Source organism: Odontesthes bonariensis, chromosome 16 (assembly GCF_027942865.1).
Source record: "Odontesthes bonariensis isolate fOdoBon6 chromosome 16, fOdoBon6.hap1, whole genome shotgun sequence".
Taxonomy (NCBI): Eukaryota; Metazoa; Chordata; class Actinopteri; order Atheriniformes; family Atherinopsidae; genus Odontesthes; species Odontesthes bonariensis.
This window is the reverse complement of record NC_134521.1, coordinates 27,584,740-27,728,918: the sequence shown is the minus strand read 5'-3', so window position 1 is coordinate 27,728,918 and position 144,179 is coordinate 27,584,740. Positions and strand designations below refer to the sequence as shown.

Genomic DNA, 144,179 nt, shown 5'->3' with positions numbered 1-144,179 from the left:
TTCTATATGAATGAATTGGATTTTTTTTAAATCAATTATGATTACAATGAATTGAATTCCAATTGGCTTGAATTGGACTTTATTATCTAAGTGCCTTGAGAAATATAAATAAACTGAATTGAAAAAAAATAATATTTGAATCTACAATGATGTCTGTGGTGTTGGACCAACTGACTATTACTTTCACTGCTAGACTGTCTCACCATTAAAATACATTATAAATCTATGCAGAAACCAAAGTCTACACAGAGGACATGGGCGTAGAGTCAAGGACAAAAATAGTGATGACAGTCATATATAAAGCAGCCTGCATAGCTTTCAAAATCAAGATAACCTGTCTTAATGATTAATGACTAATGTTCACTCACTCAGGTGCACTTGCGGCACCTGCAAGAGTGTAAGAATAACGAGGTGAAAGCACACACACCTTTTCCAAATCCAACCTGAATCAGGCCGGTTTCTTTCCCCCTCTCTCCCTCTCACTTTGTTTCATAAATCTGTCCGATGTAGCTTTCACACTCAGGCAGATTATTGCTTTCCAACTAATACCAGAGACATTTCATGTTCAAGTATGAGAAGGGATTTAAGGACAGAAATCTAATCTACTGTGGAGTGCAATGATGAAATATCAGTGTAATATCTAGTGAAAAGCTTGGAAAACCTCAATATAAAATCAGTGCCAGATATGATGGAGCATTCATAATGTCATCTTGTTCTCTCTGCTGCTTTCTCTGGTGTTCCTTTCCTTTCCTTTCCTCTGCTTTCCTTTCCTTTCCTTTCCTTTCCTTTCCTTTCCTCTGCTTTCCTTTCCCTTTTCTTTTCCCACCAGAGTTTGGGTGTGTGGGGTGCGGTTGTGGTGGGGACGGGGGGGCTATAGGAGCTGGTCCTTTGGGTCGTACATCTCTCATCTGCAGATCTCCCTCTGCAGCCTCTCTGTTGCTATTTATGGCACATATGCACATGCAGGGGCATGGCTGAGAAGGAAGCAGGGGTTGAGAGAGCCTTGCAGGGAGTTGGGGAGTGGTTAGAGGTGGTTGCCTTCGATGGAAAGTGCCATATAACGTGTCAATGCTTGCTTTTTGTCATGTGGAGACGGGACTAAACAGAGCTGATAAGAGGTTGAACGTATTGGGCTGGATTTGCATGGGACGCACAAGAGCTTTCTAACATTTGCATCCGGCTGAAAGAAATTGGGCTGCAGCTAATCTTGAAAAACTAAATAGGGTCGGACAACATTCCTCTGCACCACCAGTAGGACTGTCTACTGCCTAGCATGCCACATTAGCTTCACAGCTCCAGCCAGCCATGCATGTGCCCTCACCAACCCTGGAATGGAAACAGCCCTATCAGCACTTTGTCTCCACTCCGTGTGGTGTGTGTGTCTGTGAGGGTGTGTTGGTGGGGTTGATTGTGGGTCGACGTGTTAACAAAACACTGTGCATCTCCCTCTCTCTGCTCCTCTGTCTTTGTCTCGACTCCTCTGCTGCCCTGTTAGTGAGTTTGTTTGTGTCCAGCCAGCAGTCCTGAGAGTGAAAAGCTTCATCAGCTGAATTACTGGAAGTTAGCTGTCTCAATCAATTAGGTCTTGCTGGCCAGGACACATGGCTAAAGCTGCAGTTCCCTTTCATGTCCTCCTCTATCCTGCCATTTTGTCATCTTTCATTTAGTCTTCTTTCGACCATTACCTCCCTCTTTCTGTAGCACATCTCCCTTCCCAACTCTGCCCCCTCTGGTAAGCCACTAATCCACATACATATGCAGCAAATTACATTATCCATACAGCACACATGTTGGCTTTTGTTTGCCCCTTCTGCACCAAGACAGTTGTCCATGAAGACCAGCTCCAGGTAAATTTGCATTCATTCATCTAAGCAAGCTGTAGCTCATAATGGGGAGAGGGTGGAAAAAGGAGGAGAAGGAGCAGAGGGAGAAAATGGGTATGAGGACAAGGAAACCCTGAGGTCCCAAGATAAGCAGTGATCCCTTTCTCTCATTCTTCCTCCAAAAGTGCTCCGAGGATCCTGACAAGGGCAATGTCATCCCCAGTATCTCACACATGCACACCAGTGCACGCACACAGTCCTGCAGCTGCACCCTCTCATGAGGTCATGTATTAACCGAATCTATGCTGTTTCAGAGTTATGGCTGCTCAAACACAATGTCAGAATTGAATGAATTAGCCTGATACAACTGAGAAACGCTGCAGAGTTTTGTGAGTTTCAGGTTTGTACCCATTACTGTATGAGTTATGGTATGATCTCCCACCATTAGTGAAGAATTTTTCAGCCCAGCATAATTAAACTTCCTAATCTATCATTAAGTCCACTGTTGGGAGAGATGCACAGACGTTTGTTATGCTAATAAGCTAACAGTTGTTTTTCATTTACTCCTGAAATAGTCTCAATACAAAACTTACAATAGGTATGTTTGTGCATGTGTCTAAAATGTAGCTTCAGTGTGAAACTCTGTGGTTGTAAATGGTAAATTGGTATCTCTGGGCCGATGTTTCCTTATAAGGCAGCATCCAGATGAATCGAAGGGGATCATGATCATGAATAGAAAAGTGTTTGAGCTGTAAACTTGTGGATGTTTGTAACTATTCTGACTGTATTTTTGTTACACACAGACCCAACTATGTACATTATTTCCTGACCTGTGGAAAACAAAGAAATGCAGAAAAAATGCAATGACTGTGCAAAATGAATTTCACACCAGTGCTCTCCTCCATGACGGCCCATGGAATAGCACCTTTTACTAACCTCCCTTCTGTCTATCAGTGGTTGTGGTCAAATGAACACGAGTGAGATGTGAAAGGTGGACGTTATCACATAGGAATGGGCATAGAGACGTGTCATGTTGACCTAAACTTCTGCTGCATTTGTCAGGGGAACAAAGTAAGAAAGATAACTGAGTAAAGAATCATTTTTATCCTTTATTGTGATGTGCCAACATGAAGAACCGTGGACCACCGTAGCTGTTTCGCATTCTGCCACAAGATTTGTTTTCCTGATGAAAGGAATATCGTCAGCGTGAAATATGTGTGTAGTGTTGATGTTTGGGACTTTGGCTTTTATGTTGTCACCTCACCTCCCACAAGGAAGCTCCAAACTCAGCACAGCGGGAGAGGAGACCAATAATAACTCCTACCCTGCAGCAATGGACACCCAGAGATCCCTGTCCATGTTTATGTTGTACACCTCAGCCTTAATTTCTGCCTTTAGTTTGGTGAAATAAAAAACACACACAGGTTTAGCTGAAATTAGACCTACAGTTACTAATGCATCAAATAGGTAATAAGGTCAAACATAAGGCAAATAAGGTTATATGGAAATTTAATTTAATGTCATTTTTAGGGAAAATAAATCAGGTTCAATCAATCAAAGTTTTCCTGAGAATAATTTTGGTTCTAATCTCAAGATTAATAACTAATTGGGCTTTCTCTGCGGAATGAGATTTAGGGGCATCGTTTTAGGTGACCTCTAAGCAAGTTGGAAGCCTAATCAAACAGCTGAGAATTATTGAGCCAAGCTTTTAGGACTGCTTGAAGACACAAGAACGCTGACTTCTATTCCTCGGACCTTATGAGGCCATGATTAGTGGGGGCTGGAACTCTGATACACCTGTTACGACTCTGCTCCTTTTGGAAAGAAATACCTCGTTGGGCCTTGACGACAGTGAATATAAGCCTCCCTCTGAGTAAAAAAAAGCTATAATGACAGCCAAAAGAATGATACTGTTAAACTGAAAGATATGAAAGTCAAACTGCTCATAGAAAAGGTAGCTATTTGAATCCCAAGATATTTGAAGGTGAAAGTATAGATGTGAGCAGGAATAGTCAAGATACTCTGGGTATGAGTTGGAAAGGTGTTAGAGCCCTTAATAGTTATACCAACGGATAATAATCAGCACACCTTTTAGAATTGAATAGATAAAATAAAGTTAGCATTAATTATGGCATTACACTGTCTTCCCACTATCTCCTGTCATATAACACATGTTAGTTATTATCAGTGATGAATATGAATAACTTGTTTTCATTAGTTTTTCTTTTATAGATTAGATCTGCTGTTGTTTAACGTTTTCAATTCAGAAACTAAAATGCTGTAAAAAAAAAGTTATTAATAAAGCTATTAATGCCATCACTGAGTTTGGATATTTTTTCATACGGCAAGGAATACTAAAATACATGAATGACAATGACAGTAGATGAATGACAAGATCAAGAAAATAATGAATTCTAGTGAAAACCTGTGATATCATGGAGCTAAAGCTGTATCATTCCTATTAAAATGGTCAGATGTCATCAAAAAGTGTCCTTAACTTAATCCATTTATAACATTAGTCCTGTTCTTAGAGTTCGTCGCATCTCAGATATGATGTTCCATTCTTGTTTTCTTTTTTTTTTTTAGCATATTTTATTTTACATTTTTAATAATGACATCACAAAAATCACAATAAGACACAATTCAAACAATAAGACATACTTGAAGTAAAATACACTCACAACAATATAACACAACAACCAAATGACAAGAGGGGCTGGGGGGGGGGGGGGGGGGGGGGTAAGATGAGGGAGGAGTATAATCCATAAGGATAAAAATATATATATATAAAAATCAAGAATATATCGAAAGACAGATGGTATCAGATTCTCTCATATATCTTGTCGAGTCCAGCTCGATAACATGGCGGTCAGTCAATCCACTGTGCTGGTAGATTTTGCATATACCTCAAAAATGGTTGCCATATTTTATTAAAAGTCCCACATACCTTGCATCCAGTAGGTTATTTTTTCAAGCGTCACACAGCTATTAATCTCAACCAACCACATTTTAATTGGGATGGGGGCATCCGATTTTCATTTTGTTGTAATACATTTCTTAGCAATTACCAAAAGGACCTCTGTAGGTTTCTTACCATAAACAGTCTTTAAATTGGAATTTGTAAAGTTCCCTAATAAACAAATCTCCGGGTCTGTTGGAATCATGGTGCCATGAATGTCTGATAATGTTTCACAAACCCCCTTCCAAAAATCCTGCAACTTAGAGCATTGCCAGGTGGCATGGAGGAACGTCCCTTCCTCCATGCCACATCTGAAACAAAGATGAGATATATTAGAATTATATCTATTTACTTTTTGTGGGGTGATATATAACTGATGTAAAAAATTGAATTGTACTCTAAATCAAGCATTCAGAGTAGAGGTGAGACCCCCCCTGCACAAATCATTCCATAATAGCCTCTCAATAGATATACCCAAATCCTTTTCCCATCTGATTCTGGAAGCAGCCATACCAGATATAATTAAAGTTGACATGAGTGCTGTATCCATCCATCCATCCATTATCTATACCGCTGAATCCGTCGATCGGGTCGCGGGCGGGCTGGAGCCTACCCAGCAGTCAATGGGCGAGAGGCGGGGTACACCCTGGACAGGCCGCCAGTCTGAGTGCTGTATACACCCTTAAATGATTTTACCTAATGGCTGATTGGCATGACACATTTCCTCAACCGGAGACATAGACGGTAACTTCCAACTTCCTTTTTGATCAGTTCTTATAAAGTCACGAATTTGGAGGTAGCCAAAGAAATCTTTATTCGTCAATTTAAACTTATCTTTTAATTGCTGTAATGACATGAATACTCCCTTTTCATAACAGTGCTCCACTCGGCAGATACCCTTTTCCTGCCAGGATCTAAAGCTACCAGACTGAAAAATCTTTGGTAGCAATCCATTTCCCCATGATGGGGAATTAGGAGAAAGAGAACCCTTTAGCCTAAACAGTTCGCGAATTTTAATCCAAATTTGGATTGACTGATTTATTAACGGGTTGTCAGTTTCATTCTTAATAGATTTATTATCCCACTTATAAAGCAAATTTATTGGCACCTCCTCTTTTATCTCTGTTATCTCAATTTTGAGCCACGACGGAGGAGCCTGCACATCAAACATCTGTGCCAAAAACCTAAACTGAGCCGCATAATAATAGATTTGAAAATTAGGGAGCCTGAGACCTCCACCCTCATACTGCAGCGATAACTTATCCATGCTAAGTCTTGGTGGCTTACCGTGCCAGATAAACTTCCTAATTGTTTTTTTAAGAGATATAAAGAATGCGTTTGGGATGTAAATTGGGAGTGATTGAAACACATATAGAAACCTGGGAAGGATATTCATCTTAATGACATTAATTCTACCAAATAATGTGAGAGGTAAGGCCATCCATTTTCCTAAATCCTCAGTCACCTTCCGAAGAAGGCTAGGTAAATTTAGTTTAAAGAGGTTTTTGAGGTTACCATCCACATATATTCCTAAATATTTGAAGCCCTCAGGAGACCACTTGAAATTAGACACATTTTTAACTTTATTGTGGTCAAATACAGAAATCGGTAAAACCTCACTTTTTTCCAAATTAACTTTGTACCCAGATAATGAACTGTATCTACCCAAGAAGTCCTGAAGACAACAAAGAGAATATTCCGGATTGGTTAAAAATAAAATGATATCGTCTACAAAAAGTGAAATCTTATGTATGTCCGTACCAATCTCAAACTCGCTAACATTAGAATTTTTCCTAATGGCCTCAGCCAAGGGCTCAATAGCGAGCACAAATAGGGCGGGACTAACTGGATCTACCTGTCTGTTGCCCCTATAAAGCCTAAATGAGTCAGAGGTGATCCCATTGGTGACCACTCTAGCTTGAGGGGATCTATAAAGAGATTGTATCAAATTAACAAACCCATCACCAAAACCGAACTTCCTAAGGACAGGAAAAAGGTATTGCCATTCAACCATATCGAAAGCCTTTTCGGCATCAAGTGACACAGCTACACTCGGTATCTTTTTTTTATTAGCAATATAGATTATGTCAAGCAATCGTCTCAAATTATCAGTGGAGAATCTATTTAAAATAAACCCTGTTTGATCGGGATTGATCAGAAAGGGTAAATACCTTTCCAATCTCTTTGCTATCATTTTTGGAACTAATTTATAATCGGTATTGAGGAGTGAAATTGGTCTATAGGAAGAACATTTTAGAGGATCTTTTCCTTTTTCATGGATGACTGTTATAACAGCTTGGGCAAAGGAGTCTGGAAGACCCCCTTCTCTTCTACCTTGCTCGAGAACATCCATCAAAAGTGGTACTAGAAGATCTTGGAACTCTTTATAAAACTCAGATGGGAAACCATCCTCACCAGGGGATTTATTTCCTGGGAGTGATTTAAGAACCTCGAGTAACTCCGATCTAAGAAAGGGTTTATCCAAATTATCTCTGCGCTCCTCTGATAGACGCAGCAATTCAATGGAGGATAAAAAGGACTCAGTTTCACCAAAACCCCCCTGAGATTGAGATGTATAAAGATCCGAGTAGTACCTTTTAAAGGCCTCGTTAATTTCTCCAGGATTATACATTATAACATTTTGGGGGTTTTCAATAGCGTTAATTGTTGGTTTGTTTTCCTCAGTTTTAAGTTGCCATGCCAATACTTTCTGTGCCTTTTCTCCAAATTCATACAATTGTTGCTTAGACCTAATTATTGCCCTCTCTGCTTGATATGTATTCCTATTGTTGTATTTTAGTTTCAGATTCACCAGTTCTCTGTACCTGTCCTTTGTTGGGGCAATTTGGTATGTTTTCTCAAGGTCAGAAATTTGTCTTTCCAAAGTATTAAGCTCGGAGTTATATTTCTTTTTTACTCCCTTAGTATATGATATAATTTGGCCCCTCAGAGACCATTCTTGTTTTTGATTAAAAATAAGTTTGCTTGCTGCTGGGGGGATTTAAACTGTGAGGATTACTATGGTGATCCATAGTAATCACAGATGATATGGTGCTGCTATCTATAGCTGTATATCCCAATGTTTTATTATACGCTCATTTGCATTTCAAGCTGGAGTGACACTTACATGAATAGAATTATCCGCGTATTTTCAACAGAGCTGTAAAATTTCTAATCACACCTTGCAGGTAGCGTTGATAAAACATTACAACATTTGGCTTATTTATGAGGATAATAATTGACTTGTCAGAAAACGTTTGCAGGTGATCATCTGGCTTGTTTCCAAGACAACGTTGGGCTTGTTATCTTCTGTCATTGCCCTGAACTCACTTGGTGTTGCATCTTAACACAGCGTGAGAGTAGAAGATGCATGTTTACTGTGCTTAAGTATTAAACAGGCTTAAGAGCTTCACTGCAGAGTAAAAGCCACGAAGTTCATGTGTTTACACCTTTTCTTCTATATTTGAGCTGCATTTATTCGTCTATATGTTACATTTGAAGAGCCACGAATGTGGCTATCTTGTGTGTGTGCCTGTTTCAGATTTCTGCAGCCTCATGCTTGCAGTGATGCAGATGTGCCCCAGAGACAACAACAGATACAGAAGCTCACATGGAAGAGATCACATGGGCTCACCATGTGCTGCTGCTGGAGGCCTGGCGAACTGGCATCAGAGAGCAATCCTCTCACTCCATGCACTGTGTTTTCTCACAGTTTGTGTGTTTTTTCAGATTCAGCATTTCATCAAGATTCGGGGGTGTGTCGTACACTGAGAACTGAGGCTGTTGTTTCATTTGGCTTTGAACTTTTTAAACATTTCAGAATATTCTTGATACACGCCTTCGTTTGTATCGGGGAAAACACTGGACAGGTCACAGGTCCATCACAGAGTAAAAGCAACACAAACAACTGTCAGGGCACTTTTAAAAATCAACATTTAACCTGACGTGAATGTTTTCTGACAGCTGGACAAAGCCGGAGAGAGCCAGAATATTAAATTTGACGATTATCGATTCAAACATAATCTCTCATACAGAATCAACGGAAGTGCCAAGTTAATTTCATTCTGTGATCAGACGACCTAAAATGCCATCACCAGATGGATGTGCAAATTAGTCTGTAACTTCTGGCAGTTCATTTTGAATTTTCACGGGGTGTTATCAGGGCAGACCAAAATACTTTGGAGTAACTTGTGTAAAACTGCAACCAGTCCAGTCCCCAAAATGTGAACAACATGAACATGTAAACAAACTGTTTACTGAAACATGCAAACAGACAGCATGGAGGATTAAGCTGGGATAGTATGTCTTTTGACAAAACACATCTACACGTTGTCTATTTTCATACAACAGAGAAGTGAGAGGATTGAAACTAATCAGCCATCTTGGTTGGTGGAAAAGTGTCTCATTAGTGCTCCTCTCTGCAGTCATCTCATCAAATCCACCTCAGATTAGATGAAGGGATGTGACTCTCCCAGCGTGGGGACTCTCCCAGGCAGGGGGAAATTGGTTTGAACATGAAGGGAACAAGGGCATATGAGACGCATTGGGTTCAGGCTTCAAATGAGGGGGATTGGAATGAAGATTTGTGTAAAATTTAGGCAAATTCTGCATCTGCTCTGCAGTGGTGCCACGAGCAGCTTTGTGAACTCACACGCATTTGAGGGTAGTCTCAGACGTACGTCGGATTATCTGACTCTTTTTTTTTGGTTTATTGGTCTTTAAGTGTTGTTCAGTAGCTGAAACGAAAGAAGCAATAGTCACTTCAGATTTGATTTGTGGTGGAGTGAAAGTCATTAAGAGCTGTCCAGTGCTTCTGTTATCTGGACTGCTTCTTTTCTTATTGTTTTTTCACACTTCATTCCTCAAGGCAACACACTGTTAGCTTTTTGCAGGATTGCATGCAAGCATGTCTACGTTGGCAACATACTCGTAGTCCTTCACTCTGCACGGAGTGAGAGTGACACAGACGCATACATACAGTATGCACTACAATAAATTCTCTTATGACAACACACTCTGTCCAAGCTGTGACTATGTTCCATCAGTGCACCATTACAACAGGAAGAGAGTTTTCCATCTGCCAAGTCAAATGACTTATCGTCTAAAGAAAGTTATTTAGATCTGCAGCAAAATTTTTAATTTTAAAAGTTCATATAAATCAGCCAGTCAAAGTCATTTTTATTTGTAGCACATTTCATGTAGAAAACAATTCAAAGTGCTTTACATAAAATAAAAGCATTGCAGCAGGGAGTGGAAGAAGCATTAAAAATACATAAAAGAATATAAAGAGAAACAAATAAAATAATTAACATGAATTTAAAAACAAGCAACAGTCCAGATAAATTAAAAAATACCGTGCAGATTTCATGCACAGACACATGAGAAAAGAAATGTTTTTAACCTGGATTTAAAAATGTCTACATTTGGTGAAAGTTTAATCTCCACTGGCAGTTTGTTCCACTTGTTTGCAGCATAACAGCTAAATGCTGCTTCTCCATGTTTACTCTGGACTCTGGACTGGACCAGCTGACCTGAGTCCTTGGATCTAAGAGCTCTGCTGGGTTTATATTCTCAGCTAGTTGACGAGTGAGTTCCCGCTGACATACAGCACTGAATGTGTTCACATTCTGTATAAGAGATGTTTCAGAGTGACCAGACTGACCCAGAAAGTACTACAGAAACCAAAGCCCGCACAAATGTTCACTATAAACCTTTCTGGTCCAAGTCCCTGCAGAATCATAATACTAATATCTATCAAGATGATCACAGAATGGTGACCATGGACAATTAACAACAAAAACAACAAAAAAAAAGAACAAAACAAACTGTTGTGAACTTTCAAACTTTGGTGTCAAAGTGCTGCAGAGACAAAAACCATTTGGTCATTAACATCCACGGGACAGGCAGGTCATTTGGAATGTTGGGCTGTGGAGAAATAAATCAAAGACACAGTGAACACAGGACATCTTTTCAGGACCAGGGGCCCGTTGCACAAAAGTAGGATAAGGGATTAAGCCGGGCTATCTTGGCTATCCTGGATCAACTTATCCGTGATCCAGTTGCACAAAAGTGGGATAGAGGGAAGTGGGATATGTTCAGACGTAAGTTACCATGGAGATTTATTCTGTGAAGCTAGCCTGCTCCAGACCAGGCTAAGTTCCAGGATCTATTTAATCTCATTCCTTATCTCAGTCAGCGGTCGCCACAAATGGAAACCAATATTTATTCCACTGCCTAGAACATATTGTTAAAACATTTAACTATACCTACTATCATTATTGAAACATTTGTGATCATTTATTACAATCATTTTAGATAACTGATGATTTTAGATGAACCACTAGATAATTTAGTTTCCCACAGACTACACATAAAGTACATCACCATATAAATATAAATACACATTAGAGTGTACCATGATGTTCCTTTATTGAACAAGGATGAATCAAAGCAAGTAAACCATCAGCTCCTTTCAAAACTGAAGTCACACAGTGCTCTACAAGACACAAAGCACAGAATCAAAGCATGCAGTTTGAGACAAACTGTTTGTAAAAATGGCCCATACAAATAAAATTGCCTTGCCTATACGGCACAAAAACCTAACAAAAATTCCTCTGCCATTGCAGGCCCAACTTAAATCAACATGCAATATTAATTAAAATAATTTAACACATATTGGTCTCTGACCAGCCGACCACAGTCGTCATCCGGGAAGATGGCAGGATTGTCCCAGTCTATGAGAGCTGGCACTCTGGGGGCCCTCTCCTTTCTCAGGCAGGCCACATTGTGGAGGACAGCACAGGCCACAATGATATCACATGCCCTGTCTGGGCTGACTCTCAGGTGGGTCAGACACTGAAAACGTGCCTTCAGTAGGCCAAATGTCATTTCGATCCGGGCCCTTGTTCTGGCATGGGCATGGTTGTATGCCAGTTGTGCCTCCAGAGGGTCTGCAAATGGAGTGAGCAGAAAAGGCTGGCAGGCATACCCTCTGTCACCCAGCAATACACCCAGGAATTCACCTGTGAATACAAAATGTTACCATCACAATCTCATAAGTAGTGACATTCTTAACACAGCCATGATGTTAAAAGTGGTTATCAGTAGAGGTTCTGTGGCTCACCTTGTGATAGGCGCCGATAGATCTCTGAGTTCCGAAACACTCGGGAGTCACATGGAGTTACATTTAGATAGTTTCACTCACATGCAGTCAATTTCAACTTATTCATAATCAAAGTAGGCTACAAATATCTTTTCAAATATCGTCACCTTCCTTAAATAATCGCATAAGTCATTTTTTCAGGTTTTTTCAGGAAACACAAAAGACTCCCCCCAAAAGTTAAATTATAGCATAAAATAATCATTTCAGTCAGTAAGTATGTATCAAAGGATGCTTGACATAAGAACACTTATTGTTTTTCATAAAAACTAAGATTAAATAAATGACTTTGGCATTTTTTGGACCACACCTTTGATGCCAAAAAATGACTTGGGCGATTATTTTAGGAAGGTGACGATATGTTAATTAACATTTTATTTGGATTGTAACCTAATTGTGATAGTTTCAGTGGAGTGGTGAGTGTGATTTGTGCACTACTTACGCATTCAGGCGGTCAGCAATGGTTTGCCACGCTTGCTCCCTTTGTTTTTTGACTGTGGCAGTATTTCCTTTTTGTTTTATTTTCTTCTTCACCTCTTCATAGGTTTCCATTAATAATTCTTGCTCCGCTGGGGAGAAATACACCGCCCTTGTTGCCATGGTGAATCAGTGAATCTATGATCGATCGTGGGGTCTATTTAAACAAGCCGTGTGCAGCACTTATCCGGGATCGGTTTCACCTGGCTTAATGAATCTGTGTCTGCTCATCCTGGCTTGGCCTTTGTGCAACCAACTAAGCCTGGGCGCCCATGTTTTGGATTCCTTGAACCTGGCTAAGTAATTCATCCTGGATGTCTAAATCCTACTTTTGTGCAACGGGCCCCAGAAGCTTCTGTAAAGCATGGTGGCGAAGACAGTTTGGGACAAATCCAGGTTCTCATATGCTTGTTTGTGCAAATATTACAAAACAAAAAATTAGGTGCAAAAATCCCAACGACAGTGGGGTCATATTTTTTCCTGAAACACCTTTTTTTTTGGTCCATCCATCAACAAATAGATGAGATTAGCTTCAGATCGAGATTTCCCTGAACCAAGGGGCTGTGTTCTGAACTCTTCACATCTCTTTATCAGTCATAAGAGCAGATCTCCCTTGTTTCTTTCTGCCACTGCATCTCTTTGTTCTGGTCTGACTCTGTCTAACATGTCCAGAGATGACAGGGGGAGGATGATAGAGTGCAGAGATGATAGAGGTGGGAAGACAGTCGGAGGTCAAGTCAGAAGGAGAAGAAGAGGAGACGGAGGCAAGTGAAAGGAGAGACGGGAAGGTCAGGTGCCTTGAAAAGGATTCTGTGAACAGCTCATCTCTGAGTCACAGTACCGTGGGAGCTGAGGCAGAAACAGGTCAGTGGATTAAGAACAGTTCATTTTTTTAACATGCAAACTCAAAGTAAGTTATCAGTATCATTCTACAGGCATATTTTCATGTAAATTTTTAAGGATTAATCACTAGTTTCACTTCAGCTTAATAGTGACACAAGGAACACTTTCATTGTCAAACTGGTGACTCCAGAGCAAAAGCTGCGGCTTTTTAGAAGATGTCCACTGCTGCCAAAATAACCAATCTTAACAGGGTTGTCAGTTAAACTGCCAGCTTTTCAGTAGTTTATCTACCTATTCACCCAGATCACTGTGACACGGTTCAAGAGGAAACACAGAATCCAACCAGTTTAACAGGTGGTGTGAAGCTGCTAGGTTTACAACAATCACTGCTCTTGCGATGTAAATTCATATCTTAGCCTTTTGTTTGTGACTTTGTGCTCCTCTTGTTTCCCTCAGCTGCTCTGTAGTGCTCTAATGCTGATGAAAAAACAACAGGAGATCATAAACAGCAGCTGTGCTCAGTCTGACCACACGCACTGCACTCTACCAACATGAAACCCGCACTGAGGTGATGGAGTTCAGCAGGGAAACAGAAAGAGATCAAAGCCGCTGGAGAGTGCTTTATGTTGAGTTTTTTCTGTAAGAGATGGAGTATGTATGTTGGTTGGAGCATTAGGTGAGGGAGCACTCATCTTTGTCCAGGACGGATCCTGATGACTTTGCTGATCTATTTCATGTTCTCCTCACGGGTTCATCCACACATCCAGCTGACGTAAGACACTGTTAAAGCGCAATATTAGTTTCCCTTTTAACTATGATTCGGTCTCCAGCAACTCCTTTGAACAATTACAAGGTGAGCCTTGGTCTGGAGAGAAGAGGTCATTGCAGTTCGTATCATACTCAGTGATGATTCTTCTCATGTCTTCTGTAAAAACTTCTCTTGGATGGTTCGAATTTATAGACTAATTACAGGAAATTACAGCAAGTTATCGTCAGAACCGAGAAACATAGGCCACAACAGCACTTGACGAGTGACAGAGCAGGTTTTTAACCGACCTACGGAACTTTGTCACTGTCAACTGTCACTGTCAAAACAAACTATATAATATTAGACGCAATTAATTGATATTCGTTAATCTCCTTTTTGACAGTTCCAACTTCCACACTCACAACATGACGACAACAGACTTACGTCAAAAACATGCAAAAAAATCCCAACTCACATAGGTGTGTACAACAAGGCAGAGAAAGGATCAGTAAATGTGCATAATGCCAGTGTGGACACAAAAGTTACCAGATCAAATGAAACAAAAACACCAGCCTTATTCTGAACCTTGGTCTAAACTTTCATGCATGAGAAGACCCTATTACTAAATCCACTGTCTTTCTACCAGCAAATGATCTGTCTTCAACTGTCTTTAACTGCAGTTAACTGTAGTTAACTGCAGTTAACTGACTTTAACTGTAGTTAAAGACAAATAACTACTCTGCAGCCAGCTGGACACCTAGAGCTGACACATTTCACACCTGTTACTGACAAACAGTAGGAGATCATCTGCAGTCTGAGTTCATCAACGTTCTGCCTTGATGAGTTGCCCACCAGATTTATAAAGTCTGTGCTGAGCAGTTTGTTACCACAACTCGCTCATCTAGTTAACATCTCACTCCAGACTGGAATATTTCCAAAGGCCTTAAAACCTGCTGTCATTAAGCCTCTTCTACAGAAAAGCAGTCTGATGCCACAGTACTGAACAACTACCGGCCCATATCAAACCTGCCATTCTTAGGCAAAGTCCTAGAAAAAGTCGTATACCAACAGCTTACTGACCTTCTCCTGTCTAACAAAGCTTTTGATACTTTCCAATCAGGCTTTAGGCCCCACCACAGCACTGAGACTTACCTACAGTAGGGCAACATGCTAGATTGTTAACACAATTTGTAGTGTTGTCCCTTACTACCACAGAAGACACCTATCACTCGTAACATTAATTCTGATTCTTATTCTGGACATAAGAGATAACACCTACAGTAACCATTGCATTATTTACATAGGCATACAACACCTATATGTCATATCTGCTATCTTTTATAAGTGTAGGAATAAGAAACCAAGTGATGAAACAAGCAGCCTGACAGCATGTTAAAATTACATATGGACCTTAAACAGCAAGCTCAACACATAGTCCAGAGCCTTCAAACCACACATCAGACTGAGATCATAAGCAAGCCAGTTGTGATACACAACATGAGCAAAGACAACTTTAGAGTTGTTTCCCCCTCCAGATGTTTTCCCAGCCTATAAAGGCCTACTCACACCTCGAGCTTCTGACAGAAACGAAACAGAATCAGTCCTCTCATCCAACTCCCATTAGGACGACCATCAGTCGATCCCCAAGTTGCTCGAGTAATGGAGTGATTTTAGTCTCATGACAAATGAGGGTATGGCCTATTGTGCTCAGTGATGTTACTTGGAAAAGATCTCCGAAAATAAGGTCTAATCATTCTTTGTTAGATTTTTATTTATTTTTTTTGTGGTGAATCTGTGCTGCTAATCTTTTGTCAGATTTATTTTTGCCCCAAAGAGACAGTGGAATGTTATACTATTTTATAAAATGTAGCCTTGTTTTTTTTAAACAGACCAACTTATTTGTGTTTTAAAACTGGCAATTCATGAAGCATTCGAGGGATGATGACAATATATCTGAACAATTTCATGGGTACTCTCAATAAAACCAAAGGCAAGACAAACGTGACCAGCACTCGCCTTGTTTAATCCAGTTGACCATTGTGGAGTCCTATCAGTAAAAGCAGTGATTGAGTAAATAGATTAAGGAGGAAGGATTAGAGGTTGGATGAGGCAAGAAAAAAAAAAAAGAAGGATTCTGCTGATAGGCCGGGATTAACTGTCCAAACCAGGCTGTCATCATCAACGCAGATCTGGCCACAGAACATTTGCAGCCGTTGCTACGACGACGGTAACCAGAGATACGCTAGTGTTCATTCACACGGTGAGGTCATTTGATCCCCTCGGGAACTTGATCGCTTATTACATCAAGCCCTCTGTGGTGCATTTCGCACACCGGACATAGCTGTGTCATTTCATGATGCAGAGCCACAAGTGCCAGACTTTTAAATTGGGATTATGAATTTTAAGAAAAATTAAAGAGATGTGGCAAAGCTAGCTTTCTGAAAGAGCGTGATTCTAAACTGTATAACATTTAAAGTTAACTGGACTGAGTTCAGATTGATAAAATGAGATGGCAGGTGCACATGATGCATGGTTTTTACCCATGAAAAGGAAATTGATCATACTCTTATATTTCCATGCCGTACATTACTTTGAATAGCAAAACTGGTCAAATATGTTTAAATATCTGGGTGCAAAATTTTGAAAATACAACACTCATGATGCACACAGAAATAAAGGAAAGAATTGTGACAGTATTTCAGATCCACTGACACTGAGCGGGTGAGGAAATTGAATGACCTTTCTACAATGCAGGGGCCAATTACAGTAAGAGCCTAACAGACACATCCCCTATATTCAGTTACATTACCTGCATATGAGGTGATGTAGGAGGCCCTTGAGACATCAGTACTGGTAAGAATGGGGTTAATAAAATAGCAATGTCACTGCAAAGGGAGATTAGGTACGTGAAGAATAATGCCAGGAGAGAAAGCGCTGTTTCAGCTTACAGGGAAAAGAAAGGCGGCATTATAGCACCTATAAGTGCAGAAGAAAATACATTTATTCGGTGGAGGTGATTACAAAGAAGTGTGTCAGTCTGTACAGCCGTGCCCCAGATATCAGCGTAAGGTTAATAACGGGTGTTGTTCCTTGGAACAAGAAATATGTTTTGCAACCAGGTCACTAAAGGAAGCTGTGTTGGTACCAGGTCAAGGCTTCCAGGTGTGACGTCAGCTGTGTTACGGGTTGAAATATCTGCTCACTGAATTTAGAAATGCAGCGTTGTAATATTTGAAAGTGAACAAATAGACATTCCTGTTTTTTCTTGTTCACAGATGGCAGTACTTTTGACACTGAATGGTAAGATCTCCTCATCACTGACATTAAACAGAAATAATGTCAAATGTTCAGTCCTCAACTGAGGTGACAAACGCTTTGACCCCTAAAAATTGCAAAATTGTTTAGTCAAGAGGTATAAAATAAGTCTTCCCTGTATATTTGCATAATGTCACAGGGGATTAGCTTTGTTTTTCAGTTTTATAAAAGGTAAAGATGAATATTTTGGCTGCATGGCGGTGTAGAGGTTAGCACTGTTGCCTAACAGCAGGAAGGTTCCTTGTTTGAATGCCTGCTGATGACTTTCTGTATGCATGTTCTCTCCGTGCGTGCATGGTTCTCTTCGGGTACTTTGACTTCTTCTCATAAACATGTCTGCAAGGCTAATTAGCAGTTCTAAATTGCCCATAGGAGTGCATGTCCATGGTTGTTTTCTCTATGATGGGCCTGCGATAGACTAGCGACTGACCAGGGTGTACTCAGTGCCTTGCCTGATGGGACCTGAGATAGGCAGGTCCAGCCTCCAGAACCCTGAATGATTTCAGTGTTTTTTCTTATGAAATTATTTCTATAGATTGAAGTCATTTGAAAGGCAAGAGAAGGGCTAGAGAAGTGTGGCAAATGGTGCCGTTGTGTTCTGGGATTACTGTGAGTTCCACACAGAGACAGGTGTGTTTTTGTTTTTTTGGCAGGTGGCTGCTGGTTGACAAGTGCAAACTACAAGATTCTCAGTGTTTGTGCATTGTTCACACAATTCGGTGTGCTTCTGTTGTGATCTGGAGTTTTGAGGGCATATTGTGGTCAGGATAGGTGTCTCTTTGTGGTTGGACCCAAACACAGGTCTACCGGAGCAGAGCGGAGAGCCAGTGAAGGTCACGGAGGTTTTATGTTAGAAAACAAAAAGGCAGGGTATGCAAACTCCAGGCATGAGATCAGAAATTGTAACAAGAACTGAAGGGAAAGAATGGATGGAATTCCTGACTGACGGGGTAACAACAAGAAAAATTACACGAACAATGATCTGGTAAAGGATGAAAGGAAAAGCAGGAGAATATATACTGAGGGTGTGATGAGGAGATTAACAAGAGCTCAGACAATTAGCAATGGAAACCGGGTGAAACTAAACTGCAGAAAAGCTATGACCTTATTAAAATTAAACAAGAAACATGAACAAAAGGAAAAAAAGCAACACAGTAGATACAAAAACTCACAGATCACGACGAGTGTGTTCATGCTCCAGAAGGGATCTGTGCCAGGGGGGGTCACACATTCACTTAACAAGATTTTTAACAAGACAGGTGTCATGCAGAGAAGTCTCTGTTCTTTCTTTCTTTCTTATTTTCCTTTTCCTTGTCGCTTGGGCTCACATTCGCTGTACCTCTCAACTCACCAACAACCCATCGAGTCTGGGCTGTGTCTACGAGCCTCACAGATCACATCTTTAAAATGTTCAGAGTTCAGAGCAGTCTCTGACTTTTTAGTTGTGTGAAATTCGCTTTAAAATTAGTTACATTTTTAAATGACACACATTAAATTGATTTTGATAAAAAAAAAAAAAAACATCCCAGTTGTATGTACCTGTGATGTTTTGTGCATACGTCACAAGATATGTTCATATATCAGAGAATCTACAGTTCTGCTTGACTTATTGGGCCGATCCATGGGAGCCATACCCACACTGGGCTTTTTGAAGAGAAACACGATCAGTGCCCAGTTCTTTTATTCTTTCTGTGATACATTGAGGTGTTTATAGTTATTGTGCAGTGTCCTCTCGAAGCAAGCATCTGTGTTGCTCTTCAGCTTGATATCTGATGTGTTTTTTTCTTAATAGGGAGAAAAATCCAGGCGCAGACATAATCAACACGCTCAGTGACAAATCTTTGGGCTGCGTGTGGTACCCGATGGACTCGATAGACCCCTCGCAAACTACTGCAGATTACACCAGCTGTGCATACAGGCCAATGCAACAACCAACTGGCTTTAATGAATGTCATCATTTTGGCCAGTGTGCAGGACTACGTGACATCTAGTGGCAAAATTCCTGATATCTCTCATTCTGGTTACCAATATGCCTAACATGGTGGAAATCTGTGCTATGAGAGCTGCGAGAGTGGAAGAGTTAAACTGTAAGAGTTTCAATGGTTTGAAGCTTATCAAATGAACTATTCCTTTAGTTTTTTACTATGAGTCACATGTGACATTGCAGGTGTCATATGCTTACACTGATATTATTTAAAAGTACAAAGTAAATACACATATTAACAGAGACATTTCACTCTCAGATAGAAAGCAACTCTGTACTTTCAATTTCTTTGAACTTTGAATACATAAGAGCAACAAGGTCTTGCTTGGATACAGATGCATCATTTCAATATTTTATGGTTTTTGTATTGCTCATAAGTTCCCATAATTAAAAAAAAAAGTTTTCTTTCCACTCCTCCCTGGCACAGAGCAATGCTACTTTTAATCTTCTTCCTTTTTTATTCATAGACTGCTCACCCTATGTTCATGTTCTGACTCAGTGCTTAATGTGTAAATCAGGAGGTCCCAGAGCACAGTTCTGCTGGATCAGGAAAGAGAATATCATGGAAGGGACCAACAAAGAAATCCTAAATGCACACTGAACAAAGCCACTGCAGAGGCTTTTGAGTCATTACCACGAACAAAGGAATATCTTTTTAGGCCTACAAATTTGTCAAAACAATGAGACAAACAGTACCTTTGTCTGCAGACAGTAGTGCTCAGTGCAGTGCTGCATGGCCCTATCTATGCACACATATTATCTATAGATATACCTATATATCTATAGATATATCTACATATCTGTAGATATATCTATACACCTACATCCGTCCACACACACATACATATATATATATATATATATATATATATATATATATATATATATATATATATATATATAAATGTCCACTTCTGGCGATTGTAGAAATATTTCAAAATGCAAATATCTATTTCTGTGCATTTATATTCTTTCCTCTAAACCCCCTCTTTGTCTTCTTTCCTCTTATCATTTCCTACATCTCCTCTGCTGCTCAGTCATTACCAGATGTGACCTGTCCCATGCCCCATCTGCTTAATGCACCTCATATCTCTGACAGTGCCATCCCTTCAACGACATCAAGGCTTTCTCCCCCTCTCTTACTGCACACGTGCAGGCGGCGACAACATTTACAGCTGATTACCTCCCCACTATCTACTGGATCTTGGCTCTCTTTCTCTGTCGGCTTTTTTGGGCTGTACAGAACATCCCTGCATGTCTGTTCATCACAGTGATGTTTTACAGCGATAGAGAACCAGTGTCACTGCGCTTCAGAAAGGTTAACACAGACACAGGCCATGGTGCAGTGTAGCTGGCTTTCATTTCTAAGAGGTTTTGCACAGCCGTGGTGTTTTTACTGTGAAGCTGTCTTCATTATTTATTTAAATGCTAAACTCAACCCCAGCTTAGGGCTGACCTACTTATCTTTTTGGCTCCCAAAGCTTTGCGTTTCCTTTCACTATCTTTCATCAAGCAGGCCACTGTTTCTGCAACGGTTTCCTCTGTCCCTCTGTCTCCCTCTGTCCTCTATTTATCCTTTCTTTTCCTTTCCTCAATATGCAGCTGGTTGCACAGTCACTTCTGTTGCTATGACGAGTCTGTGGGTGTGAAAATGTAAGGTTGTGTTTGCAAGAACACCGATGACAGATAGTAAAATGTTGATGACGATGTGAAGGCAGAGGAATACAAAAGTAAAATGGGATGGGGCGAGTCTGACTCAGCTGGAGGTGAAGAAAACAACGGGAAGATGAAAAAAAGATGATGGAAAACTGCAAGCGGTTAAAGCTATTCGCATGCATCTACAGCACCAAGGGCAGATACTGAGTACGCATGTGAGACACGAGGTGGCTTGTTTACGTCAATGATTCAGCAGTATCATCAGGGTTAACACCACATGCCCACCCTAATGTTGTCATGGTAATCTCATCACCTCATTTTGACCACAAATGACACCAAGAAAAAAAAAAAATGAAGATAAAATCAATAAATAGAAATAAGAAAATTTTGAAAAACAGACCAAGAGGAAGATAAGTCACAGATAAATTCCCGTTGCCATCAAAGACACTGTGTATGCACGAGCCCTGAGCTGTTGCAGTGCAGGAAGTCTCAACTGTGAGGAAAATAACAAACGTTACTGATAAAATGTTTCACTGTTGTGCAGCCCTACACACAAAATGGCACCTCTGTTAGGAATGACTCTGCAGTTTCTCCTGCATCTGCACCCAAGTGGTTCTCCTTTTTCCACTATACATAAGCTCTTCTGTCTTTTTTTCTGCCTTTGGATGTGTGTGTGCGTGCGTGTGTGTGTGTGTGTGTGAGAGAAGTGGTATTTTGCATGGCCAAATGCGTGTGTTGCACCTGGAGTTTTTGTCGGACAAAAACATCAGATGAGTCATTTTTAGATTACCACACATACAGGATATACACTCAGTGTCCCATTCTTTGTCACGCACACACACATAAATATACACGCACACACGGATATGAACTGCAGTGAAACAGCAAGGTTTCTTCTGGGTGCCATGACACCCTCCTCAGAATATGGTAAAATGAAAAGAGGGAGAGAAAGGGATATGAGGGAGGATATTACTTCATAAATGACGAGTTCTCTTTGACCCCAATTATAACAACAGGATCCAGTGACCATAAATTTTCTTCAAAAAAAAGATTTAGACATTTATTTTGCTGTGACAATGGCACAGGAGAGGACGATCAACTAAATGAATAGTAATGACTGCAGTTAAAAAGACAAATTCTTTCACACGGGTGCAAGAACAATGTGTCTTTGTGTCCTTGTGCATGACACGTGTGCATATAAATGTTCTGTCTTCTACTGGCAGCAAATCTCAAGTGAATGCACAATGTGAAACTGCAAGTGGAGGGTTTGAACTACAGCCGTCACCTGATGGACATCTGATATGCAAGAGAATATTAATCATCTCATTTCATAAAGAGCTTTGAATGAGGAACATTTAATTTATGATAATGAAAACAGTATGAAGGATCATAATATGGAATAATATCATCATATTCAAGGTGACAACTTAAGAGCATGATTATGAGTGTTGGGGCCCTACTTGAGTCTCCACTGACCATTCATGCCACTTTTGTTCATGGAGTGTCTGGGACTCTCCAGACCTGCACTCACTCCCAGTCATTCTTAACAGTACAAATGCAAATGCACATTCCCAAAGAACTGCAGTTACGTCCAATGAGGACTGTTTTATTGTTCGTCTTGTGTGCATTTAACAGCTCACTTTAAGCAGCGTGCAGTTTAGATTTCCTTGGATGTCTGGATTAAAAAATGTACATCATGCATGATAACACAAACAGCCGATATTTGGGTAAATGTTTGGTAGAACAAATAATGTACAGAATTTTTTTTAGCCTCTTATGTCATGATGTAAAATAAAGGTGTGTGTATCTCCCTTTCAGACCTCACATACACTCATACAAATGATTATTTTCATGTTTAATGACAAAAGGGCAAAGTGAATCATTTACATTATCAGATGAGTGTTTAAGCCCTCCTGTTGCTTTTGTAACCCCCTTCAGAGGATACAGAATTATTTTAGTGGACATTACCGCAGTTTTAAACCTCAAGATTTTCCAATATTCTCTGGAAGCGATGCAAAGGTGTTTCTTTTTTTTTTTTTTTCATAGGTCGCATTAAGTCTCTTTCTGTCATTGGCTGACAGGCACACCAGAGGGAAAAACCCATTATGGTCACCACATTCAAAAAGACTTAATCGGAAGAACCACGGATAATCTGCGGCAAATTTGATCGGAATCTGGCCAATCATTTTTCCCAGGTGCATTGTGCATCCTTGAAGTGTTGCTTAAGGGGAAAGTATGATTTGTATGGCCCAAAGAAGCCGACAGAAAAAGAGAGCCAAAGGCCCAGGAAACATTCATCATTTGGGGACCGCCAACATTAACATCAAATTTTATGATAGGCAGTTCCGAGTCAGTAGATTTTACTACGCCAAGCGTAGGAGCAGGTGGTGAATTGAATGACTGACAGGGTGGCTGAAAACACCATTCTTTCTTCTATCCAAATGTATACTGAACTATTTGTTCTTCTCCTGACATACAGGTACCTCTAAAACTGAAGAAGCTCAACCATATTGAAATTATTGCTGCCAGATGATAATTACCGGCTGGCCAGCACTGGCAAGCGAACATGTGATCATCCCGTCATCCCTTTCCCCTGACATGCGTGCAGAAACACTGCTGCCTTCTGACCTTTGTTTCACCAGCTGCTCCGTGCAGATTACCCTGGGCTGTATTGCACTTGCTTGCAAGTTATAATGAATATCTGTTTGAGGTCAGAATTCCTGGTTTCTGTTTGTGGTGATGCATCAATACATCATTATAGCTACAGCTCGTTCAGCAAAAATACTGACCAACTGCACATCTGTAAATTCCATTGATAGAGAGAAGAGATATTGTTAATGAGAATAAAACAAATGATGATTGATTTCTATGCAAGTAAATTAATCTTTGCACAAGCTTTCCTCCCCATCTGATATAAAATAGAATATATGGGAGTATGTTCTGATGTACTAATTGAGACAGTTTATGCATTTTATGATTTAACAGCAGAGGTAACTGGGCCGATGAGTGAATATGGTAATTCTGATGTGTTTAGGTCAATTTAGGATCATTTAGATTTTACACAATCAAGGGATATCAAGGGACATGTCAGATCTCACATGAGTGTGCTGCTGAGAATAGCTAATTTTCTTCTGATTTGTTGGTCTGGAAAACTTTCATTTCAGAAAGTTGGGATGTGCGTGGGTTGTTTAATATGAGTCTAAACTTTAATTTGGAGACTATGACATGAATAAATCTTACAGAATCTGTGCCCATGTTCATTTCTCTCACTGGAATGAATAGTGCCTCTGGTCTCCTAAAGCGGGGAATAGTATGTAACACGGCTAGAGAAATGGCTCTTCAGTGGGCCATTTTGTGTCTGAGCAGACTCAGATATTGATCACGAGAGAATCCATCTTGCCAGATTACCATCTATGTGTTTGTTCCCAATCCACATTAGCTCAGACCAAATTTAAATTTATGCTGGAAGTGAGAGGAGAATTTTTGATAAAAATCATCAGCGGTGGCTCTTAAAGAGTCTCAGAACTGGAGAGTATCTCTTTGTGAAAGGAAAACAAAGGCAACACCGAAGGCTTATCTCAATTGCAAGAATGTTCTGGCTCTTTTAACTACTGGCTTTGTCTTGGCTTTTATTTGACAAATGTAGCTCTTGGTTGATCTGTGTGGAAATCTAGCTTTGAAGGAAGGTGGGTGTGTGATCAGCAGTATCTGGGATTAAAAACTTCAAAGTTTCCTGATCTGAGAAGTGCAGACCAGAAGAAGTGCATCCATCCAGATTGTAGGGGATTGCACCTGACAGAGTGTTTTCAAGCGTCTACAGAGACGTTTTCAATCCCAGATACAGCCGAACACACACCGGCCTTCTTCCAGAACACAGTTTGAATCTGACCATGGACAGAAATTTCACCTGCTTTGAATACAGACGTTTTCACAGGATTCATTTAGAAATGTCATTTTTGTGTTGAGTCACTGTTTCATTTGTATATGCAGATTGAAGAAGGGTCTGATATCCAGAAGCCTATCAGTGGCTAGAAAGGCTGGTCTGAAAGACGGTACAGAGGCACTAATCATGGCAGCTCAAAAACAGGTCCGAAGCACAAGTGCAATAGAGACTCCCAGACCGGACAGGACCCCAGGTGCAGGCTGTGAAATGATCCCTCTGAGACAGTCCAGCACACACAGCAGCTGGGTGTAAGATTCAGGCAGGTACAGCATTCATGGAACGCCATAACCAAGAGGCAGGAATAATGTACAGGAACCTCTGTGCCGAGTTTGGGTTGGAAGTCCCGAAGTGAAAATGGGAGACACCTCCAAAGGTAGTGGAGAAGGACAGAACTAAGATCCTGTGGGACTTCCAGAGCCAGACTGATAAGCAGGTGGTGGCCAACCAACTGTGGCGGTTGACAAGCTTCAGAAGAAGGCAGCAGTGATAGATGCAGCAGTTCCAAGTGACAACAATATCAGGAAGAAGGAACCTGAGAAACGTGGAAAATACTTTGGGCTGAAGGAGGAAGCTGACAGACGTGGGAATTGAAGGCAGCAGTGGTACCAGTGGTGATCAGAGCACTCGGGGCCGCGACCCCAAACAGGGAGAGTGGCTCCAGCAGATCTCGGGAACAACACCAGAGATCTCTGTCCAGAGGAGCGCAGTTCTGGGAGCAGCAAGGATAATATGCAGAACCCTCAAGCTCCCAGGCCTCTGGCAGAGGACCTGAGCCTGAAAGAGGGGGTACCGCTCACAGGAAGGGCCAGTGTGGATTTTTTTGAATATGTGTGTGTGTATATATATATATATATATATATATGTATATATATATCATATGCATATACTGATATCAGCTAAACACTGTTTAAACTCCAGTGGAGGCAAATACATCATTTTTTTACACTGGACTTCATGTAATTTTAGGTGTTTTTCCGAATGTTTTAAACCAAACACTAAATACAAAAGGGACTCATGATATCACCTTTTTTAAAAGTTAACATAATTTCACGAGGGCTTCATGAAATGTGTGTAACATGCTTAGCAGAGAGTATCCCAGAAAGATGATACAATGAATCATACCTCTATTCACGATGACCTGTTTTAGGATGTGGAGTGACCGACTCACTTCACGCCACCCCTCTTCTCTGAAGGATCTGCCTCTTTAGAAAATTATTACCATAGAACAAAGATACAGCATATAATGCAAAACTGCAAGTCATAAACTGAACTGGTCCAGGTCGGTAAAACACCACACCAAGTCCTGATGGCAAGCCGGCTGCTTTCCCCTCCAAAAAACTCATGTTGTAATTATTTTGTCACATGTTGGCTCCATGAACCCTGGGCTAACATTATGAATTATTTGGGCTTCATTTCACTTAACATGCTTATTTTAGTAATGGTGGAGACACTGATGCTGCATTCATGGACAAATAGGAACTCTGCGTTTTGACCCTCTGACTTGGAAAAAAAGAACACGTAGAACATTATTCTTTTTTTCTTTTTTCTGGAGTTCAGTGAACTATATAATTGCTGATGAGAATTTGCTGGAAAAAGCCAAGCAAAGAGCAAAGAGTTTTGACTTCAGTGGGAGTGGCATAAAATGAATTTGAGGTTGGCTGTAGATAAAGATGGGAAGGCTGCATAATTCTGCTGTAGCAGGGAAAGTGATGCAGAATTCCACAGCAAATCGTAACCACTCACTAAATGAGATATTTTCAGGGTCCTAAATAAGGTACGAGGGTTATATTTTTTCTCTGTTTTTGAGTCGGCGTTAACTACAGACATCAGCGTTCTAGTACACAGAGTTTAGCATTTAGTTTCAGTGTGTTTCAGGTTAGGATTACTGTTGTGCTCTATATGTTCAAGGACTACACAGCTATGGATCCTGGTCTCTGTGTCCCTTCGTCCCCCATCTGTGTCTAAATGTGTGTGTGTGTGTGTGTGTGTGTGTGTGTGTGTGTGTTGTGGTGGTTAAATGGCTGCCCACAACTTGGCAGAGCTTACTTAGACCTTGCAATGAATCTCAATGACTGCAGACACACTGCAGAATGAGTCAAGCGCTGTCAACAGTGATGTGCAGTATGTTCGCTGCTCTGGGTTTGAGTTTCCTGAGACTAAGGTGTTTGTTGAAATGACTCTGTATATTTGTCTGCATATGCACGAAAGAGTAAGATGTAAAAGCAATATTGTTTTCCAAATGTTTGCCCTTCAGCTCCTGTGAAAGGTGAATTTCTCTTCCAGTGTGTTTTCTCAGGTCACCGAGGCTCTTGTGTGTTTGGAAAGCAGCCCGTGCACTGACTGAGCTGCAGGCACAGAAACCATGTTACTGTGCTACTGGGTTCGTGTGTTATTCGGACTTGCGAGCACAAAGTCATTATGAGTAAATTACCTGTCTGAAAAAAGAATAAATAGCACAATGACTCACATGGCTTATTATAGAGAAACGTGTAACAATAAGCACCATGGGCTGCAAATTGCCTGTCTATGGGTGGTGAGTGAGTCAGCACATGTGTTAGCAGGCAGCTTTCTGTGTGGAATAAGCAGGACTTGGGTATGTTCATGCCATAAACAGCCCTCTATTAAAGCTCCTCTATTCCCAACACTTTCTAAATGCTCAGGTAATGCTTTAGAGGTAAGGTAAGATTTTAAAACTACAGTATGCAAGATTCTAATGTGAACGTGTCATGGGAGGGTTTGAAATGAATTTGCCTTGTTTTTGAAGATAAAAACTGTCGATGACATTACCCTTTTTACCCAAACATAGACAGTTGCTACTGTATCTGAGCTTGAAATTACATCCACGAGGCGACGTTGGCATAGTACTATATGGAGAATGCATTTTAGTCTTAACCATGATGTGTTTTTTTCACCAAAATTTTATTTTTTGATTTCTCAACCGGGCCAGTTGGTGGTATTGCCAAAACCAAACCAAGACGTAATTTACTAGTAACTTTTTTTCGTGATCTGTTGTTATGTTTATGTGTAACCAAGTTAAGCAGCTAAATAATGCCCATGAAGGTAAATACATGTTGTAAGAAGAATGAGTTTTAGCCCTAACCATGTCATTTTGGCCGCAGTTGAATACGTTTGGTGGGTAGTGCTGCACAAAACCGGCCCGTCCCACCTGCGTCCTGCTTGGTCCTGATGTGGACATTTTTTTAATGGAAAAAAAATCAAAACGCATGTCCATCCTCTAAACTTTGCACTGAATTGTCATTGAGCTCTTAGATCAAACTAAATAAATTGGACAAAAGAAAAGATGGTGTGTATGTATGTTCCATCAAGACAAACATGGTCTGGAATCGGCCTGCTGCACAGAGCTGTACCACAAATGCAGTTTTGTCTACTTGAGTATCAAGCACTTGAATATGTCTATTAGTGTCCAGACAGGTTTTGTAAATGTGACAGTGTCACAGCAAAACAAGATCCAGTTGCAAAGCTTATCGTGTGTAGGTGAAGGGTAAACAGGAGTGGTGTCTGACGTCAGAACTGAGCAAAGGGTAAGGCGCTGCTGCATGCTTTCCACTTCCACTTATAGAAGATGCAAATCTGAAACTTTAGAGGTATACAGCCAGTGTTCGAATTACGGGGGGTACCGGGGGGGTCTGACCCCCCCGATTGAGACTTGATACCCCCCAAATGGGACTAAATTACACTTTTGGGGGGTACTGAAAAAATGATCTATTATTAAAATCAGGTGTTGAAAATGTCTTGTTACTTAGTATTTTTCAACGTGTACTATGAATAACCAAATAAAATGCGTTTTGGAACACCCCTTCGATGGACTGTACCACCAGCGGACGTTTCGCATCTTCGCAGGCAGCTTGCGCATAGTCCAAAACATTGGTAGCACTGAGATGCAGGCTGTTGATGCCCATTGAAGTTATGTGTTTGAGCTGTGAGTGAGTGGAGCTAAGGTGTCAAGGTGGAGGTTTCCCGTGATTTGTTAAATGAAACTAACAAATCAAACTAATAATATTTCAACTTTAAAGCACTGAACTTACAAACACTCAAGACGACCGCCCTTCCCTTTCTCCCATGAGAAAAAAAGATAGCCTACATCAGATTTCCATCGAGTCAACATGCACAAGTAGTCTCAGTTCAAAGACAGAGGCGGACTGCTCTAATCCAGAATACACCAACCAACATACTTGATGTCAGAAAATAAAGTACAAGGCTTATCATGTGTTTAAAGCACAATTGGAATAATAGCATTTAACTAAGTAAGAAGAAGGCAAATGGATAGTGTGACTCCACCAAGCAAGAAGCAAGGATCGCTGTGTCTAGCAAGAAGGCAAAAAGGATAGCATGCCCACAAAGAGGTAGGAAAAATGGGATTCCTTTACGTATGTCCGCCTTGACAAATATATGATTAATTATAATTTTGACTGTGTTTGAAGCCATTTCATATAGCAGCTAGCAGTATACCATGACTAGCACCACGGGGCTGTCTGATAGCACTTTTCAATCTCAAGAAAAGCGCACACTGTTTACCGCGGACATTACAAGTTATGTTGAGTTTGGCATTTGTAGTCTGATAATTTACAGCTTGATTCTGTATGCGTCATTGGGTTCACTTTGCTGTTTGACGTTTCTTGATTGCGTTTCGTGGGCACTACATAATGTAGGCTAGTTGCTAGTTTGCTAGTGGGCTTTTGGTAAGCCATACAGCTGTTTGAAGTTGGGTCGTTGCTAGGTTTAATATTTATGTATTATTCTGCATGTGTTGGTTGTGCAGTTGCTAACTGGAAAGTGGAAACATTTCTGTTGCAGCAACCTGTGTGACAGTTAACTTTGGCTAGGTGGTTGAACTTGACAGTGCTGTGTGCCGAGTTGAGCTAAATTCACCACTGTGCAGCGGATTTTGCAGGGTTGCCAGATGATTTCCAAACATGCTCAAAACCCTCCTGGAGCTATTAATCTGAACTAAACCAGTCTAAACTGAATTTTATTTATTTCTATGGCCATAAAGCTACAGAAAAACTCGCCCAATACCCATTTTTACCCACAGACGGTAATCCAAAACAGCCCAATCTGGCAACATTTTTACGGAAACAAGTGCTTTGATCCCGCGAATGTGGTCACTTGATTCATATGATATAGCGGCTATATTATAGCCTAAGGCTCTAGCACTTTAGCAGAGAGTTTGCAAATGATAACGTTGTGTTTGCATATCATGTTACATAGCCTATGGGTTTGTTGTGTTCAAAGTTCAAGTTTCTGTTTTTGCATTTTATTTTGTGCAGTATATTACCACTTAAAGGATAAGACCGTTTTTTTTTACATTGGGCCCTTGATTTCACATTATAACATGATGTTCTACTCACCCCTGCTTGTTGTTGGTCATTTGGAGCTGTTCCGAAGATATTCGCGAGGCGTCTGGCTGCTCTCTTGAGATATTCGGCCATGAAACGGTTTCCTATGGGCAAGCTTATACAGGCACAAACTATGCTGTTTATAATTTATTAATTACTGTACATTAGCACTGATAACGTGGAGGTGCGTCGCTTACATAAAAAAATCCGGGTTACTAATTTTGAATTTTAGCCGAATGAATAAATAGGCAGCAGGTCTGTGGGCTGTCTGTGGCAGTAGCACGACGAGGACGTCAGTAACACCCACTTTACGACAAAAAAAATCAAAATTACAGTAACCCGGATTTTTTTATGTAAGCGACGCACCTCCACGTTATCAGTGCTAGTGTAGAGTAATTAATAAATTATAAACAGCATAGTTTGTTCCTGTATAAGCTTGCCCATAGGAAACCGTTTCATGGCCGAATATCTCAAGAGAGCAGCCAGACGCCTCTCAAATATCTTCGGAACAGCTCCAAATGTTCAACAACAAGCAGGGGTGAGTAGAACATCATGTTATAATGTGAAATCAAGGGCCTAATGTCAAAAAACCGGTCTTACCCTTTAAAGAAAAAAGGTAGCACTCGCAGCTTTTTTTTTTTTGAGGGGGGGGGGGGTGACGTCATCAATTGATCCGCAAATAGTCCGACCCCCCCGAAGCCCGGTGGATAATTCGAACACTGTATACAGCTGAGGTCAAAATAAAGGCCAGGAGCCTCATTCATAATTTTCATCTTCAGAATAACTTGAGCTGAGAACCATGTTATTTATACTTGACATGGAAATGAATACAATCTGTTAGCAAGGACTGTGATACAAGTATTTTCCTGCCGTTTATGAAGGGGTACCACAGGTTGGGATGCAAATTCATCCAAATCTCTGAGGGGAGCTATCAGCTATAGGCTGTGGGAAATGTACCAAATGTGAGGTATTATGTTTGTGTTAAATATCTATTCCCATAGTTCGTTGTAGCTTTAGGTCAGACCTCTTCTGTTTAAGATAATTCACAGTTCTATCATTCTGCCCCACCTCACCTCCCAGACACACAAACGTGCTGCGGGCTTGAATTGGTTTGTTCAACAAATTGAAATGGTGCTTCGTCTGGCTTCAGTTTAACCTGCCATCATTATGATCTTGTCTTCCAAGAAGTTTGCTTTTTTTGGGATGTGGTGGTTTGTGTTGATTTTACATGGAGTTAAAGTTATGGACCTGAGATTAAATGAAGTAAAATCACAGAACAGTTTTATAGAGAGTCCCCATGTTCGATGATGATGTGTGGTTTGCAACCCCATTGATACCCCAGCTGGTATGATTTCATGTAAATATACCTCTACTTTAACTTTTTTCCAGTTTAAGTGACTTGTCAATATTTCACAATCGATAAAAAATGCAGTTTGAAGGACTTCTTGTGAGTAATATTTCATTTTAACAGCCTCTGGAGTCCTAAAGTTGACTAAGAGAAGTGAACACAAGCCCTCAGTTTTTTTTAGTGTTTCAGAAAATAGAGCTTATTGCAACATAAAGCTGCTTTTTTCATGGATTAGGAACAAAATCCATCTTTGGATGTCTTACTGTAGGGCTGTTGAGGGCTGCAAACTGCTCCCACACTGCAAACTAAACAGAGAGTGTTTACTTGCTGCTGTCATGTATTTCATCTTTGACAAAGTATGTAAATCATTCTCATATATCCTGGTGTATCAATTAGCTATAGAACAAATCAAGTCAGCTGACAGCCTGGAAAAAACATCAGCCTTGAGTTGGTGTTGCTAAACGTACAATTCAGACTAAAAACGTAGTACAATCTAATTATCATAACCAGTAGAACACATGCCATACTGTACACATGTTCTGAGACAAGGTGGGCACAATGATAAATCACCATGAAGCCAGTGGCAGGATGATTCAGTTGAATACAAAATACAGGCAAAGACAAGCTGCCGTGGTTGACTTGGCAACCAAATCTCTGTGGGTTTGTTGGGATAGAAACGGACTAATGATTATTAAGATTTATTTTTTAACTCATGCATCATTTGTTTGCATGCATTTAATTATGGCTGCGTTCACATAAAACTCTGGCTTATGTTTGTGGTCTCAGGTGTATTTCAATAAAATATCAACAATCAGTTTCAGTGCAGGACTCAGAACAAAGTGCAGCTTCACACATAAGAAGTGACAGGCACGGTCCTGGGAGTTTTTCTGCTTACTGGATGCAAAGCTCTGTTTGTTTAATAGAAAACGTGAGGGACGTAGTGACATGACCGCAGTGCAACTGTCCGTTTGAGTTGATGTGCCTCCTCCTCCGCCACCTCCACCTCTCCTCCTTATTGTCTTCTGCCTGCTAATCATGTGTTTCTTCTTTCCCGTCCTCCACAACACTATCATCCTCCTCCTCACACTCTTTCTCTCTGTACCTTGACTCATCATCCTTGTCCTCCCCTCCTTCCTAACGTCCTTCTCCATTTGTGTGAGATACAGGACCCTGGGGACTCAAGGCTGCAGTAAAACATGTCTGATGGATTCAGCATGTCCACATGAACGTCCTTGACCAAAATGTCAACAATATAGAGGATACAAACTAAAATCCAGAAGTCCAGTGGAGTGTATAAGATAATTCCTGGTTAAAAATTCAGTTCGTCAAGATTGATGAATACAGAGAAGAGGAGCTTCTGTACCAATCAGAATTCTGTCAAAGTGCCATCGAACACACAGTTAGAAAGAATTCTGAGCTGGTGGTGAGGGCAGGTGTGTGTGTGTGTGTGTGTAAGTGTGCGTGTGCGTGTGCCTGTGTGGGTGTGTGCAATGGGGGTGGTATGGGTGGATCTCTGTGGTGTCAGGAAGTGAGCTGATGAGACAGAGGTTGTAAATGTTTGATGGGGTTTGATCTTCCCATCTGTCCACCACTGCTGGCTCAGCGAGAGAGAGACAGCCAAGGAAAGAGTGGGTTAAATGATTCAAAAGCAGGTCAAAATAAAGTTTTATTTATAGGAACACAATTACATAGACCTTGCTACTCATGTTTGACTGTGTAATTGCTTTGAATTTGATGCAAATTTCACAGGAAATAAGCCTGATGATTGGCAGTGTTTAGTGGAAGGCCTTAAGTTTTTGCGTGATATAATGTTTGAAATATATCTAATCTCTATAGAGATGTGTTTGAATCCCTTTGATATGAAACTACAACATTTCTTTCACTGTGAACATCTAATCAAACGAAATATATCTGACTTTTTTTTAAAAAAAGAATTGATTTTTTTTACAGTTTTAGCTTAACAAACTAAAGGAGAATAAACTGCAGGCTAAAACTTTGCCATTTGAACCTTTATTGTGACGCTACTACATCTTTGTTGCTGTGCACGAACATTGTTTTTTTGTGTTTTTACTGAATCCTTTCCCCTCTTACGAGAAAATGTAGCTCATGGAGTTGTTAGCACAATCTCCATTCATGTTTCGTCACTGTTTTTTCCTTCATGAAATTCCATGCCCTGTTTTCTAAAACATATTTAACTCAATCAGGCTTTTTGTGAAAAAAAAAAAGTGAAAACTGATGATTACTATGATGCGGGAAAGATTGTCCTCTGATGAGTCTAAGGCTATCATATTTAGGCAGCTCTAGCTGTGCATAGAAGAGTGCACCAACCCTCAAAGTCATGCTTGGATTTACTTATCTAAGAACCCTGATATATTTTATTTGTAGGTTTTGATATAAAAAGACTATGTTGTTACTGTTAACATGAAAAAATAAACTTTGACATTAGTTCTCCATTTATTTGCCTCATCTGCCCCCTCGCAGGGAAGAATGCACCAATTTGTTGGTGGATTATGGATTCTGTGTACTATCGACTGCTGGGTGCAGTGCTAGTTATGTGGGAAAGCATGGTATGATTAATGTATGTTTACACAGGACACATGCAGCATGTTAATGAGTCTGCTTAATGATTCCATGATACAGCTATGCTTGAATGCACTCAAAATGCTCCTATGCATGCGTGCATGCTGAGATAACCCATTACACCCCATCTGACAGTCACGTTGCCGTGCGCCTCTCATGACCCCAGATACTGGTGACTGGCTGAGCTCCCAGCGAATGCGATTATAGCAGATTGATCATGTATGTGTTATACTCTAATCAATTGCTCTAACTACCAGTGGGTCAGACTGTGAACACTGCAAACTGAGGTTAAAAGAAAGGCAGCAGATCCTGAAAGCTGAGGAGTTCAGGGGGGAGGGGGTCAATCTCTTTGAGGCCACCACCCTGTATCATAGCTTATAAAGTCTTCCGGCTTGATAATAACACAATTCAAACAGCAATCATCACCCAGCCAGGAATAAAAAATAAAAAAAGTCCTCCATCTGAAATGGTTATATGGGTCATTTGTTCATACCCCTCAGTACTACTCATCCTGTGAGGTTTTGAAAGCATTATTACTTGTTTTGGATGGGGCTAAACTACATTCTTCTTTTTTGCAATTGTACCGCTGTAGATGTAATGTTTATCCATAGCAACCAGTTTCTCTCGTGATCATTGGGCACATTTTGAGGAGGAGGACAATCTCAGCATCAAATAGGATTCATGAAAGCCTGTAAAAACTCCTACTCCACAAATTAGGTAAATAAATTGTGGATCTTATTATGTAACTTTGCCCTTGCGTGCACTAACTACGGCTAAATAAGCACATGTGACCATGATACGAGCTTGAGCACCCAGCAACCAAGCAGCAAATAATTCAAATCAGCTGCAGTGAGTGCTCCTGTCCTTCACCTCAGTTAGCTTTAGCCTGGCAGATCTTTCAGGCTGAAAGAGACCACAACAGGGCCTAAAGCAGCTGGCGGAGTCATTCAAATTGTACATATAATAGGGGGAATCCCTTAATCTGTCCAAGGTTCCCCACTCCAGAACTATGTGTCCAGGTAAACCTGATGAGCCCCATCACAGGGAACCTTTTGAGTCGATCTGCAATCACTGCAAAGTGAATTTTTAGTTGCTACATATGAAATGAAGAATTTACAAAATATTTATTTATTCATTCAAGAATAAACAAACCGAAATAAGTATGCGTAAAATAAAGGTTTGTTTTAAATCCTGCTGCTTTCAATAGAAATATTGCATGTTTTGGGAAGAGTATGTTGTGTAAATCTCACAAAACAAAGAGACATGAAGTCAGCAGGTACAGTGCAACATCTAATGGATGTTTACGTGCGATTACTTTTATAGGTGAAAGGCAAAAGCAGTGAAATACATGGAAATGATTGGCCCTCTGTATCCACCAAGCTGCACCCTATGGGAACATTTGTTCAGTTTGCAGTTGAAGGGACTGTGAGATTTGCGGCATCGCAGAGTTGGTGGAGGGTGTAAGATGTAGACGTGTCCGTCTGGTAGTCACAGCGTGTACAATATTCAGACTGGTTTTTAACTGCACACACATTGCAGTGGATCATAGTGTCCTCGCTACAGCTGTGTCCACTGATAAGAGACCCTTTGAGCCCCACCTCGAAGTTTGAGAGATCTGAATGAGCCAAGCTGTTTCTTTGAGTGCCTACCTTCTTCCAAACACATGCTCCCCTCCAAATACATCATACTGACTTGTATTTTGAGCAGGTTTGCCCAATATTAATCTAATACTAACTTCCAACTAAGACTTCATCCTAAAGTGTAGTCATTTCAAACAAGGGCTCGCTTTAGTCCTCACAATATGACTCAGCAGACAGATTCCTGGCATCACAGCATTAAAAAACATGCACACTTGTCGGGAGAGGCACACACAACTGAGAAGATGAGGTTCGCGTCTTACCAAACTAAGCAACTTAACACACACACAAATGCACACACACACACACACACACACACACACCAGTGACTTTCAGAGCTTTAAAGAGGACATTCCATTATTGATGAGGCCACATGCTCTGTACCTTTATTGGAGCAGGGGGGAGGCTCGGGTCTGCTTGACTCAGCATTCCTCTGTTCAGTGCTTTTTCTTTTAGCTTCTGTCAGCACAGTAAGCGTATGTGTGTGTGTGTGTGTGTGTGTGTGTGTGTGTGTGAATTTGTACAGACGTACACAAAACGGAAAATGAAAAAGACAAACACAGACAATGAAAATCATGCAGACAGACCTTACCCCTCAAGTTGGTGTGAAACTAGCAGGTCACCAGACAGCAAATCGACTTTTTTTTGTGGGTCACAAACAATTTCCAGAGGCTTGAATGAAAAAAATAAAAAACAGTGATCCATGGCAAACGTCAGGTTTTGTCAAAGCACTGACATCTAAATGACTGAAGCTGTAGCCGAAGCCAAGATGCCAGCTTGTCCACAAGCAGCTAACAGAATTTGGGGAATTCCTACATTTTCCTGCAGTATCTGGAGCTGCTTGGTGAGACAGAGATGCCAAACATTGTGGTTATATTTACTCTTGACAGTTGAAATAATAAGCTTATCAGAACATACAGCTCGGTTTGTTGAGAGGCTCATTCATTTCTAAGTATGTCATCACACAAGCTGTATTGGACAAGATGAAACCTGAGTCACCGTGGCGGATAAGAAAGGACTTGTGTGCAGACTGAAACTAAAACTCTCAGGCAGGAGAAAGGCAGGTTAAGGGCAAAATGAAACTAATCACTCACTGATCAGAATCCAAAATAAAAGGTGCTGCAAGAGAAGGTAAGCCAACACAGTCCATGAGGAGCAGATTCCAAATGCTGATCTGACGAGGAACATAGAGGGAAGCACTGACAAGGATCTGGTTGATGAAAATCAGAAAGCAGGTTGTGTATATTATGACAAACCTGATACAGGTGTGTGGCATCAGTTCAATAACACTTCTGTCTAAGGTTTATCTGGTTTTAGGCTTATTGTTTGCATGTTCTGTATCCATGCTATATTTCTACAATCTGTTTCCATGCTTTGTGCTCTAACCACACACCTGACTCCAGTCACTTATCACCACACCTTCATCGTGTTTGTTTTCTTTATTTCTACCAGCTATTATCAGATCCATGCCTTCGATTTCATGTCAAGGTTTTTTTGAATTCATGTTTCAGAATTCTCTGCCACTGCCGTGCCTTCTGTTTTATTGATGAATGTTGGTTTACTTCTTCTAATGATTGCCTCCCAAGCTTGAGTCATTTTCGACACACAATTTTGACAGGTGAGCAACAAAGACAGGAAAATGAGGGGAATTGGGCATGGATTAGCTTCCAAATAAAACAGGAAGTTAAGCTAAAGCCCGGCAGGAAAACCGATTTCAAGATAAAACATCCATCCGTCCATTTTCTATACTCGCTTAATCTGTCGGTTGGGACGGGCTGGAGCCTATCCCAGCTGTCAGCAGGCCGGTCGCTGGACAGTCCATCACAGGGCTGCACAAACACCCTCACACTCACTGTTTAGAGACACCAGTTAACCTAACATGCATGTTTTTGGACAGTGAGGAAGCAGAGTTCCCAGAGAGAAGAGCATGCAAACTCTTTCAACACAGGATCAGGAGTTGAACCTGGAACCCTCTTGCTGTGAGGTGACGGTGCTGACCACCACACCACCGTGCAGCCCTCAAGATACAACAGAATATGAAAATCCAAATGATAAGATCAACTCTAAATCAGAGGAACATTGAACATAGCAAATACCCACTGGACCTGCTGATGGCTCTATAATGACAGGCGGGAGTTTAACTAATTTATTAAACTATTAATCCAAGAAGAGACCTGAATGTAGAAAATGTATGGTATTCAGCTTTTAGTAGTGGATGATATTCTGTTGAGATATCTAAGTGTGGAGCACATGCATTGCAGCCATCATGGATGGTAATGGTTCACAAACACATCTGGTTAGAACATTATTCTGCACCATCAGATCAAATGGTTTACGGTACAATTTGTTTCACAACACTTATTGAGAAAATTATGCTCTTGAGATTTGATATGAGTAACAAGCAATTAAAAAAAACTATTGAAGTGGATCAAAATGAAGACTAATTTTTATAATTACTGGAAGCTGGCCGCCGCATCCATCCCCTGACTGTTGTCCTGGATCTTTTTAGCATGTCTGCCAGCCAGACTCATCAGACAGCCAGGGAAAAGTGCCCAGAAGGTAAATGAAACCACGCTGGCATTGGAGATACAGTACTTCAATTGGTTTCACACAAACATCTGTGGGCATTCTTTGATTACAAGTTCACGCACACAGAAACACACACACACACACACACACACATGGGACCTCTGGCTTATAAATGCTTCTTCTCCAAATGTTTTTCATCTATTGATTCATACGAAAAACTTCAAATTAGATGCAAATAAGCAGCATTAGAATCGTTCTTAGATGTCTGTAACAGTAAATGAATGAACAAGTGTGCCAAACTTGATATTGCCATGGCAACAGTAAAGTCACACAGTGCAGACTGTCACATACAGTAGATTAAACCCAACATACAGGCATGTAGCAGAAGAAAAAGCTTTTCGACTGTTCATACTTGACATCTTTGACCCAATTTTCCCACACAGGATCAATATCACTTTGGCTACATTCAGTCTACATGTGAACACGTGATAAAATCTTTCATTAAAGCAGTTTTACACTCTTTTTTTGTGTGTGAATCTTTCTCACAGTAGTGCATGCCATTCACAGCCCAATATTCCCAGCTACCATGAGGGAAAAAATGGGTAATCCATACGTAGCGATCTTTCCAGTTGCTGTGATGTGCTAAATTTGCCCATTAGCTCTTTGCTATAGGTGCTTTCACGAAATTCTTTTTTTTTTTGCTTCTTTGTTTATAGAGTATTCAGAATGTTGATATATCTGTATCTTTTAGTTATGACATAATAAAGTTAACTGATCATCAAATTAAACATGAATCAAAAAACAGACTTTCCAGTTTTGCTGCAGTGCAAAATGTTGAATTTCCAACATTCACTGAAACACATATTGGCTTGATCTAGCCTCCGGTCACAAAATGCTTACAAAGACACGCGCTTGTAGTCCTGTTTCTATGATCTCAGAGGACATTTGATTGACCTACATTTGTTTCCAAGAGGATTGATCTAACCTTAATCATAGTCACTACTTTCCTCCAACCGTCCCTCGAACCTTATGTAGCCTTAAAACATGCCTCCACCTTAAATTATTTAACATTTTGGTTTGCTTTATCCCCACATAAGGAAGACAAGTCCTCTTACTGCGGCTGTGTAAACGGATTTAGGTCCCCACAACATAACCACACACACACACGCACGCACGCACACACACACACACTCACACACACAAATTGATAGGAACACCACAGACCCCCAGCTGCTGCTCTGTGGTAATTTATTATCCCTTCTATGCCCAGTGGAGTCATGAAATCATTCTGGCCTTTGTGGCACAAACACATACATGCATGCACACAAGCACACACACAGTCCATGTGTCTTTTTCAAACAGTCATCCTGGCCCGCTACCCAGAAAGACCTCTTAGGCTTAATTAGTATAGGGTCCCCAGGGAGAGCACAGCAGCAAAAAAATGCAGGAGACGGATGAAGGATGTGAGACGACTGAGGCTGTCAGACCAAAAAACCAAGCATAACACTAACAAGACAAGTTGTTCTGTGGCATAGACGGTACAGGAAGTTGAATGTTTTTCTTTTGGTTTCAAATCATGTTTTCAGTGGTTTATGGACGTCACCTTATGACAGATCAATATGACCCTCCCCCTACCCTTTCACCCCATCCTCAGAGGTCATTTGCATCCCACAGCTACACCCAGGAGCACATCATCCACACTGTTTTGTTTACATCTCTGAACAGTTCACAGGACACAGACACAACTCTTTGTTACATCGTTCAACCTGTACACCAGCTGTCAACACCTACATCCTTTACATAAAGACAGTTGCTGTTGGGTAAAAAAGCTTACCGTATGTTTCCCCGACGTCCCTTTTGGGGGTTTTTGTGTCACGATGCATTTTAAAATTTGTACTCCTTGTGAAATGCCAAACTGACTTCACTTCACTAACAGAAAAGCAGGAAAGTTTTCAGGTAAGACTTTAAGATGGAAATCATCAAGAGTATGAGCTCAGCATGTGCACATCTGCCTCATGTGCACTTACAGCTGCAAACTTGCAGTGATAAACACACTTGTGCACTCTGAGAGGAATTGCACCATAATTATGCCGAAGGTGGAGGAGATTAATTTTTTAATGGATCCAATGTTTTATTCATAGCACACACACACACACACACACACACACACACACACACACACACTGCCAGAAAGAAATCAAGCAAAACTGGCAATTTGCAGTTTCATACAGTAGAAAATGTATACATCTCAGTGGCTTTGAAGGCAGTGGAGTTTCAGGCTGATACTGTCCACACTGAGATAAAGGACCCTTACGTAAGTGTGTAACCTATCCTTCATCTTTTTGTTTTGGTTTATTGTAACTCTGGTCATGGTAAATTTGAAAAACAAAAAACAAACCCAACCAAACCAAAAAAATGGATGTGGCAGAAAGTGAAAGACAGAGAAAGGGACAGTAGCAGGAGAGGGTGTTGTCTCCAGAGTGAGGCCAGTAAGACCGGTTATTCTGTCCCAGAAATCCACTTACACAGCCGAGCACTCTGCCTAATCATCCACCCCACTGTGAGAGGAATATCGTATCCTGAGCAAGAAGAGCTGCAAAGCTGGGGCACATTTAGGACTTTTAAACATCACTCCATCCTCCTGCTGTTTCTCGGCCTCCAGTGCATGAATAAGATTTCACTTGAACGGAGCAGAATGGAGATTAAAATATGAATGACAGGCAATGGAGGTCTCAAGCGGACATGACGAAATTCTGTACAATAGAAATGCACACAACGTTAGCCTGGATCTGCAATTCTTGAACCACTGAAACAATGAAAGGTTTAAGAAAAAAATCAAATCAAGAGACTGATTATATATTGTATTTTTGCAGCGTATAAATTCAGGAAATGTAATACTTCTGATGCCGAATATTGACAAATAAAAGTACTTTTTGTTTTCTAAATAGTTTTTTATACCAGTTGGAGGTCTTATGCTTATAATCCGTCTCATATAAAAACTTGTTGGGTACGTCAAATTTGGTGCATAATTCTTATATCATGGAAAATGTCGAAAAAATGACTGAAATGTTCTTTAGAGACTATTCTCCAAATGTCTGTGGATGTGTAGGAATGCGTCTCCCAGTTTGCAAGCTGAGAAGTGTTACATCTAAACCCTATTTTTTTTTATGGGATTGCTTAAATCTGCTTCCATCACCTGTTCATTCTGTCTGTGCGGACTTGATAATGCAGAACTCCACAGATCCTGGTATTTATCACTCCCACCCAGCTGGGCTTGAAGTGACAGATTTATTAGATAGCCATTTGCAGCTGCATGTAACAACGCCAGATGAGCGTCGGCGAGAGTGACAGAGTCAAAGCTGTTTGATGACCTCTGTCTGATAATGACCGTACGGGAGAGAAGGACACCGAGGAGGACAGGGATGCAGATAAAGAGACGAAGGGAGTGTTGTGGCTGGGTGATGAATGAGGAAGAGTTGCATGGTCAGACATCTGGCAGAGTGGAGTAATGCGGATAAAGACATGTCTTTTAGACGTGAAACGGGGAGAGAGATTAAGATTGTTCTGTGGCTAACTATTTTGTTCAATGCATGCAGGGATTCGCTGCCATTAAACACAGGAGCAGGTCATTCTCTAAAGGCATAAGTTGACATTTTGGGGAACACATTTGCTTTCTCGCTGAGATGTCAGTTATAAGATTGACGTCCCTCTCATGGCTGTCCATTAAATATGAGGTAGGAGCCTTTTGCTAGCTGATATTAGCATAAAGACTTGAAACTGTGACAATCACGTTGGATCCCTTTGTATATATTTTTCTTGTGGCTAGATAACCTCACAAGGACAAGGATCAGGAGGTGACTTGCAAAAAAAGAGTCCAGTGCTTCATCGCTCCCTGTGGAAACAGCTTCTTCTGTGCATTTGGACTTGTTTAGGTGTAATGTGTTGAGCCTTGGAGAAGCTGGTCTGATCTCTTTTTAATGACTTTAAACGGGGGCCGAAACTAACGCATCATCATCGAGTGTCTTTGGTGACCTGATCACAAGTGTGTGAGGTCATTAGAATGCATCACTATGTGCATCTCCAGTGACCACCTGCGATCAGATTTCACTTCCGTGCATATAAAACTGGAGCCGACATCCTCCCAGTTTGGGATGAGTTGGAGCGGCAGTCCTGCACTGTCAGACTTTACAGACTTCACAGTTATCAGAGCTGCTCTGACCGGCTCGGGTTAGTCCTGTGACTGGACCAGCTATTAAAGACAAAGATCACACAACCACACAAATGTCAAACAGATGACAGACCTGGTGCAGGAGTTTACAAAATGAGTTTCTTTTTTTTTTAAATCAGCGTTTGTCAATGGAGTCAGGGGTCCTTCAGTGTGGTCCAGGACTCAGTCAGAGCTCAATACTTCCTGGAGGGATTCATGCCTTTACCAAGGACCGTCCGTTTGTGGTTGTATCATCTTAAAGTTCCCATGAAATCAGATTTAGGGCTCCTGTTTCTCTCTCATGTGTCATCCAATATGGTTGGTAATTCAAAAAAAAGAAAGAAAAGCAAATGATTTGTTCTCCTGCCTGTTTTCTTGGAACTTTGATGAAACGTATGAATCATTTTCATGCTATGATGCCTGTATGACAGTGATTCAGATTTTGGGATTGAATTAGCACATTTCTCAAGAAATACCCGTCTTAGAACGAGTACAAATATAACTAACTATAACTACTATAACTAACTAACACGAGGGAGACATCGTTTGGGTACAAAAAAGATGTTTAAGGGACCTGCATTTGTACGGGGCTTTTCTAGTGTCATTAACTGCCCTTTGTACAGTAAAACATTGTAATTTAAGCACAGTAAAGTATTGTGATTGCATCATCATATCTTTTGATACAGACAACAGGGGGAAAAAAGAGAAATGATCAAAAGAAAAAGAAAAAAGAAGGAGAATACATGGTGCAGTAGTCAGTATTGTGAAGATGGTGAGATGTAAGGAGGGCTGGCCCAGAAAAAGGTAATACCTTGAACAACAAAACAACAACAATATCTGCTGAAATGATACCAAGCCTTCCTGTTCCACATCCAGCTCTACAACAAACGAGCATGAGATCAAAAAGCTTGCCCTGCTCCTGAGGCTCTTCCATCCTTTTGGAGGGGGGGGGGGGGGGGGGTAGGTTTCTCATTTTTCTCACGACCTGCTTACCGGCTGCATCGTGAAAGAACAGGGCCGTGCTGGGAGGAGTTTTCTCTCTCTCTCTTTTTTCTTTTTTTCTTTTTCTAATCTTTCTGACCTCGGTGGGCTGTATTTATGGTTGGCATGGGTATATTATTGGTGCATGACTGCTAAATGATGGAGAAATTGGGCGAGGTTGCCGGCAGTGCGACCAATCACGTATCGAGGTGTGGCTCCGCGAAGGCGTGGCCACGATGGAAAGGGCGGCGCCAGAAGCGGAAGTGTGCCTCGGCTGATCTCTCGCTGTCATTCGGCCACGGTCGGTTCCAGGAGAGAGGGGCAGCCAAGACACACACAGGAATCGGCTGGCTCTGCTGGAAACACAGCTATAGAAAGATTATTCTGAAATCCAACGAACAATGTCACCGATCGAATAAGGCTTGTGAAAGAACGGCACACTTGTCACGTCAACAAAGCTGTTCGATCATATAGTCCAGATCAGAGGCAGCAGATAGAGAGCTGTGTCATTGAGCAGGCAGGACACGTCAGGAGAAGAGAAAAAAAAAAAAAAAGCTGACCGACTGCTCTGTACGAGTCAGCTATTAAATCGCCTCTTAAAGCTTTGCCTGCCGCACTCCTTGCTTCAAGGACACCGTCGGAGCTCTCAGTCCGAGGGAAGAATCTCGACAAAAGACATCGCCGAGGTCGAAGGTGGTGATCGGAAGGTGAAAATAATATCTATTCGCCAATATTCAGCTTGTTCAGCTAGCTAGCATTCGTGCTAACCGTTGGTAGCTAGCTTGCTAATGTTAGCGACGAATGGAAAACTTAGCTTGTCAGCTTTATTATTATTAACAGCCCGTCTGTCGATTTCCGCCTCAAGCACAGATAAGAAATGATTGCATCTAAATTGGGATAAAAATGCGTCTGTTTCTTTAGACGCATTCCGATCAAAGTAAACTTAGGTCTGACTACATTTGATCGTGGACTATAGACTGCTGACAGCTGTCAAACAAGGTCGAGCGTTTAATTTCTCAACCTTTATCGGTTTATTGTTAATATCCTCCGTGCCCCTCGACATGTCATATAGCTGTATTCTCGTTTATGCTGTACTGTTAGCGGCTGAATATCTGTCAGCCTGCTTGCGTTTGTAAAACGTCTCCAAATGGAGACTGTGCTCGACACAGCAGTGTGTCTAGTTTCACGGAAGACTGCCAGGAGCTCAGCTGTAGACTTACAAACTGGCAACGTCACGGGGTTATAATTAGCTAAAGATGTAAGGTTGGCTGTTTTTTTTTTTTTAATACCTGCAGCAGACGGTTCAAGCAGGTATTACCCCTTTTTATTTCTCCATTTCGAGATTATTATACGTTTAGGAATTCATTTAGATGCAGACAGTATTATGAGCATTGCATTACAGTGTCATGACAAAAGAAACATAATTCAATACACATTTTAACAAAAAAAAAAAAAATCTTGATACCAATAATGTTGGCTAGTACAAAGTGGTTACATCAAAACACTTTTTCTTGAAAAGCTTAAATCTCTCCTGGAATATTAATTTTGAGCCGTTTTTCCTACCATGCAGAAGCTATAACAACTTAGTTGCATTTTGAAAATAAGTGACACCTAGTGGCCACGTGAAAAAGTGCACGCAGAGTTTTCGTTGCACTCGTCCCCCAAGAAGCCTGAAGCACTCTGACATGCCATAAACATTGTGAAAGTGTTAATTGTAATTCATACTGCGATTTTTTTATTTATTAATTTATTTTTTTCCAGAAATAAAGGCCACGAGTGACATAACTATAAACACAACACCGGGCCAACCATTAATAATCTGATGTCAGCAAGCAGGTTTCAAGCAGCTATAAGAAGCTATTTTTGGTATTCAGGTCATTTGCCAGTCTTGTTATTCTGTAGATTTGCAATATCTGACCCTATCCTTTTTTTTTTTTTATCCATACACTGTATCAAGTCCCATAATCCCTTAGATGAGAGCTGGATTTCGATAGGAGAATAAATGTTATTTTCAGAGACTGACTAATAGTAATTTAATGTTGCTGCAGAATCGGTAATGTTGAATTATTGTTTCCCATTACTTTGATGTCCATGTGTCTAATGTCAAACTACGACTTCTCTAGAGATATTTTAAGCCGGATTGCTCTGTTCCAAATATTTATTACAAAGGTATTTTAGAAGTTACCAAATGTGATAAATTTAACTACTTTAATCAAGCAATTAAAACCAAGTAAACAGAGATTTGTAACCTTTCGCATTTAAGAAATAACTTTCCCATTTCTACATCCAGTATCCATCTCCATCATGTCACGATGTCCACCACTAGGTACATTCGAAATCCCTCGATCTTTTGGGAAAATGAGATGGGCTGACTGCTAACTTGTATGCCATCCTGTGTGCTCTTCTCTCAATAGGACCAAAGAGATCACGGGATAGCATTTGTTTCTGGGGGAGAAAACAAATGGGGGATTACGGGTTTGGAGTCCTAGTTCAAAACAACACTGGCAACAAGTCTGCATTCCCGGTCCGAATCCACCCGCACCTGCAGCCCCCACACCACCACCAAAATGTATCTCAGAGCCCTGCTGCTTTCATAAACAGCACCACAACTACAGGGAATGGCACCTCGGGAGGCTCCCCCTGGCTCTTCCCTGCCTCTGCCACCCACAATAGTGTGCAAGATGAAATCCTGGGGGGGGCAGAGAAGCCCAAAGCACAGCAGCAACAGGAAATGCAAGAAACGCAAGAAAAGCAGCAGCAGTTGTCTCCTGGGAGTCACCAGGATGGTGGAAGTGGTGGTGGGATAATTTCAGAACTGGAAAAAGCCCGATCAGAGGAAGGCAAGACTGAGAACGGCACTTCTGAAGGCAGTAATGGTAAAGAGAAGCAACTCCGACTTGAGTCCCCTGTTCTCACTGGCTTCGATTATCAGGAGACATCTGGTCTTGGGGGAACTGGGCCGGTGCAGTCCAGCACAACCTCGTCATCACTTACTGGCTTCAACAACTGGTCGGCTGCCATTCAGCCCGCACCATCCACAATCATCAATGAGGACGTCAGCTTTTTCAACCCTGCCTCCGCCAACAACGGGCCTCTGCTGTTCCAGAACTTCTCCCACCACGTCAGTCCAGGGTTTGGTGGAAACTTCTCCCCCCAGATCGGACCGGCTGCGGCCTTGTCCCAGCACCATCCGGCTCCTCCGCCGCACCCCCACTTCCAACACCCCCATAACCAACACCAGCAGCATCGGCGTTCCCCAGCCTCTCCCCACCCTCCACCACCCTTCCCGCACAGGAATCCGGCGTTCAGCCAGTTACCACATTTGTCCAACAGCTTGAACAAGCCCCCGTCCCCCTGGGGTCCAGCCAGCTACCAGAGTCCCTCTCCCTCCCCCGGCTCGTCCACCTCGTGGAGCCCCGGCGGAGGCTACGGTAGTGGTGGCGGTGGTTGGGGAGGATCTCAGGGCAGAGATTATCGCCGTGGGCTGAACGGCGGGATGACCCCCATCAACTCCATCTCTCCACTGAAGAAGACCTTCCCGAACAACCATGTGGCATCCCAGAAGTATCCTCGAAACAGTCCTGCGGGCTTCAATCCCAAGTCCTGGATGGATGATGGAGTAGGCCGCGGCGATAACATTTTCCCTTTCCAGGTCGGTTGGCTCTTATCTTCTTTTCTCCCGTCACTGTGTACACGAGCACATGTACGTGCAATGAGTGAGAATATGTGTCAGCAGGGGCAGCTTGTCACCTGAATTGTTAAATATCAATGTGTCATCTGTGTTGCCATTTTTTCTCACAGGATGTGGTGTGGCTGCTATTTTTAGAAATGGGGGGGGGGGGGGGCATTTTAAAGCCATCGTTGGACTCTGGATTTCCATAGCTGTATGTCCCTTATGATGACTAATACTGCTCTGTCACTGCAGTGGCCTGGGCGATGTTTGCTAGCTGGGGGGTGGAAGGGGAGAGGAGATACGGGGGGTGGGGATGAAGAAAAGAAAAGATGGGGAAGTGGAAAATAGGCAAGACATCATCTTAAGTATAGAGGATGCGCCTTTCCACATAAAGGGTTCAGTCTGTTTTAGCGGAGTTTGAATCTGAATGATTTTTCAGTATTAGAACTGTATTAATCCCGTACGTCGTAGCCTAACGAGCCATTCTGAGAAAAAATCCCACTCCAGTGTTTGCTGTGGGATTTACGCCGTGTGCTGGCTCAGATAATTGTGTTAAGAAGGAACCAGATGTGATGGAAGGAGGTAGAGGGAGCATTCAGTTGGACAGCCTTGAGAATACATTTCATTGATCATAATCATGATTGATTGTACGAGTCATTACATCAGGTGGGGGTGAACAGGTCTGATGCCCTGAAGAATGGTTCTTAAAGTATTTGTCCTTGTGGACAATGTTTCTTTGTCCACAGGCGACCTGCTCTCTCAGATGAACTTGCGGTCAGTTAGAACTTGTCATTGTTTCTCAATGCCATCATACATGGAATGGTGTTAAACGGTCTGAGGGATTGCCTCCTTTTATTGTTTCAGCTCTCTATGAGTAAACTGACTCTAACTCATTTTCTCAATACAAGCAGGACAGCTGAATTTGAAATTTGAAAGCACTGTTTGTTGTAACCTTTCCAGGGATTGTTTCCCCTCCATTTAAAAGGAATGATTCATAATACAGCTTGGGTTAAACAGTAAGGACCTGGTACTGACATGTCCTGACATGTCTTCAGTAGTTTTGCTGAGAATGTGGCAAAGGAACAGCAAGAACCTGTCACCAGCTATTTCCAGTTGCTGATTGTGGTCATGGGGCCAGATTTCTGTCTGAGCCAGCTCTAAACCATTAATAAAGTAAAGAAAAATCAACTACGAGCAAAGAGGGGTCCATCTGAATGAATCTTTCTTGTCAACAGTGAACAGCTGAAGTGTCACCTATTCTAGTCGCTTCTGTTTAGTCAGAATTCTGATTGTGCGTCCATAGTTCTGCATGTCCAGAGTCTTTCAGACAGATTTGACCCAAAGCTCGCATTGCATTGGCTGCGGCACGTTGCTCTTTCTTTGTGCTTGAATCAGATTGACTAAAGTAGCATTGTCCTCTTGCCCTCTTGGTTCTGCAAGGACAGATGGGAGGATGGGCATTGAATGGCCCTTCTGTGTGTGTGTATGTGAGGAGGGATTGATTATGGAAGTGTAATCCATTTACAAATGACAAATTGATAACATTTTTTAGATATTCTTTTTGAGCCGGCGGTACGGGAATGAACTGGATAAGCAAAGGGACGCGGGGTGACTGGCTCCCAGGTTTTTCACTGAAAACATTTATCGTTTCGGCTTCTTTTTTAGGCGTCGTCTTGCTCATGGTTAGCCGCTGTGTCCTGCATCCCATTTGCTACCCGTCTTGCAAAATGCTAATTAAAAGAGACTCCTGTTGGCAGTAGTTCTCTGATCACTTCAGCGGTTTACCAGGCAACAGCACCGATCACGTTTGGCTGCACACAGGCTCCCCAAATGCATTCTGATTACCGATTTCTGAATTTAGGGATATTTGGTGTCATTCCGAGCTTCAAAACCTTTGCTTTTTTTCTTTTCTCTTTTGACCGTGTTGCAGTTTCTGTACGCTTAGTTGCTTGCTAGACTTGTACAAATATTCAGGAAAAGATGAGATGACTGTCAAGGAAACACAAGCCGCACGCTTTAAACCTTTGAACTGCTGGAATTGATATTTCCCAGGTGACTTGGAACTGTATTTGTTTGTCGTCGCGACTTCTCGGGCATGCAGATTTCTGTACCGTTCCATTTGACTTCTTCTGCCTCAGAACCTCTCCTCTGATCTTGTTACTGTGCGTCCGGAGAATGGCACAGTTTGGCATAATTGTAACTGCTTGCCCAAGTTGTGAGCATTCAGCTCCAGGGTTTTTTAGTTTTTGCCTCACTTTGCGCTGACAAATACGCATTTCCATTTCTAAAAGAACATCGCTTCACTGAATTATGCAAATGTTAGGAAGCGTTTGCGTTAAATGTCGTGTGGATTAGAAGTTTCATCTCACTGCATTTGGATGAAATGATTCAGAAATCAGTTCACCTGTCAGATTCCTCCTGTTTGCAGGTGAGTCTTAAACACATCAGTCTGCGTTTATTGGACTTATGTCACATCCTTTCTGTTTCTTTTGCATTGTGTTGCATATGGTGCAGAGTTACTCATCAGACGAATGGCCTAATGTAACTTAACTCAGAACGCTGTGTGTCAGAGCTTAGGATTGACTTTCATTTATTGAGATCATGCACATCTGAGATCCCCCATGTTGCGTTACGCTGTCAGGTTTGTGAATTAAGATGACCCCACGAGAAACTGATGTCATCCTCTCCCACTCTCCAGCTGCCTCACATAGCTCCCATTTTAGCACCCACGTGACACATGAAGGGTCTGTGGCTTTTGCTTTAGAATTCCTATTGTTCAGTCCCTCCACAGTCACTTAAATAACTTATCAAAGAACTTATCAAAGAACTTATCCAACCAGCTGGAAAGATGGATTGCGGCGCAGAACTCCACAGACACAAGGCAGATCTTTGACACCCATAAGCCAGCACTTCTGTGACATTTCCCTTTTGTTATATTGTTGCATTACACTATTTTGTCCCAAATGTTGACTTGGGGGGGGGGGGGGGGGGGGGGGGGGGGTGTCAAGGATTAGCCCTCATTTCTAAGTAAGGGTTGGATACTCTCTTGTGGTCGTCTTGGCCCTTGAGAAGCAACTGTGTGTCCAAGAGCAAATCTGAAAGTGCCATTTGAGAGTACAGCTGCCGCTACATTTGGCAGATATTTTATGCAAAGTGGTGTACAGCAGAAGGAGATGTTCCAGTACTGTGTCTGCTACTGCGGCCGGGAGGCCCAGGGATGCATTAGAGCAGCTTTAGTACTCTGCTCGGGCTCATGTCCAGGCACACCACAGCTAATGCGCTGTTCAGCTACTAAGTGGCTTTTGACCAAATATTTTTCATTTCTTTGTGTCAGAAAAGCATCCTTTCTTCTTTTTTTTTTTTTCCTACCCCCCACTAAGCCCTTACCTGTGAAATTCAAGGTCAGAAGCCTGCTGTTGTTTCAGGTGCATTGGGATAATTTGAACTGGTAGATTTGGCCAGTGACCAGGTCAGGACCCACAGGGCCTGAGGGGGAGTAAGCCTGGGCAGGATATTGTCTCAGTCAGCCACCTGGGTAACTGTTGGTTACAGTTCCCTCCTCTCTGTTTGTGTTGCTCAGAAATGCTGCAGCTTCATGTGGTGCTCCTCTTTTTTTCTTCTTTTTTGAACGCACACAATCAAACTGCCTAATGCGTATGTACTTGACTATTAATGCAGAAAATCCTGTTGAATGGGGCATCGCTTACTGCTGTGGCCAAAAACTAACCCAATGAGGACCCATTTTATTCATATATATATATGTGTATATATATAGAGAGAGAGAAGCATTTTGGAACTGTTGGGTGAGAAGAAGAGTGTCACTGCTGTAGCTGTACTTTTTAGGATCCCTTTACATATCTGGCCTATAGAAACAGAAACTACTTCATCCAAAGAAAGCAGCAGTGCTCTTCAAACAGATTTGATATTAGATTTTCTTTCCTGGCTTTCTGCATCAGATGCTTTCTGCCAATCACCCGCTCCTTCGTCCCGTGTTTGACTTCTGTGATGGGAGCCGGATTACATAGAAACTGACAAATGGAAAGGAGGAAGAAACGTTTCAAGCAGCCGCCCTTCCCCAATGTGTCACGTGCGCACGCATCTGCAAAAAAACGCTACCCGGCATCAAGCCGCAGACTCCCAAGGTTGCAGTCATTACCTCTGGTTCTTGTGACAATAGTGTTTTATGAGTGAAATGTTTTCCAGTCTAATGAGAGGTCTGAGCCGCACTGGGAGGCACACAACTCCAGCGCTCGTACAGCCTCACTCTGCCCTTCTCACACCCTTGACAGATGCTCTGAAACATGAAGAAAAAGCTTGTGGATGTGCACATCCCCATGGTTGCGTGAGGCCTAATTAGCACCCGGCCTATGTCTTGTGTCTTAACAAAGCAAAAGTACAAAACGGATGCGGAAGTGTGATTTTGCATCGAGGCTCACTCTGCATACAGTAAAAGGAGACGGATCAGTCCAATCCTCCAGCAGTACATATGCTGCTGCAACGTTTCCTCTGTCGCTCCTGTTAAACTCCAAATGCACACATGCACCCCCTATGAGCCGTTCAGCCAACACTGAGTAATTGGTTGTTTTTGACAGTTGGGGTATTTTATGTCATCACAGTTCTTTGAAATACTTGACCAGGAAGAAAGATAATAGCAAGCATCAAAGCTCAGCCTGCTTCCCTTTCCTGCCCTCATTTCTTCTCTCTTTACAATGCCTCGCCTCTCTCCATCACTCCCTTTCTTTCATCACCATTTCCACCTTCTCTTCTTTGCTCTGGGCTTTTCCGTCGTCAGCTCAGCCTCCCCGCCGCACGCTTCCTTATTACCTTCAGCCCTCACTTTGCAGCCTGCGACGACGTCCATTTGTCACGAAGAGGCAGGTAACAAGGATGATCAACTCCTCGCCATGAAAATCTGTCAGCAGAAAGTTTTGCTGTTTTGTGCCGCTTCAGATTAAATCCTTCATTTTTCATTTGGGCACCTTTTCTTTCTTTATTCCAACAGATACGGCCTGCATTCACTTCTGTGAACGTTTTGAGCGAGTTGTGCAGCTGTCGCCTGATGTGACAGGTGTTGGCGATGAACAGCAGCGTCAGTATGTGACATGAACAGGCTAGCATGGCGAGCCCTGCCTACGCAAGCGCGGCTTTTTCAAAGACGTTGCACATTTGTCTGACTTGCATTCTGTGGGCGCTGAGGAAACAAAGTTCCGCTGGTTGATGGCAGTGGACTCTCCGGTGTTGTGTGATGCTTGTTAAAATCCCCCCTCGGCTACTCGTGTGTCATTTTTGAAAGTTCTGTCAGCATTGGCCATGTTTGGAAAAAGGCCCCCACATGAAGCAATTAACTCACTGAAAAACTCACTGAAATGTATTTATCTATTTTTCTTTTCAAGCACACTCTGTATGCACGGCTTTCCAGGCTTTATATTGGGCTCCTTCTCTTTGAGGCCGTAGTGTAGGTCCTACCCCTAAAGGCTGAAATATAAATCTCTGTAAACAAACTCGTAAGAGGGGCGACAATGTTCGGTTATTAGCTGCTAATGAATGAATGAACATAAAGGTCATGGCAAATGATGGGGCTTTCTTTTAATGCCTCCCACAACGCCAGATTGGAATTACTCAACAACTTTTCTTTGCTGAGGATCAAACCTGGTGATTCACTCAGTACTTGCACAATCCTGGTACATAAATTTCAGCTCAGTATGCATTTCTGAATTCATGGTTGAACATTCCCGAATTGAGAAATGTGCATGCAGAGTTTGTCGTGGCTTTCTTTGCGTGCATGAAGGTGTCAGGGCCTGTTTTTCACTATTTCTTGCAAGTCCTGAAATACGGGCTGTAATATCTTTTGTTATTGCCTTGGGTTGCTGTGGGCAATTTCTCACAGATTCACATGACATGGACTGCCCTACAAATTGAGCTCAGTTTATAGCAAACGTGTGTGTGTGTGTGTGTGTGTGTGTGTGTGAGGACGTGCACTCTCCACAATCTGTCAGGGGTACGCACTTTGCTGGTCAGCTGGCCAGTTGTTGAGAAGGAAGGATGCCCAAATGTGATGATTAATCACCGTTTGCACCTCTCTAGGCTAATGCTTAGCAACCAGCACCAGTCAGGCCTCAGCTCCAACATACAGACTCCATCCAGTGATGGTATGATAAAATTAGGCTGTGATCTCCTGAAGATGATTGCATCTAAACTGGTAACGCTAGGTATAGAAATGCTGAAATACCGCATTCCCTGCCTTCCATCTGTGTGTGTTTGTCATTGTAAAGGAACATGCTCATAGATGATATACACCTCCCACAGTATCCAGTCCTTTGCTTGTTTTAGCTTGTTTTCAAATGTTTGCTTTTGTTTGACCTGAAGCAACGACCTAAGCCCTCATCTGCTACTGAAGCGGATATGAGAAAACAGAAGACATAGTCTGGTCTACAGACCCGTGCTGGTATTTGAGTACTGGGTGTGCTCTACCGTGTCCTTTCTGTTCCAGGTTATTCAGTCAGTGTGGGAAGTCTGCACCAGCCCAAATATGGTTCCAGTTTGGCTCTTTAACCGGCCAGCTTGCCAGATTTCCGTGAGTGACAGACAGTAAAAGTTGGGATTGAATTTGGATCTTGGATTAAAACACGAGTTGCCTGCCTGAACGAGCCTGGGTCATGTGGCTCACAGACGCAGGTCTGTTATTCTGAACCCTGTAGCATTTGACTCCTGTGTACTTCACGCTAATATAATATGCCACGAGCTTTCCCTCCCAGAGTGGTTTTTACTTTCAGACTTTTTTTTTTTTCTGGAGATGGGTTGCAGTTTGAGGCTTTGACGAGATTAAACACCAGTTATTAGGTTGGACTAAATGAAAAGAGTGACTTACAATAGAGATAACCTGCAGGTTAACTGACACGTTGTGCAATACCTGTTGTGAAAGGCCTGGCCGTTATCAGTCAGGATGAAGACACAGCTGCTGATGTTCTTGTCAGAGCTGATTTTGACGCCACACTGTGTGGTTAATGCTGCATTTCTGTGCTGCGTTTTTACATTTTTCCTCGGCGTCTCGCAGCTCATTTCGAGCTCATTTCCGAACGAGCGAGAGCAGTGTTGGCTTTGTCGACCCCAATTCCCCTTTTTGCTTTAACCGGTTTCGGATTTTTAAACTTTCAGATCATGGCGTCCATTCGCAGTTTAGCTCATTTATGATGCAAATGCATTTTTGAGGAGAAGAGGGCGTGTTGGTGCATAGAGATGCTGCATGGAGGTTAGTCAGTCGAGCATGTAGTCAGACTCAATAAGTGGATATTTTCCAGCCTTAAAGCACATCTCATTAGATACTTCCACATTTCTGTTTTCTCTCTGCACACATCTCTGCAGACTGCAAGCCTCCCTGTTCTCCAGTGTTGCTAAATATGATTAATCTAAGGTTGCCTCGTGCATTTAGATTAAATCTTAGCTTTAAAATAAAGTCCTAATGCACGCTTGCTCTGAGACTACCTGCAAACTTTTCAAAGCAGCACCTTAAAATAATCTAAAAAGAGATGATGCAGAAAGCAGGATGAAACGTCCAAGTCAGGACGAGACAGTTTAGAGGGCACAAACATCACAAAACATCTTTTAGTGGGAAAGTAAAGCTTACTGAGCAACAGCTTGAAGTCAGAAGAGTTTTTGGCTCTTTGAAGTGTGGGATCTCTGCGTGGCTGAGAAACACTATTTAAGGGATTTCTGCTTTTGAGGTGACATTCATCAGAGAATGACTGGAAAGATGGTAAAAAAAAAAAGGAGGAAGGAATGAGACATTCAAATGTGGGAGATCAGAGATTTCTAACCAATCTAAAATGGAAACAATGGCGTTATGAATTTCAGATTGTGGTCTTGGCAGAATTGGTTGTGTTGAATTGAAGGAAACTGAAAATATTTGTCCGTTTCACGAGTTGTTGTCACGGGCTGCATATTTGTCAGAGGTGGAGCCAAGACAGAAAGCTTATCAGCGTAGCACTTGTTCATGTGTTCAGTTTGTGGAGCACATTATGTACGGTAACCCCCATCTGAGTGTTTGCACATATTTGTGTGCACATGCACTCCCATCCAGCCTCGTTGGTATGCCAGGGATGCCTCTGTTTTAGGCGGAAAAGTTGACGCACTGGAATCTGCTTAGCTCCAGTTTGATTCTCCTGCTTATGTTACTGTTGACTTTCATAATGCCACGTTTTTCTTTCTTTTTTTTTTGCATAGTTATTTAGTCGGCTTTGCGAGGCGCACAGCATCTAAACCAAAAACAAAAACACTCAGAAAAAGGGGGATTGTGCTTAAAACCTACCAGGATATCTCGTGAAAGCGTAAGATGAGGAGACGAGTACGCCGACAGCAGAGCGATAAAGTCCCAATCTGTTGGCAAAGCCACTTTCATGCTTTTTATCAGTGGAAAAAAAAAAGAACTCATTGTGAATAGTGAGAATATTTTCAGGCTGTTATGCTAGTCGGCATCGAAAGTAGCTGATTTTCCCACCTTTCAAATATGCATTGGAACAAGTTATTTGATTTTTTTTTTTTTTTTTAAAACAACATTTTCTCTGAAATAAGCCAGAGTGAGAACGATGTGAGGCAGAAGCATCCAGCTGCTCTGTTTTTTTCCAAGTTCTTCTCATTACACTGGTCACAGGTGTTGAGACAATGCGTGAAGCGCTCACAGCATATTTTCATGTGGAAATGAAGAATGCCGTCCCCTCTTCTGGTGCTGCTGTGCTCTGTGGCCGGTATGGGCTGTTGGAGTCGGTGTGGCACTAAAAGATGACTGGAGCTGCCTCAGTTCTGGTTGCCATATTAAAAAAAAGCCAAACAAAACTGAAATGCCAGTAATTTGAGTGTCTTCTTTGTCTCCTCTCTTTAGGAACGCACCAGGTCATTTGACAGCTTCAACATGAACACTCTGGAGAGCTCCCTGATTGACATCATGAGGGCTGAGCAGGACAACCTGAAAGGTGAAACTCCACTTAGGAAAAACTGCGCAGCAGTGCGGGGCCACCCTTCCATTTTCAGCTGTGTTGACTTTGATGTATTTCTAAAATTCCCATTCAGCCATTGTATTTCGAACCAGCTTCGGTTCATCATCAGAGACGTGCATATTTCCCAGAAAAATATCCTCTCATTATTTATGAGCTTGTCATAATCTGGCGGGCGTGCATTATTTATCCATCTTATGTCACCTCCCTTAAGTTTTCTTACTGAGTAAAATTAAGAGAGAAACGTGTGTGTATGTGTCATACTGAACCAGCACTTCTGTTTGCACATCACGTTTCAGTGGCTCCTTGAAGGTTAGCTAATTAACATATACACACGTCTATTCACGAGTTCACACTCCAGTTTGTGTCCTCCACAGCCCGACATGTACAGTAGGAACTGTTTTCTTTTGGTGTTTAATCAACAGTAATAAGAAGGGTCAGTCTGGGCAGCAGCTGGGCTAATCCCCCGTCCTCCTCTTTCCACATTTAGTCATTCTGACAACTAAAAAACAGGAAGCAGTAAAAAAGAGGTTTAATGTGCCTGGGCGACGTGCGATGAGCACCACCTCTTTTTTTTTCGATTTTTCTTTTTCTTCTCCGGCATATAGAGAAGGAGAATAATGGAGGCTTAGCCTTTGTACTTTTGTGGGAGAAATAGAAATAGTGCACTGATCTGAGCTGAGGCTGTTGGCCATCATTACTTAGTTATTATTGGTGCTACAGAGCCTCCTATTGTGGATGATGACGCCTGTCTAACGGCGACAGTTATTTGTTCTAAACACGAATAATCAAGCGTGTAACTGTTGACCGGAATGAACACATTTTCTACATATCGCCATTAAAAGCTGGGAAAAGGAAACGGTTGTTTTCCATCGCAGACCTTTGAATTGATGTAGGAACCAAGTGCGTTATTCTCAAAAGATACCAGTGGATAGAATTTCTGCATGGATGTACATCCCTCCGTCATAGGTAACCAAAGCTCTTGATAAGGAACGGATTCGACAGACTATTGTGAGCAACAACATTTAAAGATGAAAAGCCAGCTCCGATCTGCTCGGGCAGGGACGCTGCGTCTCTGGGGGTTTCACGTTTGCAGCAGATGGGTTCTCTGGGTGGGGTGTGCTAAGACTGAGCTCGTTCTGTTGCATCTTGAAGATGGGTAAGAACGTAGGCATCCGGGAGTTTGGAGGCCAGCCGGTGCCTTGGGCCCTTTTGAGATGTTTCTGAACAGTTGTTGCAGTGTGGTGCAGGGCACATTGTCCTGCTGGGGGAGGTCACTGCCATCAGTTGGGGGCTTGGTGTGTTCAGGTGAACAAAATGTGTCAAAGGAACATCGAATTCTACCGAGAGGAGCAACTTTATTCTCTTCACCCATCAGGGATTTTAATGTTGTGGCAGATTGGTGTGTAATGAATTTAAATTGTTTTGTTTTCTTGTATTCATCTGAAACAGATGGTCATTGATTGGACATTGGTGGATTGTAAATGTAGTTGGAGCGTGCTTTGCTAACAAACGACTGTGGCCACTGTTAACTGTTGGCTGAGAGGGAGGAGCAGGTTGGAGCTGCTCTGATAGAGATCATTGTTTGGTAGGATACACCTTTGATTTCCCAAGGCTTTAGCTGCGTTAAAGGATCAGGGAGGGGCACACTAACTGAAGTTGGATTTCTTAGTAGTTAAATAGAGCGTGACGCTTCTGCATTACAACAATGCTTTTCCTTTAATTTGTCGATAAAGACCTGAAATTTGAAGTGACAAAATGAGTTTTTCGTGGTGTGGTCTGTGTGAATGTCTGATAGCAACGAAGTTCTAAAACACGTCGGTTTAATCCAGCTTTAAAGCCACAGATCCGATAAGCTAATTATATTCAGGTAATGGAAGATAATAGACAGAAGTTTCTGTTCCTGAAGGGCGCCACCTTGTAAAACACACATTCCAGTTTCATTGCCAGAGAAACGAGATAGGTGAAAACTCCCTCCCCACCAACACCTTGTTTTATGTTGGCCTGAGACCCATGACGCTCAGTCACACCCAGCTGGGCTCTCCAACAGTAGGCTGTCTGAGCATTTCTGGCTGTTAGATCCAAGAGCATCGCACATGAAAGAAGAGCATACTTCCCCCCCAAGCCTTTGCTTTATGTGATAGAAGCACCCATCACATAAGTAGCTTCTATTTTCCAACAGTGGAAGAACATAAATCATCTGTCCACTTGTCCCACAAAGCTTTCATGTACAGTAAGTGAGTTGCCTGACAGTGCCACTCTGAGATATAACAGATTAATCTTCTGATTTGACCGTTTATTAAACATTTATTTCGGCGTATTCCATCGTGCGTTTCTTTTCTCTCAGACCTGAAATGTGACCTGCTTTTCTCAGTCCTCGTCCGATTTGTTGGAATAGTGTAACCCATTGTGTGCTGCCGTCACATGGTGCATCACGACGTAGCCCATCTCCTGCTTTCTACCTTTTTTTTTTTTTTTATAATGCTCGCAGCTCTTGGCTGCTCCAAAATAATCCATTCTTTGTTTTCCTAATTATACTTCAGGCTCGTACAGTCCCGTGTCAAGAGTAGCTCTGAGTTAAGTCACTTTGTTCTTTTTGCTCAAAGTAAAAAGAAACACGTAATTACACCACATTTTCTTTGAGTGCGTACTCCTCTCTGGGCCAAGCCTAGTTCTGCTTTGCTCTCTGACACACACACACACACACACACACACACACACATGCGTGTGCATGCAAGTGCACCAAACACAGACGGCATCCAAACACGAGCACATATAGATACACGTATGCACCAATTTCTCATTACGGCTGAATATATTGAACAAAGCGAGAGCAATGAAGCAAGGGAAGATGCGAGGCAAAATGTCTGCAGTAGATGTGGCTTTGAATCCCTTCCAGCATTGTCCTGACAGACAGAAAGGATCCCTCTGTTTGGCCACCACGCACACACACGCCACTGTGTTGTGTGAGCATGTGCTTTAACTGTCAGTGGACTGTATGTGTATACAGCCGGCAGAATGCAAATAAGGTCCGCAGCCACACACAGCCCTGCAGACGCATGACAGGTTCTGCTCAGATGCACGTAGAATTCTGGGGGTGTAACTGTTTCTTACATTAGTGATTTACAGAGGGAGATGAACTGGTTCGGATTTGTGCCAATAACTTTATTTCGATTGATCTGAAGTCTCCATAAACACACTGAACTTGTATTTTGAGGCCAGTAAGTAGGACTGTGAGCAGTGGTGTCAGCTGAAGGAAACTTTAGGTATCTTTCAGTGGTGCAGTGCCACCTGAAGCCATTGTTGGTCAGCTGTGGTTCTGTTTTCTCTGTTCTGTGTGGTTCAGTGTGCAAGCTGTGGGGGAGGGGCCAGATTTCCATGTGACAGGGGCATCGGAATGCACCAATCACCAGGCGGTCCATAGCAATACAACAATGGTGGCACTATTTGAGCTCTTTCATCTCATTATCGCTCTGCAGCAAGTGGGCCTTGCATAACTTTGAAGCTTGTTGGCATCATAACATGCGTTTGTGTGGGTGCTGCTGTGTGTGTGAGGTGGCCCTGGCAAATAGCTCAATGTAAAATGAACGATGTGAGACACAGAGAACGACATGCAGATGATAAAAATGGAGGTCAGTTAATGGTGGAGCTGTAGTCTCCAATGAGATGGATGTGGAGGCCACCCTGGGTGTTCCAGGGCGAGCTGAAGACCGTCCTGGAACTCTGTGAGGAACCTTTACCTCTCTGAAGCCGGCCGGAATGCCACCCTGGGTGTTCCAGGACGAGCTGAAGACCGTCCTGGAACTCTGTGAGCAACCTTTACCTCTCTGAAGCCGGCCGGACTGAAGATTAAAAAAAAAGGAAACCGCCGATGTATTCTTTTTCTAACGATCATGACAAAAAAAGATCTGACAAAGGATCAGGTCGGTCATCAAACTGAAGGGTATGAATTGAGTCGTTTTTCAGCCAGAGGAAAGAGAGCGCTCCTCAGTATGGTGGTACAGCTGTAGATAATTCTGCGTTGCTATCCTCTGGGCTTTGTTCAAACACATCCCCTCACAAGCATTACTGATGCTCACCAGATGGGTACACTTAATGTTCTTTGCAGTTTCAATCACTCATGGTAGAGAGATACTGTGTGGAGCCGTGCGCATCCCCCGCCCATTTCTGATGCTTCCATTCAGTCTGCTGTCCACAAGCCTTCTTGTTGCTTTCTTTGCAAAGGTGGAACTGTATGATGACCACGACAGCTTCTCCAGGGTTTCTGCTGATCTTTAGAAGTTCTTTAATTCTTTTTTTCCCCCTAAAGATGCATGCTTTTAATTTGCCATACAGAGAGTAAATTCTGTAGTCTTGAAAATGCCGTGGAACAGGGATTGTAATCAGATTTACCTCCGAGTGGCATTAAATAAGTCTTAAAGGCTTGAATATAGCTTGCCTTAACCTGCATTAAACCCCTGTTTCCTGAGATGCAATTGGAGGAATTTAAATACACTCCTGAATGCTCTCTGTGAATAATATGGTTGTGACGTTGGAAAGAGGAAAAAAGAGAGAAAGCTTCACGTCATTTAAATGTTATCAGCATCAGTGATTCTGAACACAGTCCCTCATCTTGCTGGAGTCTTGTTCTTTCAGCCCACAGCTCGGTCTGCGCAGCGAGTGCGGTATCTTGATCTCGCATGTCGTGCTGGAGCTGTTCCCCCGTAAAGATGGGAGCACGACAGTCTGTTTTTCTTTTCTTTTCTCTTATTTCCCTGCGACTGGACACGAGCCAGCAGCAGACTGCAGAGAGAAACGGCCTCAAATCCAGGCTGATGGAGCTCAACTCCTTTCTTGTATTCTTTATCTCCTCATATGCTGCAGTAATCGAGAACACTATTGTGGTCGTAGCCTTTAGCCAAATTAGCAACTGCTAATTTATAGAAGTAGTAATGTTACCTTCTGTAACCCGCTGTACGTTCATCATTGCCCTTATTCTCGTTAGAGTAAACTGTTTGTTTATGGCAGTGACTCAGCATAAGATGTTGGCTTCAAAGAAAGACTGACGCAGGACGGAGCATCAAAACCTCAGTGAATGTTATACATGATATATTTTTCTGTTCTGTCTTCCTGTGTAGGTCGCCTGGGGTTCCCCCACCCTGGAGGGGACAGCCCTCTTCCCCTCAACGGTATGTATGGAAACAGTCTTTAAAACATCGTGTAAAAAAACATTTTGGTGTGTCGCTCATTTTCTGAAACGCTGCTCCAATCAGAAAGGAATGCCTTTCAGAGTTTGTAGGCATGCCTCCTATCAAACGCTGACTAAAACTTTAGCTTCTGCTCCAACAGTGGGGGATCACGCACGTTTGTTTGGCTACTGTGGACCAACTTTTAAAACTGTGCTGCTCACTCATGGCAGCAGGTGGAGGTTGCTGCACGCTCTGAAATGACCCGAGCGTTTGGAGCCGCGTGTATTTTTGAGTCTCTCCTCTGCTGTCCTTTGTTAAGGCCAACACGAAGAAAAATGGCCGTTTCCACTCGCTCCTGCTTCAAAGCAGTTTTGACTAACAAGCATCTTTGTTTGACGCCGAGCTTTGTAACGTCTTCCATGTCTTGTTGTTAAAGATTGAGTGGAATAAGAGGGAAAGCAGTGGGTTTTGATGCAGATGGACGGAAGGAGATGCAGTAGAATGATGGCCTTTGGTTTGGTAAAACAAAATCCAACAAATGGTTACAGTAGAAAAGTGGCAAAAAGATTGTGTGGAAGGTAACTGTGATCATGTGGCTCACACTGCTGAGCTTGTGTGGTGCTCCTAACTTGTGGGGTTTACTCCTAAACAGTTGTTATTTATTTATTGTAGATATAAGCCACAGGTTGAGAAACCTTTTTTAAGATGTAGATCACATTTGATTTCAGCGCTGAGGAATTGTCGAGCAGAAAAAAGTTTTCTAAAATGTTTTTAAATTAATGGATATTATCTGGATATTACCTGGCTGTCCTTACTATGGTTGCTCTAACTTTGGTGTCGTCGCTCTTAACGTCTGTTCTTCAGCCGGGATGCAAAACAGAGGAGGCCAGTAGTTTCTCCAGAAGCCTGCAGGGTCACATGACCAGATCACATGGTCAGGAGCTGCCATCGAGCACTGAGACAGATGGTGCCAGCGGATAGAGGCTGCACACCAGCCCTCTTTCTCTCTGCCTCATAAGGATACGCAGATTGCGTTCCTCATTCTCCTGACCCCCTCCCCTCCCCTCCCCTCCCCCGTCCAGTCACTCTCATTTTCTCTTACCCCCACAAAGCTTTTTATCAGCTCATTCCTCCATCGCTTCCAATCTATTTCCCTCTCCCTCACACACATCTTTTCATTGCACTCTTTGCTCTCTTTCAATCTGCTTTCCTGCCTCTTTTCTCTCATTGTGGCTCTCTTTGAGCTTCCCGGCAGAGTTAATGTCCATCTGGTTGTAAAAGTCAGCTGAGGGAGACGAGGATTACTGCGTGAGCGTCGCGTCCACCTCTTCACCCTCCCGGTGTTTTCCCAGTGTTCCCTGTTGTCAGATGCCCAAGGTCATCCACTCTGGAGCACTGGTATCAGAGTCACACAAACAAAAGCGCTGTTCTTGGAAGAGCTTGGATTATGGTATCATAATGGAGAGCTTTCACCACATACGTGTATTTTTCCATTTCTTGAGGCTGGTCTGTTGCCAGGTTGGTGCAGCTTGACCTCATTGCAGCACTTGATGCATTATAACACACTGACTGAATCACCAGGTTTAGCACAGCAACTTTGTAGCTTCTCATTCTCCCTGATTATCTGTGATGTGCCTTCTGTCTCTGGATGATTTCTGCTCCTTCTTATCCTTTGCAGGATTTATTCAAAGGCAGGAAGTCTCCCCCCACTGTTACCCATGATTATGCAAACCAACTTTATTTTAGGAGTCTTCAGTCGAGCTGAGTTAAATGAATAAGTTGCACAGTTGTTTTGCCAAAGTGGAGTATCTCATCACATCTGATTATTTGTTCCAAACTAAGCTGCTGTCCGTGTTTCTGGGCATGCTGCAGCCTTTTTGTACTTGCTGTGTGGCGGCCATGAAAGCCAGCACTGCCCTGAGGAAGCTAAAAGTCCTGTTTTCTAATGAGTCTCCTTTGATATACATGTAGTGGAACACTGAATCTTGTTGTCTTTGAGTTTCCTCTGTTTTTTTGCAATCCCAGAGCCGGTACGGTATTAAACTGCATTTCTTTTTAATGCCACAGGAGATCATTTATTTCAATTCTTGCTGTTTTACTGAGATGTCCTTTCTCGTCTTTGTGTCGTGTGATCGTCTCTTTTCCAAATCAAGCACGCCTTTTTGGATTGGAAAGTGATAAATGCCCGTTCTGAGACATGCAAGCCATCTCCATCCTCTTTGGTTTTACCGTGCGGTTGATTGGTTCTGTGTAAATTCCAAATTCCAACACAGAAAAATGTAAAGCGATAGAATAAGCCCGTGCTGTAACTGCCTGCTGGAGTTGGAATGAACGTGGGGAGGATTCAGCAGCAGGCTGGCTGTGATTCATCGCTGATTAACAGAAACAGGCTGACTGTGGAACGTCCCTGCGTTGTCATGAGCCACCTGGCACTTTCGGAGTGTATTATACGCCGGTTCTAAGCAACCTCTTCTTTGATTTGTCCTTGTTCCACATGCAGCAAGGAATTATAGCAGGAGACGAGGTAAAACATGATCATGAATCTGTTCTGTAAGGTTTGACAGGTGTCAGTGTTCTGTGTGATTTGTTGTTTTGATTTGGCATGGTCTTCCCGTGTGTTGTTGCATGCATGGGCACACGGGTCGGGGGTCCCTCTGGGCTCTTTGCATACGTGCAGTCCAGTGACGCTTTTGTCTGCATGGCTGTGTAAGTGTTGAGCCTCGTTAAGAGCTCGTGAAGTGATCTTGCACATCTTTCCCTCCGAAGTGTTTGGTTTTCTTTCATTATGCCTCACTCTGCATGCATTTTCCCATCTTCACATACGTATGAGAGGACTCATTGAGACGCTTCAAGTGAGCGCTGCATTTCGCTAAAAGTTAATGAGGCAGCGAGGCACACAAAGCGTAGTACCCCATTTACTCCCACTGTGACACAAGCAGACACATGGCACACAGCGAAGTTAAGGCTAAGACCCTTGCATAAATCTTTATAAAGCAGCTCAGGGCAGGTCGGATGGGAGCAGGAACAGGGCAGCGAGAGCTTAGCCTCTGCCATGCATATGCTGCACAGTGAGGCAACGCAGTCTCGCTCACTTAAGAGGACTACTGTGTTTATTTGATAAGCTGCATGCATGTTCTGTTCTCAGTGACATTGCAGTTGCTGCCCATGCCCGATTTGTGGGAAATGATGGAAAATTCCAATGCACTGTGTTTATCTTTTTAAATTTTAAAATTTTTTTTGTATATTCTGGTACACCTAGTTGTCTCATCATGACAGAAGTCTTTTCCCCTGTCCTCTTCATCCTCCTCCTCTTCCTCTCTCTCAGGCCACTCCTCCCTCTTCCCCATGGAGGATGGTTTCCCTGACGACGAGCGTGGCGATCAGGGTCTCGCAGGCCTGGGCTCTCCCCACTGCTTTCCCCATCAGAACGGAGAGCGCGTGGAACGCTACTCACGCAAGGTCTTTGTTGGAGGACTGCCCCCGGACATAGATGAAGGTAATGCAGCTGCGATGAGATGGCCGGCACGGGGAGCACTGTTAGACATTGTCAGGAAGTTATGCTTCATACACAAGGCATCTGAACGTCTGCTGGTCACCTTTATCAGCGTTTTCGCTCTGCCATTGAGTGTACATTCTGCTTTCATTTTCAGATGAGATAACAGCGAGTTTCCGACGCTTTGGACATCTGTTTGTGGACTGGCCTCACAAAGCAGAGAGCAAATCCTATTTCCCCCCTAAAGGTATCCCCCCCGACTGGTTCGCACATTGCTGTGCTTTTTCTGTGAACTGTCACAATCAGCACTTGGGTGTCTTCGGGTGTCTTGTGACCAATTCCCTTTCCAAAAAACTGCAAATATAGTTTGTAATAGAGGCTTTAGTTTTGACGTATGATATGTGTGTCGACAGGCTTTTTCAGGCTGCCATTGAAAGCATTAGTTAGTCTGAAGTGCTAGTTTGTAAAAAGTCGGGTCCGTTATCAGAGATCGCGTCACATTCCAGCATGAGTCAACATTTCCGTGGCAGCTTGCATGACCCTGCTGTATTCTGCGCAGGCTACGCCTTCCTGCTTTTCCAGGATGAGAGCTCAGTGCAGGCTTTGATCGATGCCTGCATCGAGGAGGACGGCAAGCTGTACCTGTGCGTGTCCAGCCCCACCATCAAAGACAAGCCGGTCTGTGAAAGCGCACACACACACACACATACACACACACACACACACACACACACACACACACACCTGTCTGTTTGAGGCTCCCGCTGCTTCCACCGCTGACCCCCGGAGCTTTTCGTGTGCCACAGGTCCAGATCCGCCCGTGGAACCTGAATGACAGTGATTTTGTGATGGATGGCTCTCAGCCTCTGGATCCCAGGAAAACCATCTTTGTGGGAGGAGTTCCTCGTCCACTCCGTGCAGGTATCCTTGACTTTAATGTTTTCCTACCAGTTGAATTGACAACAAGTGAGTGTTTGTAATGAAAACACTTGGATTTGAAGTGTATACTGAGCATGTGGGCTGAGGCGCAGGCTCAATCGTCATCTCCCATATTTTCCCTCATTTATCAAAGGCATTTAAAATGTGGTTGTTTCACACACAACAGATGTAGGGAATAATAAATATCCATGTTGTTGCTGCGCAGGCATTGCAGCTGCTTTTCTGTTCAGTGCCAGCTGAATGCAGCAGAACGCTTCCCTCTGCAGTCTGCTCAGACCTGCCACACAGTCGAGCTGCAGAGGCAGCGACCTACACTGCTTGGATTAAAATAAACTCTCTTTGGCACGCTGAGCTGAACGGAATATTGAAATGAATTTATTTTTTTCCATGATAGCAGTGTTCTGTGTAGCCTGTGTTCATGCCGTCTGATCCTCTGGTTGTTGTGTAGCAGACCTCTGTTGCTGCTGTAATGAAGGTCACAAGGGCCCGCAGCGCACTGCGTGTTTTATAAGCCTCCCTCAGACAAATTTTTCCATTTCCATTTTAAAAACAGACTGTTTAACTATTTTAGATTTGCAGGATTTTCTCCACAAAATAAACAGAATTGGACAGACTTTCAGCCTGAATCTTTTTTTTTCAAACCAACCTCAGATCACCAATGTGTGATTTCGGGCCTTTTGCGTCCACTCCGTTTTCGGTCTCTTTCTTTTCTGAAAGGTTTTTCTGAAGCTAATTCTACAGTATGCTTCTTTTGTTCGTTCCCGCCCCCCCTCTGCAGTGGAGCTGGCTATGATCATGGACCGCCTGTACGGTGGAGTTTGCTACGCCGGCATCGACACAGACCCTGAGCTAAAGTACCCCAAGGGAGCGGGGCGGGTCGCCTTCTCTAATCAGCAGAGCTACATTGCTGCTATCAGTGCTCGCTTTGTACAGCTGCAGCATGGAGAAATCGATAAACGGGTGAGTTAACAGAGGAGTGTTCAGCTTTTTTCCATCTGTCTTCTCCAGCCCCCTTCTTTCTTCAGTCCCCCCAACGCCACCACACACACACACACACACACACACACACACACACACCTTACTTCCTGCTCTTTTTATCTCAAACTCAACTGTCCGTGCTCTATTTCCTTGAGTTGTGCAGAGGAGATAATGAGTCAATCTACTAGAAAGAAGAGAAACTAAAAGTATATACATATATACGGACGGTCAAATTCAGATGTAGTCCAACATATTCAAAATAGATTTTTTACTTATGTTTAGTATTTCAGGTGCATCGAGTGATTTGGTCTTGATCTTAATGAAATTATGATGCTTGCTTGCAGTCTCTAGTTTTAGGAGATCTGTGGTGATGTGTGCTCGAAAGGTTCCAGTGAAGTAGCATATGTGCCATTTTATTGCTTTCTCTTTGCCTTTGAAAGCTGAGTTTTCACTGCTCAGTAATAGTTAACTGCTGACATTTAGATTGAGAAGTCGTTTGTTTTCAAGGAAAAAGGCTACCTATTGTTGACAGAAGTTTGAGCTCAGTGATAATTAGTTATTTTTTCATTAGAAGTCGGATGCGGAGGGTTCTTCCCGGAAACATTATACAGACTGTCTGTACCCTTAGAGTTGATGCAGATGTGCAAAATTTCATCAGGGAGCAATGAGCTAAATTTTTTATTATTTGCTATTCAGGTGCAGTGAGCCAACAGGGATGATTGGCCATCATTAAATTCCCCTTTGCTATGAAAACTGCTCTCTGTTAGGGCTCTGTTTTGTGCTTGGAGCGCAGGAATGGCAGTGATGTCCCCCGTGAACCACACAAATGTTTACGTGAAGGAGCAGAAACTCAGCAGAAACGTGGAACATGGAATATGAAATACTGAAACGATGTTGCAGCATGTACTCATTTGCATAATTGGTGTGCAAATGTTGTAGACATGCTGCCTTAGTGACATCTGCCTGCTAATAATAGCACATCCCAGCTACTTTTCCAGGGAAAAGGGAGTGAGAGGTGTTGTGTAGCATATGGTGGCCTCCTAAATAAAGTTGAGGAATAGAAAAAAAAAACTTACTACTTACTTACTACTATCCTGGAATAATTAGCATTTTGCAGTAAATTAATGAAGTTTTGATGGAGCTGTAGGAATGGGAACACCTCACAGCGAAGGGACAGCGTGGCAGGGAGAGCATTACAGACGTGCACCTTTCCTGTGAAACCCAGCAGAAATGACTGTGTAGCCCTCAGGCAGCTAATTTGAGAAACTAAGAGCAGGAGTGCAAAAATGCATGAATTGTAATAGAATTCTTATAGAATTTCCCCCTCTTGGTGCAGGTGGAAGTGAAGCCATACGTGCTGGATGACCAGCTGTGCGATGAATGCCAGGGAACTCGCTGCGGTGGGAAGTTTGCGCCGTTCTTCTGCGCCAACGTCACCTGCCTGCAGTACTACTGCGAGTACTGCTGGGCGGCCATCCACTCGCGTGCCGGCCGCGAGTTTCACAAGCCGCTGGTGAAGGAGGGAGGCGACCGGCCCCGTCACATTTCCTTCCGCTGGAACTGAGCGGAACCACAGAGAGGGAGAGGCAACAGAGGAGCAGGAGGGCAGGTAGTGCAGGAGTCGCAAATCATTGTACAAATAAATGCACTTTTCTGTTGCTAGTTCCTTTTTGCTCTAATTTCACCGAACATTTTTCTCTCTTTTTTTCCCTTTAAAGTTAATATATATCAATATTTTGAAGATAGAAAAGAAGAACTGGAGTTATATCCAAATATGTCCATCTAGAAAAAAAGATGTGTAACAATTTTATTTAAACTTTTAATTTTTTTATAAATATTTTATTAGTTTTCAAAATATATATATATATATATATATATATATATATATATTTATAGGATAGTTTGATGTGTGAGATGGTACTCTGCTGATCAATTGGCCTATTTTTCTAAAGTTTCCCTAAGATCATTTGACGTTCAGTGGACTTGCATTGCAGCAGAGCTGTCACTTCTTACTTTTATTACATCTTCGCAGCAGACATGGCTGAACCAGCACGTGATTGGCTATTTATTTCTGAGAGCTGGGATTCAATTTTTGCCATCGTTGCATGAGGCTCAAGAGCACCTGTGAATTAAAGAAAAAAAGAAAAGAAAAAAGGGTGATGCTGAAGAAGAGTGCACTTATTTCCAGTTGAAGGAGTGAAAACACCGTACATGAGACCGTTTGTAGATAACCAAAGCTGAACCTGAGTTAACTTTGAAGAACAGAAAGGGCCCGCTGCAGAACGCAATGGATTCATTTTCTTTTTTCCTCCCACATCAAAAATGTCTGAACCTCTCTTTATGATTTCCAAGACTGTACAAATATTTTGATGTTACTTGAAATTCACAAGAAAATTGAGCAACACATATTTGGGTTTTGATCTCCATTTTGACATGCAAAAACTAATACCTCAATCTCAGCTGCTAATGTGCCGAATATAGTGGAAGAAAGAAAGAAAGAAAGTAAGAAAGCAAGAAAACATTAACACTCTCTGGTGTTCTCCTTTCCTCAGAACTATAATCAGAGGGAAGTGATGCAACAGGTAGAGAATGATGTAACTGGCACAGTTTTGTACTCACTTGCTTCATCACCTCCTTATTTTTGTAATCAAACCCAGGGTTGTGCTAGGGACAAAGCATCGTACAGTATACAGTGTACTACGGGAATGTATGGCATAGGGAGGCTACAGGAGAGACAAGGAAAGAGATGCACGCAGCCCACGTCCCCTCCTCGTGTCTGCTTGTGGCCTCTGCTGCTCAGCCAGCAGCGAACAGAGGGTGGGGCCTCATTCGAGGATCCAAACCCGTTTCCGGTGTCCGCGCACAGCAGGGTCTCAGATCCACATCTTTCAGGGCGCGAGGTCAGAATAACTCCTCGGGAGAAGGCCAGGTCAAGCGGGCACCTCTTTATTGCAGTTTCGACGGGGCGGCCGCCAAACAGGAAGCGCCTGTCTTTTGTTAGTTTTCTGAAAAACGCATTTTGTGCAATTCTCCCGAGTCGTTAACGGCAACGCGCTTTCGTTGCATCCGAACGAAAAAGAAGCAATTCAAGTAGATCCGCTTCGCGAATCCTCAGCACACATTCGAGTCCCGGAGGGGTCGGCCCTTTCTACCTTTTCTGCTGCCAAGCAAATCCAACTCAGCATCCAGTGTTTTTGAAGCATAAATGAAGATAGTCTCTGCAGTGTGCTCTACTACTCTGCACTTGTGACCCACATTCAGTTTGATCACGAGATTGCAGGTCCATTCAGCTGTGCCCAGTGGCTTATGGGAACCAAAGACGGCTGTGCAGTAGTGGGCCAGACTGTAGCTTATTTCTTGTCCAGATTTTTATGTTTTCTCTAATTTATTTCAAGGACGTGTTTCACATAGTTTCATAAATCTGTCACTTTCTACCCAGTTTTGCAGTTTTACTGTCAAGCCCTGATGGACTCCAGCAAACCAAAGATTGGCCTTGAACATGACCTACACAGTATGCGTGGTTGGCATGTCCATGCTGTGTGGTGTCTACGACGCGCAGTTAAAACCATCAGAACTCCTGTGGAAGCCCAGCAGGGCTTGCAGATGCACAAACTAGGCCTCGCTCTCTCCATAGCTCATAGCTGTCCGGCAGGAGCTGTTCCTGTCTCGAGTAGCGCCACATGTTTGGGAAAATTGAACACGAAGTGCACATTTCCACAGCGAAGGTGAAATTAATCCTCACGTTTGTTCGACAGACACATTTTTAGGTCACTCAGTGGCAACCTTCTAGCCGAGCGTTTAACCGTCAGGGAGTTAGTTCAGAAACTTGATTATTACACACTAGTGAGAATCCTCATATCGGCGTGGTGTCCTTGCACCAGTTTTGCACCCTGGACATTAGTTTTGTGGGTGTGGTGGGTGAGCATTTTAGAAGTTAAAACACTTTGTGAAGAATTTGCTGTTAAATGAGATGAAAAAAAAAAAGATTATTTTATACATGGCCTGCTGATTTTTGGTACAGTGTTTTCTAGCTAAATTATTTTGTCATGCACATATAAACATTTATTATGCACTACTTTTCTAAATATTTTTTCTTTTTCCAACAGTCATTTTAGGCACATTTTTCACAAATGGGGAAACTCCTTTTTGCAATACCTCAATTTTTCACATTGTGAAAGGTAGCTTTTGTACTTTTGTTACTGAGAGATCTGCATATATGGAAATGTTCATTTTAAGAAAAAAAAAAAAAGTTGAGTGATTTCAATATATATTATTTTCAATTATGCTTTTTATACATTTCAGTGCTGAGGAATCTTTACAACTAAGTGCGCACTTGTGTTGATGCGACTTCAGATCTGCAGAGGAGAGACCAAAGTGTGTCGCTCTCTTGGTCTTAGCTTTTCCTACACTAGATGTTTCCAGTCAATCTGGTCAGTAACAGCATGTGGAGAAAGGAAGGAAAAAAAAAAAAGAAGAAAAGGAAAAAAAAACACCGTGTAATTCTAAATTGATGTTAACGTCTCTAAACAATGGCTATACTAGTTGGAAATGGTAACTTCTGTCTTGGTTTCCTCTCCATAGATGGAGCATAACTTATTAAGAGGAGAATGCAAAAATCTGGTTCAGGCTTAGCGCTGAATCTCGTATCACAAGAATGGATGTTTGGTGTTTAGATATTTTAATATTTGAAAAAAAATATATATACATATATATATATATTCTTGAACTTGCCAACTAGCACCTATTGTAATCCTTAGCATGCATGACAAAAAAAAGAGAAAATGACAAGTACATGAATTAGCTATTGAAATTAATTGTTGTGGTGTGCACCAAATGTTTCTCAACTATTAAGTTAAGGACGCCCCAAACCCACTCTCACCTCAGCTCACCCTCCTCCCCTCTTCCCTCCCTTCGTGTTGGTCCTCGCTTCCCCATTCGCAGACCTCTGCAGGATGCACATGACGGAGAGATATTAGAAAAGATTTGAGAGGAAGAAAAAAAAAAGCGACTTTAAACTGATCTGGCAGTGCAGGACTTTGAGCATCCGTATAGAACACTGTTTAAAAGACTTGAGAACTCGTCCCCGCCGTCTGTTGAGGAGATCTTATATAGAGCTATCTGGAGGAAGGGGAGCTTAAAGACTTGAATGTGGTAAATGTTGCAAGTTAACTTCAAGTTGTTATGTGCAATACTTCTTTTGAACCTTTTTCCAGATAAAGACTCTTTGCAATGTAATTCTTTAATGCCATTTTTAATTGCAGACATTTAATTAAAGAAGATGTTAATATGTTTTTCACAGTCATTTTCTACTGTTATTGTAATCCTTTTCATGCTGGTGTTTGTAAAAAAGAAAAGAAATCAAACTATTTGTACTAATATAAATAATTGAAGTTATTTTTAAAACATTAAAGTTTTTTGTGCTCATTTGCTTATTTGTTTATTTTAAGCTACTGTGATTGATTGCATTGTAATTATTAGGTCAACAATGTATCTAGCTGTTTATTGGTATATTTTTAATTGGAATGTATAATTGATTTTTATAATTTTGATCAGATTTTTGTTATATTTTTGAGGTGAAGCTTTTAATATGTTAAAGTGTCTAGTTTTTACTAATTGCTATATTGTGCTCCACAATATATGGTTCACATTTTCTGAAGGAAAATAAATATTTAAATATTTGTCTGTTAATGATGTTACTTAATGGCAAGATTTCAATAGTTTTTAACTGTGTATGGGAAGGTTGTTGTATTTATTAATAGCATTTTTTTACTTAAGATATCACCTTAATTTTTATTGTCATTTCACTTTATAAGTTCCTATTTTTGTATTTTCCTTTCTAATTAAGTTATGTAATACGGATATGTCCATATTTCTAGGAGTTGGTCTGTAGAAGTGCTAGTGAAACGAAAAGAAAAATCTGTTATTTAATTGTTTGCAGCCAACTATTTATAACAGTATGCATAATTTTTAAATATTTGTAATGTGAAATGTTGAATGAAATAAATCTTAACTGTGATGAAAGTATGTGTGAGTGTGTGTGGTCTGCTTATTTCCGCCTCGTGCTCGGTAGTTGCAGCATGTAGATGGTACCCGGCTCATTTTCTTTTCCTTTTAAAGTTAACCTGGCCTCTAAGCAGGTCGATTTCTCAGATCTGTTAGTGTGTATGTTTACGTCTGCATTTATTCCAGTTTGGCTCAGTCTTTGAAACATCAAATCATGAACTGTAATTAAACAGCTTATGAACTTAAACTGAGTGTAAAGCAACTGAACTGGTCCCCACTGATCAACCAGTTTGGTGGAATATCATTCCGCTCTGCAGCCTTCGCTCATCCGTTCCGTCGGTTGGACTGAGTTTATAAGTGGTGTACTTCAGCTTGCACTGCTTGAATTCGGTATCAGATCGAAACCGTCGATGTGTTTCCCAAAGTATTTGTTCGTACTTTGTGCCAGAACTACATGTTCGCTTTGTTCGTTCGTGAATACCAGAAAACGAGCAAAGATGTAACAACCCTGTGATGACTGGATGATGTGCAGATTCCTCTTAACTGACCAGTAGCTCCGTAACACCACCAGCTGGCTGCATCCTGCCCTGACAGCTGACTCTATTCCCACAGTGGAGCACAAAACAAAAGCTGATTTACAACCTGCTTACAGTGAGATCATGGCCACCCTTTTTCAGGTTAGTTGTCCCTTTAAAAAAAGAGTGAAAACACATTTCCTCCACACCCACGAATAGAAATGTGACAAGGTCAGTACAGATTACAGTCATGCTCAACACTGAAAGTTTAGAATTTCCGTTGTCAAAAATGAACTTTTTGCAAATCAGTTCATTCAGCTGCAGCACCAGAGAGCACAGAAACGAGTAAAGGCTGCTGTTTCTATGCAGCTCATGCTTTGAGATCCTCACAGTGGGAGATGGTCTAATGTTTTTAATAAAAATAAAAAACACAGATGGCTCACAGCTTTGTCACCATACAATGTGAAGGAAACCCTTACATAGCTTGAACAGGCTCATCTACAGTCACTTCCTCCAGAGTAAAAACTGCCGCTGTCAGATATGTGTTACCTACTAAAGCTCGATCTCATTTTACACACATGATGCCATGATGTTAAACTGACAGTGATGAGGTGACACTCCAGCTTGTATTCTCAGTGCTCATGAATGGAAACCGTAGACTGGACCGGTGTATCCAGCTGTCACACATTCTGCAGGACTCATGGTTACTTATATGGTGTCGTTTCAGTCTGTCACCTCATCAAAGATCTTTTTACAAATGTTTGGTGGTTTAGTTTTTGATTCATACGCGTTATTTTAGCCTGTCTCATCGACAACAAAGCAATTCTTTAAACAGCTGATGGACGGGTCTCTTTCACACTGCAGGGGCGTGGCTACGGGGGGGGGGGGGGGGTGGACAAGTCCTGCCCCCCTGAGAAATGCCCTGTCCATCCAAAGAAAACTGACCAGAAAAAATGCCACGATTTATTATCTCTCTTTGTGTCTTGTATTGATAGAATAAATGCAGGTGGTGATTTTTAGGCTATGTGCCCACGACAACGCTCTGAAGCATAAACGCAGATGTCTGTTTTTTTCCTCCACAATTTATCTGCGTTCTCACGAGCGCTTGGGGGTGGATATCTGTCTATCCATGGGAACAGGGAAAACGTATAAAACTCATAGTTTGCCGATGTAGTATGCACGCCCCGGACGTAGGTGGCAGTAGCAACAATACCTTTGGTATTGTTATATGAGTTATATTGTTATATATTAATAAATATGAGAAATGCCTGTTTTGTGGCTACTTCCTCGGCGTCAGTTGGAAGAAAATGGCGAAGCGCGGCGGCAACAACAGTACGCCTTCAAACTTTGTTTGGACAGATGATGATGTCCAGTTGCTCCTGAACACGACACTGAACTACAAAGCCAGGAAGGCAGTGGATAATGTGGATTGGGAGAGTGTACAAAATAAATATAGTGAGATATGGGAGTCGTTCATGGAGAACTACCCACTTAACGTGTGCAAAAAACGCACTTCTGCGTTTTGAACTGTTCCTACGGCGACGAGAGGTTGGATCGTTTTCAAGATCTCCACTCTGGAGGGCGTTTGCGTCTTCTCCGTTTTGAACTCCTAAAAACGCTGTCGCCGTGTGCAAGATAGGCACATCTGTCGAAATGTTCTGCTTTATCTGTCGTTACCGTTGTCGTGGGCACGTAGCCTTAAAAAAAAGCATATATCTGCAAAGTTTATAGCTTTATTTATTTTTTTGTTATCGTGTTTCCCCCCCTCCGTAACCTTAACCCCTTGCTGCTGAAAAAAAAGGCGATTTTCACATTTTCGGGTGTTTTTGTTGTATATAATGATCTGAAATGTAGACTTAATGAAGGTAATAAAAAGCTGGAGTTGGCTGGATGTCTTGCCCCAACTATCCACTTGAATTTAAACTCTCAATGGAGAATGTGGAGCATGTTAATTAAAATTAAAAATTAAAATTGACGGTCATGATTTATGCTAGTGTGACCATATTTTCATTACCGAATTTAATTATTCCTATTATTATTATTTTTTATCATTATTATTATGCTTTAAGTTGTAGTAGCGGTTTTCCACCGATTTTTTTTCAGGTATTGCTTTCTGCCCCCCCCCCCCCAGATGAGCTAACTGCCCACCCACACATGCCATTCTGGTCACACCTCTGTTTCCCAGGCAGACACACTTATCTGAGCAGTGGTTTATTTAAGGACAGAACAGTTGATTGCTTTTACAGACACGTCCCTCAGTTCAATGTCACCTGGCGTGACGTGTCTGCGTGGCACTAGTTAAGCCACCAGATGGCGCTGTAGGACCACAAGAATCAGTGTGAGGATCTGCTTTTTGCTTTTGTGCTGCATTTCAGTGGGGGGGTAATTAGGGGGTTGTTAATGATTACTGAAACCTAACTCGGTCCACATTTCTATCGACCCGAGAAGAATTCTCTCCATCACAGAGCTTTGATCCCGCAGTCCGCATCTCAGAGGATGGAGTTTACATTAATTATGTTTCCACTTTAACCAAACGGAGAATCCTGACGGCAGGGAAACAAAACTAACAACCACAAAACACGCGCACGCGCACACAGACACGCACACACCCCCTAGCGACGGCTTCAGAGGCTGGGTGTGTAGCATCACAGAGAAGAAGAGGCTGTGTTTGGATTAGGGGGTTGGGCTGCCTTGCTGGTAGGAAACGTTCCGCCAGACACCGACTTTGTCTCCGGCGGCTCAGCGTTGCTTCCCCGCAGCATCAGCAGCAGCGACACCGCAGCGCAGCCTCCAGCTCACCGCTCCTCCATCTGCGCTCCCCTCCGCGTCCACCTCAGACCTTCAGACCCCCAAACACTGCCTCAGACCCTCAGACCCACAAACACTGCCGCAGCGCACAGGAAGCGGACGGACAAGGACGACGGGCTGTAAGTACACCTTTTTTAACCGCTTTCGGAACAGTTTGTGTCGGTGTTGTTCCGGAGGAGAAGACGCTGTTCTGCGGCGGATAGATGGTAGTTTTTTAGTCAGGGATGTGCTTATGTTGCAGGCAAGATTCACGTTTTTTAAAGGCGTGCTGCTCGCATAATTTCTCTTTTGACTGCATACCCTGGAATTTATTTCCACAGAACTGTTTTAAAAGTTCAATCCAGTTCATTCTTTAGGTTGTTGCCTTAGATTTCCCCTCTACCCAAACGGCCCCATGTCTGTAAGGTTTGGTTCACTTGTGAAAATCCCTTTTTTTGAATATTTATCAAAGCTTCTTCTATTCAGGAGCAGTCTTGAGGGAAACAAAGGAATATATAAGGGTTGAAGATGGTGAAACTGGGGAGTAATCTTCAGGACAAAGGGGCCAAAGCTGTGAGCGTGGAGGATGGCTTTCAAAATGTGCCCCTCATCACTCCACTGGATGTTGGCAGCCTGCAGAGCCAAGCACCTGACAAGGTGAGAGACTGACACATGTACACCAGCACACAGCTGATGGGCAGAGAGACTTTCCCTGCGTGTTTGTGCATCCGTCTGCTTTTCTAAAGCTCCTTCTGCTGCTATTAACTCCGTGTTTTTCATCCACGCCATCCTTAAACCCTGTTTTGCAGAGTACCACCCTCCTAATTTTTTTTAATGCAAATACACACACACACACACACACACACACACACACGTGATGTTCCATTCACTCACACATTCATTCATCTCAGCTGTCTCTCAGCCATGTCCTTTGTTTTCCAGCTGAGATTAAGAGACAGATTTGGTGCCAGACAGACTGTCATTTATCATCCTGACATCCCATAGTGACTGCGCCGGAGCTCGTTAATCCAGTTACCATGGCGGCAAAGCAGAACCGCTTGGTGTATCTGTGGGGTTGGGACAGAGAGCCGCACTGATTGCACATTATGAAAATGAATGGAATGGGGCAATAGGCAAGCTCAACGCATCAAAAGCATCAAATGTGTCACAGTGTTTGGCACGTTTCTAAGCAACAGTCACTGACTGATCTTTTTATTTTTCACTTATTTGAATACGCGTGTCCACTCTGAGCTGCTGATCCGCTTATTGAAGAGCTGCAGAAGGAAATGAGGTTATGTCTTTCAAGACAAACGGCTGTAAAAGACTGTAAGAGAGGGATGAACCTGATTCTGAGGCTGCCTTCCAAAACTTTCTGCTTGCTGTTTATCTGCTGTTTACCAGCTGTTTACCAGTTGTTTACCAGCTGTTTACCAGTTTTCAGACCAAAAAAAAAGGCTCTAAAACTCCACACCACGCTATCTCCTCAGCATCAAGTGGCATTCATGGAAAGTTTACAAGCTAGTTAGAGTACTGCAGCATTTAGCAGATAAAGCTGGAATTAGGAGCATGAAAATGTTTGGGTTAAACAGCCCAAGTGAGTGAAACATCAGTTGATTAAATGGATCTACTAAAGATAAAGATGAAATGTTGTTTTCATCATTTCCAAGCAACATTGCTGTATTGTTTTTGTTTTGTAAACTCTTAAAGAGGAAACAGGAAAGGGGCCCCATGCAAAAAAATGCAAAAATAGTTGATGTCCATACAGCAGAGGGCTTTAAAGGGATAGTTCGCCTCTTTTGACATGACGCTGTATGACATCCATACTAGCAATATTATTTATGAACATTTTCTTACCTCCTGCTGCGTCCTGTGAGCCGAGTTCCAGCCTCGTTTTGGCTTTGACGAAGGTAGTCTTACTTCATATCACTGCGTGCTGCCGACAGCTACGCCTGTTACAGTGTTTGCTGCTCGGTCTGCACTTCGGTCTGCAAGGTCTACACAGCAGGCAGTGATACGAAGGGAGAGAAAATGGCGCCAAGCGATTGTGAGGTCTGACTTTTTCCTGGAGAACGATTTTGTGATGCAAATGTATTACTCTTTTGAACGCATGTTGTTTTGAGAAGCAAAATGCTTTATTTTTGCGGCCCCTGCCAACTAGCCAGACTACCTTCGTCCACGCCAAAACGAGGCCGGAACTCGGCTCACAGGACGCAGCGGGGGGGTAAGTCAATGTTCATAAATGATATTCCTAAAAGAGGCGAACTATCCCTTTAAGAAGACAGCAGAGTGATTTTCTCTCACTTTCTGATGAATGTTAACAGAAACTGTGCTGGTAAAGGTGAGATCTGAACTATCAGATTTCAGAAATATCCGCTTGTGTGATTGCCAACAGCTGGTCTGAAACCCTGTTTGAATGCAGAATGATTTCAGAAAGAATTAGCTGTGTGGTGGTGCATGGTTCCACTGCAGGGAGATTAAGACATTCATGGAAGAGTCATCCCAGGAAAGCCTTCCCTGTGTCCTCATTAAAGCATTCAGAGACAGAGGTTCCAGTGCCGGTCTTTCCTTTAGGCAACATGTAGGGCTCCGGGTAGAGGATGGAGTGCTCTGGCAGTCCTTAATTAGCATAGAAACAAAATGGTAAAAATGGTAAGGTGCCCAGCAGTGAAAATCACCAACAGAAAGAGAAGAGGTGAAATTAAAATAATGGCTGGCGTCGGTTTAGTCCGGCCTTCCGGCAAAATGTGAAATAATAACCAACGGAAAACTTTGTATTCATGCTGATGAATTCTGCTATTTTCTTTCAAGCCATCGAGCACAACAATCAAATAAAGGATTTCCATATGACATCTGTTTTTTTTGTGTCAGATACATCTTGCTTTAAAAGCAGAAGGAACCAGAGAGTGAATATCAATGATGCGTAAAGATAGTTGGAAACATCAATGGCTGCTACAGAATTCAGAAGTCAGTTCTTCGGCTTGACAGTCGTGTGTCTTACCCCCACGACCCATCCGACATCCACATGCAGAATCTGTCAGCTGTTAAATGTGATGGAACCTTTTGTGAGGATTCCATGACATGAAGTGACAATCTGTTCCTCTTTCCAATCCATTCGCAAGGAAAACGTGGGGGAAATGTGACTGGAGACACAACGTGAATCATTCAGTTTCTGTGATTATTTCACATTTACTGGTGAGACTGGGTTGTTTATTCCTGGATATTCATGATAATTACTTCCGTTGGTAACATTAATCCAGGTAATCTCTGGTGACTTTGCTCTAAAGTAGAAAGAAGTTATTAATATGAAAACAGAATATCTGTTGGTGCATTTCACAGCTCCTTTTATCATTTCAGACGTGTCTCTGAAATGCAAAGATCTTTATCACAACTTAACAATAAATCATTCAGTATCAGTTGAACTTCTTTATAGATAAAATGTGCCATGCAGATATGTGTTTTATACTTGAGTTTTAATGTCACAGCTAAGATCAGCAAATTTCATGTGATCAGATTGAAGTTTAAAAACATGAATATCCTGAGACACAACTCTGAAAAGCTCTGCGTCATTAAGTATTTTAATTATGTACACAGTCATTTTAAATGATTCTTTATTGCATGTTCGTATTCTATAATCTCTTTAAAGATCTCTTATATTTAGTTATCGGTTCTGTCATTTTATCAGCCTTCACTAAATAATTCATTACAATACATTGATCAGATCTTTGGGATTTCATGGGGTGTCAGTAATGAGGTATGCTTTGAGCTCCATATGGGCTTTAAACTGGCACTGGTCAGCACTTTGCAAATGTAAATTGAAACCGATCAGATGCAATTTAAAAAAAACTCTAAAAGACTGTCCCATGTACTGAAGACATTCAAGATTGCACTTTTAGGCAAATATAATGCAAAAATGCAGCAAAGCTGCATTATAGTTTTATGAAAAGAACACCTCTCCAAATGTAGGAAAAGGAGAGCAGGATTTAATGGGCCAGTCATGCTTTGGGCTTGTGTTGCATGGGGAATGTGTCACTGGTAGAGGGCACAATGGACCAGAAGTCAGCTCTTGGCCCCGTTAGCTTGCACACGAGTTCCTGGCAGGTCACTCTGTTTGGAGATCTCGGCTCGTTCATTAGCTGGCTTAGAGCTTATGGGTACTTGGTAAAACTTGCTTTGCTAGCTTCGGGGTCCCGTGGCTCTGGAGTTCCCCATTTTCCTGGCTGAGAGCGAGCTGAACGATTGCTCAGTGATGAACTCGGCAACAAGTGTGGCTCTTCAGAGCTGTGGGGGTCCCTCAGCTAGCTTAGTTCCCAGCTGAGCAATTGGAAAAGGCACGTCAGCTATCTTTTGAGCTAAGTGGCCCTCAGTCTTGTTTTTGTGGTGGCACCAACTCGGCACCCCACAAGTAGTTTGGATTGGTTTCGGAAAATATTCTGCGCTGAATATTTGTGCTGTCCGACCTCTCCTCGCTGAGGATTTAGGTGGTGCTCTGGAGACTCAGAGCAGAAATCTTTAGCCATAGCATTGTTTGCTCATGATATGCCTCGTTATAAATGGAAAAAAACCTAAACTAAACAAATACACCCATTTATATTTTACTCTGGTCAAAACTAGAGAGGGGATTAAAGAGTGCTAAAAGTCTAATTGAGCTATTTGAAAAAAAATAAATGTTATAGGAGCATTTTTAAGGTGTTTTTTAGGGATTTAACTGCTACTTTTGTATTTAGGCTACTTAAGTCATTTTATTTTGAGGATAATCCTAAAACAAGCATCCGTTTGCAGTTGCTGCCGGCAGAAACTCACAGCACAGCCTGAAGCCACATGTATATTCTGCTGAGTGAGGCACAGCCTCTTTCCTTCTCACATACCTGTTCAATGACTAGTCTTTCACTGCACTTAGACACAGACACCTCTGCTTTCATTTGAATCAACGGTTGGGGGCATTTTAGGAGTTTGTGTGCACAACACAGGCTTGTGTATTCATCCATGTGTGTGTGTGAGTGACACGTCAGTTATGGCAGCTGCCAGTTTGTGATACGGCACAAGTAGAGTTGTCAGTCTTTTCCGGCTGATTAGATTCGCCCCATTAGATTAAAGAACATTGTTACATACTGTAGCGGCCACTGTTTAAGATTATAGTGTGCAAACATTACGCATGTATGTGACCATGGGACTGTTTCCCTGACCGAGCAGACTCTGAGACGACTATAAGCCCCCATTCAATGAAGTATTGTTGTTAAATTATTAAAAGAAAAGAGAACAGAGACAATAGCTTGGTATTTCTTTAGCTATCTGTGATATTTCATACGCCTCAGGAGATTGTTGTTGCTCGCTGCTACAGATCCATGCTCCATATTCCTGTGGGGCACCGTGGGAGTTGGAAAAGTCAGTTTGCTGCTAAGTCTTTGACAAAGTTGTAAATGTGAGAATTTGTCTTCCTGATAGGTGATCCGTGAATGCAGCACAGGCAAAAAGATAATTAAATCTGTAATTAGGAAAAGTGGAAAGGGTGATGATGATGGCATCGGTAAGCAGAAATGTGAAAACTAAAGTACAGCCCTCCTCCAACAGCTCTCCCTTATTCAATCTCTGCCCTTCACCTCTTCCACCAGATGCACATGTGCTGATTAAAAAAAAAAAAAAATTCATGAAATTTGCAAATGAAAAAGACCATAACGATTGTCTTAAGCCGATCAAGTTTCATGATTATATTAGTTTCAGTTATACTTATTATCTTTATATAGCATGACCTTTATAGCCATGTTTCTGGTTGCCTTGGTAACATGTAAGCACAACACATTACACTGTAACTTGGTCATTTCCTGATTGAATTTAGGTAATAACATCAATTTGTTAGGAGTAGAAATAAGGTCTGCATGAGCGGGGTTAGAAAACAACCACGTTTCAAGCTGAACAACACTCTTTTAATGTTGAAATACAAATTCACCACACAGCACTGCATCCTTTACTTTGTCTGTAATCGAGCCCATTATTCTGTCCTTCAGAGATAGTCTGCAGGAGTATTTTGTCAGGTTGGTGTGTAGGGAAGGTAGTAGGGCCCGACCGATATGGTTTTTTCAGGGCCGATACCGATACCGATAATTATGGAAATGGGAGGCCGATAACCGATATGTGCAATAGAAACATTATTCACGATAAATTAAAAATAGCACACATTGACACAAACGTTCATATCCATTAAGTCTTTTTAATTGTAAAAATGAAAAGTGCAGGGAGCTGCCAGCAGCATTTGTAAAATAAAGCCAAACATAACTTAGAATAAAACGGGAAATAAAATAATAATATAAATTCATAATTATCAATAAAAAAAGAAATCACTCCCTGCTATAAGAATACTTGAATATATCCTATTTTTATATTAAGAAGTAATAGAAAATGAACTGACTGAGAACTAAAAATCAAGTGTAGGGAGCTGCTTATAGCATTTTCAAACAGTAAAATAAACATAAACATCCCTGTACAACTTTACAATGAACCATCTACATTAGGATGCTTTAATGTCTGGACAAACTCCCTACAGATTGGCCAACTGCCAGCACTTTGATATCACACCGGTCGTGTTTAAATGGTCAAAGGGCTTAGCAACGCATAATAAAGTAACTAATAGGCTAAACGTGCAATGTGCCTTTAGGGCCTGAGTCGCGTTGCGTACGGCTTCATTAAGTTGTTCACCTAACACCATGGTTGTTAGCGCAAGCCTGCTAGCTACTAGGTGGTGTGACAGCCTGTCTGGCTACCCGCAACAAGATGTTACTCCAGATGTTTGAAACGCAGCGACTGGCCAAAACTTAATTCTATTAAAGTTAATTATAAGGGACATTACGACCAATCACCGTTGGTTCTAACGTGCTGGGTAACCAGTTGTTACGGAACAAGATAGGCTCTCACACCGGCAGGCTACCAAGTAGCTAGCAGGCTTGCACTAACAAATGGTTAGTCTCAGGAACAAACACGTTTTATTTGGTCTTCATTGACCATGGCTTTCAGTCCACCTTTCGTGTAGAACTACAGACACGTTCACGTTTCCATGTGGGGGTTTAAAAAATATTGTACACTATGCTGAGACTGCTTTATGGACAACCGTTTCAGTGAGGAGTATTCGCTGTCATTTAGCTCCTTACGTGAGCTAAAGGTTTGCGTCGTTACACAGATCCAATGGACCATTTTCACTAGTTGTATACACTAATAAAGACGTTGTGGTGTCGTGCTTTTGCAACGTTGGTGTGTTTGTGACTTATTGCAGGGGATAAGGCTTTGTATATGCTTACCTTGAAGGGAGTTTGTTCTCTCTGCTTCAAGTTAGTACTGCCACCACCGTGGCCCAATTTGCGCCACGGGCGCCTTGAAACCGCTCACAGCGTTCAGAAGCCACCCCGCCCCCAACTTGCGCCAAGGCCGCCTTGAAACCGTTCGCAGCCTTGCGTGTTGATTGGTTGTATTCCGTGTGCCAAACAAATCAGATGCTGTGACGGGCGGGGCAATACTCATGAGCTCAAAGTGGCGAGAGCGAGAGCAGAAGACGTGTTCAGAACGAAACGGCTGCAAAATTGGTTGTGAAAATTATATAAACTTATCGGTGGAAATTTATGGAAAGTATGGCCGATGCCGATATCCCCAAAATGCTAAATATCGGCCCGATATATCGGTGGGGCCGATAATCGGTCGGGCCTTAGAAGGTAGGACACGGATGCAGACTTAAAAAAAAAAAGGCTTGGTTTATTAAAGCAAAAACAAACAAAGTTTAAACGAAAGGCGCGGCTTAGCCGGATTCAAAAAACAAACGGTGACAAACTAAACAAAGAACTAGAAATGGCATGGAATAAATAAATAAATACTTAGCTACATGCGCGTAATTTGCACGGGGGTTACGGGGGTCATGACCCCCTCAAAAATCAGATCCAGCTAATATAACCCCCCCAATATCATCAAATCAAATCATCAAAAAATATCATAAAATTCTGAATGAATAATTTTTGTTTTTTTTCTTTATCCATTCATTTCATTTCAAGATAGTATCATGTTTTAAATAATCTGTAATGTAACCCCCCCCAAACCGACTACTTGGTATTACCCAACCCACTTTCTCTACCGAAAGTTTGTTTAGGCTATGCGCAGCCGCTGGTGAGAGGTGCCAGAGGGTGCTAGGGATCACTGTGTAGAACCAATGTCACTGAACTGTATCTTAAGTTGCTGTTTGCTCCAATACAGTCACGGTTTTGGGGTTTGTTGTGCTAAGAGGTGGATTAACGAGAGTTAAATTGATGGAAAAGGGCTGTGACAGCTGCTCAGAAAGTTCACAAAGCTAGTGCAAAAATCTTGAATGTTGTCTTGCACATACCAAGACGTTCACCTCATGTGTTCCTTATATGTGATCCTGCAAGGCGAAACCAGTCGCTTTGGTCAAATTTACAAAACTAAGTTATTGTGCTCACACGAACGGCCATAAACTAAGCTTTCCAACGATATGTATATTGAGGCTATTGCTATCGCTAAGATAACTGCATCCAAAGTTGGCATGGTTCTCCTGTCAGGATAATGCTAGAAGAGGAGAAAATCACCTTTTTAAGCGGCGTTGACAACTGGAATGACTGCTAATGTGTTAAATCTTCACCGGGCTTAACAGTCAAAACATATGTTTTTCCGTGAAATTTGTTCAACCCGCCCAGTTTTCCAGTCGTTTCAGTAATATATTGTGGTCAACTGTATCAAATGCAGCTCTGAGATCTAGTAAAACTAAGACTGACATTTCTCCACCGTCTGTATTCAGACATATGTTGTTAAACTCTTTGTCAGAGCAGTCTCAGTGCTGTGGTTCTGTCTAAAACCTGACTGGAAGGTGTCATAGCAGTTATTTTGTTATAAAAAGTAATTAAGCTGTTGAAAAAACGCTTTTTCAATGATCTTACTTAAAAATGGGAAATTTGAGATGGGCCTGTAGTTGTTCATTTGTGTCTTGTCAAGATTGTCCTTTTTCAGCAGAGGTTTGATTACAGCTGTTTTTAGTGGCTCTGGAAACACACCCGACATTAAAGACAAGTTCACCATCAGTAACAGGTCTTACTCCTGTAGTATTATTATTATTAATTTATAGCAATCTTAATGTGATAGTAAGTGGGCAATATGTGAAATCAGTTCAGAATAAAGGTGCAAGCTGCACTCCAGTGTGCCACTCTGTATTGTGTGATGTATCAAGAGTTGCCATCCATCCATCCATCCATTATCTTCCGCTGGTCCGGGGATCGGGTCGCGGGGGCAGCAGCTTGAGCAAAGAGACCCAGACGTCCCTGTCCCCGGCCACTTCCTCCAGCTCTTCTGGGGGGACCCCGAGGCGTTCCCAGGCCAGCCGAGAGACATAGTCTCTCCAACGTGTCCTGGGTCTTCCCCGGGGCCTCCTCCCAGTGGGACGGGCCCGGAACACCTCACCGGGGAGGCGTCCAGGAGGCATTCTCACCAGATGCCCGAGCCACCTCATCTGACTCCTCTCGATGCGGAGGAGCAGCGGTTCTACTCCGAGCCCCTCCCGGATGACCGAGCTTCTCACCCTATCTCTAAGGGAGAGCCCAGACACCCTGCGGAGGAAACTCATTTCGGCCGCTTGTATTCGCGATCTCGTTCTTTCGGTCACTACCCACAGCTCGTGACCATAGGTGAGGGTAGGAACATAGATTGACCGGTAAATCGAGAGCTTCGCCTTCTGGCTCAGCTCCTTCTTCACCACGACGGGCCGGTGCAGAGCCCACATCACTGCAGACGCCGCACCAATCCGTCTGTCAATCTCCTGTTCCATTCGTCCCTCACTCGTGAACAAGACCCCGAGATACTTGAACTCCTCCACTTGGGGAAGGATCTCATTCCCGACCCGAAGAGAGCATTCCACCCTTTTCCGGCTGAAGACCATGGTCTCAGATTTGGAGGTGTTGATGGTCATCCCAGCCGCTTCACACTCGGCTGCGAACCGCTCCAGTGAGAGCTGAAGGTCACGTCCTGACGACGCCAACAGAACCAAATCGTCCGCAAAAAGCAGAGACCCGATTCTGAGGTCGCCAAACCGGACCCCCTCAACGCCCTGGCTGCGCCTAGAAATTCTGTCCATAAAAATTATGAACAGAATCGGTGACAAAGGGCAGCCCTGACGGAGTCCAACCCTCACAGGAAACATGTCCGACTTACTGCCGGCAATGCGGACCAAACTCTGACACCGGTCATACAGAGACCGAACAGCCCATATCAAGGAGTCCGGCACTCCATACTCCCGGAGCACCCCCCACAAGAGTCCCCGAGGGACACGGTCGAACGCCTTCTCCAAGTCCACAAAACACATGTAGACCGGTTGGGCGAACTCCCATGCACCCTCCAGGATCCTGCGGAGGGTATAGAGCTGGTCCACTGTTCCACGGCCAGGACGAAAACCACACTGCACCTCCTGAATCCGAGATTCGACTATCCGGCGGATCCTCCTCTCCAGTACCCCCGAAAAGACCTTACCAGGGAGGCTGAGGAGTGTGATCCCCCTATAGTTGGAACACACCCTCCGGTCCCCCTTTTTAAAGAGGGGGACCACCACCCCGATCTGCCAGTCCAGAGGCACTGCCCCCGATGTCCACGCGATGCTGCAGAGGCGTGTCAACCAAGACAGCCCTACAACATCCAGAGCCTTGAGGAACTCAGGACGGACCTCATCCACCCCCGGGGCCTTGCCACCGAGGAGTTTTTTGACCACCTCGGCAACCTCAGCCCCAGAAATGGGAGGTCCCACGTCCGAGCTCCCCAACTCTGCTTCCTCATCGGAAGGCGTGTCGGTAGGATTGAGGAGGCCCTCGAAGTACTCCCCCCACCGACTCACGACGTCCCTAGTTGAAGTCAGCAGAGCCCCGCCCTCACCATACACGGTGTTGACGATGCACCGCTTCCCCCCCCTGAGCCGCCGGATGGTGGACCAGAATCTCCTCGAGGCCGTCCGGAAATCGTTCTCCATGGCCTCCCCGAACTCCTCCCAAGCCCGAGTTTTTGCCTCAGCAACCGCCGAGGCTGCGTTCCGCTTGGCCTGTCGGTACCCATCAGCTGCTTCCAGAGTCCCACTGGCCAAAAAGGCCCGATAGGACTCCTTCTTCAGCTTGACGGCCTCCCTCACCACTGGGGTCCACCAGCGGGTTCGGGGATTGCCGCCACGACAGGCACCGACCACCTTGTGGCCACAGCTCCGGTCGGCCGCCTCAACAATGGAGGCACGGAACATGGCCCATTCGGGCTCAATGTCCCCCACCTCCCCCGGGACATGGTTGAAGCTCTGCCGGAGGTGGGAGTTGAAACTCCTCCTTACAGGGGATTCCGCCAGCCGTTCCCAGCAGACCCTCACAATACGTTTGGGCCTGCCAGGTCTGACCGGCTTCCTCCCCCACCAGCGGAGCCAACTCACCACCAGGTGGTGATCAGTTGACAGCTCCGCCCCTCTCTTCACCCGAGTGTCCAGGACATACGGCCGCAAGTCCGATGATACGACTACAAAGTCGATCATCGAGCTGCGGCCTAGGGTGTCCTGGTGCCAAGTGCACATATGGACACCCTTATGCCTGAACATGGTGTTCGTTATGGACAATCCGTGACGAGCACAGAAGTCCAACAACAAAACACCACTCTGATTCAGATCGGGGGGGCCGTTCCTCCCAATCACGCCCCTCCAGGTCTCACTGTCATTGCCCACGTGAGCATTGAAGTCCCCCAGCAGGACGAGGGAGTCTCCCGGAGGAGCACTCTCTAGTGCCTCCTCCAGGGACTCCAAAAAGGGTGGGTACTCTGAACTGCCGTTCGGTGCATAAGCACAAACAACAGTCAGGACCCGTCCCCCCACCCTAAGGCGGAGGGAGGCTACCCTCTCGTCTACCGGGGTAAACCCCAATGTACAGGCGCACAGCTGGGGGGCGATAAGTATGCCCACACCTGCTTTACGCCTCTCACCGCGGGCAACTCCAGAGTGGAAGAGAGTCCAACCCCTCTCGAGGAGGCTGGTTCCGGAGCCCAAGCCATGCGTCGAGGTGAGTCCGACTATATCTAGCCGGAACCGCTCAGCCTCGCGCACCAGCTCAGGCTCCTTCCCCAGCAGAGAGGTGACGTTCCACGTCCCAAGAGCCAGCTTCAGTAGCCGAGGATCAGACCGCCAAGGTCCCCGCCTTCGGCTGCCGCCCAGCTCACATTGCACCCGACCCCCATGGCCCCTCCCACGGGTGGTGAGCCCGTAGGAAGGGGGACCCGTGTCGTTTCTTCGGGCTGTGCCCGACCGAGCCCCACGGGCACAGACCCGGCCACCAGGCGCTCGCCGGCGGGCCCCACCCCTGGGCCTGGCTCCAGGGGGAGGCCCCGGTGACCCGCGTCCGGGCAAGGGAACACGGTGTCCATAAATATTATTCATCATAGGGGTCTTGTGAGCTGTTCTTTGTCTGGTCCCTCATCTAGGATCTGTTTGCCATGGGTGACCCTACCAGGGGCTTAAAGCCCCAGACAACATAGCTCCCAGACTCATTGGGGCACGCAAACCCCCCCACCACGATAAGGTGACAGCTCAAGGGGGAGTATCGAGAGTTGCATTGTGCATAATACATTTGCTGCATGTAGGTGCCAATACAGTGATGAAATTGATTAATCTTTAAGTTCTTGTCAGCTGCCACTGTTGGCTAGTGCTTAAACACTGAATTTAACTACTGTGTCGTCATTGCATAACTAGTCAAGTGAACAGCTGCATTTACGTTAAGTAGCCTAAATCAGTAAAAGTATCACAATGTATTTCTAACACAGGAATGGCAAATTAGCAAGGAAGAAAATGATTAAATAAATAGATAAATAAATAAATATGCCGCGAGTTTAACCCCCCCAATCGTAGACCCAAAGTTACGCCCTTGCTTAGCTAGGCAAACGAGGAACATGGAACAAACTGGTATCATGGCATGGCGGGCAGGTAAGTAAGACAAATATCGCAAAGATCTGGCAAACTGAGAGGGGGGACTGGAAACTAAATAGGGACTTTGAGTGATTGGAGAGTGAGTGTAGCTGAGGGGAAAAACACAGGTGAAGTGAGTGAAACTAATGAACTGGTAAGTGAAGGGAAACTAAAACATGGCAAAACTAAAAACTAAACATGGACTGTAAAACTAAGACATGATCTAAGAACCAAAACATAACCTAAAACATAAAACTTAAAACATAAGTCCTGTGGCGTGACATATTTTGCTTGGCTTTTTATGTCATTTAAAGATACTTCACAAAGTAATTCCTATTCAAAGTTAGAATCTTTAAAGCTGCAATAACTGATTTTTGTAATCATTTAGGTGCAGCAGAAACAAAATGTATACCTAAAAGTGTTTCTCATTTCCCAATCCACTGTTATAAAGCCAACATTATCCATCATAAATCCAATGTTCCGTCCTAATTAGTTTCTGCTTTTGGGGCTCTTTCGCCTCCTATTCTCACCAGCTACTTACTAACTTCACTGTGTGCAGCTTAGCAGGTTTTTATCATTTTCCCTGGAAATGGCTGCTTGCTGAAGCAGGAAGCAACACCGAATCTTTGAAAGTGGACTTGTACAGTAAAGCTGTGGGTCGCACAGCACAGCACTGAACTGAGACTTGTAATAAAACTCTGGATAAAGGAATAAAGTCGCGTGGAGCAGAACGGTCTCCACATTTCTCAGTACTGGTAGCTGGTGTCACATTGTTTGGTTATTTTTACAGTGTTATTTTAGAGATTCAATTTACAGCTCCTTTACACACAACAGCAGTGTTGTGTAGTAGGAAAACATCTGAAACTATTTACTCCAAGGAAATCTGTGGGATTAAAACCCTCTGTAATCTTAAGGTTGTTTGTGCCACATGCCTCACCCAGAAAGAGTTCAGTGTTGGTCAGCTTTAGTCTGATCTGAGACCATTTTTTTTTTTTTTTTTATTCTTCAAAGCTAAAGTGATGCTTACTGGCCTGATGATCAAACTCGCACCCCAGATCATCCGTGCTCCTTTGAGCAGCTTTTCAAACACAACCCCAGCTGTTTTTCGCCCTGATCCTGCCTGATGACTGTGTGACCTCCCGGACTGCAGGGTTTCACAGAGATGTCTGCAGGGGCGGGTGAAGTTTCAGTGGGGTTTACGGAGATGGAGTTTACAGTTTACAGAGATGGAGTTTACAGTTTACAGTGATGGAGTTTACAGTTTACAGAGATGGAGTTTACAGTGATGGAGTTTACAGTTTACAGTTTACAGTGATGGAGTTTACAGTGATGAGTTTACAGTTTACAGAGATGGAGTTTACAGTTTACAGTGATGGAGTTTACAGTTTACAGTGATGGAGTTTACAGTTTACAGTGATGAGTTTACAGTTTACAGAGATGAAGTTTACAGTTTACAGTGATGGAGTTTACAGTTTACAGAGATGGAGTTTACAGTTTACAGTGATGGAGTTTACAGTTTACAGAGATGGAGTTTACAGTTTACAGTGATGAGTTTACAGTTTACAGAGATGGAGTTTACAGTGATGAGTTTACAGTTTACAGAGATGAAGTTTACAGTTTACAGTGATGGAGTTTACAGTTTACAGAGATGGAGTTTACAGTTTACAGTGATGGAGTTTACAGTTTACAGTGATGGAGTTTACAGTGATGAGTTTACAGTTCACAGAGATGAAGTTTACAGTTTACAGAGATGGAGTTTACAGTTTACAGAGATGAAGTTTACAGTTTACAGTGATGGAGTTTACAGTTTACAGTGATGGAGTTTACAGTTTACAGAGATGGAGTTTACAGTTTAGAGTGATGGAGTTTACAGTTTAGAGTGATAGAGTTTACAGTTTACAGTGATGGAGTTTACGGTTTACAGTGATGGAGTTTACGGTTTACAGAGATGGAGTTTACTGTTTACAGAGATGGAGTTTACAGTTTACAGAGATGGAGTTTACAGTTTACAGTGATGGAGTTTACAGTTTACAGAGATGGAGTTTACAGTTTACAGAGATGGAGTTTACAGTTTACATTGATGGAGTTTACAGTTTAGAGTGATGGAGTTTACAGTTTACAGAGATGGAGTTTACAGTTTACAGTGATGTAGTTTACAATATACAGTGATGGAGTTTACAGTTTACAGAGATGGAGTTTACAGTTTACAGTGATGGAGTTTACAGTTTACAGAGATGGAGTTTACAGTTTACAGTGATGGAGTTTACGGTTTACAGTGATGGAGTTTACAGTTTACAGAGATGGAGTTTACAGTTTACAGAGATGGAGTTTATTATTCTCACACTCCAGCGATCTGCTGATTATTTTTCTATCTAATTGATTGCTTGGTCAAAATCAGAAAATAGTTTGATAGATCCATCAAGTAAACCCAGATTCAAAACAAATAGCTTCAATATTTTTCCTGACTGAACTCCAAAAACATTCAATTCAATGTTACATAAAAGCAAGACAAGCAAGTCCTCCCAACAGAGTGAGCAGCATAGACCAGGGTTATAGAGACCAACCAGACCAATGAGCATGCTTTGACCATGAGATTTCAAAATCCAGAGCCAGTGCAGCATCTATTCTGCTCAGTTCTGGAGAGAATAATGAGCCCAGCAAAGAGTTGGTACTGCTGTTGCACCAGTTTCTCCGTGCTAGTGCCAGTACTTTAGTGGTCGAAACAGAAAGAACTGGCTCTGGGTTAGGCTCTGGCTTTGGTGGAAAAACCCCTTTGGAGCCATATCAGAATCGGCTCCAGCCCTGAACCAGCACTGGAGATGGCATATATCCACCATTTCTAAAAACCTTAACCGACCACATTTCAGCTTGCCAACTCTTCTAAATAAATGTGGCAAACTGCAACAAACGAAAATACATATACATTTTTTAATTAATGTCAAATAGACATGCATCTTGTGCCATTAGTTGTTGCATTTAGGTTTCTCTTTAATACTATCACTGCCACTCAGGGCTTCAGCAGGCCATATGCTTTGTAATCCAGTCGTGTTATCTGTTGGTTAGACACGTGACTTTCTGTCCTGCTCCTCAGATTTCTCCTGCTTTTTATCCCGGCTTTGTAAACAGTGACTTATTCACATCTCTGGTGGGAATGCAAATAGCTTCTCTTTTTAATTTGATTAACAGAGGATCAGCTGTGACACCCTGAGAGACCCACAGTTTTCAGGCTTGCTAAAGCATTGAGCACTGCGGTTGTGGCTTTTTAAAATGGCATCAAGCATTCATTTTTCAAGCAGGCATTACCAGTATTTTATATGAACAAATTATACAAATCACTGTATGTATATAATATGCTATGGCATAAAACTTCAGAGGAATAGATTGTTGAATAAAGCAGAAACCACAATGAATTCACGAGTTGGCTTTAAATGAGCGATGCTGCTGTGTAAAAGCAACAAGGTAACTGCATGCAAAATATCAAATAGAAAGATTATAATGTGCCAGTGTTGAATTCTCTGATTGTGTGAATCCACATCTTTGGATTTGCAACTGAATACAAAAGGCGAAATCTTTTATTAAAGCAAAATTTCAGAACCTTCATATCTTTCACATTAATCATGCATTACTATCAGGGATTCATGCGACTGGTACCAAATCCATTCACAGCATGAAAACATCCGAAAATATTTCGTTCAAGCTCTTATCAAAGCAAAGCAGCAGCAAGACTCAGATGTATTTGTGCTGAGTATCTACAGGACCGTCTGTAATTCCAGTCAATCAAATATGCAAACACCACAAGAGGAGCTGATTAAACATTAATCATCTTGATTAAATCATCTCTTCATCCGGTTTGAACTTGTGTCATACAACTGCAAAGGGGATTGGTCCCTTCTCTCCCTTTAGAAAAAAGGTTTAGTGTTTTATTCATAAAGAAACCCCAAAAAACACCAGAATCAAAGATCTTAAGACTGTCTTCTGTTGCTTTCCACACTGGAATTTACCAAAGACCTACGCTCTCACAGCTCAGTCTTTCGGGATTAAAGATGAAACAGCAATCATTGTAGTAGCAGGTTTGAGGAATCTCATACAGGGGAAGATGTGCAGAAAAGAGAAGCTCTGACAGGTTTCCTACAGGGAATATCAGTCCTAAAGAAATACAGCGATGGGGAGACGCAAAGAGGCTGAGTTTGACGAGCATTGTCATCGAAAGGGTGACTGATCTGAAACACCACATTCGTTGGACAATAATTATTAATACCTAATAATTTGTTATTCAGAAACCAGTTTGATTTGTGGTTTGTGAGAATATTTTTGCTTGCGATGACAATTCGATGCTTAACTTATAAATCACTATTTTAATTCTCACAAGCCGCGCAAATCTAACGGGCTTCTAAATAATTACAGCATTATTGTCCAATGAATGTGGCAATGCGGATGATTATTTCCACAATTTTATGAATTTATAAATCACCATTTATTAAATAAAAAAAACGTTTCCACACTACAGTTGGTTATTAAATAATTTACCATAGATTGAAACAGCATGACTTGACTCCTAACTTAATTTATTGATCTTCTATTCTTTTGCGGCACTGATTTACAGTCACAGGTTTCTGTTCATCCCATACAACTAAAAAGTCAGAATGTCCAGACAGTTTCTTTGCTTTCAGAGTGTACTTATGCTCTTCAGTGGACAGGGCAGGGAATGGAGAACAAGCCAGAGGAGGTGGATGGATAGAAAAAGAACAAGATCAATGGGCCTCATGCAAGAACCGTTCGACCGCACAGATTTGTTCTTAAGTCGTGCGTACGAGTGAATTAAGAGAATTTGCGCATTCTGCAATCTTTTCGTGTTTTACGTTTTCTTTCAGGTACGAACAGAATTTACGAGTGATCCAGACCTGTCGTAGGAGTTTCGTAGAATAGTCCGCTGTTATTCCAATCAAGTTTGCTTGACTAATGGATTGAATATTTAATTACTTTGAAGCAAACATAAATAAATATATACATTATACCCCATAATGATGCTGACATTATTCTGTTTGACTTAAATTATGCACTAATTGAAGGTTCATTTGACTCTGTATAGAACAAGGTCAATGGGAAGCGTAACCAGCGGCTGACTTGTTACTTTTGGATGCCTTAGTGCATGTGTGCTCAGAGACCATGTAGACAGACAAATGGCTGACATTACGATTGAGATTGCCAATGACTGTGCTGCTGCAAATATGCAGCTTGCTAGAGCCACAACTCCAGAGAGAAACACACAGATCAAACCCAATTCCACCCAGCAATAGACTGCCCACACATACGCATCAAAGCCCCCGTGCTGTTGTGGAGCGCACTGAGCTGAAGGCCAGGTGGGTGTGTCTCGATACAGCGGGGGGGCAAATTGCTCTATAGCCCAGACAAGGCATGCCAGATTTGCACAATATTGCCATGAACGAGGGTCTCCACCTGAACCAGCCCAGGCAGACCAGAAGGTGTGGTGCCAGAAGACCCCCCTCATTAACCGCCCCATCAAAGTGCCATCATGATGAGGCAACACCTGATTGCACAGCTTTAGTTGCAGTCATCGAGCGCCTGGCCATGGCGAGACGTTTTTTTTTTAAAGCCATTTTCATATCAAACCATTTCTTCTTTATTTTGGTGACATTACAAACAGGTGACACGGAATTAACAGCACTCGTAATAACTTCCCATTTCTTCGCTTTAGCAGGTCCCGTAATTCCACTGCTGACACTGCTAAAAATGACAGATTTTCCTTTCTGGATCTCTGAAAGCAGAACTTCAATCTCAGAGCCCGTAAAGTTGTTCTTTTTGCACCTTGATGCCATTCTCACGACTCAACACTCATTCATTATTTACGCAGGTCATTTACACACTTTTTCCCAAGTTAAGAGCGTTTGTTGAATATGACGTGGCGTGTTTGTACGAGACCTTCGTACGAAAAAAGTGAGAGAAATTTAGATTAAAAACACCAAAATGTTCTTGCATGAGGCCCAATGTCTCAGTGTCCTTGTAGCTGATTGTGCTGCCTCTGAGTGTCTCACTGTCACTTTGAGACAAAGCCAGAAACCGCTGTACAAACAAACTGCCTCCACTACCTGAACTGCAAAGATTCCAGTTGGCTCCAGAAAGCTCCTTTATAAAGTTGACAGCTGTAGTGGGTGAATACTGCATTTGATTGGGTTCCTGGAGCCCAGATGCCATACAGCTTTAAGTACAGCAGCATTCGACATCAGGCTTGTCTCAAATTTCAGCTCAACTTTCTCTTTCTCCAAGTCATTTCACAATAAAACCTCCAGAGCCTCTAGGTTCAATCACACCAGCGTTGTGTGTTGCTTCATTACTCTTTCCCAAACTAACTCTCAGTACCCTATTTCTTATTACATAATGAAGGGGCCATCAATCAGCTTGGCTCATTTAGCCCCCTTTAGCCATCAGCAGCACCTTCTCTGATTAGAAAGGTCCCAGTGCTTTATAGAAAACCATTAATTTATGAACAGAGGTCTTATCTAACAATGCTGGATGTAAAATAATAAGTAATATAAGTAATGGAGTAATAAACTTTCCAATTTTCTTGCTGTCTCACTTCACAGAAGCAGTCTTTTATTTTCCATTCGTGATTTCCTCTGACAATCTGTTAGTGTACTCAAGTGTGTGGCTCTAGTGGATGGAAATGTCAGAGGGTGGCACAAAGGAACCATCTAACCAACTATCAGATTTCTAACCTGTTGTACAAACCATTAATCTTACTGATAAACGGCTTTGAACATCCTTTCACATTTTCTGTTACACCACCATGACGTAGACACTGACCACAAAAAGTTCAAGGTTCCCAGAGGATGTAAAGTACCAACTTCCTTCTGACCTCGGTGATCCCCTTATTGTATTCCGTTGCACCATCCTGGCACCATCTCTTGGTTCCAGGACACTCGTAACTTATTGGATAGACAGGAACAGACATTTATGCCCTCCACAAGATGAATGGATATAGCCATTCACTCCTTCAAGTTCATTTCTCCAACAAGTTTACCTGTTAGAAACCAGATTTTTGCTTACAGAAAATGTTTGTTAGGATTCTAATAACGTAAGCTGGTACATTTCAACACATACAGCAGGGGAGCACTGAACCTGAATGCATGCAGGAGTTGAAGTGCCTGTCTCATGCTATGCGTCTGCATTAGAGGCAGCTTTTGTTAGAATGTAGTAATGCTGTACAACACAACAAGTCTGGTTTCCCTGCCATGTTGCAGGTACACTACATAGTCTCTTTTAAAAAGAAAAGAAAATCCTCTAAATATTTAACTGTATGATCACATGGAAAAGGAAAGAAAAATAAGAATGCATCACGGAAGGGGGGAATATTACATGAAGATCTATTACATCACTTCCTTTTGCAAGAGCAGTGGATACAAACACTATTCATGGTGAAAAGTAGTGTTGGATCAATGATAGCTAACTCAGAAGTTATACAGCCTAATGCATTGCACCAAAGAAAAGAGGGTGACCAACCAAAAAGACATCATTCACTGCAGCAAGAAAATTATCCAATCAGTGTCCAAAAGCGTTTGAATCCTTATTATGATGACTGCAGTATGTAGTCTTCTGCGTACAACTCAGCAGTCAGAGATCGAGTGCTTTCAGATACAGAATTGAGCACCACAGTTAGATCTGCTTCCTGTGTTGTTGCTCTACACGTATGTCATGTCAGATTATTGCTCCTCACCTGTGTTTCATTAATGGATTACTTCCCCCTGTGTGCGGTCATTGGTTTTTCTCTAGTCTCAAAGCTCATAGTGTGTCTCTCATTGAGTTGAATTTTCTATTCGAATTTTTTTAAATTCTTGAGTTTTTCTCTTGGAGTATTACCCCCTGCCCTGGCTCTGTAACACAGTGTTTTTTAGGGGAATAACACACCACTGTACAGTAGCTACTTTAATACTTCCCACCTGATTTTCTTCCACTGCTTGATGCTACAAACATACACCGGCTGCTTTATGAAGTATTAATATGCCGTGTCTCTCTCTTTCTTGCATGGCTGAAGCCTTGTTGTATGTCAACAAGACTGACAGACTCTCCGAGAAGGTGAGCTAATGATTCCAGCCCAAACAACAGCACAGCCTGCTGACACAGCTCCCTTTTAAAATGTATCAACATATAATCAATTAGACATGCCTCCACATTCTGTAGAAGAGCCCAACAGTTTATTACAGTGAAACCTGTAGATATACAGCATATTTCTTCAAAAACTTTCTGGAAATGAAAAATGAATTGAATGAATGGGACATGAAGAACAACAAAGTGAAATTTAGAAAATCCGTTTTTTTGCTGGTCAAACTCAGCCTCTTTGTGTCTCCCCATCGCTGTATTTCTTTAGGACTGATATTCCCTGTAGGAAACCTGTCAGAGCTTCTCTTTTCTGCGCATCTTCCCCTGTATGAGATTCCTCAAACCTGCTACTACAATGATTGCTGTTTCATCTTTAATCCCGAGAGACTGAGCTGTGAGAGCGTAGGTCTTTGGTAAGTTCCAGGGTGGAAGGCAACAGAAGATGTTCTTAAGATCTTTGATTCTGGTGTTTTTTGGGGTTTCTTTATGAATAAAACACTAAACCTTTTTTCTAAAGGGAGAGAAGGGATCAATCCCCTTTGCAGTTGTATGACACAAGTTCAAACCGGATGAAGAGATGATTTAATCAAGATGATTAATGTTTAATCAGCTCCTCTTGTGCTGTTTGCATATTTGATTGACTGGAATTACAGACGGTCCTGTAGATACTCAGCACAAATACATCTGAGTCTTGCTGCTTTGCTTTGATAAGAGCTTGAACGAAATATTTCGTCTCTCCTTTTTGTTTTTCTTTCAGTTGCCAACATAGAACACAGTTTTCACTTCACTCTGGTGCTCTTGAATTGGTGGCAGCAGCTATAATTAAGAAAGCAATGTCTGACACGAAGGCTTTGCTGTAGGTGGACTCTGGGTGGGTGCTGGGTTTTATCTGAAGAGAAGGTTTCTTCTTTTGCCAGTCACATGCACAGATACTGCGAAATGGCATTTGTGCAATGATATGTTTTTGTGTTCCACGTGTTTTTAAAATTTCATGATTTAATAACAACAGCTGGTTACTGACCAGTGAAGTGGACCGACTTCTGAACTCTTGTGCTTTCAGTCTCATATTTCCAACGACACATGACATGATCCTTTCGGCTACATATTTCACACATGTTTATACAATATTCAAAGAATACAGTTGAGTATCTAAAACTAAAGATTTTTGTCCTCAAGTTATCATTATCTCTCCTAAACCCTACTCATGTTAACACAAGAATGAGTTTGAAGCATTTATGCAACATGGAGGGCAGTGTTGGGCAACAAACACTTCCAGCTGGCAGCACTCTTTGTACTGGACTTTATCTATTTACCCGCTTTTATCTTCTGTTTATTTTTATCTTTCAAACTTCCCTCACAACGCTGAATACTTTCACAGCTGCCATTTGATTCAAATTGTCAGAATACATCATTGTGACTTCATAAATTTCTCCATCCAACTGCTCTAACTGGAACTTTCTCTCTTCTTGGAGGTGGTGGTGAAAACTCGCACGGAGTACCAGACAGAGAAGAAGCGGCTGAAGGTCCCCAAGGTGGAGGAGTTCACCATCAGCTTTACTGACGGGGTGTCTGAGAGACTGAAAGTAAGCAGTCACACAATTGAAAATCTCATTGTATTATTACTTATGTGGATGGTATGTGATAATCATACAAGGACTCTGATTACATGCAAGATACCGAGAATTGGAACACCCTGCTGGAGCATTTTTGTCATTTTCCCATTTGCTACTAGCTGCACACAGCTCAATCAGAGACAAAAATCAAAGATTAGATGATAGTTTGAAAGCAGAAACACTCTGATAACCCCTCAGATGTATCTGGTGATTTCTTGGAGGGGCCACTGCTTGACCCGAGCCAGTTGCAGCACAGCAGTTAAACGCTGCTAACATGTAAGACGTAAACCGCTCACAGCAACATTTTACTCCAGGACCAGCACTGTCACTCTGGATACAACATTGTTGTATTTGCATACAAGCTGCAGTACTTTTCGACCGCTGCCCAACAAATAGTACAATTTGAGTCTATGAATCCCTGAGTCACCGTTTCAAAAACATCTACATCACCTAGGTGATGTCTGTTATGGTTTTATGTCGCTAGGGGAGACCAAAGAGAACTCACGTTGTCATGGCTGCAAAGAAAACCTACTTCCATAGCAACCCTGACAGAGAGAAAGAAAGGAGAAAGAGTGCACAAGCGTAGGTGTGCAAATGTTTCGGTGTCGACACTTGTATGTAATGGAGAAGTGTTATTATGCTTGAAAGGCTTTTCTGGAGCAGGAGAGAAGATAATTAGAAGGTGGATATGAAAAAAGGCTGTGAAATCAGTCTGTGTCAGACAGACTGAGGCTGTTTAAGGACCATTGTTGACAAGGTAAAGTAGGAAACTGGGCTTCCACAGTTCTCTAAAGCCATGAGATGATCGAGGTGACTTGTTTACACTGATGGACAAATGTGTCAATTAAGTCTTGTCCAGCTTCTCCTTGGTGCCCTTTATGATTTTGAATACAGCAGAAGGTTAGAGTTTTCAGTTTGAATTAAATCATATATCATGGTACAGTAATCAATTGAGTTCAGTTTAGTGTACACTGAATAGTAGCAATCCACAATAAATGTTATCTCAGGGCACTTTATGAGGTCTGTGGAAGAACTTTGGGGCTCTCAGTTTATGGGTGACACTGTTTCACTTTAGTGTAATCCGAAAAACTGCTAAACCCCAGAATTCTACCATTATCATCAAATAAGCGATCTCACATTTCCCATTAGGATAAAGGGAAAATATGGTTTAAACTTTATCTCTTTATCCATTATACTTCTGCGTGACATGCACCATATTTTCTCTTCGATTCATCAAGGAATTTATGGTCTTTTTCTCTGTTTTTGAAAGCCTTTTTAGCTATTGCTGTTATTTTAAACAACTTTCTGTAGGCATCTTAACTCATTATATGATGAGACCAGATGCTAAAGAATGTCAAATGTACGAGAAGAAATCAGTCAAGCAGCACAGCTTTTAAACCAGCATAGAAAAATCTAAATACAAACTAAAAAGCCAACAACAAAATACACGCAATAGGATCAGAGCTGCTGCCACATTGGTGCGACACATCCAGGAATTTCAAGGGTTTTTGAATACAGCCTCACACAGCTGGTGGATCACATTCACAAATTAATATTAATCTACATCTGAAAAAAAATACCAGTTGGAGTGGAAAGTTCTGTGGTGAACTACTAATAATACTTCAACTTTTGAACATAGATGCTTCCACTTTATTTCAACAATTACCAAAACAATTCACCAGGAGTCGCATAAATAAGCAGCCATGATGGTTGTCAGGTGGAGCAACAACAATCTGATGGAAATAATTTGCTGTCAGGTGAACAAGTGTTTGCCACTTGTTAAGTTGTTGAAACCATTTCAGCTGGAATGTTTGGCTCTTTTTAAAAAAGGCTGTTAACTCTCCCACTTTGTTAAATAAACGTTCACTTCAGTGTCATTTGTCATTATTTCACACGGTTCAGGACCATGGACAGTGCTTGAGATCAAAGCACTTATTAAATAGTTTAAGTCTGATTATACTGTAGTAAAATAATGTTAAATAGTCAAATAAAAAGAGCTTAACTCACAGTATGTTGAAAACAGTCAGAACAAAAAGTAAACAATTAAAAGAAGTAATAGAGCGAGTTTTGTGTGACTCCTTTCCTTTATACTCATATGTATGCTCATCCTGCTGTCATTTTATCTGGGTTGTCATATGAATAATTCCAGACAAAAAAAAATGCATTGTGTTCACACCTTTCCAATGTTGACACTTATCCCAACAGTGCCTCTTCAACTCCAAACAATGTTTCAGCAGTCACTTATTATTAGTACATCTTGCATTGCCAATGTCTTTATGATACTTTGGACGGATCTGTTGGTGACTTTTAGATTTGGGCCACTTTCATTACACAGCACAAAAAGCAAGACAGAGTCCAAAGATGTTATTAGATGGTTACCTGTTAGAGCTGGTCCAAATGCTGCAGCGGATTTTTCTTCTGCTGCCTTCGGTGAACTGTGTCCCACAAACTATTCATTTGTTAGTACCCCGAGACGTGTTGGAAGAGGTGGTGGCGTAGCTCTTGTATACAAAAATGCCGTGAAAATCCGGTCGCTTCCAACAGAGATTTACAGTACCTTCGAACTTCAATGCATGACAGTGGAATCTAAAACGAACTCGCTGGTGTGTGTGTTGATTTATAGACCTCCTAAACCAGATAAAGATTTTATTGCTGAATTTTCAGGTTTCCTCTCTCATTTTGTGTCATTGCATGACCGGTTACTAGTACTGGGTGATTTTAATATTCATGTATGCTGCCCAGATAAGCCAATGGTAAAAGAGTTCTGTGATGCTATGAATGCATTTGGTCTCAGTCAACATATTGATCAAGCCACCCACATATTAGGTCATACCCTTGATCTTGTTTTATCTTATGGTTTTTCTGTAGACAATATTATGGTTGAGGAAACGTCCTTCTCTGACCATCTACCTGTTTTATTTAACTTTGTCATCTCTAACCCTGTGCAGGCGGCTAAAGCTACTGGCCGCTACTCTCGCTGTATAAATTCTCAGTTAATAGCTCAGTTCTCTGACTTTTTTGTCAAAGAGTCCATTGCTACTACCATGTCCTCAGCCTCTTCTGTCTCATCCAGCCCAGATGATATTGTTGCTCTCTTCCACTCCTCCTGCCTAGCCATTCTGGATATGGTAGCTCCTCACAAGCGCCCAAAATTTAGATCTCAAGTCTGGTTAGATGATGCCTCCCACTCACTCAGGCAGGCCTGCCGGAGAGCTGAAAGGAAATGGCTAAAAGACCGTCTTACAATCTCCCATGACATTTTTAAATCTACTTTAGCATCCTTCCAGGCAGCTGCCGAAGCAGCCAGAGCTAAATACTTCTCTGATATTATCAATCAACATGCTAACAGACCCAAAATCCTGTTTCACACTATTAATCAAATCACCAACCCTCCACTCTCACCGGCTCCCTTCACAAATGCTGATGCTTGTGAGAAATTTAAAACATTTTTCATTGATAAAATTGAAAACATCAGAGCACCGTTCTCTCCCCCTCCTCTGCCTTCCCCCGCAGTTAAGGTGTCTTCAGGCCCTTTATTTACTTTTAGTCACTTTGCTGATGTATCGCTGGCAGATCTCAAGGACATAGTCCTCTGTATGAAACCCACATCTTCCCCTGGTGATGTTGTCCCCTCTTCTATTTTTAAAGATGCTTTTGATGTGCTGGGCCCTTCCATACAGTTAGTTGTCAACTCCTGTTTGACATCTGGCGCTGTCCCTGCCTGCTTTAAGCATGCAGTGGCCCAACCCCTGCTTAAAAAGCCCAACCTGGATGCAAATTCTTTAAATAATTACCGTCCCATCTCTAAACTTCCTTTCCTTTCCAAGGTACTGGAGAAAGTAGTGCTGGCCCAGTTGCTTCCCTTCCTGGCTGAGCATAACATCCTTGAGCCCTTCCAGTCAGGTTTTAGAACACTCCACAGTACTGAATCGGCTCTGCTAAAAGTCACCAATGATCTGCTTCATACTTTAGATTCAGGTCAAAATGCGATCCTGGTTCTTTTGGACCTCAGTGCAGCGTTTGATACTGTGGACCACAACACCCTCCTATCCCGTCTTGAGGACTGGGTAGGCATAAAGGGGACAGCATTACTCTGGTTCAGCTCCTACCTCAGACACAGAACCTTCTCTGTATCCCTTGGTTGCTCCTCTTCCTCCTCAGCTCCTGTTTCTTATGGGGTCCCGCAAGGCTCCATTTTGGGCCCTTTGCTGTTTTGTTTATACATGCTCCCCCTTGGCGTCATCATCCGGCGTTATGACATCTCTTTTCACTTTTATGCCGATGACACCCAGCTATACCTGCCCCTAAAATCTGATAACTCCATTCAGCCTCTTCTGGATTGTCTCCAGGATATTAAGCGCTGGATGAGTAGTAACTTCCTTCAGCTAAATGATGGTAAGAGAGAGGTCATCATTTTTGGCCCTCCTAAAGCTAGGCCCCTGATCGAAGGACAATTAGCCCACCTCTCCCCTTTTGTCAAGCCACATGCCAAAAATCTAGGTGTCACCATAGCTCTGTTTTAAAAGGCAGATTAGCTCTGTTATCAAGAGTAGCTTCCATCAGCTGAGAATTATTTCCCATCTCAAACCCTCCCTGTCTCCCAAGGACTTAGAAACAGTAATTCATGCATTTCATACATCCCGGTTAGATTATTGCAACTCCCTCTATCTTGGTCTCCCCCAGTCCCAACTTTCTCGTCTGCAATTGGTACAGAATGCAGCTGCAAGGCTGCTAACTGGCACCAAAAAATATCAACACATCACCCCTGTACTGGCCTCCTTACACTGGCTCCCCATTAGCTTTAGGATCCACTTTAAAGTCCTGCTGATTGTATATAAGGCACTGCATGGGTTGGCTCCCTCATATATCTCAGACCTCCTCCATCCCTTCTCAGCATCCAGGTCCCTTAGATCTGCCGACAAGGGTCTTCTCTCTGTGGCCCGCACCCACCTCAAGCAAAAAGGCGATAGAGCTTTTGCAGTAGCAGCCCCACGTCTGTGGAATTGTCTTCCCCGAGATGTTAGACTGTCTCCCTCTGTGACCACCTTTAAATCAAGGCTCAAGACCCACCTATACTCCCTGGCCTTCCCTGCTTCCTAGCTTTATGTTGCTATTTATTTGTTAGTGCTGTCTATTTGTCAATTGTATTTCTGTATTTGTCTTTCTTACTCTCTTTGTGTTTGATTTTATATTTTGCTTGTTCTGATTTGCTTTTATTTTTCTATTTTTTTTAGCCATATCATATGTACAGCGCTTTGGTCAGTGTAAACTGTTTTAAACGTGCTCTATAAATAAAAATTACTTACTTACTTACTTCTCTGGCTTGCCTCACAACATCAGTTTTTGTGAGGCAGAAATGCATTTCAGTTGGTTTTGGGTGCTCAGCTGAACCGCTTGCTTTACTTGACAGCAGAGCTGATTCGGCAGCCATACACACACACGTACAGCATAGTGTGTTGCATGCTACTCTGCAGAGCAAACATTTCTTGATGAAATGCTTGCACGCACATCTCTCTTCAAAGCTTTGCAGATTGTGTTAATAGATGAGGAGATCAGTGTAAAATGCTCTCTAATCTGCGCTCCATCACTGCCTTGTTTCTGCTTACCACCCAGCATCTAAGTCTTTCTCTTTTCTTTTTGCTCTTTGCATATCTCTGCTCACAGGGCTGATTTTTCCCTTTTTAAAAAAAAATGCAAACAGCTTCTATGCAGTGTCAATGCAGCTTTATTTGTAAATGACATTTCAGGTTTCAGACGTTGAGCTGCAGCCTTCTCGGACTATGAGACACTCAGCCAGGACTGTTTTGGTGAACACAGAGTGATCCTTTAGCAAGGAAAGCAGAAAAATAGGAGTGAGTAGGAAAATAGCAGGCTGGTTGTTTGTTACTAAAAAAGAGGCGTTCTGCTTTCTCCTTGTCTATATCACCCATCTATCTCTTCTCCATCATTCTGTTTCCCAAAGATTATTCCCCTTCGACGAGGTTAACGTGTCATCACTTCCACTGTGCCCGCCGCCTCCCCTTTAACTTGAGTTTTCTTTTAAATCCACAGCAAGGACGGTCTCCTTGATTTGCACCCCGTCGTCTGTCCTTTAGCCTTCCCTCCATCTCTGTCTCTCTGATAACTCCCAGCAGACACAAGCTAAAGTGAATTCCCTGTAGTTGTTTTGTTCCGTGGAAGAACAGAGGAGCGAACATTTCCCACCTCATTAACAAGCTAAAATACAGCCTGGAGCAAGTTGAACCTTGAGAGATCTTTGCAAGGTTGCTAGGACAAGATAAGTGCTCTGAAAAACATAGATTGACTGACTTAGCTGAATGGCAAATTAAGGAGGAAAGAGTCACTGCTGACACTTTGATTACTGTAAATAAGAAAATATGGATAACCCTTGAATATGAAGATCAGATAGTGTTGAGGCTCATTTTGTGTGAAAAACATGTAGAAGAACGTGTTTTTATTGAGTGCAAACTATTACATTCATGGTGTTCAGTGGGTCATTTAAAAGAGAGTGAAAAAGAAATGTCTGTGTTTCTCTTACGTTTGGGACCATTGTCCCTTAGAGTCTGGCTCACTCCAAATGTTTCATAGCCATTAATGACAAATGTCCAAAAACGATCCCCACCTTACCCCCATCATCGTCCATGAGATTTCTTAATATAATTTATTTTCCAAGTCAGAATGAGCCTACCTGATGCCCACCAGCATGGCACAAAAAATGCATCTGCTGTAGTGGTTGAAACTGCACACTCATACACATGATATATGGATAATATCAATATGACAATGAACATGTTGCACAGATGGAATATGCATATAGGATAGCAGGAGACTGTTCTATGTGTTTGAGACAGATTATATAATTGATGTGTATATTTATACATACAGTCTTAGACAGGGTGTAAACATATGAGACACTGTAACATGACCACTAAATACCAATGTAACCATGGAAACCAAACGTCCGGAGTCAGGAGGATGCAATGATTGAAAACAAAGGTCGTCTGAATTCAGCTTGCAGCCTGTGCTGCAGAAAGTCTCTCCCACCATACTGCAGACTTTCTCATGAAAGGATGAAATCAAAATGTGGATTAGATGAGAGGAAAGCATGAGGCTAGTGCTGTCAGGCAGGAACTGATAGATGCAGGAGCAGAGATTGATGAAGGGACGATTTCATTTGTGTGGTCTAGCTCGGTTTGTGCTGCTTTCTCAGAGAACACGGTGCAGTTGGATGGCTTTCAGCCACACACACACTTCAAATCCACAAGCGTACAACTACAAGTTGAACACTCACTCTCAGAAAAATGCCAACGGAAACCTAATCGTGCACAAACACGTTCACACACATGCATACTGTCTTACCACATGAGAGTGCGCATGTGACTGCCAAACTGGACATGCTCTCTGCCAGCAGAAGTTAGCAGGACTGTGCAAGTAGCTGTGGGAGAGGCAGCCATCGTCCAAAACAATTATCCCATTATTACCTCCATTTTGCCTTCAGATAAAAGCTTTGCCGCAGTCTGCCGCCTCCACAAACGGCCTTCGCTGTTCGTCAGGTTGGAGCTAATTACTGCTGTGGGTTGGAAACCTTACACAGCCTCCATTTTCACATATTGTTCCTCGCTGCTTTGTAGGGATGACTAATAGTACGCTGATTACAGGGAGGGTTTATAGTCTTCATCGGATCCCAGTTAAACACCCACACTGATGCTCACATACAGACTATGAACAACGGGGGAAAAACTGTAATCTTTACCAACGGTATTACTCATCTAAGTATTGTACAAGTGTACGAAAGTTCATGTGGCTAAATTTAACAGGGAAGAACATCAGAGTAAAGGTTTCCAGATGCTTTTTATGTGTGATAGACAGTGTGTAAAACACATTATCTCCCCTGTGATCACCTGTCTATAGAAATCTGAACATTAAAAAGGCCTTTTTTTGTACCAACCTTGACTTCCATTGTCAAAATTTGGGTCTCATCTTTTATTTTCTGCATTGAAAATAACAAAAATTAGATAAAACTTTTGTTCTTTTAGGGGATTTTTGCTCATTCTTTTTGCAAAAGGTCTCTTTCTTTGAAAGTCTTTTCCAGGAACTTGTGCCTCTTGAGGTAATCCAGTGTTGTATTTTGAGGTGTGTTTAGGATTGTTATTCTGTTGTAGAATCCTTCCTCCTTTAATCCTCAGGCTTCTTACAGAGATGTTTGATTCTAGAATTTGTTGCTGTTTACTGTAATTTAATCATATCTTCTTTCTACTAGTGAGATGTTCCGTGTGCTACTGTTTGCAATACAGACCTAAAGTATGATCCACATGCCACCGTGCTTAAAATCTACAAAGAGATTATTTTATTTAAGCACCTCCTATGCTTCATTCAGCCAAGAAATGACTTAATCAGTCCATAGGACTTGTTTCCAAAAGACATATAGCCTTTTTTTATTGTTCATTTGCAAACTTCGACTTCTCAGTTTTGTGCTGATGGTGCAGGAAAGGTTCACCTCTGATGATTCATTCATCGATACTTGAACAAATGTTTCTACACTGTGAAACAATAGCCCATCTTTTAAGAGTCTGCTAACCATTTCTGAAGGTCTTTCTCTTTTACAGAGTGTTTTAGGCCTTTATGGAGACTGGCTCATCTCCCAGCGACTACTCACTGTAACTCACCCTTAATTTTATCTAAGGATGGCCTTATGTTTCCTTGACTTTGTATTTTACACCCAAATTGAGGCTCGCTTGCATTCAAAAGCTGTTAAGGTTATGTTAGAGAGGAGCAGGTCAGAAGAGAGCTGAGAGGAAAATGGAGCAATAACATAAAAAAGCCACTAAGGAAATACAAACATTTACAGTCTTTGCACTCAGACACAGCACATGGGGAAGACTCAATGGGCCTCATGCAAGAACATTTTCGTATTTTTATTCTAAATTTCTCTTACTTTTTTCGTATGAAGGTCTTGTACGAACACGCCACGTCAGATTCAACAAACGCTCTTAACTTCGGAAAAAGTGTGTAAACGACCTGCGTAAATGATGAATCACACCTGTGCGTATCTAAGTTCACGTGCACGAGGATAGTAGATTTACATACTCCACGCCCAAAATAATACCATATTAGGAGCTGTGCTTCCTCGCTCCTGTGCCAGGAAGTGTTGAGTGTTGAGTCATGATAATGGCATCAAAGCGCAAAAAGAACAACTTTACGGGCTCTGAGATTGAAGTTCTGCTTTCAGAGATCCAAAAAGGAAAATCTGTCATTTTTAGCAGTGTCAGCAGTGGAATTACGGGACCTGCTAAAGCGAAGAAATGGGAAGCAATTACGAGTGCTGTTAATTCTGTGTCACCTGTAGTTCGCAATGTCACCGAAATAAAAAAATAAATGGTTTGATATGAAAATGGCTTTAAAAAAAAAAACGTCTCGCCATGGGCAGGCGATCGATGACTGCAACTAAAGCTGTGCAATCAGTTGTTGCCTTTGATGGGGTGGTCCATGAGGGGGGTCTTCTGGCACCACACCTTCTGGTCTGCCTGGGCTGGTTCAAGTAGTAGGAGACCGTTCATGGCAATATTGCGCAAATCTGGCATGCCTTCTCTGGGCTATTTGCCCCCCGCTGTATCGAGACACACCCACCCTGGCCTTCAGCTCACTGCGCTCCACGACAGCACGGATACTTTGATACGTATATGCGTCTCGTGCTCCAATTATGATTGGCAGTCCAGCCACGGCATGAAAGTCCCTCTTAATTTGTACTTGTTGGACAGTGGTGTATGGGAATCTGATGTACCACGGGTGATAAACTGATGAGAGCTTTGATGACCAAGGGGAGCGCACGACTCACAGAGGACTGGGACACACCCGATCTGTCTCCAGTCTCTCTCTGAAAGGTTCCAGTGGCCAAAAATCCAAGAGTGTTGAGGACCTGGACGTGTGGTGGAATTAGGTTTGATCGGCGTGTTTTTCTCTGGAGTTGTGGCTCTAGCAAGCTGCATATTTGCAGCAGCACAGTCTTTGGGAATCTTAATTGTGATGTCAGCCATTCGTCTGTCTCCACACGGTCTCTTCCAAGAGCCTGACGTGCTAAGGCATCCAAAAGTAGCAAGACAGCCGCTGCGCTTCCCGTTACAGATTCAAATTAACCTTCAATTAGTGCACAATTTAAGTCAAATAGAATAATGTCAGCATAATTATGGGGTATAATGTATATATTTATTTATGTTTGCTTCAAAGTAATTAAATATAAAATCCATTAGTCAAGCAAACGTGATTTGAATAACAGCGGACTATTTTACGATACTCCTACGACAGCTCTGGATCACTCGTAAATTCAGTTCGTACCTGAAAGAAAACGTAAAATACGAAAAGATTGGTGAATGCGCAAATTCTCTTAAATCACTCGTATGGACGATTTAAGAACAAATCTGTGCGTACGAACGGTTCTTGCATGAGGCCCAATGTTACCAGCTTTATTCCTGCATTTACACCTCCAGATAACCGAGTTGTGATCAGTAAAATTCATCTGGGGAATTAAATCAAGATAAACCAACGCCAGCAAGAAAATACATTTTTCCTTCAGGAAGACTATGAAAGAACATGTGATAGGAAATGTATTAAGTGAATATATTTATGAACAGACAGCCTAAGGAAAATATGCCATAAGGCCATCTACCTTTATTTGCTTTTTCACACAAATGAAAAAGCCCTGATCATACTTGAATGTGGAATAGACTTGCATTATTGTTATCTGCACCAGGCAGCTGTGCTTTAGCCCTGAGGCAGCTTTGAAAGTGATTGGTGACAGAGGTGCGGGTTAACCTGTTTAGGGATTCAGCCTGGCAACTTTTTGCCCTCACACTAGCTACTTATTCTCACCCCCTCTCCCATCCTCACACCCATCCCCCCATAACTCTGTCAACTGTCAAGCTTACACTCTTCTTCGCCATTTTGCCTCCTTTCACCCGCATCCTCTTCTTTTCCCTCCTTCTCCTTCGTGTCATAACATGCCAGCAGTACGCACACAAGCTCTCAATCGATACAGTATGCACTCTCACAGTTAAAACTGTGCCAGCTCCTTTAGGCAGATATTCACAGATATTTTATTCTGCAGAATTGGCCTCTGATAAAACGAAAAAGCCATGGATCGCAGAGCCATGAAAGCCAAACATAGGAGGCACAACCACGCAACCTCGGCTGGACATGATGGTATTATTTGCAATTAAAATCAGTTGTCAGCGTAAAACAGACAAAAGGATGTTCTTACTGGCAGCAAATGCTTTGTAATGAAAACCAGCGAACAACTAGTTGGTGCTGTTCAGATGTCTTCACGCTTCACTAAACCACAAACAGTCGTTGCCAGGTCAGTCTGCCATCCCAGAAGGTTCAAAGTCAACTCAGACCTAAGCCATTTGTCACTTCAAAGAGGTCCCCTTTGTCAAGCTGCCTCATGAGACACTGACAAACAGACAACTTGATGCTGTCAGGGCTGGAGAGAAAAGCACAGAAGAACAGAGGCTGGAATTGCTGCTGTGAGGGATATTTGGGGTGATTTAGAGGTGCAGATGGCTTCTGTTCCGCTTTGCTTCTTGTTTCAGCACAAATATGAAACAGTACCTCAAAGGACAACGCGCTCTAATCACAGCCTCCCGATTGATATCAGCAGATGTGAATGCATATGCATGAATCAAGTCTCTTACCCAGTCAATGTACGGGGAAAATTTGAATAAAACTGCGTGCCCTGTTTTATCTCAGAGGGCAAAACAAGGAGAAAATTCATTTTGTGTTCAGAAAAAACAAGTCTATCCAAATTCCACCATCTTGATTTTGTTCAAGGACGCAGAGGCGACCGCTTGCAAAGTTTCTCGCTAAATTTCTGTAATAACTCAAGACAAGACAAAAAGGAAGTCTGAGCCTCACCGATGGCCTGCAAGTCCAACATGAAGTCCTCTTGGCTGTCATAATGCGATGCAGCTGGACTGTTTGAATGTTTAGTATCATCTAGTTTCAGGATTTTGTTTTCAAACCCACCATTGCCCATGACATCAATATTCCTGTACCACTATGCCATCTAATCCAAATTTCCTTATTAGATATTACTAATTCAGGTTTCTGTAGCGAGGCTTGATCGGCCCCTTTGGAAAATGCCGAACAGGAATTACTATCCATAGCCTTCCTCTTTTGTATGGATAGATAACAGGATGGTTATGACAAGGGAAGGTATATTGCAAAGTTCGGTGGCACATTTATCAGACGACTGTTCATTTCTCTGTGTGCTTTGAAGACCTGGATCTGTGGGAGGGTTTATTAGGCCTTAACTAAACACCACCTTTAAAAGGTTATTCATTTACGAATGTAACGGCTCATTTATAGGTACAAACACTAATTTGCAACACCTGACTCCGGATGAGCTTTAGAGAAAGAGGTTAAGAAGTGAGAAAAAGTAAGATGGAAAAAATAGATTAAAGGGATTAAGTTGATATACCATAAAACTAATGAACATTGAGCGAAAAACGGTACCCATTTTACGACAATCCAATGAAATCACGAGACGTTTGTTCCTAAAATAACTGGGATTTATTAGCTCTCATAAAAGGAATGACCAGGCTCAGAAATTAGTTATTTTTCTTTTATGTCATTTCTTCATGAAGGCGGGGATAGTACCTTATTTACTTGTAGTCCATAATTCTCAACACCTGTTTGAGACCAGACTGGATTAACCCGTAAACTCATCTTAAAGTTGCTGTTGTATACCGCATACATCCCAGGTTTCATTATCATCACATCAGTTATTTGGAACAATGTGAACGGCTATCTAAACATTGAGATCTCTGTTTTTTTGTTTGTTTCTAACTATAATCAATATTTGCAGAGAAGCTGCTTATGCACCAACATGATGGTTTGTATTGGAAGTCACAGACAAGAATCTCATCATACTCCCAAGACGGCTACAGACCAGAAATGATATATATAGTGTTCTACAGGATGGATAAAGGGACTCTGTGTACTCTTAAATCTGTTAAATGACAGGTCGAAATGAAATCTAATCCATTATGTTTATGAATTCATTGCCGATCAGACTGATTCTGAAAACACATTTCAGCTGCATCTCAACTGCCGGACGATGATGGCTCCAGTTTCTGCTCATTCAGCTAAAATGCAGACATGAAAAAGAAAGAAAAAGCCAGGCTTTGATGTTTCCATGTTGCAAATGATAGAGTAAAGAAAAGAGAGTGGTCATTGTGCTGCCTGTTCTCTGCCAGAGCAGTTCACATTGTTGCTGTTGTTCTGACAAGCGGAGCCATGGGAGCAATTAGGAGACAGACAGACTACGGATGACTAGTCTAACCCTCCACTTCTTACTCTCTTGTTTCCTCTTACTTTAACATCTGTCCTCACATTCGGCTCACTTCTTATTTTCAATTATAATAGCCCACGCTGTTTCTGATCTCATTGATATAAACCGTTTAAAAGACCGGGTGGAATTCAGGAGCTTTTCAGCCAGAAAGTATTGGTATTTATTCATCATTGGTGCTGTTCATCTTGTTTCTGTCAATCTGTATTATCGCCATCTCTTGGCTCCATAACATCTACTCAAAAGGCTGATGAAAATAGGCTTGTTTCCTTCAGTTGCACAATGTTTCAGTCTTCAGTCAGTGCTCTCGTCTGTGTGCTCGGAATCATTATCATGCTAAAACATCCATCTCCAGTTCTTCATCAGTTTTTGGACATTTCGGGATATCTTTGACATGAGACAGGATAAAATAAATGACAGCAAACCCCAAACCATAACATTTCCAACTCTGCGCCTCAGAGTTTGTGTGAAAAATGTCTTTGCTCTGTGCCTTTTTAGTGTTATTGTGATCTGACAGCTCTATCTTTGAACTTCCCCAGAGCACATTTATCTAAAGGTCCAATTTTTGCCTGTATGTCCATTAGCAAACAGCTGTTTTGTGCCGAGTTTCCTTTTTGACAGCAGAGAGTTCTTGATCACACGATCCCAATCAGGTCAGATCTGTGCAATCTCTTTCTGGTTGCAGCACTTTGACACCAACAGCAGCGAAAGTTTATCCCCCTAAAAATTTGCTGCCAGTTCTGGTCATATTGACAGACATCCGAACTCTACAACATTTGCGAGTGAGATACTTTTCCTCATATTTTAAATCCTTTGCCAGACACAGAGCCATCCAGAAACATTCTTCCTCAGGACAAAAGAGCACTTTAATCTTGGCATGATAACACCACACACTGCAGCTGCAAAAGAAAAAGATAAGAAAATAATTAGATTAACGTGGATTTTACAGTCAGGTTCCACCTTTCTAACTGGGAACTCCTGATTCTGATCTGATGGACTTGAAGTTATGACACATGAAGGGTGAGAAAGATGTCAACAATTAATGAATCAATTCAATGTATCATTAGGTATTGTTCCACAAAGGATCAAATGCTTGCTAATCTGAATATGTATGAGAGTTTTTGCTGAAAAAGCAACTTCAGTTAGTTTTTGTTTTGTTAACTGAGTATGAACATGGTATGAATTCCAATGATATTATCACAGATTATATCAGAGGCACCTGTACCTCTCAATAACACTATTATATTATGTATAAGTAGGAAATGATGGTGAGACAAATCACAGTTAGATGCATACATGTAATACTAGAAACAAAATTCAAGACAATAAATCAGCGAAGAATAACAGTTTCAGGTTATTCTTCACTGCATGTTTCCAAGAGAAGTGAATGGATTTTTGTATGCACGGTGCTAAAACGACGGCTTGCAAACTCCCCACACACGCATATCTGAACAGCTGTGCACGTCACAAAACAAGGTTCATTACTCTAATGTCTTCGCAGCGCTGCCTCCTGGATACTTTTTGTGTTCCTGCATTCGATCACCATGCACACGGCTGTGTGTGCGTGAGTAGGTGGGTCTTATTAACGATATCTCTTCCCTTACAGCATCTTCATTTAGCAGAGCAGGAGCTGATTAGCAAATCCAAAGCAGATGTTTAATGTCTCCCCAGAGACTTATTACTGACTCATGATCAGTGTGCATAGTGATGAGGATGCATGCAGATTTTACATTATTAGTGACTGTTTTTTTGTAAATAGGGCACTTAGGTTGGCGCATGTTTTGGAAACAAATGAACATCATTATGTCCGTTGATAGGAGAAATGTGGGGCAGCAGACATATGACTATTATTCATTGTCCTACCGTCTTCTTTATTAAAGTCCCTACTGCTATTTGATATGGAGTCTGTAGCCCAAGAGCACATTCTCCTCTGAGCAGCATCTCTTACTAAAATGACAGTGTGCATGGACAAACCCTTTGAAGTTTAGTCTCCAAAGAGACCTAGCTTAATTAGGATGCATTATCATGATAATTAGCACGCATCTCCTGCTGAACTTGGGGTGTCTCCCTCGAGCATGTGGATTCTGTGTGCATGTGAGATAGTTCTGATGTGCTTTTTTATTACACATCTCAGCACAAAGCATAACATTATTTAATCTTTGGATGCACAACCTTTGGTGCAGCCTTTAGTGCAGTAGCATAGTCAGGCATTCTCATTAAACTTATTTACTGAGCATAGGTCTGATGTTCGCTAACGCCAGAAACTTTTCCATAAAACTCCTCTCTTATCGAGTTTATAAAGAAGCTTATCTAAAAAAATTAATATAGACCAAGTCAATAGGCAGCCCAATGTTTTTAAACCTTCCAGGAAAGCTTAGGATTATCGATCCTTTGTGATTACGTTAGATATGTTTGATTATTTTGAGTCGAATGGACTAATATGGATTTTGAAAAAAAAAAAAAAAAAAAGGTCCATTCTTCTGTGTGCATTCTTTCACATTTCCCTTTTCCAGTGCAATCCGTAGGATTTAAGGCCCTCCCCTTGTAGCCGGCCTGGTCTGGTTAAAATCAAATTCAGCAACTGTCTCTGTTCTTTTATGGAGGAGACAGCAGAGGACTTTCGAGTGCAAAATATTTGCAGCTCATTCACTTTATCTGCACAGCCAGACTGAGGCAGATTATATGTATTCATACCTGACAGAATTCGGGTTTAATGACAACACTTTTCACCTTAAGCGATCCAAGACTGCTGTGATCATCATGCAGAGTCTGAAGTGGTTTTCCTAAATTAGTTTTCTGTGTTGCATCCATGTGACCTTTACACTAATGCGAGGGTTCTAAAATACAATCCCTCACACACATTGAAAACCATGAACCACCAAGTTCATGCGCTACCTATTCTTTTCTGGCAAAGTATGAGTTGTGTGGTTAGTTGACCTCAGATGAACTGAAGCATGTGCACAGATCTCGGCTGACCTGAATCAGAGCAGAATCTTGCGTTTCCTCAGGTTGGCATTTTAACAGCTTGTGTTTTCATCAGAGACATGACGCACCGTGACAGTGGAGTGTTTGTATTTTGTTCCCTCACTAGAGTAGCTGCGCTTGTCTCAACCGGATAAGCTGTCCTCGAGAGCCTAAATCCCCCTACACGGTCTCCTTGACATCCCCCTGGCCTGACTCAGATACTCTGCTCTGAGGTAGTCAGCTCCCAAAACGCTGTATGCTTCCAGGGTTGTCTTTGTTCCTCTGACTGAAAACAAGAGAAACTTTTTTACTGAGACAACACAGAAATGAAAAGAAAAACAACAGCAGAATAATTCTAAAAACATCGATTTTGACAAAGAATTATCTTTGTATTGATCTGTGGCATTTTAGTGACTTCGTGCAACCTTAAAGAAACTAAGGGCATTTACTTACGCTCTGTTATTTTAAGGCACATTGTGTACCTCACATGAAATGCGTTATTACAGCTACTTTTTAGAGGAATGTTTTATGTCAGCGGGGTTGTGGCATAGCATTCAGTTGGAGCCCTGAGCTTTTCCCTGCAAATAGAAGGTCCCGTCGAGGAATACTGGCTGACAGCAACATGTTGGTGGTTTGTTCCAGTGAGGCAGGTGGCACTTACTGTCGTGCCCAAAATCCCAGCAAATGTTTGGAACAAGTTAAATATGCTCTTTTCCACTGTCTCCACAGTTTTACTGAGGAAAGATGTTGCGATGTAGACTATGCAGTGTTCAGTGTCATCACAAAATGCTGCGGTCTTAGTTACGAAGCAATAAGCGCGGATTTTTGTTAGTTTTACATATAGACTACCCATAGCCCTGCAAAAAATGCCTTATTCAATAAATATTTGAATCACGATTAAACTCTCTGCCGGAGTTTAGTGTTTTTTTTTTCACCAGTGCAAAAGAGGCTACAGTTTAATATTCATTCCCTGCACAAGTAGATACAAAAGATAAGAACTAAATGAAAAAAAAAAATTAGAAATTCTCAAATATGCAATGTATGATAAACTTAAAAGTAGCTCCCGCTATTTTAAAGTAGCTGCTGGGGTTAGATGCTGTTTATGCACTAATGCATCAATACCCATAATGTGCAATATGACAGCATGTGAGCAAAGAGACACCCCCCACCCCGCAAACAAATGTAACTTTATGATCATTTGGAAAAACACATTAAGGCAATAACAAAGTCAGCATACTATCACCTTAAGAATATATCAAGGTTAAAGGATCTGATGTGTCAGCAGGACCTGGAAAAAACTAGTCCATGCATTCATCTTCAGTCAGCTTGATTACTGTAACAGCATCTTTACAGGTCTACCTAAAATGTCAGTTAGACAACTGCAGCTCATTCAGAACTCTGCTGCTCGAATCCTCACTAAGACCAAAGAAGTGGAGCACATCAGTCCAGCTCTGAGGTCTTTACACTGGCTGCCTGTCCATCAGAGGATAGACTTTAAAGTTCTGATGCTGGTCTATAAAGCTCTGAATGGTCCAGGACCAGAATGCATCAGTGACCTCCTGACCCAGTATGAACCCTCCAGACCCCTCAGGTCATCTGGATCCGGTCTTCTATCAGTTCCCAGAGTCAGAACCAGACATGGAGAAGCTGCATTCAGCTTCTATGCTCCACATGTCTGGAACAAACTCCCAGAAAGCCTCAGATCAGCTGAAACACTCAGTGGATTTAAGTCCAGGTGGAAGACACACCTATTTTCAGCTGCGTTTGAATAAAGCTCCGAATCTGAAGCTTGAGTTTCAAAACTTAATCATATTTTAACTACTGATTTGATCTATTGTTCTTATTTCTTTCTTTTTTGTTTAAATTTTAAATCATGCTTTTTATTTCTACTATTTTAATGTCTCAGTTTGCACTTTGAATCACCTTGTTGTTGAATTGTGCTGTACAAATAAACTTGCCTTGCCTTTACGGCAGGGGTCTTCAACGTTTTTCAGTCCAGGGACCCCCAAACTGATGGAGAGTTGGAGCAGGGACCCCCCTACTATTTATATGGCATACAATTGTGTTATATTAAACAGGGCCTAGTGCCGTGTATAAACCTAGCTACTCTGTTATTGTACATTCAATACTAAGCTATTCAAATAATACACAGGTTAATATATTCATGTTTCTATTTTAAACATGTGCAAGGTACAGGGTGGCCGTGAATGCGTGCATTGCTGACTGAAAGATAATGTCTTCTGCCTCAATTTTTCCGTTCGCTACAATATTTTGGATTAGTGTTAATGTGCATTTAAAGACATTGCAATTTGTGAGAAAAAACTGTTTGTAAAAAAAAAAAAAATTAAATCACCTAATCAACCGAAGATTTCGCGACCCCCCTGCAGTACCTCCGCGGACCCCCTGTTGAAGACCTCTGCTTTACGGTAATATTGTCTCATGAGTTATTTATTTTATCGTAAGTTGAAAACAATAAACTGGGGCCCAGAAGGCTGCAGCGCTTCCGTCCAAAACTACTTAAGTTCTCGATGTTCAGCTTATCAGCCCAGAAGCCTTGAAGCGATGAACCTGTATTCCACTGATTATTTTGGCTTCATTTACCCAATGCTTACATTCACGTACTGCACATTTAAATTCCCTGTACAGTGTTCGAGCTGGTGTAAGCGGTGCATTTTGCTCAAGGGCACATGGAAGTTCAAACTCATGACCTTTCGTTTATCAGCTGGAGTTTCAAACCACTTGCCCTAACAGGTAGTCTGTCACTCACTTCATTCATTTCATCCTTACAAAACTGCCTTAAGAGGATAAGAGACGGTTTCATTTTCATGTTTATGCAGCTCGCTCAAACACTGAGCCAAGTGATGAATAGGTGAGAGCTTTAGTGTCTTGGGTAGACACTTAATCTGTGTTTATTCATGTGTATTTTTGTGTTCTGATAAAGAGTGAAAAATACCCATGAGCCACAGTGACGACTTCACATTGTGTAGCACATGGCACAGATAATTCTATGTAACAAAGGAAATATGCAATATTTCATGTTTGCCAAGCTGAAATCAAAGAATGTTTGTCATTTTTTTACTTTATGTTGAAGCATCTCTCACAGTTGACATTTTCACATGAGGAAAAAGTACAGGTATGATAATATATGATATTGGGGCTGCTTCAGTAGACCGGAGCCATCACTAATGAAGCTACATAATTAAAATTCACTGACTTCTTCCTGATGAAAATGCTTGCGCTCCTGTGGTCTCTCCCACTGTTAAAGTACTTGTACAGCTACTGTGTTATGTGTCCATCCTGGCCAATAGGGGTGACTTCTATACGTGTTGCCATGAAATCAACATCTCCAAGTCAATTTCAGTGTTGTTAATTCCACTTTAGTGCCTTTTTTGTGTTTGTCTGTGCTTACTGCTTACATCTTTGAGCATTGCTGTAGCCCTAAAAAGAGGCGGTTTGGTGGACACTCGTGTTCTTATCCAAAAACGTTTAATTTCATGTAATGCAATCACAGTGTTTTTATACTTGTTTCTGGTGATGACATCATGCTGATTAGCAAACTGTATGCACATGCTGATGAAAAGTACTGTATATAGGTCAAATGTGAACTGGGATTTTACTTTGAAGCATTTTTAAGGCAGTTTGGAAGTTATTTCTTATATTAGCTTCATGGGTTAAGAGTTCCTGATGGAGACTCATTATCACTCAATGAATGAGCTCGAAGAATCTCAGGTCAGTATCATTAAAAGTGTCATTAATGGTGTTAAAATGTTGATAACATTGTTTATTACAATTGTTGTGAGACAACATATCTGATAGGTGTGATTATCTTTAAACGTGCAGCTTCTACAATGGAACTAGCCCTCGGATGTTGAACCTGAATGAAATACTGGCCTTTGCTGGGATGTGTTCAGTGATATTCATGCTTATTTTTTTTTTAATTGGTATGTTTTAAAGGAAGCTGCCTCAACTCATCGCCATGCTCATTCATTTCATTAATCAACAAACATCTCTAAAAGGCATTTGAGAGATAACAGCAAATAATAGAGCATATTGTCTGTCACCGTTTCACATGAATAGCTCTTTTTAATGCAAAATGTTAAAAAAATCCCATCTAATAACTGAGCAGAAAATCATTTTGGAAGAGGCCAGTGACAGAGCTTCTTTTGTGCCGCCATTTAGAGGAAATTAGAGGGGAAATAAGAGGATGAAAGAGAAACAGTTGTTTTTGCTTCCTTCAGTGGTGTATTGATTGATGCCTGTTGTGCTTGCTGCCCTCCTGCCTGCCTGTCTGTCTCTGCCACCTGCCACCAAAAGAGGAAAGATTCTCCATCTGGCCCCGGATCCCTATCGTTTGCTCTCGGTCTGCCTTTTGCTCCCTGCTTTATTGTCCCTGTCATCTCTTCTTTTATTTCTCAGTTTGCTCACTCTGTTATCTGTTTTTATCAGAGCCATTTTTTTCTGCTATCACACCCCACCTTTCTTTCCCCTCTCGCACAGATACACACTTCCATATCCCCCTCTGCTCCTGGAGTGAATGTGAGGAGGTGTCTGCTCTCCCATATGGCCTGTCAACTCACAGCAGTGAGAGTGTGGGTGGTGTCTTGCATTCTAACATAGCACAGTGTAAAAAAACAAAAAAAGGAGAGAAATCATATGTCACATTGTGGTAAAACAGGCAGCGCAGGAGACATTAAAAAAATTCCTTTTAACTTGTGATGCACCACGCAGACCTGAATAATTAACGGAGAACGCATTTTGTGGAAAATATCCCTCATAACAAATTGTTTTGTACAATCCAGATCAGAAAGAGAAAGAGAGAGGGAGAGAGAGAGAGTCAGTAAGAGAAAACAAGCAGTTGGTGCATGTCAGTGTAGCGGTTAGGATTACCATGACCTGAATGACAAAGGGCAAATGGACTTCTTCTTGGTTCTTCAGGTTCTGGTCAGCACCAACTAGTTTAGAACGGAATATATCTTTTGGATAGGAGGTGAAACGTCTTCAAGAACCAAGGAGAAGTAGCCCTTCTTCAAGCTGTTAGGATAAGCAGTTGGTGTGTGTGTGTGTGTGTGTGTGTGAGCTATGAAAGATAAGAAAACAGTATCTATATCCCTAATCTGCTGTCAAGAGATGAGCCAGATAAAGAACAGAAGAACAATTCTAATGGATCTTTTGTAATCTGGTTAAGTGATCTTTGCCCTTAGTACACATCTGTCTGCAGCTGCAGCTGCTTGCTTTACCAATACTCTGTGATGCCAGAATAAAAGACAGCAATAACGAAGAACATCATTGGAGTAGTTTGGACTCCATTTCGGAGAATTTCATCTTCAATGTTGTTTGACAAGAGAAATCCTCTGCTGTAATTTAACAAATGGTCAACAACTTCCGATTGGATTCAGGTAATAACATCACTTGGTTAGGATCAGAAAATGATCATAAAATACATTATTTTCTAAACGTGACTGTAACTGCAATTTTGCTGGTTGCCTTGGTTACCTGTTGTAACATGTTACTCCAAGACTTTGTCACTTTCAGGCTTGAATTTATTACGGCTTGTTTTTGTTGGTCTGCCCAATTTTGCTCTGACAGCCGATGTACAAAAAATACAGAAATCAGAAAACTTACGGAGCCAAGAATCTTTGACTACAAATTAAGCAGATAATTTTATGAAGTATGATTTTAAAAAGATTAAATTGAGGAAAACAGTGTGAATCTAACAAGGATTTGGGTTCCCCCCCTTCTTTCTTTTTTTTAAATAAATATGTGTGAATAGAATCAATGTGTTTTCTATCAATCCTTCGTGGATTTAGTAAAATGATTAAATCCTCGAGGGCACAATTACCTGCCACACAGTCGGTGAAACCTTTACTTCTGGAGCCAAACCTTGTTACAAACATATTGTCCAAATTGCAACAACCTGCTGTGCCTTTACCTGCGTTCGGGACAAACTGTTATCTATTGCACGCATCAAAGAACAAGGTGCTTGTGTTGGTGGCAATAGTGGCCTTGGATGGCACATGGTGATATGCTAATAGCATAGCCGCCGTTTTGATGGTGTTAGGGGAAATTAGCTGATGATCCAGATGGGTAGAAATGGTTCTCTTTTTGTTTTAACAAAAAAATGAAAAGCTGGTTTTGTTCTTCTGCATTCAAATGTCTTGTTTGCACTCTGCTGATTCACCTGCAGATTCAGAGCTTTATCTGATCAAAGAAAAATATTACAGGTCGGCCAGGATTCTTCAACACCGAGCTGTACCGTTACCCTGACGACCTCCAGAGGTTTAAAGCAGAGTTCAGCCAGATTATGAATAATAGAGAAAGGTCGGGATAGATTTTTAATGGATTTATACACCACATGTCCACAGCAGCGTCAATAGGGATTTTAGAATGATTATATCTATATTCCTGACTGAACTGTTGTTCCAACTGCTGCTGCTGTGTTGAATCTGCAAATTAAAGTGTGACTGAACATTGAAGGTTAATTATACCAATCCGTTTCATATATGGGCCATGCTATGACACATCTTTAAGACCAAGAGTAACCAGAAAATATTTCTGTTGGAAGTGATTTGATCAATAATCTGCTGAATGAGAAACACAAGCATGGATAACGACAGTTTGGATTTCTTCCATTTTAGTCGAACACAAAAGCGCAAATCTCGTCAGTCACGAGCAGCTCGAGTCTTCATTTGATGTGTCCAAGCATGAAACACTCTCCGTGATATGAGAGGCCTTACTGTAATCCTACTTCTTAATAAGACGATTAATTTGCATTACTACTCAGTAGTTCAAAAAATCTTAATCAGTCATTCTACATCTGTCGCAGCTCCAAAAGACGGGTCACACTGACTTTAAATTGGTCCTTTTAATGTATGGAAGCGTGTGATGAGGGGAGATGTAATTTAATAGGAGTGTCAGCAGCAACCAAGGGTGAGAGTCGTGTCCCCTAGTTGACATCCAGTAAATAGTCCCTTAGTTTGCGTGTCCCTGTCCATCCACATAACCCTGATGGAGACGGATGATCACATTCATGTGTAATTGCTCTGACGTGCCACTGTGACAGATTGGATAGGGAGTGGTAATCAGGAATAGCTTTAGCCTCAGTTAAGAATTTAAAACTGGAAGTCAGAAACGTTCATCCAGCATGAAAAATTATACTTCTCAGCTTTCTCGATGGTATAAATGTGACACGTTTTTTTTCCCTTTTAAAGTAGCTATACCCACATGCTACCCTTTGAACATGATCTGCGGAGCTTGCATAACTAACTGAATGCTTACTCAGGAGCCCCCAATTGGAGTGTCAAGTGGGAAGTAGGAGGAAGCAGACCCTTTTATATGTTAATTTACTTTACAACAGCACTGTGTTGCCTGCCAGGGAAAGTAATATTTCACAACATTAACTATATATTTGTATCAGCATAGATGTAAGTGCATTTTTCCATCACTTTAGATTAGCGCTACTGGTGCTGGATATTAGGCATTTTTCACACAGTGTAATTATTCTGATTCATACAAGTGATCATCAAAATAAATACTGACAACAAACCATAGGTTGTCTTTGTGAAAACTAACCAGAAAACGTTTATAATTAAGTAAATCCAATAGTAATCCAATCTGCACCCAACTTACAGTTGATCTCAGGGTCTCTTCTCCTCGCACTTTTCAACACAACCCTGAGGTTCTTGAGCACCTTCAATTGAGATTCTCCCCCATAACTTGAAGGTAAGATTTTGAGGCCATACCCTGTTACCTGGATCCACCACTTTAGTCAATTCTGGGGAAATAGAATTTACGAAAGAGCATAGATGGAGCAATATGAAAGGACTGTGTGTGCCCACCCCCAAATGGTCAAAAGCGATGTCTGAAGTTGGATATCACAGACACACTTTTGTTTTCAGACTGGCAGAGATGACCTATTTCCAATTAACAGTTTTGCTTGGAAAACTTTTGTTATTATTTTTTTTATAATGAGAAGCCTAAATATTAATTGCTAAAAGATCTTTCTATTTTAACAACAGAGATGGTGAAGAATAGATACAATGAAATGAACACAATTAAATCCAACAAAGGGGAAAAATCAAAGAAAAATCAAAGAGCATTAAACAGAAGAGAAGATTATTCTCTTTCACCTCGCTGACTTGATGTCTGATATTTATCTGAAGCAAGCAGCATCGTGTCTATAAAAACAAGGTAGTTGTTTGCAGTGTCACACCTTGAGTCATTCATCATGTAACTCAACAGAACACCTTGCCTCGAGGAGCCATTGACCTCAGTCAGAAGCATCTTACCGTTTATTATGACACCACACGAGACAGACACACACTAGTGCACGTTCTCCATCTTTCTCTCTGTCTAACCCGAGTCCTACCTAAAATAAATAAACCACATCCTCCATTATTGCTATGGTGCACACACACAGACACTCAGTGACCGTCCGTTTGTCCCCCTCCAGGTGACAATTCTGATCATCCTGGCCTTGGCCTTCCTCGCCTGCATCGTGTTCCTGGTGGTTTATAAAGCCTTCACTTACGACCATGCCTGCCCAGATGGATTCATTTATAAGGTAGGACCCTTAAGTGGCCTGTTTTTCATTTTACAGCTTAACACCACATCTATCAGGAAAGTCAAGTGGCTAACAGAGCAACGGGAATAGCCTCACCACCGTAAGCCTGCAGTTATGGTCTACTTTCATTACCGAGTCATGTGTGTGGGTCGAATTTTCATTTGATCTGAGTCTATCCACCTTTCTCTCTCTTTAAATAATATCTTTTTTTTTTAAAGTGGCAAGTTCTGCTTCCTTCTTTCCCTGAACTGGTGTTTGAGAGTGTTAACAGTGTGCTAGAACGTCATTTCTTTATTCATAGAGACTTGGGGGAAATTAATGATGTGGAAGCACACTCTGTCACAGCTTAAATGGCATAATGTGATCAGGAATTTCCCAAGCTCTGTGGCTAATCAGAACCTAAATAACAATTTAGTTGGCTGTGTTTTATTGAGTGAGGAAGAACTGAACTATGTCTGTCTCTAAAAAGTCATAGCCTTCAGTTTTCATTTAAAGCTCCCGTGAAATGTGTAGTTTAGCGCTAATTTCCTCTAGATATTTCCGTGTTCCCTGTAAAACCAAATCGTCTCTAATTGATCAGGTCCATTGGCCCAATCAGGCTCTGCTCACTATTCCATAAGAGCTTTGCTCAAGAAACAGTTTGGTTGCATGCAAAATTAGTACCAAGAGAAGAGTAAGTCATTGGCATTTTTTCCTGTTTATAGTCTGTCATGCTACCCAATATGAACAATAATGGGCAAGTGTTCACGAGCAAGGCGTGAAATTATGTGTGCCCTTCAGTGTCTCCTTCTCACCCATCTAAATAAAGAAGTAAAGGTGAACACATTCCCCTTAGGGAGAAGAAAAAATAAGATACTCCCGGCCTACTTCTGTTTTCAGAGGTCATGCCACAGAACGAGGCTAATGAAGTTCGATGGACAATCATTAATCTATGAAATCAGGGTTTTTTGTTAAAACCAGTGTCATCAAATGTAATTTTATGCTTTTGTCGCTTAAGACAGAAGCCAAGGAAAAAGAGTTATAAGGCACATTGAGTATTATGGAGAAAGAATTTGCCTCATAGCCTATTTTACAATAATTCCCTCCCAATACATATGGCTGAGCTCATGAAAGAAAATGTCTCTCAGAGCTATCCTTATCCAACAATCTGCTGAGAAAGCCACCGTTTCACTGTTGTACAGTGTATGAATAGAGGCAGACACACCCTCCTCTCCTGATTCCACTGCACTGTACTTTTAAGATTCATTGAACCTTGGAAGAAGTCACCTTGGAAGTCTGTTTCTCTTGACAAATATGGTCTTTAAGGTGGAATAAATCTAGTTTCAGGCCCCCACAACCAGCGCAGGAGCTCCGACTGCAGTCTGCGGAGGTATTATTAGCCGTGTCACATGCACACGAGCTGCACAAAATGTCAACAGAAAGACACAAAACATTTTCCCACAATATGGTGTACATTCAGAGAACACAAGAATATAAGTGTACACAAGGACATTCAAAAATCTATCGGACTCAAAAGATTCTATGATGGTACATCGATTTTTTTCATTACATTATGCGAGTGACATTATGCGAGTTACATTATGTGAGTTACCTGTCCGTAGTTATGTTCATTTACACAGCTGTGCACGTTGTGGCAGCCTCAGGGGGTTATGTGTGCCGAGGTTTTCTGCAGATCAAAGCTACGTATGGTTTGTTATTTGCATTTCTTGGAGTAATAATCCACAGTGTTAAGAGAGAAAGCGCCAATTTTTCTTTTTCTTTTAGAGACGTGCCTAATGCTCTTTAGCCGAGTTAGCGTTTCACAGAGAAGCAGCTCGCTTTGATAATGTTGTGACTCAGTGAGTGCAATTTCCAAAAAAATGATGTTCTCTGCATGCCAGACCAATCTGATAAGTATGTTAGTGTTCTCCATACAGGCACAATAAGTTTAAAACTATGTGGTCCTCAATTACAAATTGGCAATTCAAGTTAAACTGATGTCATTTAAATTCGACTAAAAATTGGCTTTCATTTCTGTTTAAATTGTTCAACCCTGTAAAACAGTTCAGAGGCTTTTTGTTTCATGGACGTGCTTATGTACAACCTTTACGAAACCAAATTACACAGTTATTTTAGTCCCAGGGACTCTAATTTAGTGAGAAAAGTTTCCACTGTGGTGTAAAGTCCCACAAAGATTAAGCGAATCAGTCTGCTGACGTATTTAAAACAGAACTCTTCTGTACTTTGTGTGGTAGCGCCTCGTCAGCGCAGGGCAGGGCCACAGTGAGCAGACAGGAGTTCGAACAGATTAAACAGATTACATGGCTGTGATAAAACCGAGATAAATGGGATGGACTTGCAGCAATAAAGAACAGGGAGTGCTAAACCAGTTTGATGAGCAGAGCTCCGCTCTGAGAGTGTTATGTCTGTCAGGCATGGACATTCTAGGGAGTTAAATAGTTCTCCAACTGTTCAAAAGGAAAGTTTCCACAGTCAACATTTAAAGTGCAACTTTAAATCCTCCAAGCAGCATACTTAACAATGAAATAACTAACAAATTCACCTCACTCCTCTTCTTGCTCCTTCACAGCACAAGCGATGTATCCCAGCCTCTCTTGAGGCCTATTACGCCGCCCAAGATGCCAACTCGAGGGGCCGTTTCTACACAGTTATCAGCCACTACAGCATGGCCAAGCAGACCACCTCGCACTCTGTCTCCCCCTGGCTGCCAGGAGGGGCAGCGGGGCATGAAGCTAAACCCCCAAGCGGTGAAGGCCACTGAGTTAGCGGAATGGTTATGGGATGTAAATACATGCAGACACATGCAGATGGAGACGAGAAAAAGTACATTCAGAAAAAGATGCAGACACACATAGACACACATTCAAAACCTTTTGAATAATTATGTAGAACAGTAGACAAAAGAAACACAACAACAATTATAATGTAGAGAGAAAACATGCATGCAGACATCAAAAGACAAGCTCATGCTAGGTCGTACACTGAATACGTTTTCTGCTCATTTATGTGCTCATTCTCTTATTGAGTGGCATCATATTTCCCCTCTAGGGGTTATCCTTGTCTGCTAGTTCACACACACACATGCAGTCTGCTCTCTCATTGCCATGTTTACCCCATCCTCTAATTTATTAGTCATTGACTGTCACAACATGTTTATTTTTTACTGTAATGTATGGATGTTTTGTAGGTGATTGCAACTCTTTGTACAAAGGCACTAGTTAAAGCAGTCATTTCTTTCAAATGTGTAGTTACCGTTAGTGTGCATTCATTTTCCTTCTTCAGACCATGTAACCTTAGTCATACCTGCCAAACCTTACCCTCACAGGTCACGTTATGTCCAGATTTTTCACATAAATTACTACAATTTTTCAGCTGGTCTGTTTTAGGCCAACATCAGTATATATTCTGACTGAATCCATTTGTTGCTCATTGCTTGTCTGATAGATCATATACAGCTACACTGTCGATGTGTTTTCAATCCTGAAATCCCCCATTGACCCAAGCTGTATGTACAGTTGTGCATTCTGGCTAGTTTTGTGTGTATGCACTGTAGTAGCGAGTTTTCTTTATCTCTTGAATAGGCCTACAATTTCTTCATGTGAACGATTTACGTATTGCTTCAGCTGCCTGTCTTGTAGCTTCATTAAACACTATGTTGACGGAGGGAAAGCAGGAGATTGTGTGCACATCTGTTTTTTGCTCTTATTTTGCGCAGCATACTGTTATGTTCAAAGATGGATTTCAGCTTGTGGCCGAATTTTAGTGGTGCAACGGATCATCATTGATCCGCGATCCGTTCGGATCAATTATCAACAACCGCTCATCATCGCGGCATTTAAGCAGCCCCTTCCTTCACAATCCGACCGGGCTAAAGAGATCGCAAACGCTATCGGTGTGTTTTTATGTTGCACTTTAAGTTGTTTTTCTTTGATTATGTTGAAAAGAAGATGCTAATTGTGCACTTTAAGTTGATTTTATATATTTCAATTTAATAATTTAAAAGTGTTAATAAACAAAAAGACAAAACATGTTTATTTGTCTTGTCTATTTTTATTTTTTTTTTGCTGATCCGAAAAATGATCCGATCCGTGACTCTGATCCGAGGAACGATCCGAACCGTGAGATTTTTGATCCGTTGCACCCCTACCGAATTTTGTTTGTGAACTGTTTATTTTTTAAGAGTTTGTAATGTCGGATGTGTTGTCAAGAGCGCTTCAGTGAGATATCGTGATGTTGCTAGTTGTATCGATACCTGGTGTAACTTTTCCTTGTGCAACCTTGTCCCTGCTCTCTTGGTTTGAATCCCAAATAAAGCGCGCTGTGACCTGTGCCGCGTGTCTGTCAGTCCTGCTTACTGCTGCGTTTCTGTGGCACACTGTTCCTACTGTAGGCCTGAAGGAGTGCACGCTAATCAGCAGCTTTTTTCAGCAAACAGTGTTATCTAGATGGTCATCCTCTCAAATCTAATCCATACTTTGTTGCTGCTGTCTATGATAATAAGAACATTTATACAGTCCTCTGCAGATGGAACGCCTGTTTGAAGTGTGCTGACTTTCCTAATTACAGGACACATATTCTAAAGAGTCCATAAGCCGTTTTTGTTTTTTTATCACTATGAAGTGAAAAAGGTTTTGAATTTGAAACAGCTTTTGTTGAGATGGAAGCGCAGATAGAGGGGAAAAAAATAATAATTTGGCCCCATGAGTCACTTTGCAGATTCACCATTTTAAATGTCTAAGAAGTGTACTTCAGACTGCTATCCCATCAATGATGAAAGCACCGGCAGTCAGCCGAGAAGAGGAGAAACGCACCATCCGGCCATGCTGAGCAGAATCAGCCATGTAGTGCAGCATTAATGACTGCGTTAAGGCATAACAACCATTCTTTGTGAGTTAAACCCCTGTCTGTTAAAGCTTTTTGGCATAAAACCAAAATATTTCCAAATGTGTAAAACATTTAAGCTCAACATATTCTGTACTCATGACCATGTTTTCTGCATTTAATGTATATCAGCAAAATGGAGCTTTATAACATGTCATGGTATATCAGCCAGGTGCATTTAACACAGAATAAACAATGTGACAGTAATAAGCCCACATCTTCTAATGTCCTCACTGAGAAAGAATCAATGTTTTTGTAATGGTGAAACGTGCACCACTGTTAGCATCCACCCATGTCCCTGTAAGAGTCACATGGAGCGGGCTTCAGGCGAGACACAGGATACACCCTGGACTGGACGCACGTGCACTGGGAGCGCATGCACACTAAGCTCAACAAAGATTAGCAACATAGAGACCATCGAGAGACGTAAACCATCTGGATAAGTTATAACTAAACTGAAGAAATTGCCTTAAAAACAGACAGACTTTTTCAAATGTTATTGAACAATTTTGTCACAATTAAATACAGAACTTCAGAACTCATTATGAGCTTGTGCATGAGATTTTAAATAACTGATTTGAGGAGAACTACATAACGTTACCTCCGTTTCCTCTCCTTACTCTGCAGAAAGATAAAATTCTTGAAAGGCTTATTAGCTCATTCCTTTTACTGACCTTGTTGCCCTGATTACTTGCGAGGGAACAATTGGCAATCAGATATAGGATGAACTTCAGTTTAATCCTCTCGCTAGCTCTCCAATTATAACATCAAACAGCTCAGTGGTAGAAAACATGCTAGACTCCACTCAGTGCAGGCTAATATATCCATACATCTTCTTTTACTGCCTTTAAAGAAATAGATCTAATAGTTGTCCTTATTGGACAGTCTGTGGCTGTCTTTGATGTGAAATACAAGTTATTGTCAAGAACTGATATTATTATGTTATGTGCTGCTATCGTCCTCTTTCACAATATTTTAAGCTATGAGTAAGATTTGTCTCTCCACACAAACAGCTTTCTCACTCTCCCAGTTGTTAGTGAAACCACATATTTGCTCTTGTATCTATTTACCCATTTATATGATTAAGTTCAAGAATCTTCTGCAAAACATGTTGTTTTTAAGAGTGTTTTAAAAATAACAAGTGACAATCAAAAGTCCCACACACTCAAAAATACACACATACAGCCATCTGCGTGCCCTCCACCTCCATGTCTGCCTTCAGCTGTCTCCCCTGCTGTCAGAGAAAGGCTGCCTCTCAGCAGTCGGCCCCTCAGAGGTGAAGGAGGAAAACAGAAGAAGGAAGAGGAGAGAAGTAGCAGAGCAGGGGGGCAGACCTGCAGGGAATTACAAAGACAGGAGGAGAGTCAGGTAAATGGTTGGGCTGTGGCAATGAGGGGTTTCATCGGGCCTGCACGTCGGCAAATGCAGCAGGTTTTCCATTTTAGCCTTTAAGTTTGACTTGTCAGTCAATGTCATCAAATGTTCATGCTGCATGTATTCAAAGAGGTTTATGTGAGGAGAATTGGCATCACTTCTTCGTTGATTTTCAACATTTTTTTTGTGGAGGTTTTGGATGTGCTTCTTACACAAAAAGTGTAAGAAAGCAGAGAAATGCGGCTATTTTTGTAGAATGAATACATTTAATTTTTTTTTTTTTTTTAAACCATCCACAGTAGCACATATTGTAACTACAGCATATTATCAAACAGTAATTTGCAGGAACTTAAGCGAGCGGGGACTGAATATTCACACTTTGATCCTGAGCATCTCTAGAACATTTCAGGATCAGTGACATGTGAGAACATGAATGTCCACAACATTCGCTCCAGACTTCATGTGGAGATTTTTCTATCCAGCCACCTTGTTAAATCTTCAGAACATCAGCGGGTGAGACAGTCTCTAACTTGTCAGCACATATTCCTGAGCATGTGTGTGCTGGTGAGAGTTTGTCCTTTCTGCTCACACATATGCTGCTTTCTACTGGCTCCTGCTATAGTGGATCTGCACTAAAACATGCACTATACTGTAGATCTTAACACAGTCAAGAGTGTCATCTGCTGTTTTGAACAGGTGGCAAAGAAACCAGAGATTTCCACAGCATCATTTCTGAATCATCTACTCCTCTCTTTTTTTAGATTGTAGGTCATGTCCTGCAAGGGTAAGTTCTCCTTGTGGTGTGTTCATGTGCTTTTTGTTCGTTTAGACCTTGGAGACGGGAGGAGACGTATCTTCAGTTTGGTGTATGAGTGTTCTTAGAAAATAGAGAACATTTCTGGAAAGTGTGACACTTTGAAAACTGATTTCTACAGTACAGTTGCTTTTTGACTGACTAATCTGCAGGTTCTCTGGTGGTTACAGGGACTGGGGAACCACCTACACACCCACACTTTCAGTGGCTTTTTTCCAGGTGCATTTGCACCACAGATAAAAAAATATGCTGGAATAATGTACTAACCTGCTGGCAGACGGTGGAGGAGTCCAAATCATTTTGTGATTCACCTTTTTTTATAAGTTCTGAAGACCCTCATCTGTGCTGGTGGTACATATCTGTGTTTAATTTAGATTTTCAGAGGCTAAAGTTAAGAATCTGTCCTTATATAACATTACAAAAACATTACAGCTCGATGGTTGAGCACATTTCACACATCTCAGCCATGTTGTCATCTTCTTACAACCATATAAAACACTGAATATATGAAACCAGCTAGGATATGCTTACATTGTTCAGGCCAGTCAATGTACTATGACTGTATGACCTCCTAGGAAATTTAATCTAAAATCAGCTGTCAGAATAAGCTAAGTAATATACGTTCTTTTTGAGAAGAGCATAATATATCTGTCACAAATATTAAAAACATCATCTGCACTAGCATTGTGTACATTATGCTTTGGTTAGTGGATTCATCATTTATTTTAAGAGATGAAAGAACAATTTCAAATGAAGTTTCCATTAAGGTTGCACCTGTGATGCAGCTTATTTGTTGGGGTTTTCTAAAAAAAAACTGTCCGTACTCTGCTCTGTGTGCGTGTCAGAGAGAGAGAAGCGGATTTTAAAAAGATCTGCACCGTAAAAAGACTCAAATGCTTCATTATGGCCGTAGCACGTCTTCCTGAATCTAAATGTGGTTTGCCTTGACAGCAAAGAAGTTACCTAAATGAGACCAGCATTCAAAAGTTCAATGAGGTTCCATGTAATGCATATCTCTGTGTGTGCCTCTGCAAACGAGTGTGTGTCAGTACTTTGTTCTGGCCTATTTTTCCCAACCCACTCAGAAGGATGTCAGTTAAGTCCATGAACCCTTAATGCCACCGGGGTGCTCCTGCTGTGCTTGGTACATATAATATTCAAACTACTGAGCATAGTTCAATTATTAAAAAGAAAACGTCTGGGTTAAAGGATGTAAGTCTTTTCTCTCTCTCTCAGAGAGCAGATGCCGATGAAGCATAATAATGTGGCTGTCTGTATAATCTTTTAATGCACAAAAAAAACCAAAATTTGCCCTTGTAGTGTTCTGACTCAGTGTTTTTATTGTCTAAATGATTTCAGGAAATCATTTATTCATGTGCTTACAAATAAACTTATCATGTCAGCTTTGTTTTTCCTGGCACATCTTTACATGAGTAGACAGCTAAATGGCTCAAAACATACTCTGGGGCCTCTCCTAATCAAATAATCGTATGCAGGCACAGTAAAATGGGAATATGTGTGAACATGTATGCCTGCACACCTTTAAAAAGGAACACACACATAACAACTCTGATATTTGTGCAGCCCCATATATGACACATTACACTACAGTCCCAGTAAACTAGGGCAATGGGTCTAATCCCATCAGATGCCTGACATTGTTTGGAATGAATGTCAACACTGCCGCAAACAGCAAATTGTGCTCTGCCAGAGCAGGGATTACTAAGAAAAGATGTTCCCGGCTCCAGTACCATGCTACATCCATTTCATGTGCAATTACAGCGTTCATTTCATGACTGATGGTGTTTCTTGTATGTGGGCTGCGATCATGGGAAGGATATTGTTTAACTGTTGTCATGACACTGAAGCCCTTTGTTCCAGTGACTTATCCACAGTTCATTATTCCCAGAAACAATAGATTTGGAAAACTAGACTTAAGAGAAGCATCATCTATCCAAAGAATCACATTAGGATTTCAGGTTATTTCGCTGAATATACTCAGTGCTTAGACACAACTTACATAGCAGTGGATTTCATACATTTTGAAACCGAGGTTTAAGTTGGTGCACAAATGTTAGAACTGAATGCAATCGAGTAACATAAAAGTGAGCATCAGAGCTACTGTCCAGGATGAAACAACAAAGATCCAGGAATTCATCAGGAAGATGGCCCCCAATGATGAACTGCAAAGGGAGTGTTTCAAGCAGCTTAAATGTACTTGAATTTACTCAAACAATGGCTTGAAACAAAACGAGTGCAATGCTTTAAGTTCATCCCAACATCAGTCTCAGTCAAAGCTAATTTCAACATGCTGGTATCAACTCATGAGTTTTGCTGCAGCTCTTGACTTGGTGCTTATTAAGTCAGACGATGAGTGTTCACTCTGATAGTATTCCAAACTTTCCTAACCTATCCTCTGCCCTCTTCTTCCTCGTTATTTTTTCTTTGCTTCTCCCTAATTATACTGAAATTGAGCCTTTGTTCCCCAGCATATCGGTCTTATCACATCATCACCCAGCAGTAGAGCCTAATCGGAGGACAAGAGAGACAGAGAAAAATTGCCAGGTTGGTTATCTCCTCTCTACCACACTCCTGAACCGTATGCACCCTGCTTAGTCTGTTTTGCAAAAATTCTGTGGATTTTGCATCAGACTGAAGGATGTTTTTCACTTATCATTTCTCCTTGCAGTGAAAAAATTGGGGTTGAATTCAGCGGAAAGAAGATGCCAGAAGGAATTGGGAGAATAAAACATGTGGAGCATAAGTGAGCAAAATCAGGCCAGGGTGAGTCATAGAAATATAGGCAGTTGCCTCAGAGAGCAGAAAGTATTAAAGCATGAGAAGGTGCTCCGTCTGAGCCAAGGTAGATGAAAAAGAAGAGGGTTGTGATAAAGAGGATTAGTGTGAGGTGCTGAACATCTGACACTGGAACGCATTAGTATGCGTTTATTTGTTCACCTTGTGTATATGTGTAGGTGTTTTGACTTTCATTACTGCGTCCATAATCATTTAAAATAACTTCTCGTTTTAAGCTTTTGTTATAGTTTTTCTCTCAGAGCTGAAAGAAGAGTTGACAGGTCTGTATGAGTTGATGTAACTATTTGTTGTTTGCTGCCCCTATGTGGTTAGAAAAATAAACAAAACCAGCAAACGTCTTTTGGATCTTAAAATAATGTGAATACATGGGGGTACAGTTGTTTAAGTAACCCCGCAGTTTCTGGAGGCTCATTACGTGCATTAAGGCTGTACAGTGCTTGTACATTCTGCCTTACTTGGCACCTCCTGCCCTTAGATCCTTGGGTTGAAGTCTGAAATTTGCCTTCATCTGTATGTGAAGGGTGGGTACTTTTAAGGAGTAAATTTTTTGCTCTTTTACCAGAACATCATTTGATTTTTTGGGGGGGACGGATGACGGAACTGGTGTCTTGAAGGCTCCCTTGCTCTGATTGGCTAGCTAGATGGACAAAAATACATGTCCTCATCATTGTATACTTGGGCAGACTCCATCCAATTGTGTTTCATCCTGATGTCCTTAAGCAAAGGATGACAAGCCTCGACTACAAATGAGACATTTAACACAGTCCTGGAGCAGTGGCCTCTGTGAGACAGATCAACTCCCTTTTATGCAAATAACAAAGACATGTGGTGTCAATTTGACATTTCCCAAACTGCGTGCAGTAGAACCTTTCAAACCACTTTGAGAATTGCTCTCACAATATTTCACCACCAAACTACAGTTGGATAAACAACATCACATTAAACCAGACTAATACTGCATTTGCAATAGCTGAATTGCACTTGCAATACAGTTGTTTGACTGTACGTGGATGTGTTTATGTGTGTGTGTGTGCAGAGGTTAAACCTGGGGCTACCCATGGCCCCTACTCCTGAAATAATTAGAGTGGAGAAACATTGTTATGTTACATTGTTATATTACAAAGAACTGCTTCTGTACATTCCCTCTCATTCTTTGAGGTTCAGCAACATAAATTTGGAAACTTAATTTACAATTCAAATTCATCTATAATTGAAATTAATGCAATGCTTCCTATAGCCTCAACAGCAACGTTTGCGTATATTGTGTTGGTGACATGAAAATGGTCATAATTCTTATTATTTAATACCTGATGTTGCAGATTTATATAAATAAATATGTTTAAAAAAGGGTGAATAAAAAAACATTGTTTTTTCACTGTTATATTACTGTGTTGTTGTTATCTTATTATTGACCATTATGCCTGTTGTCGCAAATTTGCAACATACCAAAATTTCTATTTTTTGTGCAAAAGTGAAATTAATAATCTCAGCATTATTCACCATCTACTTAAAGGCTAAAACACACACAAAACATTTTTTTATATACAGCTATATAAATTCAGGCGTCAGTGGAGTCAGTGTCTTACCTGCAGTAGATTGCAGGCAGAATGCTCCCAGATTGGAGAAAATAAATTCTGGGGGGTGAGCCAAAGCTAAAAGCTTCTCAGAAGGGGGTCATGAGAAGAGCCATGTTTTTCCCCATATGAAATAAATCAAACCTTAAATGGTTCATAGTAGTTTCATATTAGTGGACAACCGCTATCGAGACAAAATACTAAAGAAGGTTTTGCCTTCCACACTGAGCAGCGAGATGGTGCATAACTGTCCTGGACATCTCTTGTAAATCTGATCTGAAGCTGATCTTGCTCTTTTCACCGCCTCCTGGACTTGCTTTAGGTTGGATTTTCTGAGGTTGAAATTAACCTTGGAGGTTGGCGACTACGATGGCCTTCTGGGGACCAAGTGCCTGACCTCTCTGTGGATCACTGTGTGTTTTTGAGGAGCTGGTCGACCTCCTCTTAAGAGCTTGAGAGGTGAGCGCTCTCCCCTAAAAGCCTCTTGACAAAGCTAAAGTTAGATAGGAAGCATCTTCATTTCCTATCTCTCTCCTTTCACCTTCTCCTGTGCCCCTCTGCTAAATGTAGAGTCATGAGCTTCTTCTGCAAGATGGTCCTTCGATGGGCGAGAGGTTCTTTCTGGTCCTCCCTTGCTCTCTTTTGTTGTGTTTTTTAATGCGTGCAGCTCCTGTCTCACTTGTTGAATCTACGGTTGGTGTAGAAGGCTCCAGATTTCCCCTTTTCATCATTGCCAACCCGCTCTGTAGCATAGCTGGTGATGCTGGACGTCATACTGTATAGCTGTCAACGTCACCCTAGAAGATGGTCTTTATGACGTTGCAGACGTCAAACGGTCTCCACTCCAGTCTTTCTCTTTAGGTCATCTAATCTTCCTTTTCTGAGATGCCGTGCTAAATGTTGGGAGGTGAAAGACACGGAGGTTCTGGGCTTTGTGGGGTGGGGAGTCCCGGCCGGGCTGGTGCTTGTGTTTTGCTCTTCACGTTCCCTCACTCTGCATCTCATCCTGACCATGTGGGTTTTTAGGCCATGCTCGTTCTTGCAAAGCTCGCCGCAGGTGCATCTAACAGTGTTGACGGTTGTTGGTTTTTTGTTAGTCTGTGTCGTTGCTGTTGAATATGTCCTGTTGGGGATCTCATCGCCCCTCAGGATCCCTTGGGGTATTTCCTCGTAGATTTGCCCGTAGCTTTGATGGGTGTCTTCCTCATAGAAGACTCAGGGAGCTAATTAAATGTCATGAGTATGTTGAAATAGTGTAGAGGTGTAGCAGATACAGTACATGGACAGTATTAGAATATTTGGCCATTCAGCATCAAGTTAACATTGCACACCTTACTTTATTGTTTACAATAAATCATGCACCAGAAATGATGAAGGGGATCTGCTACGCTCTGTTTAACAGTTAGACAGCAAGATGCATAAGTCGTCCATGCTCTCGCCTGATCTGCATGACAGGCATCCTCCACTTAATCAAGATCTTAGTCTTATGGCAAAGACAGCATGCAGTGGATACAGATATGTTCTGATTAGCACACACAGCGCTGAGGACTCTCTGACTGCCGCCTGTCATTCTCTTTCACACTCAAACAAAGAGCACATACACGCACAAAACACTGTTGTCTGTCTCAGCATCCTTGAGACTGATGTGACGAGCTGGATGGATCCTTCCAAGGGAAAACTTAATGTATGCGTTGTGAAATGTTTTGGTTCATAGCTGCACTTACTGAAATGTTGATGAGGCCCATTGTGCTGATTTTCTTCGTTTTTTTAATTAAATATAAATACGGAGAAGACTATAGAAGTTAACTTCGGCACTCCAGACTTTCTCTCCACATGCAAACCTGAAGTGACTGTCCACACATTCCTGAAGTGAGCAGCACAATCAACCTCTAATGCAGACATTCACCCCATTTACGACCTCTCGAATGCTTTGTTTTTTCTTGGTGCGTGAAATGTCACAGTATCGAGGACAGACAATCTCGCAGAGGTCATGGCCTTTTTAGAAACTAATACATCCAAACACAAGGGGAAATCTCTTCTCATTACTCTGAAAATGCCAAGAAAACCCATATCTCCAGAAACACAACCGGGCTCCAAAGCTTCTCAGTGCCATTTTCTTTGCTGCTGTGTGTTGGGGAAGCAGCATCAGAGCCAGCGACTCCAACAGACTGGACAAAATCATCAGGAAAGCTGGCTCTGTACTGGGACAAAAATTACAGTCACTGGAAACCGCGGTGGAGAGGAGGACACGGAAGAAGCTGTTAGCTTTCGTGGACAACATACAGCACCCTCTCCACCACACAGTGGACAGACAGCGGAGCACCTTCTCACACAGACTGCTTCAGCTCCGCTGTCGAAGGGACAGATACAAGAAATCTTTCCTGACACATGCCATCACTCTGTACAATAATAGTTAATTGTCATTATGGTATTTCAATACCATAACTGCATAACCGTACAACTGCATTGTTGCACTTTGATGTACACATATTTTTTATTTTATTTTTATTTTTATTTTTACTTTTACTGTCTGTACGCTGCTACTGCAAAACAATTTCCCAGCTGGAATGAATAAAGTAGTTCTATTCTATTCTAAAGTACAACAGTGTTTGTTCCTCTCCGTTAAAAGCCTGTAAATTCACCGTCATAGGGTTTTTCATTTGTTCGGACATATTTTTATCTTCATATAATCTTAACAAATAACTGTGGTATTTTCTAACCACAAATGTGAAGCAAATCACTTGGTTACTCAGGGTATGTCCTGATTCACTCACACACAGACGCACGATGAGAACTCCAAAGGCTGCCTGACATCCGGAGGTTGAGCTTGCTGGCAGATTTTGAGGCATGTTGCTGCATCCAAGGAGAAGCTGCACAGTAAACAGTCCTGCGCTGACATGTCAGACACTGAGAGGAGAAGCTTATCATCCAAACAGTTGATTCATCTATTATTTTCTGTTATAAAAATCAATGCATCACTTCTATCCATCTATGCATTAGGTAGTTAAACAGTTCCATTAAATATGCAAGTTTGAACTCTCTCATTGAGGTGGTACAGGAACTTAAAAACTATTTCACACCTGGCATACATGCCTCTAAATGATGACCTGTAATAATCCACTGATAAATATTTACATTTGAAATGCAATAAATGGATTCATGTCTGTAAATATTATCATTTAATACATTTGTCCAAACACTGAAACCCATCGGGCTGTATGTTTGTGCTCAGTGGTCTTTCAAGAAGATGTAATATGCCCTTTTTCATTAGTTGACACAATTTCCTGAGGCTTTAATGGTTTGTCTCTCACTTGCTTTGAACAAAATACAAGAGAGATAGAGGAGAAAAGCTTCTTTTCAACCACAAATTTACAGTTTGTTTTCATGGCAACTGCTGAATGAAAAGCCTACAAAAATCTTCATTTCTGTCTTCATCACATAAAGATTCGGGTGATGACCCAAAAATTGAGATCACTGACAAAAGAGGCTGAGATTAGGTTTCTCAGCAGGAATTTTTTGCACTTTGTGTGATGGAAGAAGGACATTTGTATAGATTTCAAAGTTAGTTGAAGTGATTCAGGAATATATTGACCTTAGACCTTTGATTTACATTGAAACTTGTGAGATTTGGTTACCATCTGAGGAACTGTATGACTTATCTGGTGGATGGATAAGTAAATGACAGGTAAGTACACTGATTGATGACATAATCATTTCTATTGTATTTAACCCCCCTTTAATTTAACTTCTGCACCTCTTTGATAGAATAATTCACAAATGGTTAGGTGTTCCTCTGTGCTAAATTGGCATAAAAGTCTGAGGAGACCATGGTCAGTAAATGCATTTGATTTTCTTTAATGGTGGTAACTGTCGCATCATTCCAAATAAAGAAAAAAAATTTGTTCTTTTAATTATCACAGCTCGGAATCTATCATAAGTGAATGTGAGGTTTAATTTAAGCAGCATCAAAGGTTGGTTCTGTTGGCTGGGATGGTTGCACTTCTGCTTTGAATGCACTACTGTGTACACCAAGCATGAGATTCAGGAGATTATGTGCTTCTGAATGCAAAAAGAATCAACAAATGTAATTCTTTTTATGTTAGATTTCTTTCTAAAAATCAGAACTCTGGTCCATCTAAACTGGCACATGGGATATCGAAAGTTACGTATGTAACTACGGTTCTATGAATCCTGGATGACCGCCAGAGGCGGTGCTTTCAAGCACTGGATGATACATCTTGCGCATGCGCAGGTCGAGTGTTAATACCAACAACGTCACTCGTGACCCCCTGCTGACCCCGGAGAGCCTATATACTTCCGGCAACATCAGCAGGTCAGTCCTTACAGAATCTTCTCACGAGTATACGAGGATTCTGAGTGACAGAACGCTCTGGCGGTCATCCAGGATTCATAGAACCGTAGTTACATATGTAACTTTCGTTCTATTTCATCCTTACTGACCGCCAGAGGCGGTGCTTTCAAGCACTGGATGACTAATACCAGAAGAGTCACGAGGAATCCGGCCCTTACTCACTTTATTGAGAGGAAGCAGCCGAGTCGGGCAGCAGGACCACAGCCAACGGGTTGGGAGTGGCAACATTCACCCGATAGAACCTGGAGAAGGTACTTGGTGACGCCCATGACGCTGCCTCACAGATGTCTTCCAGGGGAACGCCCCGTAGGGCTGCCCATGAGGTCGAGACAGCTCTGGTGGAGTGGCAGCTCACCCCAGCTGGCTGGGGGCGCCCACTTCCCTCATATGCCTGGGTGATGGCGTCCACCACCCAGTGAGACAGTCGCTGTTTGGAGAGCGCACAGCCTCTTCGAGGGCCACCGTAGCAGAGGAAGAGCTGGTCCGACTGCCTGATACCGGCAGTCGCGGCCACGTAGGCTCTCAGAGCCCGCACAGGGCACAGTAGGTGTAACCTGTCCTCCCCCTCCGGGGGAACAAACTGTGCCAGGTGGATAGGTCTGTTAGATGAAGACAGCACCTTCGGGAGAAAAGCGGGGTTCGGCCATAGGGAAACCCCTGAGCCATCCGAGTTCCACCTCATGCAGGAGTCGCTCACCGACAGAGCATGCAGCTCCCCGACGCGCTTCGCTGACGCGATAGCGAGTAGAAAGGCGGTCTTAGCGGAGACCCACCTCAGCCCTGCCTGAGCAAGGGGTTCAAAGGGAGGCGCGCACAAGGCGCTGAGCACCAGGTGCAGATCCCATGGCGGGGTGCGCCGCACTCGTGGGGGGCGCAGCCGCCGCGCACCTTTCAGGAAAAGGGACACCAACCTGTGGCTTCCCACCGTGCCGTTATCCACTCGAGCATGCCGGGAGGAAATGGCCGCCACATACACCCTCAGGGTAGCGGGGGACCGGCCGTCATCCAGGAGTGACTGGAGGAACTCCAGAATCCTAGGGACAGGACAGTGCACAGGGTCCTCACCCCTGTCCAAGCACCATGTAGTGAACAGCCGCCACCTCTGTTCATAAAGCGCCCGGGTAGAAGGCGCCCTCGCGTTTAGGATGGTATGGCATACCTCGCCAGAGCACTCAGTCAGCATCGGGTCGGGCCCTGCAGTGGCCAGACCCACAGCTGCAGGCGGGACGGGTCGGGATGCCAGATCTGACCCTGCCACTGAGACAGGAGATCCCTCCTGTCGGGGAGGCGCCATGGGGAACCGCTGCAGAGCCTGTGCAGCAGTGGAAACCACGTCCTCCCTGGCCAAAAGGGGGCTACCAACAGCAGCCTGTGGCCCTGCTGGAGGACCCTCTGTAGCGTAGGGGCTATCAGAGGGATCGGCGGGAAAGCATAGAGGAGAACCTCTGGCCAGTGCTGGGCCAGAGCATCCTGTCCCAGGGGACTGCTCTCCTCTGTCAGGGAGAACCAGAGGGGGCAATGGGTCGACTCTTCTGAGGCAAAGAGGTCCACGTTTGCTCTGCCGAAGGTGGCCCAGATATTGAGCACCACCTCCGGATGGAGCTGCCAATCCCCCGGCGGAGGCTTGCCACGGGAGAGCAAGTCCGCCGTCTGGTTGCGTTCCCCGGGCAAATACATTGCCTTTAGGCTGGCTAAGCGTGGTGCTGCCCACAGCAGGAGGTCCCGGGATGCCTGCAGTAGCAGTGCAGACCTGGTGCCACCTTGGTGGTTTATGTGGGAGACGGCCGAAACATTGTCCGACCGCACGAGTACATGTCGGCCCCTCAAGAAAGGGAGGAAAGCCTGCAACGCTCTGTGTACAGCCCGCAGCTCTAGTGCGTTGATGTGCTGTGAGCGGTCCCGCGCCGGCCACAGCCCCTGAGCCGTCCGGTTCTGCCACACGGCGCCCCACCCCGAGAGGGAGGCGTCCGTCGTGACTGCCTCGCGACGGGATGCAATGGAGCCCATGGGCATGCCCTGGAGGAGAAACGAACGCTTCCTCCACGGGGCCAGAGCAAGAAGGCAACGGTGTGACACCGCAAGCCTCCTGTGCCGGTGTCTCCTGGCGTCCAGGTGAAAGCTGTGCAACCACCTCTGGAGGGGACGCAGCGACAGCAATCCTAAGGGGACCACAGCAGCCGCAGCTGTCAGTTTCCCCAGGACACGTAAGAACTCCACGTAGTGGAACCGCCTGCCTTCCCGAAACGGGAGGAGGTGGCGGAGGATGTCGCTCACCCGCCGTGGCGACGGGCAGGCCATCATGGTGACCGCATCGAGGGTCACCCCAAGAAAAACTGTGCTCTGTGATGGGACCAGGCCACTCTTTGTAGAATTCACCCTGAGGCCCAAACGGGCCACATGGGAAAGAAGACACGTCGTGTCGAGGGCCACCTGAGACTGGGATGGCGCACAGACGAGCCAGTCGTCCAGATATGGCAAGATCTTCATGCCCCGCGACTGTAGGTGCGAGAGGGCTGCCGTCACACATCTGGTGAACACCCGTGGGGAGAGGGAGAGACCAAACGGGAGCACCCTGAACTGGAAATGACGCCCCTGAAGGCGAATCGCAGAAACTGCCGATGGTGTGGCGCCACAGGAACGTGAAAGTAGGCATCCTCCAGGTCTATGGAGGTAAACCACTCCCCTCTGGAGACCGTACGCAGAACCTCTGCAGTGGTCAACATATGGAACCTCAAGACCTTCAGGAACCTGTTGAGGTTCCTGAGGTCGAGGATAGGTCGAAATCCGCCATCTTTCTTTGCTACCAGAAAGTAAGTCGAGTAGAACCCCCCGGGGTGCAACAGGGGGTCTACCGGTTCGATGGCACCCTTGCCCAGGAGGACGAACAGCCCCTGGGCGAGGGCTCGGGCTTTCGCCGGGTCGCGGATGACAGTCATCCTGACTCGGCCATGGGTCGGGGGCCGACGTCGGAACTGAAGTTTGTACCCGTGGGTCAAGGTGGAAAGAACCCACGGGTCCCTGGTGGAAGCAGCCCAGTAGCTGAGCTGCTGCTGGGAAAAAAGGCCGACGGTCGGCCCCGTGGCCTCAGCGTCGGGCCCCCCGACCTCTAGGGGCTCCAGGGGCACGACGGGTAGTATGTGAGACCTGAGGTTGCCCAGGGGGCAGTCGCTCAGGCGCCCGAAAGGACTGTGCCTGCCGCTGAGCAGGCTGTGGGCGTGAGTACTGGGGCCGAGGGAGGCCCCTGGCCCGTGAGTGGGTGCCGCGCTGCGAGGCAGCTGGACGGCCCCTAGGGTCGCCAGGCGGCGGCGCGCTTCTGTGAAGCTCAGACAGCTGCTGTCGGGTCTTCCCAGCCTGGACCGTGCGCTCGAGGGCTTCCAGAGCCGCGGAGCCAAACAGCTCCCCCGGTTCCACCGGAACACTGCGGAGGGCTCTCCTGCAGGCCTCCGAGAGAGGGGACTGCGCCAACCAAACCTGGCGGCGAGCCTGAACGAGAGTTGCCATTACCCGTCCCAACTCTCTAGACATCAATGCAAAGGCCTGTAGAGAGGCGTCAGTAACACTGTGGACAGAAGTGTCCAGTTCGGTCTCCTGCAGGGATGATGACAGGGCGAGCAGCAGGTGGGACATGGAATTACCCATGCGAGCCATGCGTGCTGCCGCCTCATAGGCCTTCGACAGCAAGTCATCCGTTACCCGGCACTGGGGGCGAGGACACCTCGCCTCCCGTCTCAGAGCCTCATCGGGTGACACGATCAGGGCGGCTATAGTGGGCTCAACCGCTGGCATGCGGTCCAGGCCGAACTTGGATGCGTCCTGCATGGCTGCCAGGGTCCGAGCATCGGCTGTCGGACGGGCAGGGGCCCTAGGGTCCCTCCAGAACGTCTGTAATTCCCTCAGATACTCCTCTGATGGAGGTACAGTTAGTTCAGCGGGGGTTGAGGAGCGCCTGAAAAAGGCACTGGCCGAAGCTGGCTGAGCCTGCGGCACGTCCAGCTGCAGCCTGGCTAGAGCCGTACGAATGGCGGCTCCCACAGAGCCTTCCTCACTGCCACCCGCCGGGCTACGGGCTGAAGAAAGGGAGCCCGCTGCAGAGGGACGGGAGGCTTCGTCTCCCAGGAGCACGTCCGAAGCGTAGTCCTGAAACATAGTAGCTGAAGCTGCTATGGAAAACGCATCCTCCTCCGGACCGAAGGAGGCCGTTGGAGGAACAAGGGCACCCGGCTGGGTTGCTCCAGCCCCAGGCTGGAGAGCCAGGAGGAGGGACTTCATGCTGTCAAGCTCTGCTGTCAGCTGATCCACTCTAGAGGTAAGCCCGGACCCCTTGGCCCTCTTCCCGGAGGTGGGGCCTGCAGTCTCAGCAGGCCGACGCCGTGGTCGGCTAGACCGAGACGGGGCCAGCCGCTGGTCAGGGGTCAACTGGGGAGACAAGGGAGGGCCCAACAGGCGCTCTACCTCGGCCAGCCTTGCAGCCCTGACAGCGTGAGGCAGGATGCCACAATTCATGCAGGACTCGTCTGAGAGACCCTGCCTCAGATGTCCGAGGCCAAGGCACGAAGGACACAGATCATGGCCATCCTCAAGTTGTAGAGGAGTCATACAGGCCGAGCAGGAGTGGTTGTGATCCATGTCGGGACCACCTCTGGTTCCAATATATAAATATATATATACACACAGTATATTTGCCGATAGTACGTATGTACTAATTCTTCTTTCTT

The 144,179-nt window shown here is 42.6% G+C and overlaps 2 protein-coding genes and 1 pseudogene across 3 annotated transcripts; 2 read left to right on the top strand and 1 right to left on the bottom strand.

The window, feature by feature from the left end:
* Window positions 1–43,817: 43,817 nt before the first annotated feature.
* Window positions 43,818–72,808, top strand: cpeb4b (cytoplasmic polyadenylation element binding protein 4b). 2 transcript variants are annotated; one of them, XM_075486744.1, is made up of 11 exons: window positions 43,818–44,253; window positions 45,961–47,198; window positions 56,095–56,185; window positions 61,324–61,374; window positions 63,875–63,898; window positions 64,700–64,870; window positions 65,025–65,114; window positions 65,427–65,545; window positions 65,674–65,788; window positions 66,585–66,766; window positions 68,121–72,808. In XM_075486744.1, the coding sequence occupies exons 2-11, from the start codon at window positions 46,008–46,010 to the stop codon at window positions 68,346–68,348; spliced, it is 2,262 nt and encodes a 753-aa protein (XP_075342859.1). In that variant the 5' UTR covers window positions 43,818–44,253; window positions 45,961–46,007; the 3' UTR covers window positions 68,349–72,808. The 2 variants fall into 2 exon arrangements, with proteins under 2 accessions (XP_075342859.1, XP_075342860.1); XM_075486745.1 differs by lacking the exon at window positions 63,875–63,898.
* Window positions 72,809–75,748: 2,940 nt separating this feature from the next.
* On the top strand, window positions 75,749–127,961 carry nsg2 (neuronal vesicle trafficking associated 2). The gene is made up of 5 exons (XM_075486743.1): window positions 75,749–76,229; window positions 76,576–76,746; window positions 98,626–98,736; window positions 123,522–123,632; window positions 126,202–127,961. Exons 2-5 carry the CDS (start codon window positions 76,618–76,620, stop codon window positions 126,391–126,393), a joined length of 543 nt encoding a protein of 180 aa, XP_075342858.1. The 5' UTR covers window positions 75,749–76,229; window positions 76,576–76,617; the 3' UTR covers window positions 126,394–127,961.
* An 11,637-nt stretch (window positions 127,962–139,598) lies between these two features.
* LOC142401366 (uncharacterized) lies at window positions 139,599–143,733 on the bottom strand (annotated as a pseudogene).
* Window positions 143,734–144,179: the final 446 nt, after the last annotated feature.

Coding starts and splice junctions, on each gene's coding strand:
- cpeb4b (XM_075486744.1), top strand. CDS start 46,008: ATGGGGGATTACGGGTTTGGAGTCCTAGTTCAAAACAACACTGGCAAC. Junction 61,375..63,874: donor CAGCCCTCTTCCCCTCAACG/GTATGTATGGAA, acceptor TTCCACATGCAG/CAAGGAATTATAGCAGGAGA. Junction 66,767..68,120: donor ATGGAGAAATCGATAAACGG/GTGAGTTAACAG, acceptor CTCTTGGTGCAG/GTGGAAGTGAAGCCATACGT.
- nsg2 (XM_075486743.1), top strand. CDS start 76,618: ATGGTGAAACTGGGGAGTAATCTTCAGGACAAAGGGGCCAAAGCTGTG. Junction 76,747..98,625: donor AGAGCCAAGCACCTGACAAG/GTGAGAGACTGA, acceptor CTCTTCTTGGAG/GTGGTGGTGAAAACTCGCAC. Junction 98,737..123,521: donor GGGTGTCTGAGAGACTGAAA/GTAAGCAGTCAC, acceptor GTCCCCCTCCAG/GTGACAATTCTGATCATCCT.